Raw genomic sequence first — 121,896 nt, 5'->3', positions numbered from 1 at the left:
TTCAGTGAATTAATTTGTGTAATGCCTATTTAAAACTGCATTTTTCAGAAACTTTTTATTTGCTTCAATCTATCTTCTAACGCAGTGGTTTTCAACCGGGGTGCCATGTAATTTGGGTTTAAGTTACTTAAAGTTATTATTATTATTTTTTAATTTGTATATTTATTTCATTATAAAAATGTGTACGGTATCCATTGTACCGTATCTTTAATTTTGTGGTGATCTATAATTGATCTTTATTTAGTACCTCTAAATAAAGAAAAAAATATTATATAGGTATATATATTAAAAGGTCGAAAGCCACTGTGTTAGGTATTTCTTTTGACCTAGGGGTGCCGTGAAAAAATTACTGGGACACTAAGGGCGCCATGAACTGAGAAAGTTTGGGAACCTCTGTTCTAACGTATCATACAAAGACATACATCTGGTTATGCACTTTTTTTTTTTTCTCCACCACTCTTATCTGAGGCAACTTGAAATGTAAAAACTGTTTTTACATTTATTATTTTTATACTTGGTCGGTTTATGATATTATTTAGTCTGTTCACTTTCTAATGCAGACATAGATTTTCATTACATGTGAGATTAAAGAAAGTGGGAATCTGCCTTGAACTTTTTTAATTGGATGACCTTTAAGATTGGAAGTTAATTCTAACTTGCTCTACAATCCAAAATCAAAGATTGGATCTGTTGGAGGTGTTTGTTTACATTTAATTTTAACATTATTCTGAGTTTAATTTGTGTCCATGTTAAAACAGAAAAGGAATACTTTAATGTGCCAAATTTCAACTTGACTACATGGAAGAGAGGAGATTCAGCTCTCACTGACAAGAAATTTTAAATTAAGTGTAGTGCCGCTATTCAAATAAAAGTAAAGGCGATTACGTACAAATTAGTGCACAGCCAAATTCTGAAAGGAGATGCCATGCTCTCTGACAAGGTGATGCATTACAGTAAACAAAGAGGAAAAATGTTAACTTTGTTTTCCTTTTTCAAAAAAACTTAACAATTAAGTCTTTTTAAAATAGTAATTTGTATATTAATAAGTTTGTTGGTATGAATGGCTGTTTCACCAACATCAACCAGTCTACTACTCTTTCAGCTGTTATGTTTAAATGTAAAAACCTCTAATGCAAAAGAAAGCTTTATTTTTTTATAACACAAAAGTTTGATTTTATTATTGCTAGAAACAAGTTAGCATAAATAATTTGCAATGATAACATGGTCAAAGGCAATGTATGAAATACATTCACTAAAGTGGTGGCCTCAAGAAGCAACAAAAATATTCCCCTGTAGCTTGAAATCACACAGAATTATGGTAATTGTGTTGAAGAAGGCAATTCCTATCAAATAGTGTAAATAAGCCAGATGGTGGTGGGTGCAGATTTGTTCTCCACTTATTCTAAACTGCACTCCTCTTTTATCACCTATGTATCAGCCTCAGAAATATAAGCTTATCATTCTGGTCTTTGTGTTTGATGGATGGAAGAGAAAGTTTCCTTCAATATACTGTTTGTTTACCACAGTAAATGAACATCCAAACTTTTTACCTTACAGAATCAAAAGTTCAAGTACTTAAATTCTGCAGGCTTAAAGCCAATTACATTCAAATATGCACAATTTCCATTTCATATAAGGAAATAAAATAAAGTCACTGCTCCACTTGAAATCAAAATAGATTAAGAAGTCTTATTGCACATTTTCACCTCTCATTGAGTATTTAGACTAGACAGATTAAACTGACTTGCATTAACTCTTAACTTTTCTTCACAACCAGAACTTTTTTTTCAGAGAGGTGTTGGTTCTTCATAAAAGAATTTGCACTGTTTACATCTACAACACAATAAACAGGGAGCTGCCAGCAGCAATAGAGGTGATGCAACTAAGAGAAGAAATCCAAATCCAGCAAATATTCCAACAACCTATTAAAGGAAGAAAAAGGTTTTTAAAGTTGCTCCAATGGAAATAAAGTTAATTTTAAAGTTGTAAAAAGTTTAAATTCCAATTAATTTTATCAGAAACTCTAAAGTTGTGTTAAATTAAATTTATTAATTATATTTAAAGTTTAATTGAATATACCAATTACTGTTTTCATGTTACTAGCAAGGTAAAGTTCAGCAAATCTCGTTGAAATTATATAACCATCTCAACTTTTACAAAATAAAGACGTTTATACTGAAATTAAACTTGATAGAGGCAGACTTTTAGCTGTCAAGAATTTGGTTTCTCACCAGCGATAACACAATTTCGCTGACCTTTTTCTTAATGACCGCATTAAATATATATATATGCATGTTTTATTTTTTAATGAAAAATTTGGAAATCTAAATGGCCTGGTTTTTTTTTACATATCTTTAATGAAACAAAACTTTTAATTCTGCTCAAAAAAAAATGATAAATGAAAGTAATTAGTTCTAAATTTTATGAGTGCAAAATTTAAAAATTGCACATGTACACATTTCATTTTTAAACATAGAAAAAAAAAAAAATATATATATATATATATATATATACCCTCACTAATCCAGAGTAAATGGGGGAGGTCATCCGGATTAGTGGAGCAAAAGATACCCTAAAAGAGAAAAAAACTTAGAACACAAATAAATGGAAAAATTTAATGATATAGGTAACACTGATGAAAATAAATTAAAAAAAAAATCACTGTAGAGCCTTTATTTAAAAACTATTAAAAGACAGTTGGCATGCGATGCCAGTGCCACCTTAATTAATACAGCTTCTTCCAGCAACACTTCTTTTGGCTTTTTCTTTAATGTCTATTTGATACACTGCTTTTATCACTCCCCACATCGAATTTTAAAGGAAATGTTTTTATAGATTCTTTTTGTTTTTTAATATTTGACACGTTGGCCAATACCAAATCTTCAGCAATTTTTTTTCCAGGAACACCAATTTCAAGTTCTATCACTTTGAGCTTGTTAATGACAGTTAAAGTAAAGTATTTTCTTTTTATTTCACTTTTTAATTTTTTAGAATGCATAATTATATAAAATATGTTAACTTATATATATGTTAACATATTTTATTAAAGAAGTACGTAAATGAAGCAATATAAGCAATAACATCCATCCGACTCAGAGTCAAACACAAGACAATGTAAAGTACACTGCCCTACCATTAATTTCCGGACACCCCTCCATGGATGGGGAAACAGGTCCTATGCATGCAACATGTCACAGAACCTGCTATAAATATGCACACTGGGCTTCAAACAGACAACTGCAAAAGTGGGCATGCAAGATGACCAGTTCAACAGAATTAAGACTTCCAACATGGAATGATAGTAGGATGCCACATAAGCAAGCGTTCTGTACCAGACATCGCAGTCAGTCTGGGGATCCCTAGTGACGTCATATGCAAATGGAAGAGGAATGGGACTGAATCTGCCAAAAAATGGCCTGGTAAACCCCAAAAACTAACAGAAAGGGACAAGAGAATTCTGCAAAGAACTGCGTGCCAAATCGTAATTTGCCATCGTCTCAAGTCACACAAATCCTCTGTGAGAGTTATTGTTATGTTATTTGGTTTTTAGGAGCATTAGCAACTAAGGCCATATTGCTCTGGGATATGCGGTGGTCATTCCCTGACCTTTCCACATCCTCCGTATTTGGTGGTGATGGGCTCGAACTCCGGTCTAATCAAGAAGCGTGTGCTACGCACTGCTGCTCCTTCCCACCTGGCTACGGAGGCGCCCTTCTGTGAGAGTATTGGGACTAATGTCAGCACTAGTACAATACGAAGGACACTCCATGATATGGGTTACAATGGTTGTGCAGCTGTTCACAAGCCATTGATCACCTCAACAAATACTAGATGCCGATTAACATGGTGTAAGGAATGCGAATCCTAGACTGTAGAGCAGTGGAAAACAGTCCTATGGACAGATGAGTTGAGGTTTGCACTCCACCAGTGTGATGGCCATTCCTGGGTGTGGCAAATGCCACGGGATAGATTCTGATTGAAGTTTGGTGGAGGCAGTGTCATGGTATGGGGCTGCTTTTCATGGTTTGGCTTGGGCCCATTAGTCATTATCGACAAAACCATGAATGCTGGACAGTTATTCACTTCCAATATTATGGAAATATTTCAGGGAAAGTCCGTACCTGTATAAGCAAAACAACGTGCCATGCCATACTACTCAGATCGTAACAGTGGTTTGAGGACATGAGTGTGGAAAAGTTGGATTGGCCAGCCCAGAGTACTGATCTTTGGGATGTATTGGATCGTCGAGATCACCCAAAGAACAAGGCAGAACTGGGGGCTTCATTAAAGGCCAAGTCGAGGATTATATCACCTGACATTTATATTCCTCGACTCTGCCTTTAACGCAGCCCCCAGTTCTGCCTTGTTCTTTGGATGATCTCGACGATCCAATACATCCCAAAGATCAGTACTCTGGGCTGGCCAATCCAACTTTTCCACACCCATGTCCTCAAACCACTGTTACGATCTGAGTAGTATGGCATGGCACGTCATAAAAGCAAAAGGTTTCAGCACAAAATATTAAATGACATTAATAAAAGCTCTTTTTTTGTCTAAAGGCAGGATATTAATGGTAAGGCAGTGTATGTTCCGTCCCTCTCTACACAGTCAATCAGCAGTATTCAACTATGAACAGAATTTTTCATGTTTAGATCCGGATTAGTGAGGGTTTACTGTACATATATTTTGAACCATTAAGTCTACAAAATTTCAAAATTCTGCTTATATATATTTAGTACTAGTGGAAAATGATGCAAGAAAGAAAGCTTATAGAGCATCAGCCAAAAAAAAAATTCCATTTAAACTATCCATACTCCCTCGAACAGTTTATCTAGTTCTTCCTTGAATTTATTCAAACTATCCACTTCCAATGGATGGAAGCTTGTTTCAGCAATTGACCACCTGTTGGCTGAAGGCAAAATTCTGCAAAGTTTGAATTTATGTCCCATCACATGCATAGTCTAAGCAAGAGGAAGAATCCCACCCAAACTGAGTTTGCTCAAGGCCTTAAACACGTCACCTCGCAGGTGCCTACTTTCCTGATGCTGCAATTTGCAGAACTGAAGTCTTTCTTGCTAAGAGCACCTCTCTGTTTCCCCCTTACTAATCTTGTTTACCCCTGTCTGTACCTGTTCCAACAAATCCTAAATCCTTCCTAAAATGTTTCCTCCAGACCTACATGCCTCAAGATGTAGCCTGACCATTGCCTTATACAATGGAATAATCACCTTATCTGTGCTAGCAAAATTCCTGTATATCATTGGCAAAACCCTATGAACTATCCTGGCATCCTGTTTGCACTACTAAGAGAACTTCATATCTGACTGCAAAATTACCCCCAGGTCCCTTTCAATCTCCACCCCCCAAGTGTATTACACATAACTGAACATTACTCTGGGATTACTGCTACCTATGTGCAATACCTTGCATTTGTCGATGTTAAACTTCAATTGCCATTTCTCAGCTCACCCGCTTATTTTTTCTAGATCTTGTTGCAGCAGCATATCTTCATTACTGTCATTAACCATCCTTGCCAACCTGTGTATCACTTGCAAAGTTAGACATTAAGCCTGATATCAATTTAATTAACAAACACAGAAAACAACAGTGAGCCCAGCACTGAATCCTGTAGAACTCCACTAATAACATCAGTCCAAGATGAGCAGTGTCCATTGATAACCACTGTCTTCTTCCACTCAACAATCCCTTTATCCATTGTAGCAACTTGGCCTGAATGCCATACTGCTCCAATCTGTACAGCAGTCTTTTATGTGCAACAGTGCCAAAAGCTTTCCTGAAATCCAAGTATATGATATCAAAATTATTTTTAACATCTAGTTCCTTTGTCACTGCATCATAATATCCAATTAAACTGATCAGACAAGATCTCTCCTTAACCAACCCATAATGTGACTGAAGTATAACTGCACTCCTGTCTAGATGGTCCTGTATCACATCTTTAACCTCAGTGAATGATTTTTTCCCCTGGAATAGAAGTTAAGGTAACAAACAAGTCTGTAATTACTCATGTCACCCATGTGATTAAAATATACACTACACTGCATTCTAATAATGTCATTTAGAAATTAATTAATAAATAACCGGACATTACAAGAGACCCAAATGTTTCAGAATACTGTGGTTCCTTCATTCACCTGTGGGAATTAAAATAGATATATGGTGAAATTACATCTTAAGATGCCTATTGTCTGGACAGTATATTATATATAATCCTCCATTCATGATACTAAAAACCCAACCAAATTGTGCTGGGTATCATGATACCTTGTAAATTTTTAAATAATATCAATAAGCACAGAGATAACTAGACCAAAATAGCATCAATATGCTATTGGTGGGGGAGGTCACAGCAGATTAAAGGATAGGAACTGGGAGGGAATTAAATCAATCTTTTATAGCAGCATCTGTGGAGGTAGAGTTGAAACTATTCTTGCATTTTCTCTTAATTTCAATGTGTTAATTATACTATTTATATGCTAATTTACTATTCAAATTCATTTTATATGAAAAAAATTGGCTAATACAAAGTTGACTAACATGAGGTTTTTCTTGAATACTTTACTTGCATCAGCTGAAACAAGAGCAAAATTGAGTGTTCAAGATCTTTTTATTTTTATTAAAAATAAAATTAATAGATAATAATTTTCTAGATATCAGCAATAAAATATTATCATTGTTATATTATCAATAGCAGCTTGACAAACACTAGTTAAACTTTTATGTGAACTGCATTACATGCTATAATTTAATATCCTTTTTTAAGAGATACAACTGCAGAAACAAATATCAGATCATACAGACAAATGATATCCTTCCAGTAAAATTTGTGATAAGTTACCTGAGTTCTGTGCCACACCACAGATGCTCTGGAGTGACCCAGTTTATTTTTGCATGGTCCCTTATCATAGTGCCGGAGCAGGAAATCATCCTAGAAAAAGTAAGGACAAAACTCATAATGAAAACTTTTAATTTTAATAATAATAATGCTAGAAGGTATGCAAAAACTCACAGCCATGTGAGATTATTTTGACACCATATTATCCTATTCAAATGCAGAATTCCTAAATTTTTAATAGAGCAACCAAGAAAGAAAAAATGTTTCTTGAAAGAAAATGAGTTATAACTGCATGGCCAAATTGGTTTTAAAGTGAAAAATAGCTAAATATAGGTGATGGGGTGGGGTGGAAGGTGAAATGACTTCTAGTGGGATAAACAACAGAACTTTCTTGTCTGACATGTTCTAACCTTCTATTAGAACATCTCAGCCTTTCTAATAAAGAAGTGAAACAGTAACACTGTAAGAATCCAGAATATTATCTGTTTCCAACTCTCAAAATAAACCAGAATATAGAAACTGTTATTCCAGAACTCTGGGATGGCAAATTCTCCTTAGCAGGACATTCCTTAGGAGCATGGTTTTTTTTTTTTTTTTTTTTTTTTTTTTAAACATAAATGGGGAAAGTGCTGGCAGTTTTCAAGGGATTATGTTAATACAATTGTCTTTCATTCCAAATGTATTAACACCATGCCTTATAAAATGAAAAGTTTCTTAAAAAAACAATCTGAACATTAATAAAATTAGTAAAATGCAATGACTGTTTTCATTTACAGAGTCTGACAATTAAGCTAGAAAGACAAAACCAGATTTTAAAATGGAAAAAGTTTAATATTTTTCAAATTGCCTTGAGCAGCTACATACATGAGGTCAATTGTAAAGCTGCAGGGACATTTTTTAAACATGTTTGAACTGGATACCACAAATTTCTTTTAATATCTCCTACATCATTATCCTTTCAGCATGGGGATTTCATTTTGGGGAACAAGAAGCAGTTCAGGGGAAATAAATTGGAAGTGGGGCTCCACAACCTTACATTTTGCAAAAAAATCCTTGGTAATCAGTACAGATGCAGTCTAGTACTGTTATGCAACAGGAACAAGTTCACTTTTTCAAATTGAGTCCTTAATGGTGAATTATTTTATCTAAACAATCCAAAATATGCATAGTATTCCTTATTCACTATCTTAATTGATGTAACAAATTTCTTGCAATTCCCTTGCTACCAAAGAAAGTGATCAACGCCAATTTGGTTTTGATTTTTGAAAACAATTTTTCTTGGAGAGATGTTGATTACCATTACCTGTTTGTGGATCATGTTTGAAACACTATGACTTGTCACCTGTTATGATCAAACTGAACAAGGAGGGATCATTGACTGCTTGAATGAGCTCTTTGCATGCTTTGAGTCTGTTGTTATTGTTATTTGGTTTTTAGGAGCATAGCAACTAAGGCCATATTGCTCCGGGGATATGCGGTGGTCATTCCCTGACCTTTCAGCATCCTCCGTATTTGGTGGTCATGGGCTCAAACCCCGGTCTAATCAAGAAGCATGTGCTACGCACTGCTGCTCCTGCCCCTGGCTATGGAGGCGCCGCTTTGAGTCTGAGAAGCTTTTGTTCATCAATCAAATGTGTGGAATGAATCTAGTGAAGATCTTCCATTTGTTTCTCTGTTAATGTGAAGATGTTCTTCCATCATTCAAAAAGTCATTTGGCAATCAGATGCAATAAGCAATGATTTTTTTTTAATCATTTCTAGGATTCAAAGAATATCTAGCACTGCTCATAGTCTTTCAGCTCCTCATGGCCATCCTAAAATATTGCAGACCCATGAAAAACACAAGTGAGATAGAGTATCATTACCATACACTTGTTTTATTAATTCATTTGTACTGGAAGAACTTTTCCCCAGCTCAATTCAGTTCCTTTTTCCCCTCAAAACTAACTGCCAAACTTTATATATAATTCACGGTTCTGAAATATATAGGTAGGTCAACAGCCCTAAGAAGAAAAGAACAGAATGTGTGTATCCCACACGAGGGCTGGGTGAAAGATAGAATGTGTCTTCCTACAGTTTTGCATTAAAACAGTGCTGTTTTTTGTTCTCTCTTTCTCTTTTTTTCTTTTGTGAATACAAACATCAACATGAAATCATTGTCCTCGCATTACTTATCTTCTATTTACTATAAGCACCAAAAACGTAATGTCCTCCCAACATGATAAAAAATGCAATTAAAAATAAACTATGTGTAACCATTTTTTAATTTTCTAATGATCAGGAACTGAAAAAAAAAAAAAAAAAAAAAAAATTGGGTGTAAGAAAAAAAAAAAGCCATATAAGAACTCAACCACTAGTGTTTTTTGTAACACAAACACACATGCACACGCACACACACACACTTGATTAAATTTATTTTTCTAATATTGTCTTGTTTTTTTCTCTGAAGTGTGGAAAAAAAGTATCAAACTTTGTTAATATAATACAATATAGACATACAAGCTAGTACACTGCATCAAGTCTATGTAGTAAGTCAACCGAAGTTCATTACATGGCATCATTTTATTTACATCTCATATTGTGAATGCCTTCACAATGAGTTACCTGCCCATGATACTTCGAATAAGTAATACTTCCCCAGGGGAAACGTTAATTATTCGTTTCTTTTGGAGTCCTTCACTTAGGGAATTTTTTCTAGTCATTCTTCGTTTCATTCAGAGCAATACTTTTATCTCTTCAAATTTATCATTGATGTTGTTTATTTCTGCAAGGATTTCTCATGTATACCATCTCTGACTTATAAGGAATTTTCATAAATTATTTGCAGTGATGTTTGTCATCAAGTAATGCTTTATGCACAGATGAACAAAGCATTACTAACATTAAAATATTTTCTTTACATGTTCAATATTTTCAGCACTTGTGTTCAAGGTAATCTGCACCATGTTGTAAAACACTACCTGTCATTATAGATTTGTGATGCCATTCATAAATGAATATAAGTAATGGAAATATAAGTGGAAAATTTTTCTAAAGACAGTGTACTCTGTTACTCTTCCTTTACAAAAATCCTTTGAGCCACTGTAACAGTAATTTCAGTTTATCAGAAAATAAACTGAGTTTTTTCTTTCCCCTAATGCTATTATTTTTCTAGTCTATGTAATAAGATCCAAGCATCAACTGGCAGAACTTTTTTCTCAGCTCAATTCAGCTTCCTTTTTTCCTGGAAACTAACTCTTATATTAGGAGAAATTCTGCTAAAAAAAAATTAAACTTATTCTCTTATATGTAATAAATTATAAATCTCCCTCATTCTGTTGTTTGTTATTTATTAAAGCTGTAAAGATAATTTAGAGACTCCCTCTACTTTAACACTTTATAAAAAATATTAGTTGCTGCTCAGAGTTAGTGATTTACTAAAGTTAGGTAGGACTCTACTTCCCAAAACACACTTGATATAGATGAGGGTATTAAACCTATTTCCTAAACACCATAAGACAATTCTGACTTGCTATAAATGCAGTTAAAAACATTTATATAAATAAAATTTCACAATACTTACATCAAGTGAAGCAAGACAATACCAGCAAAATACATGTCTGCAACGTTTACACATCATCTGTGCACAGCCTTCATCCCTCTCAATAGGGATTCTGCAGTTTGGACATCTTTTTATACAAACCTCATCCTCATCACTAAGTGGAAATCTAAAAATCAAATCATTAACTTTAACTTTTCTAACACAAAAAGTATATCATCATACATATAATATCTTAACAATCAGTTTAAAAAGAGATCATCTACAACTCTGCATCAAAAAGTTCAGTGAATGCATCAAAAAGTTCTTATAATTCTTGAATGCATAATGGTAGCTAAAAGACTGTGAATGGGGCTTAAGACATCTGTTGAACATATGCACACTAAGTAAAACTTAGTGTGCATAACTTCTTACTCTATTGAAAAACTGTTTTGAGTGAACACTTGTTTTTGTCATTCACATACTTAAAATGATGAAATTTGAACACATGAACATTAAAATTTGTTGTAAACTTTGAAAGTCATTACAGTTTATGGAAATGATGCTATGATAAAAAAAATTATTTGTGGTTTCAGAAGTTTTGTGAGGTAAAATTTTTTTCTTGAAAATGAAAACTGAAGTAATTGCCTGTAAACATCCCAAAATAATCAAAACACCAATGAAGTCTGCACCATCACTCAATTAAATCAGCAACTGACTATTCGAGAAATTGCTAAGGAAATGTACCTTTCATTCATTTTCACTGATGAGGTGAATGAGTGGCAAGTACATTCCATGCATTCTTGCTTTAAATCATTTCATTAGAGTTGTTCGAGCAAGCTGTGTTGGGTTCTGCATTTTTAACAAAAATCTGAACAGGCAACGAGTATCTTGGATGTGAGGATATGATTCAGAGGTCAAGGTTCAAATCTACCAAAGAAAAATGTCATCACCAAAGCCAAAGAGGCATAGCAGTCAAAATCACACGAGAGGTCAGGCTGATTGACAATGAGGAGAGGGTATTATCAGAACGTGTTCCTGTTATTGTTATTTGGTTTTTAGGAGCATTAGCAACTAAGGCTGTATTGCTCCGGGGATATGCGGTGGTCATTCCCTGACCTTTCCGCATCCTCCGTATTTGGTGGTCAAGGATTCGAACCCCAGTCTAATCAAGCGTGTGCTACGCACTGCTGCTCCTGCCCACCTGGCTACGGAGGCACCAATGTGTTCCTCAAAGCGTCACTGTTAATGCAGCCAAGAAGTTTTAAAACAGTTGAGAGACAACACAGAAATTAAAAACATGAAAAATAGCTAGCTTCACTATGATAATGCACCACGTCAATTGCTTGATGCCCAGTGCCAACAAAAACATTTCCATCATGCTGTTCCTACCTTATTCACATGATTTGGCACAATGAGACTTTTGGCAATTCACAAAAATTAAAACAGAACATGAGAGGACAATGATTTAAGAAATCCAATCAAACATGACAAACTACCTAAAAAGGATTCCCAAAAGACTTCCAAAAATGTTTTGTTCAGTGGCAGGCAAAATGGAATGAGTATGTAGTTGCAGAAGAAGATTGTATTGAAGAATATTAATAATGTAAACAGTTATAACATTCATCAAACTTTGTATATTTCAAACAAAGCTGTGGTTACACAGCTTTGTAAAAATATTCCCTTCATTTATAACTATGGCTCAAATTGATACTTGTAACTGTTCAAAAAAATGGAATTAACATGTGAAATTCACTTATTTGTGTCTATTAAAATATAAATAATAAAATTATGAAAATTGGAATGACTCTTTCATGTGGAGTTAAATAATTTAACTACTTATGGCACTGTTATTCTTTCTCAAATGAAACAGACAAGGGAAAAAATTTAAACTGAAAAACAATGGATGCAGAATAGATGGTCAGAAACTTTATTGTTAGATTAAACTTCCGCCTAGCATTGTGGAAATAGGTAGCTTGAATAAATTAAAAGTACATTTGGACAAATTATTAAGTCGAATGGACACAAATGAAGTAGGTACATTTTTTTTGCTGGTATTATATAAAGCTTTGCTTCCTCAAATTATTTTGCCAATATTAATACTATTCTACCCTGATTGTGTTGATAAGCTTGGTTTGTTTAATGAAAAGTTTTATACTGATGGTACTGAACTTATACCTCATATTTTTCTTTTCCCCAATTGCTCTGGGGATGGTGTGGCAGGGTGCAGTCATTGCAACCTGAGTTGAAATCAGGTCAGGGTTTTGGTGGGCTTTTGGCATTCAAACAACTCTCTTTTTAAGGAGCTGATTCATGACACCGGTTTACATAATTTAAAAGAGCACCTCCTCCTCTTCTTGCAAAGCAAATAGTACAAAGTAGACTATTTCTACAAAAAACAGATTATTATAAGCCAATGTGATTTTTAGTAAAACAAGATAATGCAAAAAAATATAAAACTTACTCTTCCTCATCTTTGAGTGCCTTTCGCAATTCTTCGCATGTTCTAGTAGCATGCCAGTGCTGCTTACATAAGGAGCAGAATGTTAAGTTACACTGAAAGATAAAAATTAAAAACACCAATAATTCTCTCATACTTTATTGCGTTATAAAATAAATTCCTGCCAACTTGGTTCTTGAGAAGTTGGCATTCTCTCCTGCCAACTTCTCAAGACTAAAATTGTCTGGGAGAGCAATGGTGCAGCCAGTCTCAATAAAAGATATGCATTTCTAAAAAGAAACAAAGAACAAGGTTTTATGCAGAAATATTTGTGAAGAAAATAAAACTACACTGTATTTGAAATGGACTAGAATTTTGTAGCTCTGAAATTCTGGAAAAACTAAACAGCAAAATCTAGCTAAAATTTTTCGTAACCTCGTCTATATCTTATGAGGCTGCTTTAAGCTCTTCCCTGGTAGCTAATAAATTGAAATTATATCCTGATGTGCATTTATACAGAAGAAGGGGTTTACACTAGATCGCAGGAAGTTTTTGTTTAGCCAGTTTTGCTGATTACTATAACAGGTTGCCTTTGCAGGAGAGCTGAGGCTGACAGTTTGAAGAAATTCAAGTCAATTGGATAGTTACATATGTGAGGTGGAAAGTGCATAATTTGTATTTTCTTATCTACTTTTTAATTTTTTTTGGACCAGTTGAGCAAAAGCCTCTGGTTTCAATACTAATACATGTTGTCCACTTTCTCCCACTCTGAAGAACAAGCAACACACTGCTTAATCCCTTTATTGTTCAGAAAGAGAACTTCAAAGCAAAATAAGGAAGCATGTTATCAATTGCTGTGAAACACTAGCCAGTGTCTCATAACAACTGATAACATTTTGGGTAACGTACCAAGCTACTGTAGCTCTTTAATGTCAATGTGGAGGAAGACCAGTTTGGGAAACCTAAGCTGTGATTTGTTCGCAGTAGTGTACTACACCAACTCTGAAAATATATGATTGGTTATAGTCCTATGCTGTTTGCCACCACTGTCCTTGTCATAATTCTCTGTGATTTGTTGATGTACACTGGACATGAGCTTAGGATGGGGAGATGGTAAATAATGTTGGCACAGTGATTACTTGTCCAACTGGTTTTCGTTTTTGATTCAATCAGAAGTTCTGTGTTTGAAAAACAATATTTTCTCTAGTTTGCATTCATGTTAACTTACAATTTTTATGATATTTTAAGTTTCATCAAACCTCTTCGTTGTTGAGTAAAATATCAGGAGAGATATCCATATGTGCAGTTAGCATGTGGATTTATTTATTTCATTGTGGGTATTGTCAATAACAAAATTATATCAACTGTTAAGTTCAGTATTCGGAAGGCTGTATTGAAGAAGCACAACAGAAATGTGTATCTCTTACACAAGTCAGAATTAACTGAAATCCATAAAAACAAAGGAGAAGTCCCATAAAATCATAAATAATTTTATGGGAGGCATGTTTTAAGAGACAACAATAAAAGTTGGTATAATTTCCATCATGCAAATGTTTACATGATAGAAAATGACATCTAAAAGTAAGAAAAACAATCTTAGATTTAATAAATATCAATAAATTTTATATTTGAATAAATATTATATTTTTCTGATGGTTTAAAGAGAATAATGTGAGGCATCTGGGTCATTAATCTAGCATGGTTTCCAGTATAATATGTTATGCACTTTTTTGGACAACAACTGCAATTAAATGCAAGAATTAATTCCAAATCAATTATTTTACAACATATGCAAAGTGACCTGAGTGTCACACACACATTTGAATAAAATACTGATAATAAAAAAACTTTTTAAAGGTAAAAATACTTACAGTGAAACAATGTACAGGTACTCCACGATCTGGATCCTTAGACAGACTCACATAGCAAATGGTCTCGCAGCCAGCTGCAGGACACCAAGTCCTTGTTGGATCCAGCTCTACTTCTACAATAAAAATGCAACAAGAATCTGAGAAGATTTATGCCAATTAGCTGAAATTAGTTTCTACAACTTGAAAGAAATTCACTATAATATAAATATTTATTTTTATATTTAAAGGTCTGAGTTGAATGTGTTGAGCATGTTGCCAATATATTAACAGTCAGGTCTAAAAGTAGTCCAAATGGAATGAAACGTGCAAGGATTTATGCCTAGTAGTAATAGTAGGGTTTTACGAGCAACTAAGGCCATATTGCTCCATATATAATGTCTGTAAATTACATATGTTCGGTGGTTGATTTTCTGTTTCTACCCTCGACTGAGACTGACTAATTCAGCCATGTTGTGAAAAAGGCCCATAAAAATTCCTCATGTCACTGACTCAGAAGTGGAACTAACTCAGGCTTTTCCACCTGGTGTGGAGATGATAGTGATTCTACCAACATGCTACCCACAAAGCCGATTTATGCCCAGGGTTGAATCTACTGAAAATGACATTTAGTAATTACTAAATGTCAAACAGTGTTCTTTAGAACCCCAGAGTTGTGTTAAAAGGATTTCAAAGAGAAAACTAAAGTAACAGGCTGACAAACTAAAACTTTCTGGAATCCATCCCTCCAGTATGTTCAGGAATTTATGAGTTTGACCTGGGAAAACTCATAATTTTCTTATTACTGAATTTTCTGTCTACCTAATGTTTCTTAATCACAGTTCTTGCTTACAGCAAGAAAAACAGTTTCATATTGCTAAATGAAACTGTTTATTATATAAACCATAACAAAGTGGCAGAAACTAATTTTGCTGTAATGTATTAAAATAAAAACATAATAATAATACAATATAGGGCAGTAATATAGGGCAGAGGTATATATACTATGAAACAGGCAGACAACCTGGCATGAAAATCAGTTACACAAAAATAAAAGTTAGGAGAGATAAGGACTTTAGAATGTAGACTAAATAATCAAAAATTGGCACAAGTTAATAATTTTATGTGTCAAGGAATAGTCTTTAATAGCAAAGGAAGTTTAAACGTGGAAATAAACAATAGAATATGTAATGCAGGAAGTGTTAGGAAGCCAGTTAAAGATATTCATTTGGAGCAAAAGAGAAATTAGTCAAAAGATAACATCAGCTATTACAAACAACTCATTTTTTTCTGTAATGCAACTTTTAAGCATAATTTCAAAGATTACATTTTCAGAAATGAGATGTACAAGATAAATAAATGAAGCTAACAGATAGAAACAATGGCAAAACCATATTACAGATGAGGAAATAAGAAAAAATCAAGGTAATAAATATCCAATCATTGCTATGTGAAATGTGAAGCAAACTTGTAATTACAAGGGGATGCAGAATGGGTGGGAGAATAGAGTTTAACTAAACAGATATTATAAAAAAAATCAATAATAATAGGCCTAGAAGCAGATCAAGAGGAAAGAGGGCTTATCCTAGCTAGGGCTAAAGATCTAATGGGGAACAAGATAGAATGGAAGAAAACAGCGAATGGAAATAGTGGATTATTTGGATGATGATGAATTATATGTATATTGCTAGCATTGTATTATATTTTTTATTGTAACATAGAGAAAGTGCCAAGAGTTATAACAGTACAACCTACATCACGTCTTCCAAATAACACATTATAAGAGAGAAATTAGATTACCTCTATTTAACTTAAATCGCTGAAACATTCTATATACATCTTCATCTACCAGTTCTTCAATCTGTAAAAAAATTTTCGAGAATTAAAAAAAAAAAAAAGAATAAAAATCACATTCAAAAAATATCAGTACGACATTATGTTACTCTCAACATTTATCCAGTGTTATTAAGAGTCATACTCATGGGCACACACTAAGATTTCTAATAGTCCATCAAAATATTCATTAATGAACCACAAAATAAGCCTATCTACGAGGTGTGGCAATAAAGTTCCCAGATTGGTGCAATAAAAAAAAACACAAAGTGAAGGAGGTTCAAAAATGGTTTTATTTTTATTCAAAGTAATCACCACCTGAATGAATGCACTTATTACACTGTTCTAAATATTTCTGAAAAGATTCAATGAAGGCATCCAAAGAGGCTATGTTCAGTTTGTTGGTTATGTTTTTCTTTATGTCTTCAAACATCCTGAAATCTCTTTCCTTTGAAGCAGTTTTCAACTTTAAAAAGAGAAAGAAGCCCACTGGTGCTAGATCGGGAGAACAGGATGGATGGTTGATCTATACAACGCCAATGTGTCATCAGAAATGTCTTCACAACAAGTGTGAAATAGGTGGGCTCATTGTCATGCAACAAGAACCAGCTACCTTCTCTGAAAATTGCAGCCTCTCCCGGGGAATGCACTTCAAGTCTTTAAGGCACTTTGTATGTAGAATGTGGCACTGACTCTCTGCCCTCCAGGTACAAATTCCTTGTGAATCATATCCTGTTTGTTGAAAAACGTGATCAGCAGATCCTGGACTTTTGTACACAAAACGTTTTGAGCCCTGGTAATGATTTTGAAGTCCACTGCATGCTCTGATGCTCTATCTCTAGGTCATACTGAAAAACCAAACACTCATCTGAGGTGACAATACAGTCAAGCAAATTAGGATTGTATTCAAAAGTCTGGATGAAGTCTTCACATGATGACACTCTTTGTTGATTCTGCTCATCCATGAGGATGTGCAGCACAGATTTCCCTTTCCACAATCTTCGTATAGAATTTGATGACTCACCTCCTTTTTTCATATCCAACTGATCAACAATTGTTACAAGTTAAGTTGTAACAATAATAACAATAATGATATCATGCAACAATTTCCCAAATTTTTGCAACTCTGTTGTTATTTCAAGAGGTTGACAGATACCCACTTCTTAGGTCATTGAGAACATCCAGGACATCCATCTTTGAACCACTTATACTATTTAAATACAGTGGTGCAACTTAATGTTTCTTGATTACAAATGGTTGTTAACATTTCATAGGTTTCTGTTGCACATTTTCCCAGTTTAAAGCAAAATTTGACATTTGTTCGTTGCTCCATTGTAAAATCATGACACAGAATGTTAATGTTAACAAAACTTGTTGTTACTCGAAACCTGTTACCCTACTGGACAATCCTGCACATCACCTGTTGGAGAAAGTTTTATGCATTTATTAATTAATTAATTAAATGCATTCATTAATTTATAAATTAATGCATTCTAAAGAATGCACTGATTTAATTCATTATGCATTAATGCAATAAATACATTGCACTTTACTTGTCTCTTCTTAACATACTGGCTGTAGTAGGGGTGAACTTATAGTTAAAAAATAAATATAGAAGTGAAACATGGACAATAAAAAAAAGAAAGAAAAAAAAAAAGAAAATAGAAATGAAAATAAATTATCTTTATTGTAAGCTATAAAGGTACACACAAGTACCATGACTTCACAAAATCTTACATGGCACCAGGCCAGAGGTTAACGAATTAAATAAAAAGTAGAACCAATATTAAAAACAGTTTACGGATACAGACAAAAATGGATGAGATGGCACGAGAGTGCATTAGTACATGGGGCCTAACTCCCTGGAATGAAGGAAAGAAGGCAGGAGAAGAATATTATTATTAACATAATATTTATGTTTTACTATTTAATATTATAAAATGTATTAATAACATTTTATATATCATGTGGTAAACATAGCACAGTAAAAACAAAGTACAGTAGAGTATTATAACATGCAATGATAGAAAAGGCAATGAAACTGCCAATAAGCTTTCATTCTGAAAGCCAGTAATGACATGGCCCCATGGTTATTGAATTTTATACTGTTATTTTAAATTTCTTTAAAATTTAAAGGCATATTACTGAAAGACACTATTAATTAATTATCTTTGCATTACACAAATAGTGTGAAATGATTTCCCATAACAGAGAACAATACTATCATCCTGCATTTATATTCTGCAACATAGACCAGTGATGTGAAAGCTGTGGGGCGTGACCCATCTGGGTGTCCCGGGATAAATTAAAGGGGTCGTGGCAATTTTTAAATAAATTTATTTTTTGTACATGAAAGCTAAAAACTTGTTGCTAATATTACTTTTTCAATACTGTAGGTGTAGACACCCGACTACTTAAAAACTAAGTCTGAGATAGAATCAACCCTATTGCCTACTGCATAGGGAATATGCCATAATTTGTTCACTGGCTATGGACACACAAAAAGCAGCTGACTAGTGTGACTTCTCAGTATGCATTAATACTTCTCAGTATACTGCTCAATTGCCGAGTAGTACTGAGAAGGCACACTATTGTCCCAGCAGCTTATGCACCATTAAACCCCCATAACACACACAGAGTACTAAGAAGTACTACACAATTAATCCCTTTATGGTAATTCCTGTAGCTCCTACGTGCTTCCTACAGCACAAATTCTCAAATTGCCTAAAGGCCAGAGGTGCAAATATGCGGTAGCAGTAAATATATATAGCAAGTGTGTTGCACACACACTTTATTCTGCTTCAGAATTTGGTGCTTTCATATCAACTTGGATGTGTTTTTCATTCTTCTGTTACTTTTTATATTGCACGTTTCATCGTTATTATCACTGTTTTTAAGAAGAAAAAAATATACATATATTTTACAATGGACAATTGCATAATCAGAACAAAACGGCTGAGGAGTGACGCAATAATGCTGCTACAGATACTTCAGAAGCTAATAAGATAAGAAATATATCACGTGAAAATTTGGACACTAAAGTTATTTCAAGTGCAGGGCAACCATCAATTTCTAGTAGAGAACCATCATATTCCGAATCAAAAGGAATGAAAAAGAATAGAAAATATCAAGAGGAATTTATGAAGTACGGCTTCACTTAAGTGTTGTTGATGATGAGCATCATCCTGTATGCATAATATGTTACGAAAAACTGACTTAACGAAAGCATGAAACCTGTTAAATTTAAAAGACACTTACATAAGAAACATTCAGAGCTAATGAAAAAAAACTGAATCCTTTTTCAAAAGACATGCCAACACCATACAAGGTCAGAAATCTTTCATAAAGAAACATACGGCAGTTCCTTGTAAAGCTTTAAGAGCATTGGTGGAAGTTTTGTATTTAATAGGAAAAATTTTAAATCACATACTACTGCTGAATCTCTTGTTCTCCCTGGTGCAATAAAAATGATTTCAATTATGAATGGAGAACAGTACAGCAATGATTTAAAAACAATTCCTCTATCCAGAGACACAGTCTCACGGCATATTACATCTATCGTGGACAACATAACATTCAATTTATTAAATCGATTGAGAGAAAGTCCAATTTTTTGCAATATAGTTAGATGAATCCACAGATATTTCAAACCTGGCTCAACTAATTGTATATGTCAGATACTGCTACAATGGAGATATTTTGGAGGATTTTCTATTTTGCAAAGCTTTGGAAGGAAGAACGACGGGTGAGAAGATTTTTGATGTTACAAATATTTTATCTCAAACAAATAATCTAACATGGAACAACTGCATTTCAATTTGTACTGATGGTGTGGCTGCATTAACAGGAGATAATAAAGGTTTAAAAGGCAAAGTAAAGGAAATTGCTTCAAATGTAGTTTTTAATCATTGCATTATACACAGGGAAGCATTAGTAGTGAAGGAAATGCAAACTGATCTGCACGAAGTTTTGAAAGATGCAGTAAGTGTGATCAACTTTATTAAAAGTAGAAGCTTAAATAGCAGACTTTTCACTATACTCTGTAATGAAATGAGATCCGCTTATGAAACACTTATTTTATATACAAAAGTAAGTAACATGGTTGTCCAGTGGTAGTGTTGCGACATCTTTTTGACCTGAAACATGAAGTTTTATTGTTTTTATCGGATACAAATCCGAACCTTGCTCAATCGTTTACAAATCAAAAATGGCTTGGAAAACTTAATGATTTAAATTTAAGTCTTCAAGGACAGGGAACAAATATATTAATACTCAGTCATAAAATAGAAGTTTTCAAAAAGAAGCTTAATATTTGCAAAACTGAATTGGAGCATAATAATACTGAAATGTTCCCATGTTTTTCTGATTTTGTTAATAGCAATAATATTGACATTTTGCAATTTAGGGATATCATTGCCGCCCACCTAACAATGCTAAATAAGAATTTTTCCAAATGATTTAAAGTATCTCCAGAAAAAAAGTTTTATTGGATTCGTGTCTCTTTGCTTTTGAAATTTCTTCTTGCCCCGAAATTACCATTCAACAAAAGGAATATCTTATCGACCTGATATATGACGAAGCATTACGTGCTCGTTTCAAGACTACAACTTGTGAAAAAATTTGGCTTTCTCTTCGAGATGAGTATCCAGAATTATCAAAAATGGCACTACAACCATTGCTACCTTTCGGGTCTACATATTTATGTGAAGTTGGCTTCTCAAAATTACAGCTATAAAAACAAAACAGTGTTCCAGCTTCGTCCAGAAGATGACATGAGATTAGCAATTCCAAATATTGAGCCAAATATGGACCAAATATTATCGGTTATCCAGGCTCATCCTTTTCGTTAATTGTTTTGTTTTGTAATTGTTTATTTTTTTTAATTGTTTGTAATTTTAATTGAAGAATAAGAATTTGATTTTTTGTTTTAGCTGTATTCAATTAAAATAAACAATTACTTTAATGTATAAATTAAAAAGGAAACAATTTTTTTTTCCTTTCTCAGTACTCGAATAAAATTTTCTACTACATAATTTTTAAAATGCTATTTTTGTTCTCTAAAAATCTTGTCATCCTACCTCATGGTTTACATTGAGGGGTTACGTCAATTTTACATTTAATAAAGGGGGTCGCAAGAGAAGTAAGTTTGCATGCCACTGACATAGACTACTTACAGCACACACACACACACACCCAATGGCCAATTCATCAACAAAAATAAGCAGAAATTCACAAAATTTTTAAAAAAAATTCTAATTTTATAGTTTTTTTTGAAAAGAAATAGATGGAGAAAACTTGAGTTTTTGCAAAACAATAGAAAAATACTTTGTCACCAACTATATTATGATAGTGAGATGGAAAAGGTTCAAATTAAGTTAAGAAAGCTGGGTTCTCGTTGCAAATCTAGAGGACTGGCAGCCATGTGCTTATTATAATTTTATAAATTTGAAAATAGAAGAGACTGTAGTTTCATAATTTTTTTTTTTTCCAAACAATATTAATGAAAGTTTTGTTTCACTGAAAATAACAAGTGTAAAAAATACACATAATTTAAAATTTTTCATTAAAAAATATTATGTTTTTCATGATTAGTTTGTAATAGGTAATGATTATTCTATCATTTTCCCATTTCATTTCAGAATAATAAAATTATTATAATGAATACTAGGGGGTTTTGCTCCCTGCTCGCTTTTTGCTTGCCAACCCCTGTGCACGTTTTTCTAGATAAAATGTAGAGTTATGATGGAGTAAATCAAATCTTTTCTACGTAAAAGACACAACTGTCGGAATGCACTGATCGATATCTAATCAATGACCTATGTAATTACAGGTGACCCCCGCTTAACGCTGATAGTTCGTTCCGGGAAAACAGAGCGCAAAGTGAATCCACGCTAAGCGAGCGCCATATTCCCATAAGGTAACATATGTATTTGTGAGTTGCGGTCTATTCCATAGGATATTTTCTAATCAATAATAAATGGTAGTGAAAATATGCACCAATGTCGATTAAAAATATTTATTATTCAAAATTTTGTACATATAAAATATTCTACTTTATATACACATATAATTATGAGGTAATTAACTAACGAAAATCATGAATTTATTAATTCGATGGCCCTGTGCTCTCGAGTTTTCGTATCTTTGGATTGAAAAATGTGTCAATTTTGGGTTGTGCTTTGGCCCTCTTCCTCTCATTGTACAACATCATGTAGGGATTTCTTTCTTTCTTCAAATTTCTTATTACCTTGGCACTTCGTTCCATGTCAGGGTCGTTCTCCCGGAAATAATCACACATTTTTTCGAAGTGTTCAAAAGCTTCACTAAGTCCTTTTGCAGTCAGCGACTTCATAGGTTCTTCATCTATAGTATCTTCATCATCATCTCCCTCAATAGCAAGCTCTTGTTCTTTTGTAATTTCCATTAGTTCTTCATTAGAGAGGCCATCCCTGTCGTTGTCGATCATCTCTTGTACGATGTCTTCGTTAATTTCGTGTAATCCTGCTTCTTTTCCGAGCTCAACAATTTGTGTTTTAACATTTTCAACGGAATCATCAGGTTCCTGGGAATGCTTTATGCAATTTTTCCAAACTTTCCTCCACACTCCATTCATGGTTTTCTGAGTCACTTCATCCCAGGCACTTGAAATGTTGTAGATGGCGGTTTTAATGTTATAGGATTTCCAAAACTCCTTTAAGCTCTGTACATTTTCAGTGTTGATGGCTTTAATAGCTTGGGAAAAGGTGTTCCTTATGTAGTGCGCTTTAAATGTTGCAATTACTCCTTGGTCCATTGGTTGGATCAGAGACGTAGTGTTTGGAGGCATGTAAAAAACTTTTATGTGATTGTTCAAGTCTTCTAAGCTCTCTTTGCTTGGGTGTCCTGGTGCATTGTCCATGATTAGAATAGCTTTATAACCAATGTTATTTTTTGCACAATATTTTTCCACTGCAGGACAGAAGAACTCAGCATACCAATCAATGAAAAGCGGCCTGGTTACCCAAGCTTTTTTATTAGCCTACCAGATTACAGGTAGGTTTGATTTAGCTAAACCTTTAAGAGCCCTTGGATTTTTGGAATGGTAAACTAAAAGGGGTTTTAATTTAAAATCCCCCGCAGCGTTACCACCCAACAACAAAGTTAACCGATCCTTCGCCGCTTTGAAGCCTGGCATTTTTTTTCCTTCTTTCGATATGAAACTTCTTTTAGGCATTCGTTTCCAAAAAAGACCTGTTTCATCTATATTAAAAACTTGTTGAGCAGTATAACATCCCTCTTCAATAATTTTAACAAATTCTTTTTTGAAAGTTTCGGCTCCTTGTTGATCTGCACTTGCAGCTTCTCCCTGTATTGCTACGTTGTGCAGGTTATAGCGCTTTCTAAATCTATCAAACCAGCCCTTACTAGCGTTAAATGGTTCCACATTTTTTTCGGGGTGAGCTCCCTTTAAATCTTCATATAGGCTCTTTGCTTTTTCTTTAATAATAATTGAACTTAACGGAATTCTACGTTGAATGTTGTCTTCAATAAAATTATGTAGAAGTTTCTCCATTTCAATCATAATAGCCGGCCTAGCCCTGGTCAATTTAGTTGCCTGCAGGGGAACAGCTGTTTTTCCAGCTGCTAAAATTGATTCTTTATTTTTTATGATTGTTCTTACAGTTGAACCTGCCAGTCCTAAATTATTGCACACATCCACTTGTCTTTGACCGGAATCAATTCTCTTCAAAACGTCTAATTTAATTTTCAAACTCAATGTTTTTCTTACCTTTCCAATCTTTGCACCGTGTCCAGACATTGTTGCTTTTTCATTCTTATCCGCCATAACTCTTTGCAAATGTAACTGCGTTGCACTGATTGTGATACGATGTTCGAGTACAGTAAACTGTCTGTATGTCTAACACTGTATGCACTGAATGATATCTAGAATTCCTCTGGCAAGTGAGCTGAAGACGGTGACAAATGTTTTATTTATCTGAAAAGTTCGATTTTACCGTGCAGTAAAATCAAATGGTTGTTTATTGCCGGAAAAGTACTGTAAATCAATTATGGTGTGACTCATGGAGAATGTTTATGGAATTTCCAAAACAGTAAAACAAACAAATTTTATGTACTTCGGGTGACCACAAGGTCAGAGGAGTTCAGAAGACCAGAGAATACTGTACAAGAAACAGCACTGCATTTAGCACTCATGGGATTGATTGTGTGAAAAACATTTCGCAAGTTATAGTTCCCACAGTAAAACAAAAGAAGAGATAGGGAGTAAATCTATTTTTAGTATCTTTCTATTACAGGTCAGAACAGAAAATGCAGACTTCGTAACAACATATGACACTGGATGGTAAATTTTTTCAACTTGTGTACTAAAAAAGAATTTCTCCCTTGAAACTATCCACACCAAGAAAATAAGAGCATATTGAAAGTTTCAATTTTGTACATAGAGTAGAAATTATAAAAATAATTACTGTAGTTAATTTCATGGTGGCTATTTTCTCCTTTTGCCAAAAAAAAAAAAAAAAAAAAGGCTCAAAACAGACTGGACTGAAGACGGATTTGCCAAAAATTCAATCTGTATGCTAGTAAAATAGCGTTACAGTGAGTTTTGACAGCGTTATAGTCAGATACGGGTTATAATGTAAGAACAGCGTTATAGCGAATCAGCGTAAAGCGAACCGCGTTATAACCGGGGCCTGCTGTATTTACTTGTGCATTTGTAGTGACATAATTGCCTCGCCCACTTGTACCATGTGACCGCATCCCTCTTCTCCCATGGCTACCCCACCATGCGGCATTCTCAAGGTGGAATAAATATCACTATGTAATTATTTATCTGCGTTTATATAGGTCACTCAGGAAAAGGCCTTTTGCTTTGGGTTCCAAAATGCATGAGGAATACTGCTGCATCCAAAAGAGCAGGACTAAAATATTTACAAACTATACAGATATTTAAAATATTTACAAAATACTAAACTATTTACAAATAATCAAACTATATCGGGTCCCTTCATCAGCTGACATTACAATGGAACATCAAATGATGCCGGGTGTGGTCATGTAACAGACAGTGAAGCACATGCACCAGGTTGTTGAATGTTATGGATGCAGTTGTCTTTCAATGGAAAACGTAATTATTTACCTGCACATTTGTAGTGATGTAATTGCCCCATCCTCTTCTCCTATTGGCTCGAATAATTCACGTAAATGCCCCGCACTCTTCTCTCGTTCGCTGAAATAAATATTACTAGGAGGAAAACTTTTTTAATGTATAGAGAGATACGCTGATTGTCCTCACAAATTCATTATATTTCATTGTACCTGCCAAATGTGTTGAGCCATTCTGTTGCCTGAGAAGAAATATCATGCATCTTGGATTAGTGTAAATGTAGATAAATGGTACAGTCAACTGATTTAGTACTCAGAGTAGTATTCAAATATTTTAGTCAAATTAGCAAGGAATTTTTGTGCCAATATATTCCTCTTCAGCTGTTCTGTACGAATAATATAAAGCTTTCTCCTAATACCAACAGCAAAACAAAATTAAGAGGAACTTATCACCAGCAATCAATCATATAAAACATTAGAATCTGTTTCAGTTTTAAAATGCAGAAAATTGGATTTCTGTTATGAAATAACAAATATTCTGAAAAAGTGAAGAAAGCTGAGCATCACGTGTTACTGGACTCAGGGCTTAGCATTTCTCCAGCCTTTACACTTTTTTTTTTTGTTTTTTATGAAAACCCCAAACACGAGAGGTATTAGAACCTATAGTACTTAGTACCGTGCTTGGGTTGGAGGTTGAGAAGACGAGAGAAGATATTTGTTGACATTAGACTTGAACTTCTGTAGACTGTAATTTTCAGGAAAAACATAAGAAGGAAGGCTCGTCCAGAAAACAGCAGTTGATTGAATAAACGAGGAAGATGAAAAGTTGGTTCTGTGAGTATGAAGTTGGACAGTAAATGGATGTTGGCTGGTGGTGGTACGTGCTCGGACTGTTTTGAAAGAGAGAGGGGGAATTACAGAAGCCAATTCAGAAGAACAGTGCCCATGGAAGTACAGTCAGTCCTCGTATAACATGTGTTTACACTACACGAATTCGATCATACACGATTTATAAATAGGGGAACAATATCGTATATAACACAAACCGAATTCGCTTATGCACGATAAACCTTTGTGTTTACAAGAAATAGCAGTCGAACGTGGAATCACCCCATCTGAACGCAACACGGGAAGATTCTGAAAATGCATTTGTTTTTTATATCAGTGAAGGGAAAACACATTTCACCAAAACATAAAAATCCACACAATTCCAGCTATTGGTATTATCGCAAATGCGATTAGATTGAGTTTACTACCAGTTTATAACAGATTCCACTAGCAGAAATGCAACTGGAAATTGTCTTTATTGTTTTATGGTAGTAACCCCAGAAATGTGCTTTAGTAAAATGTGAGGTGTTAATAGTGCATCTCTGCCTTTACAGTGTTGTTTATTCAGTTGCTGCATGCATGCAGCTTTGTTTATGTGTATCAAGCATGCCTCCTCACTTTGTAATTGTGTTTTATTCCCTAAAAATGAGTAAAATACTAAAAATGTGTGAAAAGGAAGCATCCTGGTGAAGACACTACAGATTCAGAGAAAAAAAAGAAAAGCAATATCGATAGACAGAGGCGGACTGGGTCAAAAATTCTTACCCAGTAAAATTTGTAGCGGCCTCATACTAGCGTTTATGACCAAAATCACACCAGCCTGCATCGTCTTCTGGCCTCCGGCCCACTGGCGTTTCCCCCGTAAGGCTTATGGCCAGTCCGCCTCTGTCGACAGAGAAAAAATATGAAATTGTGAAACACTTTGAGTGAAATGAAAGACCATGTAATATTGCACGTGCTACAGGCCTAATTGAGGCAAAGCGAGAATTAGAAAGAATGCAGAGAAAATAAAAACATTCATAGCAGGAACAACTCAAAGTGTAACAAAAATCCATTAGATCAAGACAAAGAATTGGAAGAGATGGAACGGCTGTCATCTGTTTGGATAGAAGATCAAACAAAGAACAAGTATGCTTACGATAGAAGCAAAAACATTAGCAATATTTTATTATGTAATAGTTGTAATAAAATACGTATTTTATTACGATTATTTATTGTGTTTGGTAATGTTTTGGTTACAAATGTGTGTTCAATCTTGGGTGGTCAGCACCTAACCCTATTTTTCTCATAGGGCCTGTTATTTATATTGCATGAGGGTTTCTAGGAACACAACTGTTGTGCTATACGAGGACTTACTGTATCCAGAAACAGTACGTCTATGAGACAGCAAGTGGAGAAACTCTGTTAGAGATGAGTCATTAATTAACCTAACTGTCCTCTTCTGAATGGAATCTAGAAGCCTGAGAGAGGTTTTGGGGGAACTGCCCCAGATGTGGGAACAATATTCCATGGTAGGGCAGATTTGCGATTTGTACAGAGTGAAAAAAAAGAAAAGCAATATCGATAGACAGAGGCGAACTGGGTCAAAAATTCTTACCCGGGGAAATTTAACTGAATAATTTCACTGACATGATCTGAGCAAATGTTGACAGGTCAGCTGTTTGGAAGAAAAGTAATGCCGAGAGAAAACCAAGTTTTTTAGATGCAGAGGAAGCAATATTTGTAATGTGCTTGTGCCAAGAGAGATTAGAAGTCAGGGTAATCCCCAAAAGAGATATATCAACTTGCCTAGAAATCGGAGTGTCACCAAAGATAAGCACAGGAGCAGAAGAATCTTTTTTGCAAGATATAAAACAAGACTGAGTTTTAGAAGGATTGAAATCAACTAATTTGTCTTTACCCCACTGGAGAATTACCTGGAGATCGGCATTTAAGGAATTGGTAGCAGATATTCGAGAAGTTGAAGCTGATTGAGCAGCGCAAGGTTTCTCAAAATGGAAAGTGGAATGCAATTTCCAAGCAGAAAGAAAAACACCTTTGGAATAAGAAAGTGAAAAAAGGCAGCAAAGAACAGGAGTAAGTCAGGGGCACAGGCTTTGAGAACAAGTGGAGAAATACCATCACGACCTGGAGCTTTCTTAGCATTAAGATTCATCAAAATCCTTTTGACAGAAGACCACAGGAGGCATTGAATGGAGCATATTGGGAATTGTGGGAGGTGTTTTACCAAGATCATTAATACATGAGTTGGAAGAAAAACGGGATGCTAGCAGGTCAGCTTTATCCTTGGCCGAAGTGACAACAGAACCATCTGGTTTTGATAGAGGTGGGAGCAGAGATGGGCAAAAGTTGCGACCAATAGCTTTGGAAAGAGACCAGAATGCTCGGCTACCATTAGGGGGAAGAAGCAAGTTTTCTACTCTCAGCCCGTTCAAAATCTAGTTTGGACTGATTAATAACTTATAATTGTTGCAAGCTTTGGTGTAGGCAGAAAATGAAACTGAAGAATTGGAAACAAGCCAATTACGATATGCTACGTTCTTCTCTTGAACAGCCTTAGCACATTTATTGGAAAACCAAGGTTTAGATAAAGGACGAGATTTTAAAGTGGAGTGTGGAATAAAGGATTCCATTCCTACAAGAATAATTTCACTGACATGATCTGGGCAAATGTTGACATCAAAAGTTTTGAAACAGTAATCCAACCAAGGAAAAGAAGAAAAGAAATCTTGCAGGTCATCCCATTTTGATTTCTTGTAATGCCAACAAACACGAGATTGGGAATAGCCATGAGATAAAGGCTCCATTAGAGAAGAGACAATCACCAAGCTGTGATCTGAGGTGCCTAAAGGACCACTCACTTCGACCATGTACTTAGAAGCGTTGTTTGTGAAAAAAGATCAAGCATGTTGGCTGTATGGTTAGGATTGTCCAGTATTCTTGTAGGTAAATGAACAATCTGTGTAAGGTCATTAGTAATTGCAAAAGCCTCAGCATCTCGACCAGCTGGGTCGGTGTGACTAGAAAACGGAAGTCAGCTGGAGTTGTGAACACTAAAATCACCATGGAAAATTACCTCACTGTTACGAAAGTTGGACTGGAGAAAGTCAAGTTGCAAAGAGAGGAAGTCGAACATTTATGGATTTCTGGACAGTGTGTGACAGTACCTTAAAGATAAGATGTATAGTTATAAACCTAGGGCACTGCCAGATTTGTGGAAGAAGTTGCAGCAAGCATATATGCTTGGTACAAGGCCCAATGGTTTTTTTTTAACTGGGAGTGAAGTACTTTTGTTTTCTCTTCCCCACGTTAGGCCTAAATATATTTTACAGACTGTTAACTTTCTTCCACTCCTGCAAAACATCAAGTCAGTAACTATGACAAAAATTGTGTAAAATGATAGTTGACACATGTGCCACAATATGTTAAACTGTTGAGAAAGGATGCTGTTCTCATAAGCATGTGCATATTGGTGGTAGAGGGGCATCTTATCAAACCTTTGCTACACAGCATACATCAGTTCAATAATCTAGGTTTGTATTTCCAAAAGATAACTCAATAAACTTTAAGGAATACAACACTTTATAGCGTATGCTGTGTATATAATTTTAATTGCCTTATATATAGAAAGAAAGAGAGCAGAAAATATAAGATAAGGTAAGAGCAATGCAAATGTTTTTTTTTTTTTTCAGTCACGTGTGAACAATGCATAGCATTTTAGATGAAAATTAAAAATGACTTTCATTTCTTGAAGTACACAAACTGCTTTAGGAAGGCTGTCACTAAGTGTTGTCTTCTATGATAGTGTATCCTAGTACTGCAGAATAAAAAGTAAGAATAGTTAAAAATGACTTCACCTTCATCAGCAATATCAAGATCAATAATTCTTTCATTCACAAGTTCACAGCAGTGAGGTTTCAGCAAAGGACTCTCTGTGGACTAAATTTTTTCATGGAATTTTTTGAAAAATTGTAGAAATTAAAACTTTGCACCTAAATGCTTTTAAATATTAATCTGTTCATATTTTAGCCTGATTGTCCAATGTTAGAGATGACAGCATTTACTGGAAGATTTTGAAACAATTTTTATATTAACCGATACATTAATTGATTTGTATATAAAATCAACTTGGAAGATTAAATTGATGTATGTATTCTGGCAAGAATTAAGTAAGTAACTGGCTAAAATATCCTTTCTAGCACTTTTCTCTGTCCCTTTGATTCTCAAACAAATTCATAAAACATATATAATACAGTATATGAAATTACAAGAGGGTACACAACTAAAAAAGTTGGACTAAAAACTAAAAAAAAAAAAAACAGTAGCAAACTATAGAAAACCTTACTTCAGATGCTTGTACTTTGCCTTCTATTCCACACTGTGCATCAGGACAAGCTATCACTACATTTCCTTCTCTAATATTAATAATCACATATTGTCTCATACACTATAAAAGAGAAATAGTTATTTATTAGAAACTTGTTTTTTCCAAAATTTTTTTCTAAAAGTACTGTTGATCGTGCTCATTTCATGCATTGAAACAAATATATTAATGTAATTTTTAATTTTATCTGATGAGTGACAAAATTTTAGAGAAGCAAAAATTTGAAATTCATATAACTTCTTTAACAAAATCAATTAGAAACAACAAAATAGAAAACATTTCTGACCCAATGTTAAAATGATACGACATAAATAGTAATTAGTCTTGCTCTTAAAGAAATACTGAGAAAACAAACAAACAAAAAAGAGTAGAAGGTAACATGTTTTGTAAAAACAGACTGATCAATACTAGAATTAGTATTAAGGATAAGGGACTATTCTTTCCATTTCATTTTCTTTTATACATTTCCATGCAAAGTGAAGAATAAAGCTATTCTGTATCAGCAGGGAAAAAAAAAAAATCAATTATAATTTGTCCACCACTAAAATATAGCTCTTCAATCTTGAAGTTGGTCAGATTCACTACTTCAACTATCTTGGGAAATAACTGAATCCAAGGAGCAACAGCACAATGGCCTGAAGATTAACTTCATGAGATTTAATCGTCTGTTGCTTCCCAAAACTTTATACAATATTTAGGTCCCCTTGTTCTAGTTTTGCTTACCAATATGAGCATATCTGTCTCATTTATTTTGGCACCTCCGTAACCAGATGGCCTCTGTAGTACACGCTTCTTGATTAGACCAGGGTTCGAGCCCGTGACCACCAAATACGGAGGATGCGGAAAGGTCAGAGAATGACCACATATCCCTGGAGCAATATGGCCTTAGTTGCTAATACTCCTAAAAAAACAAATAACAAACAAACAACAGCCTCATTCATTTTGTTTATTCCTTTATAGACCTTAACATTGATTAGGTCATCTCTGTAAGGTGTCTAGTTTCTTAGAATGGCATTCCAGTTTCTTCTAGTCTATTCTAAGTCCTTAATATGTTACTGATTCAAAACCCAGCCCTCTCCAAACAAGTGATGAACTCACCTTATTATCACAAAGATTGGGCAAAGGAAAAAGAAATTTGAAAGACTGTCTCTGAAGTTGTAATGACCAAAATTCTGCAATCTAGAATATTTAAAGAAGGTAACTTGGGAATTGTTTGGCACACTTGGAACGTTATCTGAAAACCAAAACTGTCTCTTTTGTTTCTGCTTCTTACTGAGAAGGAATCTATGGATAAGGGACCATTCTTCCCATTTCATTTTCTTTTTATACATTTCCAGCACAAAAAGGCATATCTAACCCTATGTACTTTTACACTTTTCTTTTACTCAGAGAACCTCACCATGATTTGTTCTAATTTGAACAAACATTATTTGGCTAAGTTGCTTATTTTTAGTTCTCTTGGCTGCTCAACATCTTTTGGGACATTGACAAGAACAAATCATTTTTAAGAGAGTAAGCTGTCTGAATGTTTGGAGTTAGGTTATCCAAATTGGGTGGATGGCTTGGAGCATTATCTAATTTTGAGAAGTTCTACTTGGAATATCATTCAACAAATAGTTCCATGCAATGCAAAAACCAATCTGGAAATACAGTCAGATTATATTATCACCAGATTTTTTTATCGTATCCAAATAACTGAGTCTATTCTTTTGATATTTTTGCTGATCTAAGAGATAAAAAAGCAAAAGCCTTAACATTCCCAGCTGCACTGTCTACTCCATCTTTTGCCAGCTTAAATCTGATGGTGCCTTATTTACCTCTGAATTGAAGTTCATTGGATCCTTGGAAAAGGATAACCAAAAGAACAATATAACAAACTATACAGCAATACAACAGTCCATTCACAATAAGATGTAACTGTATAGCATTACTACTATTTTCAATAGTATGGAAAACAGACTACTGTTTTCCATAGTTTACAAAGTGAAAACAGAAAACTGAAAACTTCAAAGTTACCATACGAGGTGCTATCTAAACGTTCTCAAAATTTGAACGTTGTGCAGGAACTACGTCTAGTACGTGCTTGTAGCGCTAGGTAACACTGCATGCATCTGTTGTGAATCAGTGTGCCACAAGGTGTCAGGCTGGATAGAGTCATTGAATGTTTATGCACAGTTCTGTGGCAGTGTGTTTTGCATAGTTTGCAATTGTTGCGATGGCTAATGTGAGAGACCAACGTGCTTGCATCAAGTTTTGTAATATCGATAGCAGAAACCCATAAGAGGTTGAAACAAGCTTTTGGTGACAATGCTTTAGACCAGACGCAAACCTAATACTGGTTTAACCATTTTAAAAATGGTCAAATGTCAGTTGATGACGACGATCGCTCTGGGCATCCACCACTGAGCACCACCATGGAAAATGTCACCAAAGTTTGGGCGGCAATCCGTGAAAACCACAGGCGGACTACCCATGACATTTGTGGCATTGTAGGACTATCATATGGCATGTGTCAATGGATTTTGTCAGACAAGTTGAACATGAGAAGCATTACAGCCAAGTTCATGCCATGGTTACTAAGTGAAGACTAAAAGCAGCATCGCATAGAAGTTATCAGAGATCTTCAAGAATGGGCCAAGAGTGATCAAAACTTCCTTTCTCAGTTGTCACTGGTGACGAGAGTTGGGTATGTGGTATTACCCAGAAACCATGCAACAATCATCCCAGTGGAAGAGCCCATCTTTGCCCCGACCAAAGAAAGTCCGACAAGTGAGGAGCAATGTGAAGTCCATGCTGATCTGGTTTTTTTTTTTTTTTTTTTGGCCATTGACGGGATTATCCATAAGGAATTTGTCCCTTCTAGCCAGACTGTCAATGCAAAGTTCTACTGCGACGTCCTGAGGTGGTTAAGGGAAGCCATCAGGAGGAAACGTCCAGAGAAGTGGCGCACAAAGAACTGAGTCCTTCATCATGACAACATGCCAGCCCACACATCTCTCACTGTGGCACAGTTTTTGGCATCCAAAAACATAACAATTGTCCCCCCCCCCTTATTCACCACACTTAGCCCCCTGTGACTTCTTCCTCTTCCCAAGAATGAAAATCAAGCTGAAGGGTCAAAGATTTGACAGTGTAGAGGATACCCAAATTGAATCACAGGTGGCGCTGAACACTATGACGAAGTAGAACTTTCAGGAAGCATTCAAATCATGGGAGAAGTGCTGGAATTGGTGTTTATGCACTCTAGGAGACTACTTCGAAGGTGACAGTGGCGAATAAGACCCAGGGTGAGTCTAATTTATTTTATAAATACATTTCAGGACCTTTGAATAGCACCTCATATATTGTAAAAAATGCAAAAAATAACAAATCTTATAGCATGTAGTTTCTTCAAAGCTTGCTGGCAACAAGGAATGCATATGCTTCTCCATCTGCAGAGGTCATCCTTAAGCAGACAGTGTACAAGAGACAGCTCTACTGTAGTTGTGTACGAAGATTAAGATGTGATCTGCAATTAATTTTTGAATACAGTAAGTGTACAAAAAACCAGAACCACACTGAAGAGTTTAAACCACAAATTGTGTTATGATGCCAGTATGTTTGTCCAAAATTATAAAGTAAGCTGTGTATGATGCTAATGAACGTCAAAGCATGGGAAAAGCTGGTGAAGAAAAATCATCCCATCACTGAAGAGGTGGCACTAAAGCAGTGAATATTGGCATCCTTTCTGTGCATAACAGTCATAAGAATACCTTAAAAAGGTGTAACTGTTAATGAACAAATGTACCTTTGATCAAGAAGTGTAAACTTAATAGGTTCCTTGATATTTATTCATCAGAATAAATATCAAGGAACCTATTAAGTGGCGCCTCCGTAGCCAAGTGGGAAGGAGCAGCAGTGCGTAACACACGCTTCTTGATTAGACCAGGGTTTGATCCCGTCACCACCAAATACGGAGGATGCGGAAAGGTCAGGGAATGACCACCGCATATTCCCAGAGCAATATGGCCTTAGTTGCTAATGCTCCTAAAAATCAAATAATAGCAAATAACAAATAACATCAGAACTAAGCAAGAAATTAATGTGTTTTATGATTCTCAAACCATACAAAGCAGGAAGAAGAGGCCTTCTTAAAACAGAAAGTCACCAATAGTGATGAATCCTGGCTGTATTATTTTAGCAGAGAGAAAGTAGAGAAAAAACAAGAGTGGGAACCCATCTTGCTTGACCAAAGAAATATACAGCACGAAATATAACAGGGAGTGTTACTCGCCATCTTCTAACACCATAAAGGAATATTTCTGGAAACTGTGTGGAAAAAGCAGAAAGGCAAATGAAAAGTGCAACATGCCCTGTGAACCATCTAAAGTCAACTATTCAGAACAAATTCCAAAGTCTGATATTCACAAATGTGAGCTTGCAGCACAGAAACACACCACCTACCACTGTTCTCCTAAACTATGTCAGTGATGATACAGGAGATTTGGTATGAAACACTGATTCACCTCCATATACACCGGACATAACACAAAGTGATTTTAACCTTTTATGGCCACTGCAAAAAGGCACTTGGAGGATTCTTTTTAGACAAAGATGGTAGAGAGTGAATGGTCTCAGAAACAGCCAAATAAAATCCCTTCAGAATTCATTTGGCTCATTGATTCAGTGCTGGAGGAAGTGTATGTGATTATAAACGGTTTATGAATGTGATTACATGTTTGTGAATGGTTCTATACTGAAGACTAAAATTTATGTTTTGCCTATCATGAAATTAAAACAGTTTTTATGTAACTTTTGTGGCTTTCATTTGAATTGCCCTTGTACATAAAAAAGAGATCATATTATAGTTTAAGCCAACAGTTTAAAACTTACAGTAACTTTGAATCTTATATTTACATACTTAAATTTTAATTCTTTCAATGTATATCCTAAATTTAATTGCCATAATGTATCTTATGTAATGTAATGCAGGATATCCTTAAATTATTAAGCCCATTTCAAATGGAAAAATCATCAATCATTAATATCTACCTGTGTTTCACCAGCTTTTAGTAATCATCATCTCAAAGTAAAATTCCTCACTACACTAATTATTCTTTAATAACTAGCTTGTGAAAATACAATAAAGCTGTTTTTATGAAACTTAAAGTATTCTAATCATTGGAAAGTGTCTCTTATATGTGATTAACTGTTGTGCTAAATACACTAGTTTGTCCACTTCCTTTTTTGTCACAACATACTACCAGTTACTAATTGATTTTCAACAAATGCATTGCTAATTTTTTTTGGATGAATGTGATTACTATGGATGTGGTAAGCAAAGAAACACATGCACCTTTTTTAGGGTGGTTCCATTTTTATCTGATAACTGCAATACCCATTAGTTTCAAACAAATGTATTGCAACATTATCTGTTTTAGTACTGCTCTTAGAATGAATCAACAAAAGAAGACTGAGAAGGAAATAAAAAAAAAAAAAAATTTAACTGTTCAACAAGTTAAACAAAACCAAAATACTCTAAGATATTTTAACTATTTCACCTAAATTTTTAAAATGGGTAACATCATTGACGTACGCTGTATCTATGAGTGCAAACTTTCCTGTAACATCCTTAACTTGATTTTCACTAAGGATCCAAAGAAACTACATTAAAAACTCAACAAAACAGGAACCAATAGTTGGTAGTGTAGGTTTACCATATTTTCTTTTTCAAATTCATGCACAAAATGGCTTCAGCATAAAGAACATGGAAAATATACATATACCATTTTGTATTCCTGGTTACAGAATTAAATAATTATAATTATTAAATACAGTACAGATGATTTTTAAGTACTATTTCAGAATTTATAAATATTTTACTCTGCTTATGGGAAACATAAGCAGATTATCTGCTTATGCATTTTTAAACTCAGGATTTCTAATTGCTTAACATTCTGTTCATTAAACTTATTACCAAATACTCATTACCAAGTTGGAAGGATGAGCTCCTTTGGGGTTTAAACATACCTTAAAAGGTCACAATTACAATAAGACAGAGAACAATCCACTAAGTAATTCAGAACTGTTCAGAAAAATCAGAACTTAACAGCAAATGCTTCACTGTGCTTCACGTGGTCGAAGCTATCCAATTATGGATATCAACGAAAACAATTGCAATATGTCACTTCTGTTATATCAAAATTTTTATACTAAAAGGTTTTAAGGCTGAAAGCATCGGACTAAGGAAAATTGACTAATCGAACAAATTAGTACATTGCATAATTTTAGTTCGCAGTAAATCACCGAAGTAAGTGAAATAGCATCACTTTTGTGATATCTCATATTGTGAATGCCTTCACGAGTTGCTCTGATATTGAACTACCTAGAATAAGCAACACTTAGACACTGGATTCTCGAATAGGCAACACTTCACTAGTGGATTCTCGGTGGATACCAACCACCCCTGGGTGGTGGTATCCACTGAGAATAAGTAACATTAGTCTTCTTAGTGGTGAAGCGTAGGAGGTAGTGCAATATCTTATTGGAGGGAGTGCAATATCAGGGCAATTCATTGTGAAGGCATTCACAATATGAGATGTAAAAAAGATGCCATTTCACCTATGTCGGTGGTTTACTACAAAGTAAAATGAAGCTTGGCACTAACTTGTTCGATTACCAAATGTTTATATTGTTTAATATTTTTTAATATTAAAAATAAAGAATTTCTATATTTCAAAAATGTATTAAGTGGGAAAACGTCATTATAATAATACACTCTGTATTCTTTATCACGAACGTCTTACGCAGGAAAATAATACATTACAATATATAGAGGTGAAATTGGGACTTAAGAAACCAAACTTAGTACAGGAGAAAATTTCTTATGAGGGAATTTCTTATCTGAGTTCTATTGTAAATACAATTATGAATTTATTTAATTAATAATTAAACATACATAATTAGTCATATTAAAATATTAATTAGATTATAAAATAAAATAAAATAATTATTCAATTATATCTCAGAGTTAAGAAGACTACCTCTTTTTTTTTTGCGGTCAGCACGATTTAAACTACTTTCAATTAATGAAGTGGTCTTAATATTGACAATACAACAAACTTCACAACTAGTTACACTGGCATTGCACAACTCTCAAATAAATCCCATTATTTTCATGATGTTACTTGTTAAAAGGTTAATTCTGTCATTTATAAGACAATGACTAAATAACAGATTAATGTTTTGGCAGCAAACATCATTTATAAAAGATTAATCTGATAACTGCAATACCCACTAGTTTCAAACAAATGTATTTGTATTTGAAAGTAATGTAATAACAAAGCAACTTGATGTGAAAGTAAAGTTTGTTCTATGGCTCAAGGCAGGGGTGTATTTTCACACTAGCACATGCCTAGAATCCCAATATCTGTGGACCAAAAAGTTGAAATATACTTAAAAATATAGAGGTTTTTTTTGGTAGCAATAGAGACACACAATGCTTCAGAACCACAACTCATCCAAACATTCTACTGGTTTGAGAACACATTTTTCACACCCTACTGATGCCACTCATGTTCACACTAATGCAGCCACAGTAGTGGTAAGTGATGATTAACAGTTCCTGTAAGTCACCTTTCCAAGTGACACATTCCCATAGCCGGAGTCAGGTAGTCAAATTCCAGGAATTGCCCATGGAAACCAAAGACACCTGGTAACCCCAGTGTAATGACCACAATGTCATAAAATAGATATTGGTATTGCCCAAAGAGATTTCTGTGGCCAAAAGAAAAGGCGAGGGTTTCAATTTCAAGAAAGGAGACTGGCAAAATGCAGTATTTCTTGGGTCTATAGGGATGACTACACGTTGTGATTTATCCTGAAAACTAAAAAAAAAAAATTTTTTTTTTATGAAACACTAAACAGGAAAGGTATTAGAACCTATAATACTTAGTACCATGCATGGGTTGAAGGTTAAGAAGATACTTGTTAACATCAGAATTGAATTTCTGTAGATTGTAAATTTCAAGAAAAACATATTAAGGGAGGTTTTTCCAGTAAACTGACACTGAAGGGATAAATGAAGAAGAAAAGTTGGACAGAAAATGGATGTTGACTGGTTGCAGCTGGTGTTCGGACTGGTTTGAAAGGGGAGGGGGGTTGAATTAAAGAGCCAATGCAGAAAATTGCTCATGGAATTATCTATAGAAATGGCAGAAACAGAATGTCTATAAGACAGAGTGGAGAGACTTTGTAAGACATGGGTCAATAATTACCCTAACTATCCTCTTTTGAGTGAGGTCTAGAAGCCTAAGAGAGGCTATGGGGTCATGTCCCCAGATGTGGAAAAAATATTCCATGGTAGAGCAGATTTCAAATTTGTACAGAGTGAGTAACTGTTTGGAAGAAAAGTAATGCTCAGAGTGAAAGAGAAAACCCAGTTTTTTTGGTTGCAGAAGGAGCAATATTTGAATGTACTTATGCCAAGAGAGATTAGAAGTCAAGGGAATCCCTAATAGAGATACACAATCTTTTATATAAATCTGAGTATCATCAAAGATAAGCACAGGGGTAGAAGAATCCTTTTTGTGAGACAAGCGAGTTTTAGCAGGATTGAAATTAAGTTACCTTTTCCTCATTGAAGAATTACCTGGAGATCAGCATTTCAGGAACTGGTAGTGGATATTCAAAAAGTTGAAGCTATTCGAGCAGGGCAAGGATTCTCAAACTGGAAAGCAGAATGCAATGTGCTATCATCAACAAAACTATGGATAGAATTTCCAGTCAACAGTGAAAAAAGGAAAACAGTGGGCGAAAGAACTGAACTTTGGGAAACACTAGCATTAGTGTAGGAGTTAGAAGACAAAGAGCCATCTATCACACACAGTGAGCACTCAGAGAAAAAACTGGATATCCAATTATAAAACAGTTGGCAAATCCATAAAATGGAAGCTTAAAAGGTCTTCTGACCTTTATGCCAAACTAGCCTTTGAAATGTCAAGAGTAACTGCTTGAGTTTCACCAAACTTTTCCATTGAATTTGTCCACAAATGGGTAACATAAGCCAGTATTGACAATCATATTGACAATCACGGATCAGATGGAAGATTTTAAGATAGTTTAAGAGTTGGAAATTAATGGATTCCTCCATTACTTTAGAAAGAGTAGAAGTGAGTGCACTGGTACGATAATTGGATGGGAGGGATTTGTGACTCTTTTCAGGAACTGGCTAGATAAGAGCAAATTTCCAAGTGGAATAAGAAATTGTAAAAAGGCTACACAGAATAGGAGCAAGCTCGGAAGCACAGGTTTTGAGAACAAGTGGAGGAATACCATTCAGAACCTGGAGCTTTCTTGGTATCAAGACTGTTCAAAATTCTTCCAACATCTTTTTGATGGAAGACCACAGGAGGCACTGAGCAGAGTGTACTGGGAATGGTAGGAAGCAGTTTATCAAGATTGTCAATACAAAAAGAAAAGTAGGTGCTAGTAAGTTGGCTTTATCTTTAGCTGAGGTGGCAATAGAACCATCAGGTTTTAACAGTGGTGGGAGTACAGATGGACAAAAGTTGTGGCAATAGTTTTGGCAAGAGACTAGAATGCTTGACTACCCATATGGACAAGAAGAAAGTTTTATACTCTTAGCCTGTTCAAAATCTAGTATGGAATGATTAATAACTGTTTTACAATTGTTGCAAGCTTTGGTGTAGGCATAAAATGAACCTGGAGATTTGGATGCAAGCCAGTTATGATATGCAGCATCTTAAATATTCTTTTAGTGTCAGTGATATCAAGAACTGGAAATTGGCAAAATAATAATGAGTTGCCAATAGTGAGCTATCTAGTGGCCTGCCTGCGAACATCGTTCATTTTGCAGCTGTATCCTTAAAATGTAAGGAAATTAGATGTTCCCATCATAACCTCAAAAGACACCGATCATACTGCATGATGGAAGAGATAGAGGGAGTTCTGGAGCTTTGCTCTGGAGACTAAACATGGATTTTACCACTTAAATATTCCAATAAACAAGTGGTAATGCACTGGTTGATGAGAGTCATCTACCACCTAGTATTGCCTGGTAACACAGAGGGGGTGGCATTCCTCATGTGTTGTGTGGATCCCATGCTTTGACCCCTGCTTATATTGGTTCACACCTGGATGGTCACTCAATATAATTGGTGCACACATGTATTATAACCAGGGTTAGTAACAGTCCGACCATCATGAAGATGCAAGCAGAGAATCTGGTTGTTGCAGAACGACCAGATTAAATTCAGTCCACTTGACTCAAATGTCACATGAATATTGGTTCCATCAGCGTTTTAGACTCCCAGGTAGCAAGTTCAAGCTTATCACACCTAGAGAAATGTCTGTGACAAACCTCAAGGCCCAAATGCATTTGCTCCAGTAGAAATGTTCCACAAAAGAACAGGATAATGGTGAAGCACTGTCTTATTCTTTTCTGGCACTTACACAGTCTTATTACTGATCACTTCAAGGAGCTAAAGTGTAAGCTATCTAAGACGATGGTGAGACTACACATCGACTACTGTATTCAGTTACGGAGGACAAATCTGAAAAAGACAGGAAAGGAGGATGACCAGATTTGTGGAGTGGGGGGGAGGAAACAAATCAATATTAGAGGACCTAACTCAATAAAATCAATGAGAAAAAACATATTCTCACTACTAGAAAGACAATAAACAGGGGTGAAATTTTAAAATCTTTGGGAATAACAGAATGCTGGATCTCATGGACCTTCAAGCAGGTTGTTATGGATCAAGGGTATAAAAAAAACCTGCAAAGGACAGGTGAGGTAGAAAGTGTAATGTTCAGAACAGAAATTGATAGTCAATATTTTGCAATGGGAAAAATATGAATGATTAAGAAATTTATTTATTTTCTTTTTTTTTTTTGACAGATGCAGAAAAAGTGGCATCATTTTGCCACTTAAATACTAACTTTGATAACTGCAAAATATTATCTCAACTTGTAAGTTGATATATTATTGGCATTAATAACAAGGAATAAATGTATATACTCAAAAAGTTATTTCACTATTATGTATGCATCTTAAATAAGTAAGTTCATACTCAGCTTATTTACTTTACTAAGTTTTTTTTTTTGCAAAAATATTACTTACAGATATACAAAATGCACAGCCACAATCTTCTAATTCATACATTTCAGTAACAGGAAGCATAATAAGACAAAGTTTGCATAACACCAGATGACATACGTTGGGCACAAGTCCACCAACTCTACTTTCACTGTAGTCATCTGGCGATGACATACTAGACACTTCCTGTTTAAATGATCCCTTTACACTACTTGTGCTTGGGCTAGTTCTTAATGATGGCAAAGTTTCTAGTGGAACATTGTATGTGCTCTTAAGAGCTGGCATCGAGTTAGTAGTTTGTGGCATAAGTCTGTACACATCTCCACTACTAAAGGAAGTTTTGAACGTACCAGAAAAATTATTTATTTGATCACAGTTAGTAGGAGTTGGCTTACTCCTAGATTGAAGTAATCGCCACAAAAAAAATGTGGAGGTGCAGTTTTCATTATCTTTGCACTTTGTCATGCTGCTATCACAGGACTTGGATGAAGGAATGGTATTTTTGAGGACGGTTTTGTCCACTTGAGCCATTTCTTTTGCACTTTTGCTGCTTTTGCTCCTTTTCAATATCCATCGCAGAGAAAATTTGCTACTCTTGGGATCAGCTGTCTCTCCAGTGCAGCATTTTTCTTCTTTTGATGACTTTCCTGTTACTAATGCCATGATCTGTATAAAAAATTGTAATACTTCTTTGTGTTGTTCTTATTTCTTACCTAATCCTGTTTCTGAAATAGAAATACAATTAATAAATTAACATACAGGGAAAACATATATGCAAAAACAAAATATATTGACTAAAATCACACAACTACATATACTAAAAGATTAAGAAAAGAGTTACAATTTTTGGAAATTTTTTCAATGTAAAACTTCAATCTTAAAATAAATTTAGTACAGGAAGTTCTCATTTTTCATTGTAATTATATTCCTAGAATCAATGAACAATAAGGCCAACAGACTTGAATATAACATTTATTGCACCAAAGATATGTACCAAAAGCACACAGATGATTTTAAGACCACATTTGTCATTTTAATAAATTATAAAAATATTACTAAACAGAAAAAACATTTGGTGGCTCAGCTCCCTCCTCACTCTGTGAGTATCTTGTCCTCTCTCCCATAGAATTTATGTTCTCAAGTCATCAACTGTTTTCCTCCTCAGTAATGTAATGTCCTTACTTCATGTAATGTAATGTAAGGTATAAATAAACAGAAAAGGTCACCAGTTTATTTCTGCAAGGACTAAGATACTGTGGCCTCATTTTTCTTAAATCAAAAACTGATGTTTGGCAGTTTTATTCACTTCACTTTTCTTTGTAAAGTTCTTTGTAACAGGAAATTGCATTTAAATTGATAAAAACAATCTATGACTAGCATTAAAAGTCTCCTCATTCAAATCATTTTAGTAATATATGTAAACTCAGTGCCTTGTCCACAATTATCCTCATATTAATGGGCATATGTTGTCAATTCATATCCTCAATCCAAATGGTGAAAGTTTTCCATTCTTTCCGTAACATTGCTTCTTGTTCTTGTTACTTTTGTGGCACCCATCGAAGTAGCATTTTGTGCAACACTTCTAAATGCCACTGCTAACTTAATTAGAAAATTTATTAAGAATTATTAATATGTATAATTAACCACTCTTTTACCATGTGGAGTTTTTAATGTACATTTTATTAAGCATAGCCTAAACTAATATATACAATAGTGTGACGTTTCGGTATGTTGCCGATACCCATCATCAGACCGTGCTGTTTGGGAATAGAGATAAAATTAAAAAGGTGAAGGTTACTAATTAGATTTACATTGAGCAGTTCTAAATTACAATCATAATTTTTTAACAAAAGATCAGTTATAAGATGTATTAACAATTGGCTATTTCTAATTTTCAATAATGCCAGTGAGTAGATAAATAATTCTAAGTTATAATAACAAATTGAGCATCTCTAAGATTATAATTATGACATAAAGGAGCAATTCTATTACACAATTATATGAGCAGAACTTGGTTACACTGAGCAATTTTTTTAGCTTATTTTATAAGATGAATTAAGACAAACAAAACAAACCTTACCTGCTGACTGCCCTCAGACCTGAAGAGAAATGGGAAAGAGGATCAGCCAGCAGTGCCTTTTATAGGCCAGGGATTCTTATAATTAGTCAATAGGAATAGTGTTAGGTTATCCAAGCTCCCTGGATCTAGGAGGACAAGGGAAACAAAGCTTTTTCCCATATGCATTAGATATTTTGATCCAACTAAACGTATAGAAAATAAATTGTTAGGTGTTGTTGAAAGGGCTGATGAAACAGCTATTTCTATATCTGAAATTTTGTTAGAAAAGCTTGAGGCTTTTCACCTTAACCCAAAATATATTTCTGCGTTCAGTGCTGATAATGAAAATATAAATTTTGGAAAATATCACTCTGTTTTTCAGTTTTTAAGGCCAAGTAATGCCGATATTGTTAAAGCTAATTGTGCTAACCATATATTGCATAATGCCATGAAATATGCTTGTGACAGTTTTGAAGTAGATATAGAAAACATTGTACTGAAAACTTACAATTTTTTTTCTGTATCAGCTAAAAGAAGGAAAAACTTAGAATCATTTTTTGACCATGTGGAGCTGGACTGGTCTGAATTGGTATACCATGTACCAACGAGATGGTTGTCCTTTAACACCAGCTGTCAAAAGATTACTTCAAAACTAGCCTGCTATCAAGAGCTATTTCCAAACTACTGATGATTGCCCCAAATTTTTCTCCAAATTATTTCAAAGTGAGGATACAGATTCAGAAATAAAATTGCAAGTGGTTTTTAACTTTTTTTGTCAATGTTGGAGAATTGCTAGATGTTAGTACTAAAATCCTTGAGAAAAGTGATTTAAGTATTATGGATTCATACAAATCAATGACAATGATCAGAAATAAAATAAATCAAAGAATCCAGGATCAATACTTTGGAAATTCCGCAAAGCAATTTTTGAAAAAGTTACCCCAATGCAAACAGAAAAAGATTGTCGATGAATGTTGTGATTTTTATTCAAATCTATTGCAATACCTAGAAAAAAACTATGACTTCAATGAGAAAAATAAGTATTCTAAGTTAATAAACTTTTTCTCTGGAAACAGAAGAAATTAAGTATCAAGATTTTGAAACGGCAGTTGATATTTTTCAACTCCAAGAATGTGTAAATCTAGAAAAATTGTATGAAGAGTTCTGCGAGAATAGGCTGAAGTTGCTAGAAAGTGTTAAGTGTACAGGAAGTGATGTGCACAAGTGGCTTGATTTTTTTTCCAAAGTTCCTACAGAAAATGTACCCAATATCAGTAGAACATTTGTTAAGTATTCCTGGCTCAAATGCTGTAGTAGAAAGGGTGTTTTCGTTAATGAAACTGAAGTGGACAGATGTCAGAAACAGAAGTCACTGAGAATTAATTGAGGCAGAGTTGCAGATTGCAATGAATTTCTCTTTTACATGTAAAGAGTTCCTTCAGTAGGTAAAACAGGATAAACAATTGTTAAAAAGGGCAAAATGTCAAAATAAGTACAATTTAAAAATATATCAGACAATTTGAATTTTCTTGTATTTTTTAAAACTAATTTTATTGACAAAAATCTTCCTTTTTTTTTTAAGGAAAACCTGACAACCCTAGTACATATATGTGAATGCATCTAAAGATGAGTTGCTCGGTATTGACTCCCTTAAAAGAGAACCTGTCATCAGTATTTTATAAGATATTGCAATTATTATTATTATTATTATTAGCTATCCAGTGCAAAGAAGCCTGAGGCTTATGCTGCACCGGCCAAAAAAAAAATTTCCAAGTGCCCTAAGAAAGAGAGAGAGAGAGAGAAGAAAGAGAGAAGAAGAGAGAGAAGAAAGAGAGAGAAGAAGAAGAAAAGAGAAGAATGATGATATCCATCTCAGGATCCTGGGTGTGCCAAGCCCATAGATGTAAGCCCCTGGAGAAATCTACAGGTTACCAAGCCAACCTAGTTTATTTTTTGGTTTAGATAATTTGGCATTAGGCCTTTTTTGTATACTTTTTGAAATCTTTATGTATCTTTTTTTTTTTTTTAATGTGAACCCCAAACATGAGAGGTATTAGAGGAGACTAAATATTAGTGTTTTGATTTTATGATTTCTAACTTTCAATTTTTGTGTCATCCACTGCTTTTTTGTTAACATTCCCAACCAGCTTTGACTTGTGGAAGATGACCTTAAAAAAGAATCTTACAACTTTAATCTTTTCAAAGACCAAAAATAATCTATCCCACTGCCTAATGGTTTGAGCAAGCTCAATGCTGATGGGATTCTTCCTCTTGCTCAGATTGCAAACCTGAAAGGGCATAAATTCAAATTGAGGAAAGACAGTTGTAGAATAGATGTGCGGAAAGTTGCCTTTAGCCAGTGGGTGGTTGATTGCTGGAACAAACTTCTATCTGTCATTGTGGAAGTTGACAGCTTAAATAAATTCAAGGCTGAACTAGATAAACTTTTGGAGTGAACGGATGGGTGAAACTGGAAGGGTTTTTTTTTTGGCTGATGCTATATAAGCTTGCTTTCTTGCATCATATGCCTCTACTAATGTTAACAAATGTTTTAAATGTCACTTCAAAAATATATATACTCAAATCACTCTTGCTTAAAATGACTTCATGATGCACCTGGCACATATTTTCTCCACAAAAGAAATTTTTTCAATAAAAACAAAATCCTAGAAATTTTTTCAATCAAGATTCTTTCTCACACACACACACTTTTCTGGAATTTGTGAGACACCATACTTTGTTAATTATAAAAATAATTTTTAGTTTTTTTTTTTTTTTTTACTTAATTGAAAATGGTATCATGTTTGAAAAATTAAAATTACAAAATACAAAACATACTCAAATACAAAATGTCAAATAAAATAAATAGAGAAACCAATAATAATCATATTTTTTAGACTGTTCAAGGTCACTCATCCCCTAAATTAAACCAAAGACTCACTGGCATCTGGCAGACTCAATGTGAACATTGCATTTTTGTCAGCCTTTAGCATTTTGCTGGATCCTTTACATCTGGCCCCTTCATTTCTTTTACATGTGGTCAACCATTATTTATAATTATTACTGTTTGATTACCATATGACCTACATGTCTGTGTGGGTCCTATCTCTGTCTTGGACTAGAAATAAATAAATTTTGCTGGTGAAACCAAAACTCAATGGAAAGATTAGACATTTCTTGCAGGTGTTACAAATGCCATGTGGGAATGGCAGTTGCATACAAGAAAGGTATATAGATGCTTTTTGCTTGCCTGGCATCTGTTAAATGCCAAACAAAAAAAAAAAATTAATTTCTCATAATTCATAGTATTGTGAAATGAAAACGGAATACACTATATAATCACTTAGAGAATATTGGTGGCAAGGGCGCATGGGAGGATTTCATTTCATTTACAAAAAAATAAAAATAAAATAAATAAATGAAAAAACAGAAAATTTAAATAAGTGCCATCTGTCAGATGCTATGTTAGCAACCTTAGCATCTTATAACTACTACTCTTTGACAGACATAAATCATTAGCAAAATATTTTACATAGAAGGCTTCACTAAGAGGAACACAGTCCACTACACAAAGCAATGGTCATGCCTATGATAGAGTTAAGATCAGCAGTATGGATTCCACAAAGGAAAGCACACCTCAACAAGACAGAAGCAGTTCAACATAATTTTTTTAATCAGATACATAATTTCCAAATATAAACTCTACTAATCTTGTAAGAATCACTCTGTGTTTACTTGCACCTGAAGCTCTGGACCATATTGATGAAACTGTTGTCATTCAGTATTACTGGTGTATCTAATAGACATTTATAGTCTATCCTTTTTTTTCTCCTGTAAGTCCTATACAGTTTATAATTTTAACTTACTGTTATTAGCTAGTACTGTTCTATTTTACTGTTATTGTATTGCACATTAACTGTAAACAGGTTTACTGCAGTGCCTAACAAATGAAAAAATAATACTAATAAATAAAAATGAAATGAAAATCCTGCCTAGTTTTATATTTTATCAACAAGGCAAGGGGATCAAAGTTCCCAGATCAATAACAAAGGATAAGCTTACCTTAGTAGTCAGTGTTGTCTGCTTCAAATTAGTTCATGCTAGAATTAATACAGAATTCTGTGTTTCTGTCAGAATCCTTGTTTTGAAGTTGTTCAGTACAGCCCATGCTCAGTGTTCTCTCCAGAAAATTTTGCCAGCCAAGTGGCATTATGAAGTAGCCAGGTGGGGAAGTGTAATACTTCGCAATTTTATAAAATTTTCTGTTATTTCTAAATGTGACTTAAGTGATCCAAAGCAAAAATTAATTGCATAATTTAAAATTATATGCTCCTGTCGCATTGATCTCGATCGCATAGTATGTTCAAAGTAATATTGATCAAGATCAGTGAGCAGTACCACATGATACCGTGAGAATCGCTTAAATTTTAGCTGGGCGGTGCACCCATTCGATAGGTCCTGGGGAGAACACTGCATGGCAGTGTCTTGATCTCAAACTTCATCATACCTCCTTTGAGTTGTAATGTCACTTCAAAATGCAACTTCACATATCCAAAAATTTAGGATATGTGAAGTTTTCACAGGTCGTGGTATGTGCATACACGTTCAGCCCACACAACATGTAAATCAGTCTGTGAACACACTTGTAGACATAATATACAGCAGCATAATGTGGTCAGAGTCACTGATGCACTTAAAACCCAACAAAAACACAAACTGAAATATATAATCTTCTCTCCTATAAGCACAAGCAAATCTGAACCTAGCATCTCTCTGCAGGTCTCTATTTCAGGACACATTCTTGCCTCACTCATTTAGTCAAATTCTTGGAAGTTTAAATGAACAAAAATCTATCTATAAAGAACAGATCCAGACCTTCACTTAAAAGCTATAGGCATTCTGGGATATGAAACTTGATCTCTATAGATTATTATTATTATTATTATTAGCCATATGGTGCAAGGAAGCCTGAGGCTTATGCTGCACCAGCCAAAACAAATTTCTGAGTTACCCTGAGAGAGAGAAGCAGAAAGGAATCACCAAGAAAGAGAAGAATGATGATATCCAGCTCAGGACCCTGGGTGTGCCAAGCCCATACTCACCAGATGTGAGCCCCTGGGGTTAAATATCTCACAACAAAGAAACTATCATCTCTATCATTTCAATATTTCACCTCTATCGTTTCAATTATGCTGTGGAACTTTGGTCTGCAGCTACCAAGCCCATTTTGAGGAAACTTTAGAGACTGAAATTCTGGGTCTGAAAGTGGGCCAACAATTGGCATCTTGTAGAGCTGTGATCTCTAAATCACAGACAGCTCTACAAAAACCTCTGACTACACTCCAGCCCAACACATAGCATATGCACAGAAAGTCGTAATGGGCCTAAATCTGTGCTCACAGACCAAAACTTCATTGAAATCTGGGAGACTGTGAGCTAGAGGATCCCAGGCAGAACTCTTAGAAGCCCTCCAATGGTGTGTTCAAACTTATAGAAACTCACAACTACCAAGCAAGAGAAACTATCCCAAAAATTATCATCATCATCAGTGCATTGAATTCCTCCAATATTGACTTCGATCTGTGATCCACAAACAGCCTGCAGAAATTATCTGCAAATACCTCATCAAACATCTACACCATGCTTGTAAATGTCACTGAATTTAATCCTGACAGTTCAGTGAATGTATTATTATAGTGTTATTTTTGGATTATTTCATGACTGTATTTTATTACATTTAGTGCAATGTTGTTTGTTATTTTATTTCACATCCCAGAAAGATTTCATTAGACTCCCCTGGTTGTCTGTATAGGAATCGTATAGTACAATATTTTTATGAATTTAGACCTTTATTATTATATTTAAATTCTGCATCTAATACAGCTACTTTCACTTACTGTTATCTTGGTGCCAGCCAGTTAACTAATCAGATAAAAAATTCCAAATAAAATATAATTTAAATGCAAGATTATGAAATCCACATCTGCACTTACACCAATTCATTTTTTACTTAAATTTTCAGTCTCCCTCACTTCGCAAAAATGCATGTTTTTTAAGAGTTTACATAAAAGAAACTGATAGTTTTGTGAAGAGTTTCTGATGATCAGATCCATTTTTTTTTTTGTAATTAAACAATGCAGCAATGCAAAGATTTCAGTCTGCTTGATAAACTAAAACTTTTAAGTGATTGTGATGTGCCCAGAAAACGAATTAGTATAAATACAAATGTGGATTTCATAATCTTGCATATTTTTAAAGCAATGGTTTAAAAATTCAAAATTATGAAATGCTCCGATAAGTAGAAGTATTCTATGCATGTGCAATTTACAAATAAACTGGGTGAAGACTTTACCCTGATGGATGAGTGGCTCATCATGTTAAAATAAATCCATAGCAGTATATTTAAAAAACTGCATAGATAAAAACTATAAATAAAGACCATGATATAGCAGCATGATAAAGTTGAAAAAATGGTTACCTAGTTTATTAGAATTTATATTCCTGATGCTGTTTTTATACTAATGAAACTGTTTATTTCACAGTAATGCCAAAGCACTGTGATATTCAGAAGTGCTCATCAAAGGCAGAAGGAAACAGATATAAACTGTGCTTTTCATGTGCCATATTATGAGCATAGAAAAAAAAGCAACTGCTTATGACTGAAAAAAAAAGTAAGCTTTCTCACTGTTTAAGGTCTCAAAAATTTTTGGTTGAATACAGAAACAATAAAAATACATGGATGAATTCAAAAAGTCTTATAAATTTTCTTACAGAACAGAATAAAGAACTTCTTGAAATTAAGTAAAAAAAAACAGCATTCATTTTAGGTCACTGTGCAGTTCAGTTCACTTCATTTCAGTTAGAAAATAAAGCTTTTCTTTTTTCCAGCTTCCCCAAAACATTTACAACTGACTCGGTAACACATGAAAGAATACTTTCTGGTAATAGCAGCAGCAAATCTTCTTGCACCTCTTTACTATTCAAGTGTTTTCCAATTCTACAAAAATAAGTAAATTCTGCCAAAGAAATGCAGACCAAGCTGCAAAAAATTCTATTTCACGAAACTTACACACAATCTTTGCAGACTGGAATTGACTATAGTTTTAAGTAAAAGAATACTAGAAGCTACATAGTTTTACTGAATTAACTGTAACTGAATATTTACTTAATCATTTCAATTCCACATTCAACTATACTACACACATCCCAAAACAACCCATGTTGGAAGCACAAAATCACATGGCCACACCATTCTTGCTACAAAAGTTATGCTGGAACTACAGTGGTGTGCAAAATTTAAGGACCAGTCAGGTGTTCACCAGTAGCTTCTCATAGGAGTGGCCTGGATATGGGAAAAGCATACCAAAGGAACCTCGTGAGGTATAGAAATGATGAAGGAAACAACACTGACACAACAACAAAAACAAAACGGTACAGAGGGACTTGATTCAAAAATGGCAACATAGCACTGGCTGCCATGTTACAGATGCATCACTGCCAAAGATGGAACAAAGGGAAGAGGTGGTCCTCAGTAGGAGATATAGCCACCCCTAATATCGATGCAGGCTTTGCACCACCTGTCCATACTTAGAACAATGTTGTTGATAAGTTCTTGCGGTAACATCATCCATTCCTCTGTCAATGCCATCTTCAGCTGGTGAACATTTTCTGGTGGGTGTGGACATGCCACTAGACGTCTCCCCAGAGCATCCCATATGTGTTTGATGGAATTTAGATCGGTGGAACGGGCAGGCCAATCCATACAAACAATGTCCTCACTTTCCAACAGCTGAAGTGAGATGGGGTGTAGCGTTATCATCCATAAACACAAACTCGGGGCCAATGGCACCTCGGAACAGACGCACATGGGGAAGGTTACCTCAGTACAGTAGTGTGCACCGGTTACAGTATCGCCTTCCGGTATCTGGAGTTGTGTACGTCCATCCAAGATAACGCCTCCCCAGACAAGAACACCTCGACCACCATATTGATCCCTTTCAGTAATGTTTGCGGGGTGATACCGTGTGGCAACCTCTCGCCAGATTAGCTGACATCCAGAATCGCTGCTGAGACTGAATCTACTCTCATCAGTAAAGAGTATCTTAAGTAAAGATTTTGTGGTGTAACTTTTAGAAATAGTGTTGGTTCTTAAGTTTTGCACACCAGTGTATAATGTATTATTAGAATATTCTAAAGTGAATAAAATGAAAGTGAATAAGGCAATACATTGCTCAACCTCAATTTTTATTATGTATGTTTTCTAGTTCTACTACACTCTAGAATTGTTTCCCACCAATAACACAATATAGTTTCGGTTCTAATTAATTTATTAAAAATTCACAAACGAACTCTATATTAAATAGCGTAAAAATGACCATGTGTATACAGGGTTAAGAACTGAAATTTTAATTACGGTGACTATCAGCAGAAAGAAAAATTTATTTTAAAACTTAATTTTTTTTTTTTTTAAGTAAGCAAGTTTATTTAAGTGTTTCAGGGTAAACAGAATAAACACAATTGCACATAAAAAAAAAAAAGAGGGAAACTAGATATCATATCGGTTAGAATTAGAGTATCAAAAGCATGCCCTTTCCCTGGTGATAAATTAAAGAAAGGCGGTAAAAGTTAAATCTAATTTTGCAATGAACTAAACGATGAAACTGCTAAACTTCAGAGGCTAAATTCATGTACTATTTATCATCCAAATAAAAAATATAAGCCCTAATACAGGGCAGTGACTACTATTTTAGAGGGGGTGGATAGTTTGTATATGTTTCCAAACAAAAAATGACTAAGTGTAGTCCCAAATGAAAAAAGCCCTGAAATGACTGAAATTAGTAAGTTGTTCACTGATTTTTGTTATGACTAACATTGTTGCATGCACACCAGTTTTCCTATAAATGACAACAAACTTACTTCAAAAATCCAATACGCAAGATATACAGACAGTTATTTCAGACTAGAATTGACTGTGACCCCAGAGGAACGTACCAACTGTGTGGTACTACATTTAGGGTGGTAGAAAATGAAAAAGATCTGAGAGTAATTGTGCAGTCAGATATCAAGTTTTCTCAGCAATGCAGACAGGCTGCCAGGGCGAGCAGGTCATGGGGTTTTGTCGATGATATATAGGAATTTTGCTAGCAGGGAAAAGGAGGTGATTGTCCCTCTGTATAAGGCAATGGACAGGCCACGCCTTGAGTACTGCGTACAGGTCTGGAGGCCTCAATTTAGGAAGGATGTAGATTTGCTTGAGCATGTAGAGAGAAGGGCAACAAGATTGGTGAGGGGAATGAAGGGATCCTCTTACCAAGAGAGGCTTAAGTTCTGCAAATTGCAGCGGCTGGAGACTAGACACCTGCGAGGTTATCTGTTGAGGTGTTTAAGGCCTTGAATGGGTTGAGCGTGTTGAATTCTGATGGGATTCTTCCACTTGTTCAGATTAAGAACCTAAGGGGTTATAAATTCAAATTGAGGAAAGACAGCTGTAGAATTGATGTGTGGAAATTTGCCTTTAGCCAGCGGGTGGTTAATTGATGGAACAAACTTCCATCTGTCGTTGTGGAAGTTGATACGTTGAATAAATTTAAGGAGGAACTGGACAGGCATTTGGAGGGAATGGTGTGATTTTTTTTTTTTTGGCTGATGCTACATAAGCTCATACGCTTGATTTCTTGCATCACATGGCACGATTACTACTACAACTATACCAGTCGACGAAAAACAAGCGCGCGCTCACACATATGCATAGACGTTAAACACATTTTGTACTAATAAGGAAAATAATAATTTATCAAAATTGGAACAGCGCTTCTGCATTTACCATAAAAGTCGATACTTAAGGTTACTTATAAAACTACAGCGCAGAATTAGTATACAAATTTTGGCGCCGATATATGAACTCAACTACTTACCTAGGGCAACTTATTTTCTGCTTAAAAAACAAGAAATCATTTTACAACTAGAGGTATTAGAATAAATTGACTTTAAATGGATTACATTTTCAAATCCACATTAGTTCATAACACAAGAACTAGCACAACAACGCTCACAAATATATATATATATATATACACACAGTATGTATATATATATATATGCGTTTAAAGATATCTCCAACCACAACTCCGCATGGCAGGAGATAAACAAAAACAATGAACTATAAACGTCACTCACTACGTGTGGAGCCACATGGGGCAAACAAATAAAAATAAACAAAGCATAAACTGGATAGATGGAGTCAGTCGGTATTCCTACCTCTATAATGCAAAATGTAAAAATACTACAGTATTAATGCATATTATAAAATGCATTAATAATTTTAATTAATTAAAAATCTAATTAACTTATTAAGAAAATTAATTATGAGATTAATAATATCGTAAAACAAAATAATTATTATAATTTATAAGGAGTTAGAAGGACTATCCTGTCCTTTTCTGTTTTTATTATTTATTTATTTATTTTGAATTTTTTTTGCCATTAGGATTTAAACAGCTTAATTAATGCACTTGTCAATGCTCAGCAGAACTGCCTTCGCTAGCTATCCAGGTATTAATGGATTGAGTAAGCTGAACGCTAATGACATTCTCCCTCTTACTGAGACTACACACATGAGGGGGCATAAATTCACTTGAGGAAAGATAGTTGCAGGTTAGATGTGCAGAAGTTTGCCGTCAGCCAGCGGGTTGTTGATTGCTGGAACAGGCAACCATCTGTTGTTCTCAGGGCCGTGCAAATGGGGGTGCACTGGATGCGCCGCACCAGGGCCCTCGGTCAGGGGGCCCAATCGAAGGAGCCATCAAAGTCTCAACATAAATAAACGAGATCTCTTTTACATCCAGGGCCTCCAAGTGCCTTTGCACAGTCCTGGTTGTTTGGAAGTGGATAGTTTTAATGAGTTCATGGAAGAAATAGACAAATTCTTGGAGGGCTTTGATGGGTGAAGTGGCTATTTTTTTTTTTACACTGCTGCTATATGATAAAGTATGTATTTTTTTTTTTTTTTTTGACTGATGATATGTAAGCGCTTGCTTTCTTGCATTGTTTGCCACCACTACTACTATTACACTATTTTCGAACGGCACTATTTCCAAGGAGTAATCTACCATTTATGAAAACACTAGACTAAGCAAAATGGCAGATTAACCTTTTGGTGAAGTAATGACGTTGCTTCATTAAAAAATTATAAACTTTTGATACTGTTCCACATGAAAGACTGATGTACAAATTGGCACAGTGAGGCATTAGGGGTAAGTTATTTCACGGACAAAGGGATGGTTGAATGCCAGAAGACAGAGATTAACTATTAATTAGCACTTCTCTTCTTAGACTGATGTTATTAAGAGTCTTCGCGATGGCGATCTGTCTGGTTGTGATGTTATCGACCTTGATGTTGGTATTCCATTTTGCCATGGTTGCGTCTAGGAGGTTTGTCACTGTCGGATAGATGTAGATCTTCAGCATCCCTGTTAGCCAGTTATGAGGCACAGCGTCGAAGGCCTTTCAGTGCTCGATGTAGGCCGGGTACAGGTTGTGGTGCTTTTTACATGTTTACTCTACAATTGTGGCATCAATGGTTAATTGCTCCTTGCATCCCTTTTGCTGTTTGGCCATGATGTTCCAGTTCTCCAAACAGTCTCATATATCTTCTTAGTTATGCAGCTGATCAGTATCTTGTACATCGTTGGAGACAGTTGATCGGTTTGTACTTCGCCAGGTTTCTTGTACTTTGGTCTTCAGGTATGTGATTCCTTGAGTAAGAAATTCTGGGATGGGTGATTTATTATCTGGGTGAACTGCTCTGCTGGTAGTTGTGTGTGCAAGTGAGCTTCTTGTGCCAGTAGTGGTGGATGGTATCTATTTCTGGGGTTCTGTTGTACTTCCTCCTCCTGAATCTCTCATTTTGTCATCTCCTGTACATCCTTAGTTTTCTTCAGTTCTAGTTCTATCCTGAGGCTCGGCTCTTATATCTTACTTCACTGCTCTCTATGCTGCCCCAGAACTCCTCGATTCTGGGGTGGTTCTCCTCCTTCTTCTCCTTGGGTGGTTCGTTGTTCCCATTCTCATTTTGTCCGATAATCCTGTAGAAGACTATGGTTTTCATCGAAGGCTCTGTTGTTTACTTTCCTCTGAGGGAGAGCTCTCTCTGTATTGGCATAGTCACTTACTGAGTACAAGGTGGTTCTGCTTTAGTGTGTTCAGGTATTCTCATATTCTCTGATTGTTGGTCTTGTGTTTGTTGTGGACGTTGTTTCTCTTGATGATGCTTTTGACGTTTCTTATTACGTTGATACTGGATCAATTGGCCTATCTTGACTCTTAATTCTTCTATTTTCTGCCTAAGAATTCTTTCTCGAGAGGACGGTTCCTTGTTTTTTCATTTCTTCTGGCTCTCGTTTCTCTTCAGCTAATCCTACTGGCTGTTACAGCTTGTTGGATGGCCTCCAGCATTGCGCCGTTGGGTTCCAGGTAATGTGGTATTATTTGCCAATTGAGGTGGTCTGTGATTTGTCACAAGGTTCAAATAGGTATCTACTTCGGCATGGCACGAATCTTTGTCGTGTCCATTCCCTCGAATTCTGTTAAGGCCCTCCTCCATTCGTGTTCTATTCTGACCTCATATTATGACCTCATCTGTTTACACTTAAGCTTTTGTGGGCTGTATTTCTTCTTACTCTTCCTCATCTGGTTCCACGTCCTCCATATTCTTTTTTCATTGTAGTTGGTTGCTCTCATATCCTGCTTGATTTTGTCCAAGATTGTAGGAGCTATCAAGTTCTTCATAATGATGGTCCTTCTCTGGTCTGCTATTGCGGTTTGGTGACCTGAATATCTGGGAGTCGTTCAAACCACTTGGTACGCAGTCTCCATCTGTACACTGTAATATCAGTCTCTAGCATGATTACTTCATAGTATGGTTGCATGAACGTATTCATTTCGATGCTTCACTTCATGTTTTGACATTTTCCTCCTTCCTGGGTGCAGCTACTAATGCAACTGCATTTCCAATTGTTTTGGCTAGATGGTCTTGCCCTTTCCTTTTGGTAGCCATACGGGATAAAGCGCACTTGCTCCTGTCTTTTTCAGGAGACTGTCTGACTTTTTGAACCGCCCCATCTTCCTAGTCGACCTGTATAGTTTGGCTTGCATACAGTGGTGGTGTTATTACTTTGGAGTGACACCACATGGTGCCACTATCTTCCCCAGAGTCACTTTGACCTTGTGAAGGTAGGTCTGCTGAAGCGGCGTTCGCGATTTTTTAATATTACTATTATTATGCTGTCTTCCAAAGTGATGGACACACGTTCGCTCCTGCAAAGGCTGGACTCGAACCTGGGTCCATCAGGCTGGTAGTCCAGCGTTGTAACCACTGAGCCATCACACCCCATTATTATTATTGCTCTCTTATATCATTTATCCCTGATTGGGGGGTTCCACCCTGTGACGGGTATTGCTACCAAGTAAATATGGTGGTTGTTATGCCTGGTGTTATGGTTGGCCAAGGAACTCTCTGACGATCCTACAAGTGTTTAGGATTGTGACATTCTGCAGTTATTTGTAGGTGTTCTCTGAGAGATCTTGTGCTGCTAGGCTGTTATGTAGCGTCTTTGGCACCATACCGGTGGTTGACACGATGATCGGGATGGTCGTTATTTGTTGAATATGCCACATCTCTTTGATCTCCAATCTTACGTTTGTGTACTTCCTGATTTTCTCCTCGTGGGTTTTCTGGACGTTGCTAGTGTTGGAAACCGCTATGTCAATCAGATAGGTAGCTTTTTCCTTCTTATCTATGAGAGTTATGTCCGGTCTGCTGTGTGGTATTGTCTTATCCGTTATTATGGCGCGGTCCCAATCCACAGACTGTACTGGTTCGTACTCATAGTACGGTACACTTTCTTTGATCAACTGGTATTTCCTTACTAGCTTCTGTTGTATTACACTGGCTACCTGGTCGTGTCTACGAGTGTACTCAGTCTGGGTGATCACCTTGCACCCGGCAGTGATGTGTTGGATCGTTTCTGAGGCCAGGTGTCATCGTCGACATGTGTCATCGGACACTCCGGGCTCCTTGGCGATGTATTTTCTATAGTTTCTGGAGTTGATTACCTGGTCTTGAATGGCGAGCATAAATCCTTCAGTCTCAGGGAAGAGCGTCCCGTTCGTGAGCCATACATTGGAAGCAATTTTATCTGTGATCTTGATGGAGGTCATTGTAGTGGCCGCCGTAGAGTGTCTTCTTTGCCCATCTTTTTAACTTCGTTTGTGCGTTCTGGATGAAAGGAACTCCTCGCTTAGGAGTCCCCTCTCATCCAGAGTGGGGTATACCACTTGTCTTTCTTCCTTATGGCCTGGTGGAATGCTGCTGTGTTTATTATTATTATTAATAATAGTAGTAGCAGTAGTAGTAGCAGTAGTGGAATTAGATGTAGGAAAGCAAGCATCAGCATCAGAACAAAAAAACTCCCACATCACCTGTCCATCTTCTAATAATTTTACAAGTTCTTCCTTGAATTTATTCAAACTACCCACTTTCACGACAACAGATGGAAATTAGTTCCAACAATCAACCACTAGCTGGCGGAAGACAAACTTCTGCACATCTATCCTGCAACTATCTTCCTGAATTTATACTACCTCATGTGTGTAGTTTGAGCAAGAAAAAGAATGCCATCAGCATTGAAAGCCTTAACCATTTCAATCAGATCACCTCACAGGTGCCTAGTCTTCACACACTGTAATTTGCAGAACTGCAGACGTTCTTTGTAACACTACCGTTTCCTCCCCATAACCAATCTCGTTGCCCTTCTCTACACCCATTCCATATATAATACGTCTGTGAAGTGCAAGTGTTTTGTGGTCGATTGGCTGTTTGCTGGATGAAAACCCCCATTTTCCCATAGAATAAAATCATGCTACAATCTTCTGCGACTGACTAATTTAACCATGTTATAAAAAAAGCCCCTTAAAAATTCCTAGCGTCATTGAAGGGATTCCAACACAGGTATTTTTTGCCTGGTGTCTGAAGGACGGCGTTCTACCAACTGTGCTACCTACGAGGGCACATGTACAAGGCAATGATTATCCTGGTGCGTTAGGCGACACCTTGAGAGTCCATACAGGTTTGAAATCCTTATTTTAAGAAGAATGTGGATCTGTTCAAGCGAGTGCGCAGATGAGTAAGATAGTCAGGGAGACAAAGTATACCAAGAAAGATTTCGATACTGTGATTGGAGACTAATTTAGAACTCCCATAGGTGATTAAGGGAAGTTGTAGATACCTAAATATACCGAGATAGTTGCATGTGAGCATTAGAGGAATGATTTTGTAGTAGTCACAAGTGTATGCCTTTTGCTTTACTTGGAATAGGACACCCATATACACCAACACGAAGACGCTACATTTGTTATGCTGGATGCCCTCACGGGTAAAACAGTGGATGCAATCGCCATCCTCCCCATACCGAGTAGAAAAGGCCTGAGTTCGAACCCTGTCAATGACACGAGGACTTTTTAAGGGCTTTTCTCACAACGTGACTGAGGTAATCGGTCTCGGGTGAGGGTCACATGGTTTTTCTCACGAAAATTACGGGTTTTCGTTCAGAAAACAGATCACAGAATACACGCAATTTACAGACACAATATACTGATTCCTCGTAGCCTTACTTTCTTTGGCGTTTAACACATACACAGTTATGGTGAATTTATCTCAAGTTTAAAAATACCAATCATTGAAAAGTATAGTGTATCCAAACATATCATCTTCTATTGCTTCAGATCTACCTGCCAGAGAGGTCTTGGATAATGGATGATAAATCTGATTAACACGATAATTGGGATTACAGTTCATAAGCCTGTTCAAGTAAATCGTTAAATTTCGCTAAGAAGCAAGAATAGGATGACTTAGCTAGGGACTTGGGTCTATCTAAATTCACATGCAGAAAAAGACAAATCACTTATGATATGCCTTTTTATACTCGTACATAGTCCCTGTGCTACTGTAATCATTAATTGGTGTTTAGGCAAAAGTTGGCATTAGCCACAATCAAGAAGAGTGGTGTATTTTCATATGCATTTGAAGTAAAAGTTTGAAAGGTTTGTTGCTGTTGTTGTAATGGATATTTTAGGCGCATCAGCAACTTAGACCATATTACGTTATGTATATTATGTCTGTAAGTTGCATGTGTTCTGTGTCGATTTTCTATCTGCTGGCCAAAAAATCCGATTTTCCTGAGAAAAACCATTCTACTTTCGATTGAGACTGACTAATTCAGCCAGGTAGTAAAAAAAGACCAATGAAAATTCCTCGCGAAACTGACGGGATTCGAACTTAGATCTTTTCAACCCGGTGTGGTAAGGACGGTTATATCATATTAACTCTGATAACCGCAACGAAGATGTGTTGCTTCGCATTGTTAATATACATCCATCGATTCGTCTTCCCTTTCTCTTTGTCTGCCTCTGGACTGCAGGCCAATAGATCAGTATTGCAGGAGAAGAAAAATTATTATATTAGGGTTCCTCGTAATTGATTATATAAACCCGTATTTGTGTCTATAAATTGCGTATGTTCTCTAGTCGATTTACCTGTTTTGCTGGACGAAAAAACCCCAGTTTCTGGAGGGGAAAACCTTGCTGTCCACGCCTGAGACCGACTACCTCAGCCACGGAGTGAAAAAAGTCCATTAGAGTTCCTCGCGTCATCGACTATTCGAACCCGAGCCTTTTGCACCCGGTGTGGGGAGGACGGTAACGATATCATTGTGCTGCCAGCGCAGACATTACAGGAGAAGAGAACAGAATGATCTGCCATGATGGCAGAATAGGAGAAATATAAAATTTCTATTCAGTTTTGAGGCGAATGTAATACTGTAATTATGTGATATAATGCCACTGTTCTTTGTTATTGTGAATAATTTTAAGTTCCAATAACAGTCATTATTCGCTGCAGAAATGCTTTTCGGCTGCGAATGGCGCCTCATTCTTGAATCAGAGCGGTCCAGTGTAGAACGGTGCCACAAAAGATTTCCAAGATCCAAGAATTCAAAACAGTTCAACAAGATCATGGAAAGTGTTTCTTGGGATACAGAAGAGTTGATTCTTGTCGATTTTTGCCTTCATTTAATAGTTCATGATCATAATTCAGAAACTTCCTTCTGAATGATGCATACTGTTTCTGGCAAGAATATGCCTGAGAAATTTCAAAGGGAATCACTCTGAAAATTAATAAATTTACCACACTGAATAAAATAAATAAAATTGAATTGCGGAAAATCCCATTTTAAGTTTACGGAAAATGGGATGTAGAACGTCAGTCAAGCTACATTACTTGCGCGCTTGCCTAGATTTTTTGGGAAATCATGAACCAAACCCCTTACAGTTTGGACTTAACCCTCGGTGTTGGTGTTTGAGAATGCACCCCCTGGGAGGCAGAAATTAAAGACAGATGATGAACTCAAACGCGGTCCTGAATTAGCTATAAATCAGCTCACTTCTTTCTATGCTGCCAGCATCGGCCTTGGCATGGCGATGGCAAAAATGTTTCGGTGTAATAGGACAATTTAAAAAAGGGTCCAGATCAAATATTAACTACATATGTGTTGTATGCCTAAGTACTGGCACTAATTGAAAACGATTAAAACAACGCACGAGTCCACCAACATTTAATGATAATGTTTTATCTAAATTAATTTTAATCGTAAAAATGCAATGTTGGTAGGTCTCCAAAAGCATCAGTAACAAAATAGGATCTCCGTAAATCTTAACTGCTGTTTCACCCTTCAGCTTGCTTATTTGGAACTCGTGCAAGTAAATGCTCATTAGTAACAGAGTTCTCGCAACCAACGAGAAGTGCAGAGTACACTGCAGCAGCAGGAAAATCCATTCTTTACGTGATCGATAAGTGGAACTCACGCAACGGGTTTCCATGCTATAAGCCAGGTGAAACCATCCACATTTCCCATGCTCCTCTCTTTGACCTGATTTTTAGTCTTTTGGAGTCATCAATAATTTACTTTTCGCTGTTCACTACTGATATAGTTAAAAGACAATTAGCTTCGTTATAGAAAATTCATCCCCGACTAAGCAATGTTATATCAAACAACAAAAGTAACACATTCCTTTATTTGTATTTTGTTTAGTGCTAGAATATCGGCTATTTTTTTCATAAAGATGCTGGTTTAAAAAATAAATAAAAAACTAAGAAGTCCCTAGTGCAAGATTTCCGCATGTCAAAAAATATATTGTTCTGCGAATTTTTGCTAATTTTATTCTTCGTCTTTAATAAAAGAATTGGCTATCAGATATGCTAGTGTACTTTGCATAAAATATGTGGATGCGCAATATGTTTCATATCACTGCAAACAGTATTATTCACTTAATAGTATGAAACAGGCATGCATAAATCAATGTTAAACGAGTGTCCATTACTTTTTAGAGAATTTTATATATATATGTACGCATATACATTGCTTGCAGCTTAAGCCTACTTTTACTGTGGAATGTTGAAAATTCTGTGGTGTACTTGCTAATAATATAGTAATCAGTAGTAAACTACCATACAGCCGAATTGACTAATGCGGAGCCAAAGAGTCAAGATGGGGGATGGTTGGTATCTCATGGTTTTAAAAAATACTGGAGGTACCGACTATTAACGATCATCTTACGAGGAAGGGACTGTTATATATACCTAGGCTTCTGTTTGTAATCTTTTAGTAAATAATTTTCGAAATAAAAACACAAAAATTTACATTTTGCTTTGTCATTTCTATATTTTTAATCATTCGTTGGCGTTCAGCCAGCTAGCTGGGCATAATATCGGAAGAAATGTTCGTCTCAGGACCTTGCCGATGTATGCCGCCCTGCCTCGTTTCGGGTGCAACTTTTAGAGGGACGCATTTTTCATATACAGTATAATCATTAAGGTCTTCCTTTGGAGATGGAATTATTAGCTTTGCAATTGCTATGATACTGTTAAGGCCTGCTGTATTCTTGTAAGCAAAAGTACTGTTATTGTTATTTGATATTTAGGAGCATTAGCAACTAAGGCCATATTGCTCCGGGGATATGCGGTGGTCATTCCCTGACCTTTCCGTCTTCCGTATTTGGTAGCAAAAGTATTAATAATAATAGAGTTATAAGGCATCATTATAGGAAGAAATATTATGTTTATAACGATTGTTAATGGATAAGATTACCTATGACCATGACTATACCCGGATCCAGTACCACAATTATCTTATCGCAAAAGCTAGCAGCAATTAAGGGGCGTAGGGTGGGGGACTGTCTGGATACCTTTTGGCAACTTGAATACCGAACCTCACGATACGCTTTAAGTGATTACGGGACAATCTGCTTAGTAAGGACTCGCAAATATTTTTACTATTAACAAGTGTGAAAAGTCCTGATTCCTTCCTTTTTGCACCAATTGAATTTTATCAGATTATCAAACTGTTATCTCTTGTTTCTTTATTTATTTCTGTTTAGTAATTCTATTGATCGCTGTCCATTTATTGTTATTTTTCAACATATTGTTTCTCCTGATTATAAATGTTCTTTCTTGAACATGGTAATACACGGTTAGCCTTGTAGTTTGCTTTTCTCTTTACCAACTCAGCTACTGTATTCCTTTATATTTTAATTTACGCTAGGCCTATCCTGGTAACCTACTAGTTTGTATATATTTTCTATTTTAGTACTGTCTGTCAAACCCCGCATCTGTTATTTATATTTACTGGCAGGATGAATTAGATGGGCTCTTGAATTTGATTTATTGAGCACTTTGGACATTCTTGACAGTTGCATAAACACTATTGTTTTCATTCCGTTAGGAATTATCCCCAGATAATATGTGATCCATTAACCGTTACGGCGCCAATTGACGGCACCAAACTGTATACAGGGCCATGTCAAAACTTTTAAGAAACGAATAGAAACAAGAAAATGTTGCCATTCCCTACCACATGAAAAGATGATAATAAAACTGCATATTTTTCTAGTCGCAAAATGGAATATCCTCTTAGCTGTTAAAGACAAACTGTGTTTTTGTTTATTGTAGTTAATAAAAATCTTGAATCTAGGCCGAATCCTAAATTTAAAGCTCTGGGAAAAATTTGTGCTTTGTTTCTGCTATCAAGGGGATGTTTTTATCTGCATAAAACGGTAAATTAAGAAATCGCTATCAGGCATGGCCAAATAGACGGCACATGTCCTAAGCATGACATGATACTAAATTTTATGGAAAGCTAAAACTCTGCGATGACGAAGTAAAATTTGAATATGTTGTATTGGCTTGAAGAACACCAACTTCAAGGTAGCTGGTGTTGTTCTGAAGTGCTGATATTAAAAAGTTGTATAGAGCTGACTAAGATAAACATCAAATAAAGTAAGGAAAGGAAAAATGCAAATGGAATGACGGCAATGGAAAAATTTCCAGGTACACTTTAATAATTTACGTAATATAATGGTGGCTACTTCACATGCCATCAGTTTGGAAAGATCTGCGGTTCGAATAACGTTGATGACAAGATGAATTTATTGAGGGCTTTTCAAACCGGGCTGAGATTGTCGTCAGTTTTTGGAAGAAATATGTGATTTCTCGGGATTTTTGTTTTTTTCATTCCACAAACGGCCTGAGAACACGCTCACACAGACTCCTTATGACCTGAAGTTGCCTTGACGCTAATTCAAAACAAACAATAAATCCTTTCATTTTAATTTTATTACAAACTCTGATTCTCATCTGATCACTGATCCTTCACGCTATGTGGAAATACTTCCCATAAGAACGAACCTTTTTACGTGCTTAAACTTTTCCTTTTTAATCATGACTGCGTTAGTCAAATAAGATGAAGGTTACATATTTTTCTATCTCGGAAACTTTTTTTTTTCTTTTCGCTCCGCACACAAGCAAACCGACCTTTGAAAATACAATTTACAGACAGAAGATAGTGAAGCCTCCTGGTCTTAGTTGTCTTATACAAAATTCTAAAATGACCTACCAAATTCACAGACAAAAACACTTCGGAACATTTCCACCCATCTTGCAAATTGTGTATTATATACACATCGTATGTAACGTGTATATTATACACAAAGTATAGTGAAGTTTACTTCCGACTATACCAAAACATCCAAGTTTCTCTCCTCATTTACACCCTTCAACTCTACCCAATCTAGTGTGCAAGTTATTCCCGAATGTTATTTTCCAAATGTAGAACCTTACATTTGGCAGTATTAAAAAGTAACTATCATTTCTCCAACTACCTAAGAAGCCTGTCAAAATCATTCTGAAAAAAGCTTACCCTAACTTGTTTCGTTAACCACCCTCCCGCCTTCATATTTTCAGCAAATTTCGACATTGTTCCCTTCATTATCTTGTTCTATCATTCAAGAAAATCAGAAACAACAATGGCCCTAGTGCCGAAAATTGAGGGGAGCCCACTTATAATCTTGACCCAATTCAAAGAATGACCATTCATAAAAACCGCTACCTCCCGTCCTTTAGATGTCCCTCAGTCAATTCAGGATAATAAGGAACCGTGTCAAACGCTTTGCATAAGTCTAAATATATAAATAGAATTGTTTATTACATCAACTCCAGTGCGACCACATCATAGCAGTTTATCACGTTTGTCAAACAACTTGAACTGTGAGAGGAACTTGGATACATTGCAATGGTTTGTTGTTGTACTAGAATTTTAGGAGCATCAGGGACTAAGGCCGTGTTACTCCGTGATATTGGCTGCGAATTGCATGTGTTCTGAGGTCGATTTTCTGTTTTCTGGACGAAAAACCCAGGTTTCGGGAGAAAAGCCTTGCTAACCTCGCCTGAGACCAACTAACTCAACCACGCTGTGAAAAAGGACCATAAAAATTCCTCCCGTCGTCGACGAGACTCGAACTTAGGTCTTTTCCACCTGGTATGGGGGGAAGCCGATCCTATTAACTGTGCTACCTACGAGGGCTTGCAACAGTGGGTAAATAATTCTATTTGCGTATCATTGACATTTTTGATGTGTTCTCGTATTAAAACCAAAATATTAAAATCATCGGGACCAAGGCTCTACATAATTTACATATGGGTTACGGACGGCCTACACTTTTAGTAGTCTGCAAGTCGGGCCACTCAAATAAGACAGACTCCCATTCTGAAGGAATCGAATAGGCATTTTTCTCCAGATGTATCGTAAAAAGCTATAGCTGTTTCAAATGATATATCTATCTAAGGAAAAAACATTTTTTTTTAATGGAAGATGTATTTTTTTAATTATCAATTCTAATTCTTAAACAATACAATCCAGCCTGAATAAGATCAATAGGAATCCATAAACACATTATTTTCAGCAGTGTATATTCAATTTGCACAATTTTTTCTTTATTGAAGTTTTTTGTAGACTAGGCGTTTTCAAAAGCATTGTAAATATAAAGAAGACTGGTTTATGTTTTTTTTTTTTTTTATTTGTGCCTTTATGCACACCACTTTTTTCTATTTTCACTGCTATCAGCAAGACTTTTTTTTTCTTCTTTACCTTGTCCTTCACCTTCCTCTCACCGTGGTGTAATGACCTGTGCGTACAAGGACATGCACTTTCTCGCGTGAAAGTACACAGCACAAGCAGGTTTCACATCTTGTAGTGATTTCATTTTTAACAAAACGCGGAGTGTAAAATAAATTTCTGTTTCAGCTTGATAGATCATGTTGATATAATCATTTTGAATCGATTTTTCTTTATTTTCAGATATAACAGCCATAGATAATAAGTTTAAGTGAAATAATTATAAGAAATAAAAATGTTACGATTCTCTGAGTTTAAAAATAGCGTGTCACAAAACAGTTTCCCACTAACTTTTGACAGCATCGTTTTCAGGAATAGTATATTTTTCTGTACTGCTTTTTTAAAGATGTTTTATGTACGTTCCTCATATAGAGGGGTGATCAAGTTGCTCTACTACTCAGGTAGAAACAATATGATGATAACAACGAAAGTGCTTTTATTTTTCGATATAATCTCCTGCAACACTAATATACAGTGTATGTACTTTTCCCAAAGATGTTCCAAGGCTTTAATTCTAAATTAAAAAAAAATAATAATAATAAATTATTTTATTATTTTAAATAAAATAATATTTTATTTTATTTAAAAAAATAAAAAATAAAATAATAAAATAAAAAATAAATATTGTAGGTAGTTATCCAACTAAAGTGTCCACAGCATCCATCACAACAGAATCATCTACAAATTTCCTGCTCCAAATTTAATATCAGTCGGAGTATAGTTCTTTTTCACAAAATATTTGAAATTAAACTGTAAAAGCAAACGTTAATTACAACAATGTACGTTCCTCATATAGAGGGTCATGACATATACAGCAATAGTCTGGGGCATGAACTAAGAATAAGAATAGGTGCATGTATACTTGCCTGTATACCAATGCTAGAAGTATATTAAATAAGTTTGATGAATTTGAAGTTTTGGTCAAGACATCAAAGGTGGATATTATTGGGATATCAGAGACGTGGTGTCACACTGATATTAGGAATGCAGAATTGGAATTTGGGCAGTACAATGTGTACAGAAAGGATAGACAGGATAGGAAGGGAGGAGGTTATGCTGTTAATTAAGAAAAACATAAAATCAAAAGAAGTGCATCCAGTTAATATAGATGAACAGTGCACTGTTGAGTCAGTTTGGTGTGACATAAACACTGCGAAAGCAAAAATAAGAGTAGGAGTGTGTTATAGACCTAATGACTCGAATGAGGACAACGAACAATTGTACAGAGAAATACAGTGGGATAGTAAATCAGATTATCTTATAATAGAGGATTTTAACTTTCCAGATATTGACTGGAACTTGTGCGTTGGTCACTCGCACACTAGTCAGACTTTTGTGGATTTATTGGATGATTGTTTTCTGCAGCAGCATGTTCGAGAGGAAACCAGAGAGGGTAATACTCTTGATCTGGTTATCAGCAGTGATCATTCGTGTATTAAGAATTTGCAGATAAAGGAACCACTAGGTGGCAGTGATCACAGTGTACTGATGTGGGATTTACTTAAAGATATAATTACCATCAGGGGTAAAGGAAAGGGCTTTTGCTTCCGTAAAGGTGGCTACAGTGGTCTCAGACAGTTTTTAAATTCTGTACAGTGGGATCAACTGACGATGTTACCAACGGTAAATTCTAAGTGGGAACCATTCAAGGAATTAATCGTGGATGCTACTAAAAGTTTCATACCTATTAAGAAATATTGTTCAAGGTTTAGGCCTTAATGGTTATCAAATGAACTAATGAGACTCGTGACAGAGAAAAAAAAATTCATGGGATGCATATAAATTATCAGGCGACACAGGACTAGTCTATAATCAAGTCACAAAGGAAGTTAGGCAAGCGAAGGCAGATTACGAGAAATCTTTGGAAAAAGATGCTAAGAAAAACAGCAAGAATTTCTTTACGTATATAAACTCTAAAGGAAGGGGATAAATCTGATTGGCCCACTTGATATCGATGGTTCGACTGTTGATGATCCTGCTCAGATAGCAAACAAACTGAATGAGTATTTTACATCTACATTCACACATGAGGAGTTATTAAGGTTTGAAAATGCCACAAGGTTATCGAATTGTAGCAGGGTGCTTAAATCATTTTGTAATAACTGAGAGAAAAGTGAAGGAGAAATTGCTGAAGTTAAACATAAGAAAGGCACCTGGGGTGGATGGGATCTATCCAGTTATATTAAAGGAGGCGGCACAGCAACTAAGCAAACCCTTAGCCATAATTATGAGAGCATCCTTGGACTCAGGGGAGGTCCCCACAGACTGGAGATGCGCAAATGTATCCCCAATTCACAAAGGGGGATCGAAGGATGACACGAGTAATTACAGACCAGTTAGTTTAACTTGTACATAATAATGGTAAAATAATGGAGTCACTGGTTAAAGATGCATTGCAGGATCATCTAGACAAGAGTGCAGCAACAATTCAGACACAGCATGGGTTTGTTAATGGAACGTCTTGTCTGACAAATTTGATAGGATATTATGATGTGGTTACAAAGGAACTGGATGTAAAAATAATCTTGATATCATGTACTTGGATTTCAGGAAAGCTTTTGACACTGTTGCACATGGAAGACTACTGTACAAATTGGAGCAGAATGGTATTAAGGGCAAGTTGCTACAATGGATAAAAGGATGGTTGAGTGGGAGAAGACAGAGGGTGGTAATCAATGGGTGCTGCTCTTCGTAAACTAATATTATTAGTGGAGTCCCACAGGGTTCGGTTTTGGGTCCACTGTTGTTTTATATATTTATCAATGATATTGATGAAGGTATATCAGGCTTAGTGTCGAAGTTCGCAGATGATACAAAGGTTGGCAGGGTTGTTAATGACAGTAATGGCAGTGTGCTACTGCAACAGGATCTAGATAATTTGGGCAGATGGGCTAAGAAGTGTCAACTGAAGTTTAACATTGACAAATGCAAAGTACTGCATATGGATAGAAGTAACTGCAGAGAAATGTACCAACTGTGTGGTACTGCACTTAAGGTGGTAAAAAAATGAAAAAGATCTGGGAGTAATTGTGCAGTCAGATATGAAGTTTTCTGAGCAATGCAGACAGGCTGCCAAGGCAGATAATGGGGTTTTGTCAATGATATACAGGAATTTTGCTAGCAGGGAAAAGGATGTGATTGTCTCTCTGTATAAGGCAATGGTCAGGCCATGCCTTGAGTACTGTGTACAGGTCTGGAGGCCTCATTTTAGGAAGGATGTCGATTTGCTTGAGCGTGTACAGTACAGAGAAGGGCAACAAGATTGGTCAGGGGAATGAAGGGATCTTCTTACCAAGAGAGGCTTAAGTTCTGCAAATTGCAGTGGCTGGAGACTAGGCACCTGCGCGGTGATCTGATTGAGGTGGTGTATAAGGCCTTGAATGGATTGAGCACGCTGAATTCTGATGGGATTCTTCCACTTGTTCAGATTACGAACCTAAGGGGGCATAAATTCAAATTAAGGAAAGACAGATATAGAATAGATGTGCGGAAATTTTCCTTTAGCCAGCGGGTGGTTAATTGCTGGAATAAACTTCCATCTGTCGTTGTGGAAGGTGATAGGTTAAATAAATTTAAGGAGGAACTGGACAAACATTTAGAGAGAATGGTTGTGTGAATTTTTTTTTTTTTTTTTTTTTGGCTGATGCTGCATAAGCTCATACACTTGCTTTCTTGTATCACATGCCACTACTACTACTACAATTAAATTCTATTTCGAAAAATGCGTAACTGATGGCAAGAAACGTTCTTGCGGCCAGCTTCGGGAGAAACTATATGGCCAGAGTCCCTCAGTATCTTATCCGTTTTGGTCCCCTAACGAAAAAAAAAAAAAAAAAAAGAAAAGTTGAGGGATTGGTTTGGCGCCCGTATTAAGTTTTTTCTCCAGAACTGTAGTGATAACGATCGTCGTTGTTTTTCACAATGTGGAAAACGCTTAGTTTTGAATCCTGAAGTTCGAGCCCAAGAGTGGGGAAATTTTATGGGCACCTAATTAGCCGGCCTCAGTAAAGAAATGCACTGTTTTTCATCCAGAACAAACAGGCAAACCGGCCACAGAAGACACGAAATTTTCAGATCCGGACGATCTTAACATTTTTAATGTTATTTCATTAAGTGTCGTACTTCCAAACAACAGCAATCAACCAATCGATAGATCCGCGTATGGTATTTTTCTAAATTTCAAAAAAGCAGCGTATCATCTGAATTTTATTCAGATTGAACCAACTTCATCTTTATGCTATTTTGGAATACTTTCGATCAACAAATTACAATTAAGAATATATCCTCAAATTTTTTTCATTTTAAGAAATCTAACATGATTCGCATTGTTTTTACACTCTACTTTTTAAGGTTCTCAAATACTGTTTTCAGCTTTGTTATTCGAGTTAATGAAGATCTCCAGTGTCTTAAAAACAACTCTAGCTTTCATTTCTTAAATAAAGAGCAGCAACAGCCCTGTGCAATTTGCTGCCAGATTCTATCAGATCAGAGAAATTTCAACTAATCTGACAATGAATACAATCATTAATCGTATTCAATATTCACGTGGGATTGTGCCATGATCGATTCAAAGGCATGTATCACTGCACTCTCACCCTCTACAACTGGGATACCTCAGAGTATTGGGGTATGAGAGTTTAAGTTTCTGTATTCACCCCAATTTTTTTTCCTTTTCTCCAATTTTTACGTAAAATAGTATATGTATGTATGTAAGTAGTAAGGGGGAGGATACCCATGGAACTTTTCACAGTATGCAATTACATTCGTACAAAATATGGTACAACAGCTTTTCACGGAAAAGCAAATGATTATAATAAATTATATAGCGAAACAGAAAAATTATTTAATTATTTTAGCAACTGTTTTAACTAACTGCCATTGAATGTACGATACGCAAAAACAGTCTGAAAAGGCATTTCCTGTGTCTGCACTTAATCTCAAGACCCACTGAAAAACTCCTGAGGGTGGTAGCCAGTGTCGTTTCATCACGACCTTGGTACCCTGGTGCACCCTAATTTATTTTTTATGTAACGTTCTCATTTTTCTCTTTCTTTTTGTCCCGTCCTCCCCTTCCGAGACCAGTGCCCTGGTACAGCTGTTCTATAGGATGATGCGACATTGGCGGCAGAAAACTGTGTAGCGTCATTCGAATGTCAGGACACGGCACGATCATGTTAAGCAGTTTCTATAACGGACTTCTTTTAATAAAAAAACATAAGACCATAGTAGCGACTTTAAGTTTATTTCTTACATCTTTATACATCGCTTGACCTTGAATTTATTGGGTTGGTTTTTTTTTTTTTTTTTTTTTTTTTGGCTTTTTAAAGTTGTTTTAATACTGAACATCAGACATTTAATGCTGAAGGTCCTGATAAAGAAAACAATGATCAAATCATATATTTGTACTGACACGAAAATGAAAAGTGAACACCGTATTAAGCAAGCTTAATTTAGTTTAGGGTGTGATTTTAATTATGGATTATGTGGAGAAATAGAAAGGTGGTAAATGTACACAATGATTAACGTAGTGATTCTCAACCTTTTTTGCCATGCACCCTTTTCACAATATGTCAGAATGCCCCCCCTTCCAAGATTGTCTGATTCAAAAGGCTCCAAAATCTGTGCATAAAAAACAAGAAAAAGTCAAATATAACTATAAATGGAATATTTACACAGATAAAAAAGTGAAATATATATATTTATTTTTAATTTAATATGTGACATCCAATAAAGTGTGATGTTCTGTAGATTATGTACAATCTGTAGAATTGTAGTTTGTAGAAAGATCAATATTCCAACAGTTTGAGTCTGTCAATCTGTGGTCCCAATCCCCCCCTCCTGGTTGAGAACCCCTGGATTAACGAATACATGATGTTACATTTTGAAAGTATACGTACATCCACTACGATGAAGATGAAGATGATAAATGATGCAGAAAAGAATACTTCTAGTTAATTTTCCTTGGAGTAGGAACATTCTTCAATAGCTAGTTTAATTGGTTAATTCGCCCATTACAGCAGGAACTGCTAGTGGTTTGTAATTTCAGCGTACTGTCAAAGGAAAACAAGGACAGAAAGAACAAATAAGAGAAAAATAAACTTATAAGACAGAGGAGTTATAAATAACCGTAAGTTTTTTTGAATACAACAGTTCAAGATAACGCAAGAAACCTTTTAGCAAATAAGTTGCAGCAAAGATTTTAGGTGAAAACTTAGATTCGTACGTTTAGGTTATTTATTTGCATATTTTTGTTTAAATATACAAGTTGAATTTTTTTATATTGAAAGGCGATTTCTGGTGTGATGTAGTTTAGGAATAACATTTGAAATTTGAGAGTGCTGCATTACGTTATTTATCAATTTCTGAACAATAAGCATAATCAGGATGATAGATTCATTTGAAGTCTGACGTCTATTGATCAGCATAGTAAATTTTATTGTACCTGTTGTCTATAAAAGTTGAAATCATAAATGACTTATATACTTATCCAAGCCACATGAGACCAACTGAAATCTGTATAACCACATCTTTAAAAAAAAAAATAAAAAATAAAAATTAAGGTATAAATGGTCCCGATACATCCCAAAATGCGATTTTTTACTTTTATTGAATAAAAATGACAATAAATTTTCATAAGCCTACTGTAACAATTTTATGGGGCATAAGTAGGCCTAATTAGATTTGTGTTAATTAATTTGGCATTGTTCTCGGAAATTTCTTTTTATAATGTTCATACTATTAGTTAGCATATCTAATCGTCCTATCGGACACATAGATTATTATTTTAACAATCAGCATATTTTAATGAATCCTCTTTAAAAGATAACAGCACTTTGTTTGGTAGATTATAATTCTTACTTACATGAAGAACTGAACCCAGTTGGCCTCAGTAAAAATAACTGGCGTACCCATCATTCATGGCAGGAGAAAGGCCTGAAAAGCTTAACGAAAATATCACAGAGGTAGGGAAGGACGCCAGCTAACTTACAATTACATTTGGGTGTCAACTTTCCAAGGTGTCGAGTCAATACCCCAGCTCTGTGATCCCTGTAAAGGCAGTTTTCCCATCACACTTGTAAATCGGTTCCATCAAGATGGCACAATATCATACCAAAAAAAAAAAAAAGCCTTCACCGTATTAAGCGAGTGTCACTCTTACCACGGCACTACACAGACAGAACTTCCCAGCCGAGCTCTTGCAAGCCTACACCAGGGGCACGTTCTGAGCACGTGAACAACGAGCGATACAGTAACTCCAGTATTTCATTGGTTTTTCAGTTACCCCAACTCAACGGCACGCCAACGCCTTAGCAACGCACATGCGTACTAAACAAATGTCATTTTATACTTTGCGTGCGAAGTCACTGCAGTTTTAAAGCCTTCGGCCTTCGGGATTCCGTTGCGATGACAATAACCTGCCGAGTGACAGTGGGGTGCACGTGGGAAGGATGTAGCAAAGAAGAAACAGGTGGATATGTTCGAAAAGATAAGTGATAAGCACACGGAGATGAACTTTCGTTCAGGTGCCGTCCTACATAAGATACTATACATGTCAAGTGATAAGCACTAATACAGTAGTACAAAGACAAACAAGTTTATGCGTTTACTTTTGAGATTATTAGCATTTATCATCCCTTCAATTAACTTGATGTCTTCAAAGTAACAAACCAGAACTTATAAACAACATAAATACACAGTATGCACGAATAATGAATAGTTGACCATAGAAAAATATTGGGTATTGACTATCAAAATTCCCGTGATATCTTGCAAATTCTAACGACACGTATTTGTTATTAAAGTTTCTCCTATGAAAATTGATAAACCACGACATTTACAAACCAACGTCTCTACTAAAAATTTCTCCCTTAATGGTATTGATCGTTCATACGTAATATCTTCACAACGTGTTCCTTTTAGTGCTTCTTTACTTCGGATTTGAAATACAACCCATACCTACCAAGAACCATTATTTATTGGACGTAAGGCGCTACCATGATGACAACTGTTTCATGATATTGTTTTTTTCATTAAAGGCAGGGAAAAAAAAATCAAATTCACAGGCTTTTACTGCACCGGCCAAAAAAAAAAAAAAAAAAGAAAGTGAAAAGTAGATAAGAAAATAGAAAAACTTATATGCTTCCCGCTAAATAAGAAAATAGAAAGACTCATATTTGCTTCCCGCCTCACGTACGTAACTATCCGGTTGACCTTTAAATTTCTTCATTCCAGTCCAGTAATCTACTCTGAAAGGACAGAATTTAAGGGATACCTGGTTCCCGGGCAAAGTGATACTGTCACTCCTCTCGCGTGGCAGGTATATAGATACACTGCATTCGCGTAGACGGTAATTCGATGTCAGTATGGATAAACGTCGTGAGTTAACCGACTTGGAAAGAGGGATGATAGTGGGTGCCCGATGCATGGGTAACTATCGCGGAGGTGGTGGTACAGAAATTGCACTATCCCCATTCGGCAGTATCAAGAGTGCATCGGGAATACGCCATTTCCGGAATAACATCTCGTCGTGGTGAGCGCTGTGGGCGGAGAAAGGTGGTGGATGAACGTGGCCATCGACGGTAGTCTCGCATTGGTTCAGCCAACCGAAGAAAGTGTAAAGTGTAAAGTGTGTTAGCTGTCTGACGACACTAGGGGTTCCCCCATCTCCGCATTGTATACTCTGTTTGTGCATCACTGTACTCTGTGGAAGCCAGAGATTTAAAAGTGTGTGGGGAGTGGAATGTCGTGTAGTATTATGTTCTGTTGTTCTTCTGGCCATTTAGTCATTGGGCCCCTAGTGGGACCCATCGTTGCCTACACTTTGCCACGAGGGCACCTAGTAGATTTTTAAGTACTCTGCCAGGCCCTGTCACCTATTTTCCGAAGTTCCCTGCCACATAGTTCCTAAAAAAAGGGGGGGGGAGCATTGTGGTGAATTTACAGCCGAATTGGGATATAGGTTTAAGTGAGAGGGGTTAAATTTTGCACTAGTTCAATTAAGTTACTTTATGGGCATACTCGGTAAGTTTAATTTGAGTAGGTGGAGAGACTGTAGGCTGGGGGGGACAGATAAAGATAAAGGGACAATAATAGGGAAGGCGTCCCCATGAAGATCAGTGGGGACAGGCCCCACCAGGATAAGAGGGGAGGAAACGGGAACCCGTCTACTCCCACTGCCAGAGGATAGGGATTTAAAGAAACCAGGTTAGGGCACCCAATTTAGTTTGCCAAATGGCTGAAGGTCAGATTCAGGATGTGGTTCCTAACACCCGACTGGGGGAGTAGAAGGTCATTCCATTAGTTGGTGTTTCATCCTTAAGTTGTATTTCCAGTTCTTCCATTTGCTAGCTTCGGTTTTGGTGGGGAACCTTGTATTACTACTACTACTGGGCACATTGTAGGTAGTTCTGGTCCATTAGACATGAGATTTGAAACATATCCATCATCAGTGTTGGGTCGCCATAGGCTTCCTCCCCTTTGTTCATTGCCTTCTCTATTTAGTAGAGTCAAGTTTAGGTGTCATTTCTGGGTGTTCAGTCAATAATGATTTGTTGATAGGGGCACCATTCCTTTACTTAAGTTCCTTGCTGCTCTTTTCTTGCTTGTTTGGTGCGGGTCTACGGTCTGCTTTGTTAATCTCCTGCATTGTTATGCAGTGCAATCAATGTCCTCCTCCATGCAAAGAGATCCTGCACGAACTTACTGAACACTTTGTATTCTTCTTCCGTGTCCAGTAAAAGGTGTTCCTGGTTACGGGGAAGGTATATAGTCTTGATTATCAGGATGCTTCGGAGATCCTCATAGTATTCACATTCATACATTATGCGTTGCCAAGTCTCTAACTCTCCACATCTACAATTTGGGTCGTCTACAATTCTCATATTTGGCATTTATGGCACCATGGTCTATTAGCAAGTATGTAGTGTGTAATCCTGGGAAGAACCAATGTGGGCTCCTGGGGTAGACTCTGCTGACTTGGGGTATGAATTTTCTTGTGACCATCTCGCTTGCCATACCTGCCACAGGTGCAGCACCAGTCGAATTTTTTCCTGTTTCTGAGTATTCGATGGATTTGTTGTGTATACCCTATGAACGTCATTTGGATTCCTCTAGAGAGCATGTACCTTAGCCCACAACGCACCACCTCTAGATCAAGGGGAAGCACGCCCGCCAGGGCCTGTAGGGCATGAATGCTCACCGTACAGCAGGCACAAGTTATAGTTAGTAGAACATTTCTTTGGATGGTGTCAATAATTCTTTTGTTAATGGCTGTAACTGCCTTGATAAACCATACTGGTGAGCCAAGATAAAAATCGCTTTGTAGTAGAGTGCCAGAGTTCTTCGTTTTAGTCCCCAGTCTTCTCTAGTGATTCTTGCAATCATGGCCGGGTATTTTCTGAGTTTCTCCTTCCGGTATAGGAGACGTTGCTTGAAGGATAAGTTTGAGTCGAAAATAATTCCAAGAAACTTTAGTTGCTTGTTAAACTTGATGATTGTGCCCTCAATTTTAATTTATGGGGGCCGACGAGTGTCTAGTGTCCCCTTTAATAGGATTGAGCCCGTCTTGGTCGGCGAAATTGTCAATGAGTGCAGCTTCGTCCATTCCAGTAGCTTTTCCAGCACCAGCCTGGAAAATTCCAGGCTGGAATTCCAGCCTGGAATTCCAGCCGGCCCTTGAGTTCGCCTCCATGGTGAGGATGAGGTTATCTGCAAACGCTTGACTGTTTACCTCTCCCAGGTCCATCGAAAGGAAATCATCTAGAACTACATTCCACAGGAGCGGCCCCAGCACTGAACCCTGTGGGCAGCCTCGGCGTACGGGTCTAGTTATTTTTTGATACGGTGTTATAACTTCCACTTTTTTGTGGTGTAGATTTTGGTATGTTGGGGGTCTAACGGTTCCTGGGATTTCTCCCATCTCCGCGTATGTTCTCTGTATCTGTCAAGCATAGTACATATACTATGTAGTATGTTGTGCCCATTGTTCATCCGGCCTGTTAGCCGCCGGGCCCCTAGTGGGGCCCGACGTTACCAATACCAGCCGCGGGGAGGCCAACCGAGTGTTACCAGTGATTGAAACAGTACTCTGGCAGGTCCTGCCACCTACTTTCCTGGGATTTCAGTGGCTAGGGCCAAAATAAATAAAATAAATAGTCGCGAGGATGTTTTATTGCGAATTTGGGTTTTTGCTTTAGGAGCACTGTTTGTGGTTTTACGCTGAAGGTCTTGATAAAGCCTAATTGGGTCTGGCAAGAATTTTGGTGTGGCTTAGAATTTTGATGTAGGGCTAATCGCTGTGTGAGATGACAGATTTTGGTGGGGAGACAAAAGGCTGGGGGGTGAAATAGGAAGCAGAGGGGTCGATAGGGAAGGTGACTCCCCCGTTTTTCAGTGGGGCATGCCTCACTAGAGGGAAATAGGGTTGGCATGGGGGAAGGGAGCGTGTGTCTCTCCCCCCACAGGGATTAGGGTTTTAAAGAAATCTCGCAGATGTGAGATTTGATAGCCAGATGGCACTCTAGTTCTGATGTCATTCCAGTTTTCATCATTTTCAGGAACTTCGTTGTGGCGCGTTTGTATCAAGTCAAAGATGGTTGGCCGCAGGATTCTTGCTTTGGTCTCTCCCAGGAGGAGTAGCCCTGCGCAGGTCTCTTGAGTTTCAAATGGCGTGTCTATTTCTTCATGCTGAGATTTTATTCTTTTGCTCTTTCTTTGACTCTTCTGTGTCTCTCCTTTATTTTTACTTCGTCCATGACATTTGGTTTGTGATATATCTATTGGGTGTTATTGTCCTCCCGAGGATCAGGTTGCATTGAGATAATTGTTTTCCTTCTTGTGAATACTTGTATTGCAAAGTTAGTTAGTGTTGTGTACTCATCCTGAGTGTCCAATAGTCGGGACTCTTGGTGGATTGGGTTATACTGAATTCTTACAATAAGACTTGCTCTTATATCTTCATAGTTGTCACAGTCATGCATGACGTGACTTTAAGTCTTTGGTTCTCCACAAGGACAATTCCTGTCTTCTATTATGCCCATTGTGTTTAGTTTATCTCTGAACGGGCCGTGGCCTGTTTAATAAATAGGTAGTGTTGAGGCCCGGATATATCCATGTTCTTTTGGGTACATTTTTGTTACAAAGGGAAGAAATTTGTGGGTTATTGCTCCTTTGGTGGTTTCATTCCACCTTGTCTGCCAAATGTGAGTTAGGTGTGCATCAATTCTTTTTTGCTCCTGCTTCCAATCATTGATAACATTGAGGGTTAAGCCGTTAGTTGTGATTGGTATTGCCTTTTTGTAATAATACATTAATCCAGTTCGTACTACCTCTAAGTCAAGGGGCAGTGCACCAGCAATGACCTGAAGCGCTACCGTACTAGTTGTATTGCTTGCCCTAGTGATGGTTAGTAGTATGTTCCTTTGTATTGTTTCTAATATTTTCCTATTTGTTGCTGTGTTGGTCTTCGTCATCCACACAGGTGAGCCGTACATAACTGCTGGTATAAATAAGGCTTTATAATATAAGGAGAGGGTCCTCTTGTTTAGTCCCCAGTCCTTTCGCGTTATTCTAAGTATGAGTCCTGTATATTTGCGTATTTTCTTCCTGAGGTAATTTAGATGGGGTTTAAATGAGAGATTGTTATTTATAATTATCCGTAGGTACTTTATCTGGTTGGTTAGTCTGACAGTGGTACCTTCTATTTTAATTTGTGGCGGCCTGTTTAATTTAAGCTTTCCTCTAAGAAGGACGGAGCTGGTAGATATGATCTTATGGTGTTGTATAAATTCATCGGTATTCCTGCCTCCATGTTAATGGCAATCTGCCGAGTGTGTAGAACGGTCTCCACTCCTGCCATTCAGGTCATTGCGGGAGCACTTCCGCTCGATCTACATGTCACCTTCCGAGGGTTGTGCTTCCGAATTAAGAAAAATATCCCAACAAGGATCCTTGACATTGAGGTTAATCTGGATGCTGACCCCAAGGCTGAGATGACACGTTGCTACAACGAGCTCTTCATCATTTGGCAAACTCGATGGCATAATTCAACAAAGGGCATTGTCACAAAAAGATTCCTACCTGATGTAACCTACACTGCTACTAAATCTGTACAGTCTTGGTTCACCCCTTCACTAGAAACATCATACCTAATTACCGGACACGGATCCATAAATGAAAAATTACACCATCTGGGTCTCCACCCAACAGATCTCTGCCATTGTGGAGCCAAAGGGAACTGGTGGCATGTACTATTCGAGTGCATTGCGTATGCTGATCTGAGACACAACCTTGTCAGCTGTACACAGATCTCTGGCGAGCATCTAGAGCTCTTCCTACAGAACCCTAACAACCTCCCTGCACTGCAAACCTACTCAGCTGAAGTCTTTAGGCGCAGAAGAAGGATTAACAGACCACCAGTGGCAAACATCGATGACCCAGCAGTGGACTGAAACCGACCATGTATTTCCCCCCTCCCCCCATCCTGCTGCATGGGCTGTGGAGCTTGTTTCTGCGGCCTGTGTTCAGGAAGGAAAACATCTCTCTCTCTCTCTCTTTCTCTTTCCCCCCCCCTGTTTTTTTTTTTTTTTATAAATATATATGTATATGTTTTTTTTTTTTCTTTTTTTCTCGCATTCTACAATCAGTCCATGGCTGTTTTTTTTTTTTTTATTTATTTTAATTTTTTTTAATTATTATTATTAATTTTTTTTAATTATTATTATTATTTTTTATTTATTTAATTTATTTTATTTCTTTAATTATTTTATTTATTTTTTTTCCTTTCTCTTCGCGTTCTACAATCAGTCACATGGTTGGTTTTTTTTTTTTTTTTTTTTTTGCGTTTTCAGGGTTGCTGTCACTTTTTTTTTTTTTTTTTTTTTTTTGCGTTCTACAGTGATATTATTATTTTATTATTATTTTTTTATTTTTTTTTCTTTTGCACCACGGGAAAATCTAAATAAATATATATGTTTTTTTTTTTTTTTTTTTCTCTCCTCTGGAGTGGGCCCCTAGAGGAATCTGGCCCACCTTTTGGCAACATCAGGTGGATCAGAGTCTCGTATTGAGACAGTACGTGATTAGCTGAGACTGGCCCACCTTCCCGTGGTGTGGACGAGTACCCAGAATCATCTGTCCAGGTGACTGATGCTTCTGGGTAGCCAAGTGGCCAGAACAGAACAACAGAACACACACATAATACACACAAACCGACGTCACACACATATCTGGCCCATTTGTAGTGATACTGTTCTTCACAGAGATACGAGGCGGAGTTGAACTAACGTTCTAGGAGCCGCCCATTACAAAAACACATGTCCACACATGTCCACATGCCTCCAGGAGTCTGCCGGCCGGAGAGCGACAGTGGGCTTGGCACACTCAGGGTCCTGAGCTGGATATCATCATTGTTCTCTTTCTTGGTGATTCCCTTCTACTTCTCTCTCTCTCTCTCTCTCTCTCTCTCTCTCTCTCTCTCTCTCTCTCTCTCAGGGTAACTTGGAAATTTCTTTTAGCTGGTGCAGCATAAATAAGCCCCAGGCTTCCTTGCACTATATGTAATAATAATAATAATAATAATAATAATAATAATAATAACTTCAGAAGTCCTACTTACCTTTAGGCTCAAAAGTTTTTATAATAAATAGTCATCTGTAATTTCAAAAAATCACTAAGTTTATTTTCAGCTTCACTACGTAGAATAGCACTCCTCAGCATGAAGAGAGGCTGTGAAAGTGAGGAAAGTGAGAAGGAGAGATATCAAGTGATGTGTACTGATTTGTGTTTTCCTGAACTACAATTAATCAATTATCACGATGTGGTACCTTACTATAATTAAGTGACAAATAATATTTCGTGAGAGGGAAGTATTATGATTGTCTGTACGAAGTCTGTGTATTTGTTTGTATCTTTAAATATATCTTCAATTAACTTTTTGAGTTTTCAGGTGGATTCAGATCACATCACCTGCCTGTTGAGGTACATACTTATTTTTATCCGCCATCTTGAAGAAAAGTGACTGCCGCTCAGATTATAAGCACCACTCTTTCAAAAATTATACGCTTACATTCTGATTCAAACCGAGATTTTGAGCGTTATAGAGTGTTCCAAAGGGGGTATATTTATTTCTATTTGCGATCTTGAAAAAAAAAGTCCCCTTCCTTTAGAATTTATTTATAGCGCTCAAATTATAAGTTAATTTGTTTAATATCTAAACCCAAATTTTTGGTACACATGAGGGGAAGGAGTCCAGACTATTCTGACAAGGATATTTTCATTTAAGTCTGTAAATGCACCTTTTTAAGCCCTTTTATTTTGAAGTTTTAGATGTATGAAATTACAGATTGCTCAAATATATGAGTAAATTTCTATTTCGTATTCATCTACAGTAAGGTAACTTAGATCAGCGGCTTCCAACGTTTTGTCTTATGCGCATGTCAAGCAGTATTAACCAGTTTTCCATATATTTGTAGGGTACTATGAAGACTTGACATTTTAAAAATATGATTGTTTTTTAAAGTGTATAAGAGGAAACGATATACATGCTCACCTGATCCAATTTCCGTCGTTTGCTAAAAGAATAAAATTTGAAAACAAAATTTTAAAAGATTTTTTTTTAAATTTCTGTTTTGCAATTTTATGAGGGAAGCTGGAAACTGTCCATCATATCTCTATAGTTGTGCTCACTCAAGTAGAATGAAAGGAGGGGAGAGCCCTCAATTCACAACTGGATTTACAATGATGGGAGAATTATAAATAGTCGTGAGGAAAAGGAAATAGGTAGTCATATTTTCCGACAGCGCTTCCGCAAACTGATCACTGAATTGGAATTCAACTTGAACTCATCCAAAAAATTCCCATTGATTAATGACATACCATACAGTGGTGATGATGCATTAGCTAGTACACTAATTAAGTTCCTGGCTTACTACTGTTGTGATTTAACAATACAAGTCGCACATATGCAAATACGTAACATTATTTATTTTTCAATATACATAACGGAAAGTTTAAATCTCCAGGCTACATACATGCAACAAAATTATTATCATAAACTAGCATATACCCTCATACAAGGATGGAGAAAATACAGAGAGGGTAAAAAAGCTGCAGATGGAATTTCACACACGCGTAACGGGAGTTCCTTTGATTTTTTTGAAAAAATAACTAAAAGCACCATTTTAGTGCTTTTTTTCCCAGCAACATATCAAAAAATATAAATATATATTAAAAAATTATTTTTAAAAAATGTGTAATTAATTTTAAAAAAATGACTGTTTGATTTCTATTTTTTTTTTTTTTTGGCAAATTGTTGTTGATATGACATTCTCATGTTTTACTTGAACTATATTACAATTTTTTTTTGTTTTTTAATACAGTACTTAAGAAAATTAACCTATCCTTTATTTGTTTATTTATCACTTATTGCAGACTGCATTAACCAGTAGAGGGCTAAAAGTGCATAGCAAACGATGTTTACTTCGATCAATGTTTTAGTTTAGAAAAGAAGGTAAGCCGTTATTAATTAAGAGAAAATAACGTATAGTTTACTATAACAGAAACGCTTTAATATTGGCTCCTTGTGTAATATCATTCTGTTTCAGTTAATATTATTGATATTGCTATTTTTGTATTTAATATCAATTCACCACTCGTTTTATTTTTGCCCATTAGGCATACGTGCAGCCTATCTACATAACATTAACATTTTATGGCATGTATAAGCTAACTGCAAAAAGAGGCTCTGTCGTTGAGCGTTGTGATGAAAGAAAATTTTTGTATGGCGTTCCAACTTCAATAGTTTTTTCGGCTAAAATCCAGATTTTGGGTACAAGTTGTTTCTGCGCAGTGGGTGTGGTCTTAAACAGAGATATTGTACGGTCGAGTTTTGTGATTGGGTGATTATTGTGAATGCCTTCGCTATCGTTAGTCTTAGTTAGGGTGTTTATCCCCCGTCTTACCACTGTTTTTGTAGTGGAAAACGAGTTCCTATTTAAAAACAGCGGTAAGAGATATTTTAATTAATAGATAACAGAGCAGCAAAGGCTCAATACGTTCTACTTTATAAATAAATTAGTTTAGAAATGGAGGAATTGCCTTGTAGAACACTTTAATGCTAATACTCTCCGTTGTTGAATAACTATACAAATAGATTACTGTACATGTATTCCACACCCTCGTACACAAAATCAATGATCCAATGCACCACGGAATCGGAGGCCCACGGACCCCAAGCCCGACCCCAAAATACATCGAATTATAACCCTAATCTTTGAGCGAGAGAATACAATACGTCCGTATTTTAAAAACAATTTAAACGCTTTGAAACCAAATAAATAATGAATACATACTTTTGATACTTTGAAAACTAATATTAAAACACAAAAAACATTTAGACTCCTCTGAAACATTAGAAAACTAAAGAATTTTGTTTGAGATATTTTAATAAAGATTAGTTTTTACGCGACTTCGGGAGGGATTTAAGCAAAAAACGTAAAATTTGAAAATTTGTAATTATTTTCGTTTACTTTAATTCCGTATTGCCGTTTCTCTTTTATCTTTATTTATACTTCGATATATTACGATGTTTTTGGCGTGTTACATGTAGGCGGGGAAAGCAGTGAGTGGCACCTGCCAATCACTGCTTTATTTCTGACTATTAGTCGAAATATAGACTTGTACCCAAGATCTGGAGTTTTACCGTTTTTTCTAGAGAAGCCAGAAAGGGAAAGCATTTTAGCGCCGTATTCAAAAATTTGTTTAATTTTTTCTAGCAGTTATTAATTTTATCAGGATGATTATAAAATTATTTGTCAACTTAATGTGTGCGCTTGTTTTGTAATGCAGCAGTGTCCCAGTAGTGTTCTAGTTTTTTCTAAATTCTGCCAAGCATATCTTCCTCTACTTGCTATAGTGTTTGTATAATTCGAATCCGTAGTTCAATTTTGTTTGAAATAGAAGGCATATATAAATGATTGGTCTTTTTGATGATTAAGTTTCATAACATACCCCTTCGTGGGCAGCACAGTTGTTATAATCACTGTTCTTCCCACATCACGTGAAAAAGACCGAGTTCCAATCCCGTTAGTGACGCCAGGAATTTTTATTGGTCTTTTTTCACAATGTGGCTGAGTTAGTCGGTCTCAGACGAGGGTAGCAAGGTTTATTTTCTCCCGGAAACTCGAGGTTTTCATCCAGCAAATCGATCACAGAACACACAATTTACAGCATTATATATGGCGCAATATGTCCTAAGTTGCTTATACGCTTAAAACTGTACAACAACCAACCATAACATACAAGGGAATTAAGTCAAATAACTTAATTTCCTTGTATGTTATGTACAAGGGAACTCTGCTCGTGATTGATACCGCCCTGCCTAGAAAGAAAGGACGGATTTGTCTGAAAATTTGCTTGATGTATATTACCGTAAACGATTACATGTCAAGGTGATCGGTGTAGTAGAATGTCCAATACCGTGCCTATTACCTGTGACTTAGGAATCTGAAGGTGCTATAAAAACGTATGTATGTAAGCGTTAGCAGTCAAGAAAAACGATGAGTGAATGATCGTCTGAAACAGTACCATGCCTCTATTTTCGTTTAACGTTATAAAGATTACTGACTTTGAAATGAGTCGGATCATTGGGATGTCAGAAAGTGTATAGTCAAAATGACAAAAAACCAAACTATTATATTAGGGTTACCCGGTAATTCCTTACATATACCTGTATTTCTCTCTGTAAATTGCGTGTGTTCTCTGGTCCATTTGCCTGTTTTACTGGACGAAAAAAAGCCAATTAAAGTTCCTCGCGTCATCGACGGGATTCGAACCCGGGCCTTTTCCACGCGGTGTGGCAAGGACGATGACGATACCACTGTGCTGCCCGCGCAAATACTCAATGCCTCGTCGTGTGACTGCGCTTATCCGGGGGGAAGGTGGGTCTATCCGTTACTAGGTAGGAATCCCATGATTTCTGTCCACGCAGTGTATATCACAAAATAAACCTGATAGATTTTGTTCAGATAAATTCAAGAAAATTATACTTATGCTGATATATGAAGAATCAACAGTTCTCACATAGGTATAGGTATAGGTATAGGTATGTTGAGGGTCTGACGGCTCCGGGGATTTCTCCCATCTCCGTGTATGTTCTATGTATCGAGTGACAGTACCCTGTCTATGCCAGAGGTTTAAAAATAATGTATGGGTCATGTGGTATGTAGTTTGTTGTGCCCATTGTTCATCCGGCCTGTTGGCCGCCGGGTCCCCAGTGGGACCCGGCGTTATCATACCTTTTGACGGGGACGCCGGCCGGGTGTACCAAGAGACTAATTATACTCTGGCAGGTCCTGCCACTTACTTTCCTGGGATTTCAGTGACTAGGACCTGAAATAAAGGTTGGAGTTATCGCTGTTGATTTAAGTAAAATTGCATTTAGAAAGCGCTGCGTGAGGTTTTACGCTGAAAGAACTATTTCTAGAGAGCCTAAAAGGTTGGGCAAAATTTGATGTGATTTAAATTTGGACATCTGGGGCAATCGCTGTACAAGAGAAAGTAATGGGAGGGAGGGTGTAGACGGGGGGATGAAATAGGAAGAAGAGGGGGTCGGATAGGAAGGTGATCCCCCAATTTCAGTGGGGCATGGGCATGCCCCACTGAAAATGGGGGATAAAAAAATAGATAAAATAAAAAATAAAATAAATAAATAAATAAATAAAATAAAAAATAAAATAAAAAATAAAATAAAAAAACAAAAAAACATGGGGAGGAGAAGAGCAAATACCCCCTCCCCCCTCCCCGAAAAAAAAAAAACCGCACAAGGGAGTGCAGTTTTGGGTCGACAGTAGGCCATCCAAATCATCCTAAAGTCTTGACTTTCTGTGGTATGCTGAGTTTTTTTTTTTTTTTTTTACTTGTTTGACCTCCTGCATTCTTTCTAGTCGGGTTGCCTTTGGTATATTTCTATCATTGTTTTCCTTCTAGAAAATAGATCCTGGGCATATTGACTGAGTGCCTTGTAGTCCTCTTGAGTGTCTAACAGTCTGGGTTCTTGGTTGTCTGGGATATATTGGATTGCCGTTATTAGGCGTAGTCGTAGGTCATCATACAAATCGCACTCAAACATTAAGTGTCTCCAGGACTCTGGGTTGCCACAGGGACAGTCCGCGTTATTTATGATGCCAAGTTGGTGAAGTTCTCACATATCAAAAATCATACCTTCGTATGATAAAGTTATTATAAAGAGAAGCCAACAACAAGGTTGGAAACGGTGCCGTCTGGGTGGTGGTATCCGCCGAGAATAAATAACAATAGTCTTCTCCACTGGTGAAGTGTTATTTATTCGAGGTAGTACAATACCATGGCAACTCGTTGTGAAGGCATTCACAATATGAGATATAACCAAAACGATGCCAATGTAATTAATTAATTCAACTACTTTGGTAGATAGCTATGTTAAAACGATGCATTTGCACTAACCTACATGATATATTGTTATTTTTAAATTTAACTTTGCATACATTTTATGTTTGTCTTTGTGGTATATATATATATTTTTTTTTTTTAAATGTTTATCTTATACATTTTTTTACATTTTAAGGATTACGAAATTTCTTTCGATGAGAACTACGTTCCTTGCAGAAATTTCCAGGTTTGATTGAAGGACAGATTTAGATGTGTTCGCGGGTGATGAGTAACTCAATTACGTCGCGGCATTATCCAATATTTTCTAGGCTCGCGTACTTCTTCATGTGGGTTTTTAGGTAAGAAGACTATATTTTTAACATATATTGGTGTTGGTACTAAATATATTTGAATACGGTTGGTTAATAGTTTCTTCTCAGGCGTTCCTATCTAATCTAATCTCTCAAATGGTCGGAAGGATTTTGATTTTGGCGTTGGCAAAGTGTTGCTCAAATTGATAATGCGCAATGCTATGCCAATCTAAGGTCAGTGTTCTGCTTAACTTTCGGGATCTGTGATTAGTCAATGAAGATCCTAATAATATATTTTTTTTATTTATCTTATCTTTTCAAAAGACATGCTGCTCGGTTTATGAGGGATGACGATCAATCCTGTGTTATGAAAGTAGTTTTACATTTCTTGGATTTGAAAGTCTGCGTGGCGGGTAACGTCCACGGCTTGATTTGGATTTTGAGTATTGCAATCCAGCTTGTTATCTGAACCGCACTGATTTGATCTCATAAGCAAGAATGTAGAACAGCGGCGAATAGAAAGGACAGCGCACCACTGGAGCTTGTCTTAACCTAGATTAGGTCAAAATTTTGGATCTTAAGCCCTGCCTGGCAGACCTAGTTGGCACGATGCATCGTCATATACCACTCGTTTGGAGAGGTCTGGGATTCGATTTCCAGTCAACGGCTGGAGGAATTTTTAAAGTCCTCTTGATTTGAGCCTGTAGTTAGCCGATCTCAGCTGGATGGTGTAAACTTTTGCACTTGAGTTCTTCTGGGTTTTTCAGCCGCACAACATGCAAAACGGTCCCCACACGCACCTCTACAGACGTAATACATTTAAGGTTATGAGCTCACGCTTGGGGCCGTTAATGCAGAGGGTGGACAAAATAATGGAAACACCTGATATCAAAGTAGTAGTTTTTGTAATGGCTGCATGACGTATTTATGAACATTCACTGATGATTTTTTTTTTGGTTTCTTGTAGGTTGTACTGTGAAAGAAAGATGATAAAAGCTGATGTTTATTTAGAGGTGATATAAAATGGTACGTGAAGAAATTGACCTGTCTGAATTCCAAAGAAGTCAAAGAGGACTATCTTGTGCCAACCGTAAAGCGTGGAGGAGGATCAACAATGGTTTGGGCAGCAATATCATGGTATTCTAATTCTTTAGGTCCAGTCATCACACTGAATGACCGAATTACTGCCACTGATTACCTTGATATTCTTGAGTGACCAGGTTCAATTGGAGGCGCGTGAAACGAGGCTGATCGTCTCCCATGGCCTGCACAGTCAACAGACTTAAACATTTTTGGGCCACTGTGGGCATATTAGGAGAGAATAGTGAAAAGAAGATTTGCTTCACCTTCATCACTAAAGGAGTTTCAAGGATCCTCCATGAAGAATGGTCATTGAAGAATGGTTCAAGGATCCTCCATGAATTAAATTTTGACTTGACAGTTTTGTGAGAACTTAATTATATTTGGTGTTAAAATACTATTTGAACACCAAAGCGTAGTGAAGCAACAGTTGTTTTCCGTTGTTCGTGTCCATTGTTTTTCATTAATTGCATCTGCTGATCGGAATTTATATTTTTAAGCTCCTTTTCATCTTTACGCTAAAATTGAAATTCCACTGCTTTCATTTATCTCTGATTCACAAGTAGTTTCGTGAAGAGAACAGCGAAAGTGAAATTTGGAAGAACAATCCGTAAAAAAAACTTGCGTTAGAAAGGTCGATTGTGTGGGTGATTATTATTATTATATATCGAGAAAATAAAAGAATACAACGACAAAAAACGAGTAGCTTTCAAAAAGGCAGAACTCACCCTTAAAATGGTCTTTGAGATCAAATATTAGCCATTCGCATTGTCACAGGGCGGAGGCTCATTCATGTTTTGTTTAAAACCTAAATATTGATCTTTCTCAATCCTCAGACTACTGAGTGATCAGAGAACAAGAAAACCCTCTGACTCACACCCACCTGCTGGTTCCACAGGATAATTTTCATTGCATGAAACACAACGGTAAAAGCTGCGTGACCACTTGTGTCACAATCGGAACAGTACAAATAGAAAGCATATTATGGATTTGAATGAATTTCTCATTTGAGCTTTCCTTTTTCGCATACTTACAGGGGATTATTAATTAAGTTTGTCTTTATTAGTTATTTTTATTAATTTCACCGAAACGCATAAAAACTGATTTATAAACCTAATTTACAAGAAAAATGAAAGAATAATACCGGGGCTCATTTAAACATTCTCAGGCCTATGCATAGTTTTGCGGCCTTAGATTATTGGAAAAAAAAAAAATGTTTTTGGGATTTGTTATGCTGAAGATAGTAAACATAATACAATATATGGTATTAATATATACGAGCAGCAGTATGTATTAATACCGTATACTTTCTATATTTGGTATTATTTCTATATATTATATCTGTATAATAATTTGCTTCTGTCCATTTGTCTGGAACGCTCTTTGAACTTGAATAACTCAAAGACTAAGCAAGCTTTGACTCGATTCCTTTTGCAATAGGTTTTGTTTAGCAATAAAACTGACGGGGGAAAAAAATCTAAAAAATTTTCCGACCGATTTTCAGATCCTGAGAATTGATTTAGCTTCCTGTTAAACAATTTGCCATTTAGAAGACAATTTCTTAGCTTTGGTCATAACAGTTGGTAGAATTGCCGTCCTTTTCCCACCGGATGGAAAAGACATGAATTCGAATCCCATCAATAACGCGAGGAATTTTTACACCTTTTTCACAATATGGCTGAATTAGTCGGTCTCAGATGAAAACCACGGTTAGCGTGGTTTTTATTCCATGAAACTCCGATTTTTCGTCCAGCAAACAGCAAATTGAGCGCAGAACGTCATTTTATATCTTTCAGAAGATGTTGTCGTTGTAGGGTTTTAGCCCATTAGCGACTTAGATCATATTGAGCCGTATATATTATGTCTGTAAGATGAAAAAAAAAAAAAAAACTGCAGCCATTATCAACCCACTGCAGGATGGAAGCCTCCTCAACAATTCATGCAGAGGTATTTGGACCATAATGTACCACGCTGGTCCAGTGCGGGTTGGCAGATCGACCGTATTTAGCAGTCAGGGGCTTGAACTCAAAGAGCGTGTGCTACTGCACTCCCGCTCCTCACTCGGCTACCAGCGCAAATACGGCGCAATTTACAGACATAATATATACGGTGAAATATGGTCAAAGTTGTGCCTAAATCTTACAGTAACAGCATCATCTTTGAAAGATATAAGAACCACAGGAACAGCTATGTCCGCACACACTATATAAGAAGATGTTTCCAACTGTGTTATAGTAGTGTGCGTTTATTCTGGTAAATTGCACAATAGTTTTGGTAAGTCCGTTGGAGAAGATGCACAAACACAGGATAAATACCAGGAATAACCGTATTAATTTAATGCTAATATACTAGTTTAATGCAATTTTATTCTTGACGTTTATTCTGTGTTAGTGCATCGTCTCCAACGGACTTACTGAATTGTTATGTGCCGTGTGGGTAAAGTGCCTCCCTCCCACCACAAAGGTCGCGGGTTCGAATCCCGCCTCGGGCTTGGATGCAAAAGATGCAAAAAACTTTGGGAGGTTCATTATGGCCACAGAAGCCATAATGCGTCAACAACTAACAAAAAAAAAAAAATGTTATGTAATTTACCAGAAATAAACGCATCATTTAACTGAAAGGACCTTTTTGTTTTTTCATTTGGTTTCACTACATTAGACTTTTTTTTTTTTTTTTTAATATCCATTCCGCAGGCAAATAAACCACGCCAGTCGTTAGCACATTTCGTGACTGGGGGAGGGGAAGGAAGCTGGAAGAACTCCAAAATCGGAATTAATAACGAATGAAATTATGCTTCAAAACAATTAGGCAAAGACACGTCATAGCGATCGTTGAGCAGATATCAGAAAGATCTGCTCAGTAAAGAAACTCAATCTGCTAACCGCGTATCAAGTTCGGTTTAATAATACAGTACAGTAAACTTTGTAAAATGTGGCGCTTTACAATCTGGAATTCTTAAAAATCCGGCACATTTTTCAAACATGGACTTTTTTTTTTTTTTTTTTTTAAGAATCCTTAACTATTGAGAAAACCCAGCACGCGTATCAACTCGTATTAAAGGCAAATACCTTTAAGAATATGACATTTGTTTCTTTCTTTATACGATGATTGCAGGACCATCTTGTCCTTTAATTTGCTTTCTGCAGCCAGTAGAATTTGAACCGCATAAATAATGCAATGGTCTTAATTCTCACAGCAGAACAAATTTGTCTGTGTAACGCGTTACCCTGGTAATGTTGCACTCCTTTCAAACAGATGGCCTATCCAAAAGGTTAATTGTCCATTTGTTTAAAATATGAGACTGCTATGACAGTCTGTTTCAGAACTAATGGTCTCTCATCAGATAGCAGGTGGTGTCTAGTTACAACACAGAAAAAACAGTTGTACAGAAGTTGTTCGATGTGAACTACCATGCAGTATATGAAATCAATTTTTAAAGTTATAATATACTGTATTGTATCTAAAGCTATCGTTACAAAGGCAAGTTTGTTCTGCTGTAAAATTAAGACCATTGCGTTATCCGTGCAATTTAAATCTTGCTGTCCGCAAAAACAGATAAAGGACAAGATAATCATTATAAAGTTCACCCATGTAAATAAGTTCAGTTTGTTTTTTGAATCAACCGCATAATGTTCCTCCCACGCTGCTAGCAAGTGGTTACCTTTCCATGTGGAAAAGACACCGGTTTGAATGCTATCGAAACCGGAAGAATTTTTATAGGCCTTTTGCACAAAGTGTTTAAGATGATGTCGGGAGAAGATTGCATGGTTTTGATCTCCCGAAAACCCGTCGTTTTCTCCCAGAGAAAGGATCGTAGAATACACTGCAATAGTTTAAGACGCAGTATAGTGACAGTTCGGAGCCTTTCTTGCCTTTGAATTTTAGTTGTAAATTAAAAGTGTTGATTAAGAGTAAAATATTTTTCTCCCCTATAAAGTATATAAAATCCCCGAGCTGCCTATTGTTGCAGTTCTGCATGGACAGTTTGGAAGGACATTACGTTTGAATATACATCGAATGAAGCGGGTTAATTTTATTTGACCTTCTAAATCTGTCCAAATAGATGATTTGTCACTTTTAACGCAGAGTAAGGTAAAAAAATCAGTTTATTCACAGTTTACAAGTTGTGTCAGCGAAAGAAAAATTCTTTATTACAGTACACTCTTTAAAATCCGGCACTCTCGTGGATTAAGAGGTTCCGCATTTTAAAATTTTCCAGCTTTTAGAGACGTACACCTAGTAGTTTGAACAGTTTTAATATTTCAATAAATATTATGCATTTATTTATTTGAAGCCTGTTGGCAAAAGCGTCCCCCTTAAAAAAAGGGTTCTTTTCATGAAAAAGAAACAGAGAAAACTACTACGAGCTAGGATTCTTGGAGATTGATATTGACTTATACAACCGTTGTGAGAAGAACGTTCCATTTATTGTCACACTTATGCCAATTAAATCACCGTCCTCCCACATAGGTGGAAAAGCCCAGAATTCGAATCTGTCAATGACGCTAGGAATTTTTATGGACTTTTGTTTTTCACAATGTGGTGGAACTGTTCTGTTTCAGGACAGGGTTACATCGTTTCTCCTTGATAAACTCATAAAACGAAAACTTCATAAAGTTTTCGTTTAGCAGGCAGCAAATCCACCGAAGAATACACACATAATGACGCCTCATAGCCTTAGTTGCTTTGCCGCTTAACACACACACACATACACCCCACGATGCTGCTTTGGTGGACGATTAATAATATTTCGTAAAATCCCACCAAATAAACTTTTAAGTGGATATCAGGGTTATGAAAACTAGACTTAGCTACTCCTTGCCAATTGGGTTAAGTGTAGTTCGCACGTGGCGCAAATGTTTGGTTCCATGACATGAAAACATGCCAGTGGTATGTAGAGTTGTAGGATTCACTTTGGTGACAGTCAAGGTTCTTGTTCTGAGGAATGTAGAATGCCAAATATGCCAAACTAATTAACGCAGTCTGTAGTATTAAATACAGATTGGTTATTATGTCGAGTTTCTTAACGAGGGACTGCACATTATGGTCGCTTTATATTACCTGTTTAATAAATTATTAAATACACTCTCTTGAGAGGACACTGAAAAATACAGTATAGACTCAAGTGAACATAAAGATACTTTGTTCCAGTTCAGTTTATTTTATTTTATTTAAAAAAAAAAAGTTACAAAAGCTAGTATTAAAAAAAGAAAAGAAAGAAAGCCTTCGCTGTTCTATAACGTTATAGCTCTTTTAAATCGACACTAAGATCATTATATAAACTAATTGAATTATAAAGTCTTTGGAATTTAAGGTATTTATAACACATATAATAGAATAAGTTTATAATATATGTAGTCGTAATTATATATAATTTAATTTTAAAATATTTCGGTATTTTTAAAGGAGACACAAAATCAACAAAACAACAAAAATTCATTTTGTCGTTTCGAACATGACAATTATCCGAAAAGTCAGACGAAATGTGTAAAAGATTTTATTTTCTAAATCGGTTTAAATAATTTTTAACTCAACACTATGAGCACAAATGCCCTCCATCTAGTGTAATTAATACAGTATTTGCTATAGTAGGATTCCATCTCTTTTTTAAAGTCCCGGTATAAAAATGAAGCAGTCTTCGACAGGCTTTGATCTCTATTGTAAAGGTCAACCACGACGAGCTGTTTGGTGTTGCGCTACCCATAATCAACACTTCTCCAATAAGAATACTTGTTCCAATTCAGTTTATTTTGTAAACCTGTACCATCCAATGATGGTATAGGTTTACAAGATGAGAAATGCCAAAAGGTGTCAAGTAATGCCATCTGAGTAATATGTTTCGTCTCACCAACGAGATGCCAAAAAGCATCGAAACGGCCGTCTGGAGAGGAAGCACGCACTGATAAATAACATTATACTTCTCTATTGGCGAAATTTTGCTTATTGATAGTGTAACACTAGACAACTCATCGCAATAGCCCTTACAGTTTAAGAGAACGAAGGCTACTTTTTTTTTTTCTTTTTAATAGGTGGGTTACCCGGGTGGAAAATGCCCGGGTTCGAATCCCGTGGATGACGCGAGGAACTTTTAATGGGCTTTTTTCACTCCGTGGCTGAGTTAGTCGGTCCAGGCATAGATAGCAAGATTTTTCCACTAGAAACTAGGGTTTTTCGTCCAGCAGTAGACGCCATTAATAGACATAAGGCACACATCACGGCAGATGAATTTAATTATTCGTGTGGCCTAAAAATAATTGTTTTTTTATACTTTGGTTATAAGAGAGGGATGTAATCCAGCTGTAGCAAATAATATTTGTAAAAACGTTTAACAAAGTAATTTTTATTTTTATTGTGTTTCTGAATACGAATAATTTAACTCCTTGAATTTATTGTACTCTAAACAGTAATATGTTCTCTTATTGTACTCTAAATAGTACTCTAAGTAAATTGGTAGCGATTAAATAACCTCTGTAAAGTCCATTTTTTGTTACTGTGAAGAAATGATTACAATTTTTAAGTAATTGAAGAGATTTAAAAGCATTAGAAAGTCAACGTACAAGATTCAGTGTTTGATATGCCTTTTAAATTGGATGCGTTATTTAGTTGGACGAGAAAGTTACTCAAATCTCAAAAAAAATTTAGTCTTTCGATATTTTGACCATTAATCGTAGTCACACTGGTTTCCAAACCTTCAGCAACATACCTACTTTATAATATATTTTTCATATGTATCATAACTGGAGTGATGCACTGAACGAATTATTACAAATGTAACATACTAACATGTATTGAATGGATCATTAGACTCAAAAAATGGGACTTTTCATACTAAGTGAATATTAACATAACTACGCCACGGTGACATATTTTTGGCGTTGCCTATCCAGTGACTGCACTTTATTAGTGAGCCTACAGGAAAGCCTATTCCTCTTTCGATGAACCAACCAATGGCATTAAGATTTCCAGAAGTGTTAAGAATATATGAGAGCAACCACTTATCGGAATTTTTCCAGGACAAATATTCAGTCAGGTGTTCTCATACATTCTTAACACATCTGTAAATTCTGGTCTTTGGTTGGTTCATCGAAAGAGGAATAAGCTTTCCTGCCGGCTCACTTATAAAGTTCAGTTGCTAGATGGGCAATGGTATATTGGTCGTGCCTGGGTCCTGCATTCCAGTTCTTACTAATAGTGTTCGATCGGATTCAGGTCTGAACGCTGAGCTAACTACGCGAGTTATTAGACTATTTCCTGAAACTAGGTTTTTATACTACTCGTTGTATGGGATTATCGCACTGGAGCGTTGAGGGCCCATTTCCATCGAGCTGCCAGAGCTACCACGAACTTTCAGGTTGCAAGTTGGAAATATGAGTCTTCTTGCCGTCCATTTATTTGAGGCACAAGGTAGTTCAATTTAAGTCTACTGCACCCTATAAGTATTGCTTGGACGTTACTGAGTCTTATTCTGTTGTGTGAAGAAAAGATTATCCACTTCGAGAAATAGTGCACAAAAATAAAATCGGTTTTCCTTTTAATGCTGAGCTATAATATGTTATGATGTCCATCAAACATAGCTATCAAGTAGCGCCGGATTAAGGTACGGTCTAGCAGGGTGTATATCCTTAGTAAAGGACGCCGAAAAATAATTCTGCAAGGGGCGCCGAAATACTGTACCTTGGTACGGCACTGCTATCAAGTTGCTTTTGGAACTAGAGGAGGGGAGTTGACTTATGTACATTCTTGACTTCGCCCAGATGTTGGCTTAGTTGTATTTGGCTTTCTGTTAGTTCCTGTTCTGTTTCTGCTAGCCAGTGCTCTAAGTAATATAATATAATGATGCGTTGTCTCTATTTTTGTAGAGCATCTTTTTTTCTTTTGTAACTATCTTAGCTGCTCATGTATTTTGTTTACTGCAGCAGACATTCTCCCAATCTATTTTGTTCTTCATCTAATCATCGTTTAGAATTTTTGTGAATTTGCATATGAGTACACACAAACTGACTTCCATTCCCATATCGTGCTTGTGGTCTATTAAGTTTTTTTAGTAATCTGGACGCAAAACTTTCTCAATTTCTACATGCTAAATGTACGTAGTGGTCTTAAGGTTTAGTGGTTATCGATCAGCCTTTGTCGCGTGTAGCCACAAAGACGTGCAGCCAATGACGTCATCCTCACGAACGATTGTTATTTTCATTTCTTGAACATGATAGGCTCAAAATCCGTATAGTTGGTAAGAAGCTCAGACTAGTTTCAAGGTTAGACCACAATAGATTCTAGTAGATCTGTGGCTGTGCAGACTGCATTGAAAAATGTGTTAATATGCACAGCATATAATGAACCGTGTAGCGCGCGCGTACACACCACATACACACACTATCCTCCCTGTTTTGTCTCCTTGGTGCTGTTTTGCGGCGCATAGCACTGTGTACTTTCCGCAGTAGCAATCCCTACTTTAAAAGATAGGACTACAGCACTTAATTTTTGAATTAATTTCAAAAATTTTATCAAGAATATTAATAAAACAGAATTGATCACGCTCAGGTAGTGTATTTCAATATATTATAATTTCAAAGAAGGTATTCAATTTATTTTGACTTCATTATTTTAGAAGAAATCCAAGTCCACAATGACCATCCTATCAGAGAAAGATGTAGACTCGGTTACTTTAGGGTTCTACATCGAGGTTTCGACGTTCAAGAAAGAAGACGTTTTTTGAACAAATCCATATCCTGTAACCTTTTCCACAATAAATAGTGACCTGTTTTTGCATTGTGAACACGGCAATCCTCTGGGCAACTTGCTTTTCTTATCTTTTAAGTAGGTTATTTAAGGGTAAATACGGGCTAAATATATTGATAAAATGGATATAAATATGAGTGATGATAAAAAAAAAACAAATGGACATGATAGTTGCCAACTAGACATAACAATTGGGCCGATGGCCAAACCGAGAACTAAATTTGACTATTTAGAGTGATTTTATGAATGACCCATATTTTCTAAAACTGGCCAGAAAATGAACGATGCTGGATCTTGAAAGTTTAACTGTATAGTATTTCAGCATACAGTGGTTATGATAATAAGTATACATTATTATCATAACCACTCCCAGAGATTATGATTTTCTAAAATCCCTGGTCTTTAGCCATTAAGGATGTTTTATACAGGGAAATTACTGTGAGTAAAATATCTCTCTATATATTTTGCAGACATTGGGCACTCAAATTCGTATAATGTTATGCAAACTTTAGTTGGATAATCGAGATATTACTTTTACAGTGGTCTCTTTTTTAACGAAGTGCCCAGCTTAGCTGTGCCCTTTCCAGATCCACTTGAAATTTACGGGATAGCCAAGAATTGATCGTTTTACTTCACTTTATATATACTGTATTTATGTAGTCTGATTATATTAATAGTGGCAATTCTATTAATAGTGCTGGTGGCTTTCTATTATTCTATTAATAGTGCTGGTGGCTTTCTATTATTCTATTAATAGTGTCAGTGATGTAAGAAAGCAAGCTTATAAATCATCAGCAAAAAGAAAAAAAAAATCACACCTGTCTATTCCTTCCAATAATTTGTCTATTTCTTTCTTGAATTTATTTAAACTACCCACTTCCACAACAATAGATGGAAGTTTGTTTCAACAATCAACCACCTGCTGACGGAAGACAATCTTCCGCACTTCTATTCTGCAACCATCCTTCTGTATTTTGAGTTTATGTCCCGTTATGTGTGTAGTTTGAGCAAGAGGAAGAATGCCATCAGCTTTGAGCTTATTCAGTCCATTCAAAGTTGCATATGGGTAACACTAATCTGTGAATCTTAGATTACTGTTACCATATGCAGTACCTTGCATTTGTCAATGTTAAACTTCAACTACCATTTCTCAGCTCATCTGCCTAATTTTTTGGACCTTGTTGCTATAACTTACCTTTACTGCCATTCGCTACACTGCCAACATTTGTATCATCTGGAAACGTAGACATTAAGCCTAATGTACATTCATCAGCCCTCGTGGGTAGTACAGTTGGTTGGATTGACGTCCTTACCATATCGGGTGGAAAAGACCTCAGTTCGAGTCCCGTCGCTGACAGGAGGAATTTTTATTGGCATTTTGTACGTGGCCGAGTTAGTTGGTATCAGGCGAGGGTCGCATGGTTTTTTCTCCCGGAAACTCGGGTTTTTCGTCCAGCAAACAGAAAATCGACCTCGGAACACACGCAATTTACAGTCAATATACACGGAGTAATTGGTCTTAGTTTCTGATGCTCCTAAAACCCTACTACAAAAATCTTCATCAATAACATTAATAAATGTAGAAAAAGGGATCAGCACAGCACTGAACCCTGGCGGACTCCACTAATAACATTAGACCAACGAGCAGTCTCCATTAATAAACTCTCTTTCTGTCTTCTCTCACTCAACTATCCCTTTATCCATGAGTGACTTGCCCCTAACACGACACTGCTCCAATTTGTTCAGTAGTCTTTTAAGTGCAACTGTATCAGAAGCTTTCTCGAAATCCAAGTATAAGATATCAAAATTATTTTACGCATCTAGTTGTTTTGTTACTTCAGCATAGTATCCAATCAGATTGGTCAGACAAGTTCGCCCCTTAACAAATCCACACTCTGATTGCAGTATAATTATATTCTTGTCTACATGGCCCGCATTACTTCTTCATCCAGTGATTCCTAACACAGCCCATGTATACTTGCACCATGATGACCCCATGGTGCTTGAAATCCCTGACACCTTGTTTTCCAGGCTGCCCCATGTTCCAATAAAAGCGGTGCAAGAATCACTTTCACCTCTGCCTGGGGTCTAGGTAATCAGTAAGTCCGTATATTCCTCCCCCCCTCCCAATTCAAGCTAGCAGTTTCCCGATCCACCGAACACTGGCTCGATATCATCAGCAAATATCCTTGCACCCCTTCTATTTAAGTGTATTCTATCCCTATAAAAATAGTCTCTCCTGTTAACAAGCACAGACCACACTGGGAAAAATTCTACATTAAGAGCCTTTCACAATCTCACCAAGGCCGAACTGACTGACAAGGCTCTCATAACATGTGCTTCCCCCTATCGTGTTTGGGCAGAATTGCAGACACTTTCAAATTTAGTCCTAACTCGTGACTTTTCCCAACATTTCCTTGAACTTGTTTAATAAGTCTTCTGATCTAATCTTAATATCATTAGTGCAAACGTGTACAACAATATCACCATTTTTGCCCTTAAAAGATGGCAACTGTCCTACGTCATATATTTCTGCCACTGGCAGACATACCGCGGTCCTATTCCACCTATCCTTTTTGCATCAGTATACACGTATTTCCAATTTCCCTGACAATAGAGTTACTGACAATAACTCTATTGTCATTAAAAATATTAAAAAAAAAAAAAAAATTAATTAAAGATATTTTTAAAAAATAACCACTTCTGTGGGGCCAGCGTATTCTGCCTTGGGGATTTGTTGTGTTATGTGATGCACAAGTGCCTCACACAACACAACAATTGAATTGAGCAGCTGAGAGCTTGAGAGGCCTCATTTTAATTCCTTCGTGATTAGAACCTTAGTGATGAAACTGTTGTTAAATGGCTTGTTTTTATTAATTCGAGTAGTATAGTAAGTACATGCGAAGATGTTCACGAATTGCACATCTTCGCATGTACTGATGTGAAGAGAGTAAATGCACAAATATCTATTTGACAAATGGCGATAGCTGTGGGTTTCAACACACAATTAATTAAAGAAAAACTTATTTCGTTAGTCTTAAAAAAAGTAATTTGGGGACTGCATCAAGAGATTTACAGACCGAGCTCGGTCTATGAGTCTTATTATTTTGTCGACTCGATCTGTTCGAGGTTTTGTGGCGCTCTCTGGGGTCGTGATTCCATTCATTTCAAGGCCTGGCAACATCATGCAAAAGGCGTGACCGTTGAATTATTTAAGTCCTTGCGTGAAAGGCTCGTCTTGTCAGATATGCAGCAGGTAAAACAGCCCTCGCTAGAAGCTGTAATGTTTTATTACATGTATATACATCCAGTATAAAACACATGACCTCGAGCAACGCCCCTTGCTCGAGGATATGCTAATCATACCTATTAATATGCAGTAATCAACAATTGAAATTTAACTACATTAAATCTGTGTAAACTTTTTGGCGTAGTGTACCGAGGTACTGCCGAAAATGAAGTCTGCTGCAGTGTATGAGAGAGCGATTCTGGGAAATTATTAAAAATAGAACGAAATCTGTTAAGTTAGCCAATTCAAATTTCATATCATACTGTTATATCTCATTTCCCTATTAGTGTGCGTTAATACTCAGCTCAAAGTTCAATCGTACTTAATTAACTCCTTTGACCACTTGTAGTTTAAAGATAACATTTTATCCAAGAGTGTATCACTCTCTTATCATTTGGGCATCTTAAACAGCCTTTGTGTCACTAGTCTATTTTCAAACTTGCTACATGGCGGTAACTTAGAAAATACACTAATATAAACAATGGAAGATTAAAGGTCATGCACATTTTTTGACCTTTGAAAACTGTAAAACTCATTATGTGTTTTGCCGAGCTAAGAAACATTTACAAAAAAAAAAAAAAAAAAAAACCACAATTAGCATCGTTAAACATATATAAAAAAAACTTACAATTTTTATAAGTATAATCTCGTATACATTTGTGAAAACAGTTGCTGAATACATTATCAAAATATATTTAATTCTATTCAAATTATTGGCGAATGGAAACTGTATTGTCGAAATCTATTCAGTTATATTCTAAGATAATACATTATGAAAATCGTTTATGTTTATTCACGATATTGAATTTATCAATGCGTTGCGAATGACTAACAGGCATTTTAAACCGGGTTGTTGGATTGCAACGACAATAGCTGAATCAGTAGTGTAATGAAGAAATGATTTATGTCTGCTTTTGTTACTTGGGGTATATATGATCAAATTGGGTTTTTCTTTTCTTTCTTTCTTTTTTTTTTTTTCTTGAATCTTTTGACAGAAAAATTGAACGAAGTGATACAAATAAAAGATATAAATAAAAAAAAAGTATTTACCAGGAAGTTAAAACTAACCACTGAAATTTAAATTGGAATTTTATTTTTGAACTTTGTATTATTCATATGTTTAATTTGGTAATAAATTATTTTTTAATACCAAAAAATGCCGACCGGGCTAGCCAGGTGGGTAAAGTGCCTGCCTGGCAACCCAAAGGTCGCGGGTTCGATTCCCGCCTCGGGCTTGGATCAAAGTACTGCAAAAACCTTGGGAGGTGCATTATGGCCACAGAAGCCTATGCGCCAACAACTACCAAAAAAAAAAAATAATAATAATAATACCAAAAAAATAAAACACAAATTATGCGCTTCCATCCTTACGTACGTAACTATCCAGCTGACGTCTGAATTTCTTCAAACTGTCAGCCTCAACTACCTGCGGAGGCAACTTGTTCCAGTAAACAACGACTGACTAGCTGAAAGAAAACTTCCTACAATCTAAACTTCTTCCCTGGTAATTTGAATTTATGGCTTCTAATTCTGGAATTCTTTATAACAGTGAAAATTCCGCCTTCATTCATTTTTGCTAACCCCTCTCGAATGCTTATAAACCTCAATCAAGTTTTTTCTAAGGTGCTTCCTCTAAGATGCCTGGTTGCCAAACTCTGTAGCCCACATAATCGAAGTCTTTTCTCTTACGGTCGCTCTTTTGCCAATATCCCCATGCGAGTTGTCCATCTTTGGACTCTTTCAAGAAGCTCAATGTCTTTTTTCAGATGAGGTGTCTATACTTTGACACAGTGTTCCAAATGCGGTTTTACAATTGCCTTGTATTTCTACAGGACATCGTTCGATAAGAATATTCTGTAGAAACAGGACACAATCGATAGGGCACAATGAGCTTTCCTCGCCGCCTGTTTACACTGCTCAGAAAACTTCATATTGGCCCATATCGTAACTCCCAGATCCCTTTTTTCTCTATTGTTTTTAATTCATCCCCACCGAATATCTAATTTATTTTCTGGTTATGTTCCTCAAATGTAATACCCTGCATTCTGCTGCATTAAAACATACTTGCTACTGTTCTGGCCATTCTTGAAGATTGTTCAAGGCATCCTGAAGGACCGCTGCTTGGCAGTGATCGCTAATGACTCTCCCAATCTTTAAGTCGTCTACAAATTTTTACATCATGCTCTTTACCCTTTGTCGATGTCGTTTACGAAAATTAGAAAAAACAGTGGTCCAAAACCGATCCTTGGAGGTTTCCCACTTCTGACGTTACACCAATCTGAAGAATATCCATTAATCACAACCCTCTGTCCTTCAGCCATCCTGCAATCCATCTTATAATCTTTCCAGTAATCAATTTTGTAAATTGAGTAGAAATTATGGAAATTATTAGTTTTTTTTCAGGGGTGACAACTTTCAAGTGGTGGGGGGTTAAATGTAGGCTTAAAAACGGGAAGACCTGGCAACGGTTAACATGTTCCAGTTTATACAATAGCTTCTCTTGAGAGACTGAGTGAAATGCCTTGGTAACATCCGAATAAACTATCTCGAAATTATTTTCTACATCCAGTTCATGAGTAACCGTGTAAAAATAGCTTACTAGGTTAGTTAATTAAACATGATTTTCCTTTAACAAAAACCACGTTGTGTGTTCTTCTGAATGCTCTTTCTATCTAAATGTCTCTGGATTGGATTCTTAATCATTGCCTATAAGATTTTCCTTACAACTGAACTGGTCTGTAGTTATCGACTTCACTCTTAGAACTGTCTATATGTATTGGCACTTCTCCAATCCAAAGGAATTTCTCCCGATTACAGTGATGTGTACTCATAATTGATCTCAGTAGTTCAATGCACTCTCTGGCTGCATCTCTCAAAATTACTGAGTATATGCCATCAACTCCAGGAGCCTTACTTGGCTTTAGGCTCGAAAGTTTTCCTAATATAGAGTAATGTGTAATTTCGAAATCACTAATTTAATGCGTCTCAGCCTCTCCTCAGTATTAAAGGTCTTTCGTCAGTAAAGACCGATGAGAAATACCTTTTCAATTCATCAGCAACATCAGGTGGCTTATCTATGACCTTTCCCCCGCCCAGTACACAAGGGTCCGATCTGATTCGTTTTCTTATTTGTATTCACGTACATGAAAAACTCCTTGTTCCCATTCTTTGCTCTCTTAGCCAGTGTTCTCTCATACTCTGCCTTGGTCTTCCTAGTCTTATCTGTGGTACTTTTAACGGTCAACTCGTAGTTGTTGTAGGCTTCAACACTTTTCATTGCTCTCTAACTTTATTTGTGAGTTACAGATCGATGTAATTATTTTTTAAGTAATTTTAATAAGTAAATTGTGAATAACACGAAGTATAAGTAATTTGGGTTATTTTATAAGTAAGCATTCATTAAGTAATGCTTTTAAATTTCGAACCGACAAAACTAAACTTTTAAGAAACTGCTGAAACATTTTTTTTTATGAAAAAGAATTTAATTAGACTTTTTATTTAAAAAATTATCTGCTACATTACAACTGTTTTATTTTAGATTCTTGTAGGCAGGAAAAAAAAATAAATAAACAGTCCAACTCATTTTGGGAAACAAAGTTGTAAATGGCTAACGAAGTTCCTAGATTTATTAGAGGTATCGCTGCTTTTGTTGTGAAATAATTATTACATATGAAAAATGTCTGGAGCCTTAAGTTAATTGAGAATGATTGAATGAATTTCAATCGGACTTTTTTTTATAGAGTTTGGTAGTGGCGGCCTCTACAGTAATGGCTGTCGTAAAAATCAACAAATAAAAAATATGTTAATACTTCTTTTTCTCTGTGCCTGTTCTGAATATAAAAACACAAATTCATCCAGGCACATTTTTCTTTTTGTTTTTTGATTTCTCATGAGGGTTCTTTGATTTTTTTTCTCTCCTATATGTTGTTTTAATTATATTATCATCCTGTGAAGTGTCTAAGCGATTTTAATAAGAAAGAAGTTTTTCACTGTAATATTTTGTTATTTCTTACCATCGTTGACAAATTTTAGGAAAGCATTACGTACTTGAAGTTAGTTGAAGTTAGTTACGTACTTGAAGGCAGTTGAATTAAGCACAACCTATATAGTTGCAACACAATATCATTAATGAAGTCTGCAGACACGACATGTTTTCCACGAATGTGCATGCATGTCTGGTAGCTGAGAGCAACAAGTTAGGAGCAATAACCTTAATCAGTATTTAAATGCGAATAAAATGCTGCGTTTCATGAACAGACGCAGCGCTAATTTGTTTACCAGACTTTCACTAGTTTATTCGTTAATTTAAACAGCATAATATGCTGTTTAAATTGAGAATGTACATTGTATTATCAAAAAGTCAGGGAATATAAGAGCAAAGATAAAGATTTGTAAATCTGTAGCTTTGAAATCTTTGAATATTTAAAATCATATCTGTAGATATGATTTTAATACGGTTTATGGGCTCCTTTAGTTTTAATACAACGCTTAGACTTAGACTTCAATAGGTGTTCCCTTAATAATTACTTTGGGATACCAACAAATCCCAATTGTAGTTTTGAGTGTCAACATGCCGGTTCTAACTAATCCGAATAGTTTGAAATTCTGCATGTCAGTACTAACTAATCCCAACAGTAGTTTTGAGTGTCAACATGCCGGTTCTAACTAATCCGAATAGTTTGAAATTCTGCATGTCAGTACTAACTAATCCCAATAGTTTTAGCATTCTACATGCTAATACGATTATACAACCAAATAATTTTTTTTTTTTTTTTTTACATTTTTTTTTTACATTCCTGCAAAATAAGGAATTAAACAGACAGTACATTTCACAATAAATGTAAAAAAACGCCCTCCTCTAGTTTCTATGTACTTCTCATCACGAATCAGCAGTGACTGGGTAGCTGGAGTAGTTTTCTCAGGATGGTAGTGTATGTGCTCCGTTGCTGAAAAAATATGACGAAGCAGTGTTCTTGTACTAAATTTGTTTCTTGCACAAAGATCTTCATGCAACTATAAAGATAGTAATCGAGGGGCGTAAGGTCTGGCGACCTCGATGGCCATGACTGGGTCCACCACGATCTATCAGCAATTAGGAAAACTTTCCTGTATATTCCTCCTCACACGTCAAGTGTAATGTGGGAAAGTCCCGTCGCGTTGAAAGTACACGTGACCTCCTAAACTTTTCCCAACAGAACTGTTAATTTATTTCTCAAAGAGAATTCATAGCTGTTAACTGTTATATTATGACTGTTAATGTGTTATGAAGTAAACCTCTTTTCACATTCACTGAAAATCTCCTTTGGAAGTTACTTTCTCTTGTGTCGTATGGATTTCCGGGAAACCACCTATGTGCATTTTGGCCCTTATGTGTTGTGAAGTGGATATATACTGATGAGCCAAAACATTATGACCAGCGAGTCGTTATGCAAATCGAAGCAACTGCAGGTGAACTACGGCGCATGCGTGGGTCGGGACACGGTATAAAAACACCTGATACTGAGCTCCGTTAATCAGTGTTACTCTTGTTCTTCTGATGGGAAAGGCAGCAGACTTAATAGTAGTGCTACTACTACTACTACTACTACTTAGTAGTTTAGTGTTAAGCGAGTTTGACAAAGGCCAAATTGTAATGGCCAGACGACTGCCTCAGAGCATATCCGAAACGGCACGGATGATGGGATGCTTACGGTTAGCCGTCGTTAGTATCTACTAAAAGTGGTCCGAGGAGGGAAAACCGATGTACCGGCTGCGACGTGTTGGACAACCACGGTACATCTATGCTCGGGGGTGAGCGAAGGCTCTCCGGGATGGTACGTGGCAACAGAAGGGCGACTGTGGCGCAACTCGTCGGTAATTAGAATGCTGGTGACGGGAGTAATGTGTCACAACACACAGTACATTGAACCCTGCTGAAAATGGGGTTGCGCAGCCACAGACCGTTCCGAGTGCCCATGCTAACCACGGTTCACGGGCGACAGCACCTACAATGGGCACGCGAACATCGAAACTGGACCTTGAGTGATTGGAAGAAGATCGTCTGGTCCGATGAATCACGTTTCCTGTTGCACCATGTGGACGGCCAGGTACGTGTGCGTCGTTTACTTGTGGAAATGATGGTGTCTGGATGCACCGTGAGACGAAAACAAGCCCGTGGCGGTGGTGTCATGCTTTGGGCGATGTTCTGCTAGGATACATTGGGTCCAGTCATCCATGTGCCAGGCACTCTGACGTCTACCACCTGGAGGCGGAAACCTTCGCCGAACACCCACACTTTGTCCTTAAACTCCGATAAATCCTTCCTTTTACCAATCACGCTCAGAATTTTACTACCTACTGAACCACTGATACCTTATCTCTGCTACGTAGGGCAACTAACTCCGCACTCTCGTACTTCACGTGGTCAACGGGTCGCATTCAGTTTTTATAGGGGTGGTCATAATTCAGTGATCACTCAGTGTATAATAACTCCTTAGTTGTCGATTTGTTGGACGAAAAACCCTAGTTTCCGGGATCAAAAACCTAGCTACCCTCGTCTGAGATGGATTAACTACTTGAGATGGATTAACTTACTTAGCCGTGTTGTGAAAAATGCCCATAAAGTCTTCATGTCATTAAAGGGATTCGAGCCCAGGTCTTTTCCACCCGGAATGGGAAGGATGGTGATCATACCAACTGTGTTTTGATTACCATTGATGAGTGCGAGGGTGAAAAAGTGTGCCCTTGATTCTGAAATAAGATAATAGAACAAGGTAAAAATTCCTACAGAGGAATAGGAATTTTTTTCTTGTTCTATGTTTACAAATAAAAAAATGACATGCTGTAAAAATTATTGGTAATGATTTCAAAATCTAAGTTGCGATTGTCACTTTGTTATACCACGATCCGCCACTGGCTGAAGTAGAGTACAGCCTATCACATCTAATAAGGTCAACGTGCAGTGTAAACAGGTGTCAAGGAAGGTGCACAGTGTCTCATCAGTGATTTATCATCCCTTTGTGACTGCATAAAAGTCGGTACAAAGTTCCCTTTGTACAAGTCAATGGAGAGACTGCATTTAGAATATAGTGTTCAGGTCTGAAGGCTGCTCCTAAGGAAAACCATTGAGCTTTATAAAACAAAAGGTTCAAAGAGCGGTAGGAAATCGTCTGGTGAGAATTGCAAAGAGATGTCCATGTGAAGAGAAACTATGAAGTGAAGATGTACGTTGCATAGCTTGCAAACTAGTCAACTGATTGAAATGGAAAGGGTACTGAAGTACGTAGGGTTATTAACTGAATGACGATGGAATTTTCAAATTGAAATGGGACATAAAAAAACAGGAGGCATCAATAAAAACTATTGGGGAAAACTAGTCGACCGGATCTCCAGAAGTTTAATTTAGCCAGTTTAGAAGTTTAAGTTTAGTCTGTTAGAATAAATTGCCTGCGTGAGTGGTAGTGGCAGATCGCCTAGCAAAAATTTAAGGGAAAGTTGGATCTACTTTCCGACTGAGGAAAGAGTAAGGTAAGAGTGGATTTAGATTGCACAGACAAGCGTTTTTGTATTTATCTCCGTTGATACAGTAAAAACTTAGCCTCCTTGTAACGTTTGGCATTAAGGAATATTAACTCTCCCTTATGGTATCGTCCACTGCCGCTGTAGCCGAGTGGTGAACTTTAGGGTGCAGAGGTACGATCGTCTTAATGAGTTTAAGCTCATGTGACTACTAAATAAAGTGATGTTCTTGTATTATTTTTGTCTTGTGAACCTCTCTAACTTTATATGTGGTCATCCGGAAGTATAAGTAGAAAATTTATTTCTTATTGCTCATCCGGTAAAGCGAATGATTAGAGGCCTTTGGGTCGAAACGACCTCAACCTATTCTCAAACTTTAAATGGTGAGTTCGGTTTGTTTGACTCGAAGCCCGGACGAAAGGATTACCAAAATTATCTGCTTACCAAAAGTGACCCACTGGGCACTTTTGGTAAGCAGAACTGGCGCTGTGGGATGAAACAAAAGCCTTTCTCAAAGCCATTTAAGTCCAAATATCCTTGCAGTTGTTAACACAATGCATTTTGTACTCATTGCTGAACATCATAGAATAAGAAACTTTTTAAGTCTTTACCTTCGATATTCCACTCTCATATATATTCAAAATGAACCGTACGCGTTTATGCAGAATAAACACGAGGTTAACTTGCTTTAATTGTGTTGGAAAACAGTCGTCAGATTATTACTATGTTTCTGAGTCATTCTCCACATTTCATAGCTTAAGGAATTTGATATCAAAGATTGAGCGATGTACTGAGTAATGACCTGTCGATTGCTAAAGGAAGATTTTACACTTTGCTGCGGTAAATGACTCTCACGTTATCAACATTTGCTGGTCGTTCACCAACATGAGGGTCAATTTGTTGTGAGTATTTTAATGCTTAGTGAAGCAGGCAAATATTTCAGCGGTCACCAACATGGCGCCCAGATTTCGGTTTGGGGGCGCATAAATTGTGAAAACTTTTACAACCGATCTAAATAATAACAGATTATGAAGCCAAGTCGGAGTGTGTTTGTAGACATACCGAATCACTCTATTTTTAATTATATTATGTTAATTTATTAAATTTTTTTTTTTTTTTTTGTATTGTGACTTGTTGATTATCCCTTCTGGACAGGAACGGATAGACTGCAAATTTTCAAGGTTTTTCAATAACAAAGTGTTACAACGAAAAGGAGTTTTTACAAGATTGGCTCATCTATTATAAAATGAAGGAACAATGAGCTTTATAAATACAGTGCATTCGTGCTAATTCCATCTTCCACTAATCTGAATAATTCTGGTTTAAAACTATTTTTTTTCTCAATAATTTCGAAAAACATGTTTTCGTACCAAATAGCTTGGAACTTTCTTGATATATCTAAAATCAATATTTGTTTATACTATGATTTTTAGTGTTTTCCACCAACCATGGAATAAAACGAAAGACGAAAAAACCCAAATTTTTAAAATATTTAATATTTACAATAAATTATTTACAAACAAAATATTACTGATAGTAATTTTAAAATAAAACAACTGTGATATACAGGATAATAATAAAATACCGAATTTAAAATGCAATAAAATATACAAGGTTAAAAGCGCTAAAATACTAACTGAAGCTTTCAAAGGCTTCTGCCTTCTTTCTCAACAGTGTAATTTCTGTTTTGCGGTGCATCATTAAATACCATTAAATACGTGAGATGCACCGTGAACCTGCTGGTATTTAATGATGCACCGCAAAACAGAAATTACACTGTTGAGAAAGAAGGCAGAAGCCTTTGAAAGCTTCAGTTAGTATTTTAGTGCTTTTAAACTTGTATATTTTATTGCATTTTAAATTCGGTATTTTATTATTATCCTGTATATCACAGTTGTTTTATTTTAAAATTACTATCAGTAATATTTTGTTTGTAAATAATTTATTGTAAATATTAAATATTTTAAAAATTTGGGTTTTTTCGTCTTTCGTTTTATTCCATGGTTGGTGGAAAACACTAAAAATCATAGTATGAGTATACCCAACCCCAGAGGCCTATTTGAAGAATATTTGTTTAAACTAGTGATTCCCAGTCTGTTTTCTTTCGGCGTTTGTAATATTACCCAAGCTAAAAAGTCACGCAAAATTGCATGACGTTTTGGTTTGACTGTTTTTATGCAGTCTTCCATTGATAGGAAATGCAGTCTTCCATTGGTAGGAAGTTGAGAGAGGTAGAAAAATCTTCAAAGTATTTCAGATATTACAAAATATTGTTTTCCACGGGTAACCAAAAATAAGATCACGCAATTTCATTTTAAACATTGTGTTGCAAGACAGTTTCGATAAGTTCTATTTCCACAGGACTAAGATTTGATCTATTGTTGGGAGAGATATATGGAAGAACCATAGAGTGTTGCCCTCCGTTCATATGCCATAAAAATAGATGGAGAGTAACTAATCAGAGTAGACTGCAGAGAAGAGACGTCTGTAAATAATAAATTATTTCAGAAGCTGGACTTTTGTCAAAACTGTTTATGTTGTCTAATTACCTTTTTTTTTTTTTTTTTTTTTTTTCCCCAAACTTGCCCATTGCAATTATAATGGACCAGTTTGTGGTAAAAGAACTCAAAAATCAAGGATAATAATGTTCCAACACTAGTATTTCAATTATGGCCCAGTTTCAAAATCCTTCTACTGAAACTGTATGGAGTTTTCTGATGATCCTAAATTTATTCTTTGCAACACCAATATTACAAAGATAAAAAAAAAAATTAGGAATAAACCCAGACACACTACCAGCTGTAGGAAATACAGAAAGAGCCAGTATGATCTCCAGTATTAACTACTTTAATATATTCAGTGGTGCGCTGTATTCAGTTATAGCCGATCGTGCGTTATGGGAGAGGAAGCTATGTATCAGCAAAACGCCAAGGTGGGGCTGAACGTGCTAAATTTTCTCGGCATACCTCCCGTAGCAACCAACCAAACATTCTACGATTAGGAATATCTGGTTGCTACAGAAGTCAACCAAAGTCTGGAGATAGCTAGATTTTAAAGTTTTTTTAAGGCGATGAATTAGAAGGAGCCGAAACCGAACAGGCAGTTGAATACATTGTTGGTAAGTCTAATATCAGTGATATCAAAATAATAAATAAATAAATAAATTTTTTTCTTTCGTTTCATCTATTATTATTATCTTTATTTCTCCTAGGAGACACCCAGTTACAGCCATTGACTAGGTGGTGTAGATACATATTCTGTTATGCAACAGAGAATAATATTATATACAATTTTACATTATATGTATGTAACACTCGTTACTAAATTATACAATACATGTAGTACTTATTATCAGAATTATACGATACATTAATAACTTGTAATCTGCTTAAGACGATAAATAAACGAGAAAAATTTTATACTGCTGCGTTTAAAGCATAACATCACCATATTTACATTAGCACGGATATTCACAGCAGAACAGTATACAGAATACAATATAATACAAAATAAAAAAGCGTAAAAGTTCATTTTTACTGTTTTCAGCAGTCTGTTTCTTCTGTGGGAGTAGAGTGGAGTAGGTAAGACATATCCAGGAAAGTGTTTCCAGATGAGGTCGGGATTCCTGTCAGCTACTGTATGGAGATTTTTAGTGCTATTTATTTTTTTATTACATCTGTATCTGCAAATAGCAGTTTTCGAGAACTTCTTTTCTGTATGTTTTGCTTGTGCAGAGTTTTCCAGGGTTGATTTCTAGGGTATTAAACAGCTTTAGAGTGTTTGCTGGAAAGAATCTTCCCAGACTATCCAATTGCGTAAATGCGGGCTTGAATTGCTGTTCCTTACCTGAAACTCGTCTTTGTTTTTCTCCGGGTGTTACTATCCACTCTCGGGCTTTCGGGGAATCCAGCCGTCCCGATAAGATCTGAGCAAGTGTCATTATATTCTTTGTAGTGATCGTTTGTCTCCAGGGCGTGACTTCTAAATTGGAGTATAGTATACCTCTTGAGATGGTAAAAGACTTAGCTGAAATTCTGTTCAGCCATCTCAAGAGCCAGTATTTTATTCCTATAAAAGCATTGATAGTGCTTTCGGGAGCTGAAGACCAGATTTGTGACGCGTATAGAGGAATAGGGATAACACATCTATTGATATTCTGAATCATTAAATTGGGGTTTCTAATACCGGTGAGCTCCTGCCTGGTTGTCCAGAGTGCCGCGTATGTTTTCCTACGGATGTAAGCATAGTGTGGAAGGGAGTTCAGTCCTTCGCCCACTTGAGTCCAAGATAAACATCTGATTGAACCTTTTGGACAAGGATGTCGTTCACGTATATTGTTATTTTGTTTGGATTTATTTTATTTGTGAAGGTCATTTGCGCAGTCTTGTCTTCATATACTGACCGAGGATGAAATAAGAACATGACGTTTAAACTGGGTGAGTATCCATTAGCGGAAACTGCTTTGATATATCTGGTTCTTTCAAGAGTAATCGCGTGGCATTCCGAATTTCCAGAGGTAAAATTTACCTCTGTAAATTTTAGTCTAGCAGTCAATTTTTTTAATTCCCAAATTTCAAAAAATCACGATTTAATGGCTAGTGATGAAGCGAAAATTTTAAAAAGCGATTTGGAATGAGGTATTTGTCCTTAAATAGTTAAAGCTTACTGAATCTTTTTAGTAATACATTAGATTAAGAAAATAGTTCTACAACATTTTCATAATTTTTTTTCACAAGATAACTGAACTGGGTTTGAGTCCTGAACAAGTTTACAATGCTGATGAAGTGGCTTGTTTTGGAGAGTTTTACCAATGAAAACTTCAGTTTATAAAAACGAATATTCTGCACAAGATCTTAAAATCAATTTTTTTTTTTTTGGTATTTGTTGGCGCATCGGCGGCCATAATGCACCTCCCAAGGTTTTTTCAGTACTCTGATCCAAGCCCGAGGCGGGATTCGAACCCGCGACCTTTGGGTTGGCAGGCAGGTACTTTACCCACCCGGCTAGCCCGCTCGGCCTTAAAATCAGTAAAGAGCGAATAAAGTTTACACCTTGTGCGAATTTCCGGAAATTACAAACTATGTTTTTTGGTAATAGGATACTCACAGAAACCATGGAGTTTCAAAAGCTACAAAGGTTCTTCTCTACCAAAGGCTACGAAAAAAAAAAGGGTTGTAAACGGAGAATAATTGTTGGTCGAGTGGTTTCATTCCGAACTTGTTCTATCTGTCAAAAAAAAAAAAAAAAAGCATCTAAAAGAAACAAAAAACCCCGATTGCACTGTATTAAATTATAAAATAATCGAAATCGGCACAGAATTCGGCGTAATCATTCAGAACCTGCTGTATGCACAATTTTCAAGTTTATAGATATTCAATATTTTAGCTGAACACTTTTTATATGGAGGGGCAGAGTCCACCCAAATGTTGGGCATAAAAGTCTTTAATGTAGAAACTCGATGTTCATCCAAAAGAACAGAGGTTTATTTTCAGTTTCAAATACAGAATATCCAGTTTACTTAGTATGGTCTGAAATAAAACACGGATATTAATTTCTTGAATGTTGTTTAATTGCAATGACAACTGTCATATAAATTACATAGTTCAGTTTTGTGGAGTTCTTAGAATGATTAAATAGATTTCGGATTCGTTGCATCAGAGTCAAACGAGAGACTGAACCCTGACCTTTTTTCACAATTGAGCTAGCGTGATCTCACGTGAAACAATCACCTAATCTATAATGAGAGGGAATATTAATGCTGCTTTTTATTGCTATTTCCATCAACTGCATAAAAGCATGCAATGCAATTAAGGAACATTGTCATGCACAGTATCCGACACGCCGCACGTGCATGTGTTCAGGGATGTGGTACTATTGTCGGACTCCAACGAGTATTCTGTTAGATTTATAGTAATTTTCCGAGCAACAGTTAACGAGCATGTTTTTAATTACAGAACGATTCTGTTAATTTGATAAATTTTCCTTAGATGTGAATGCACTATTTCATTCCTTTTTATGGAAAATGAGCCGAAAACTTCTGTCACACTTAATATCTAAGCTCGTAGACTTTATTAACACAAAATTTTGACATACAGTAAAGGACACTCGAATTCTATAATGCAGCGTTTCCCAAACTTTTTTAGTCACGGAACACTTTTCATCTCACAACATATTCACGGAACACTTACGAAACAAATTTAGCGAGAGCCAAACTGTTGCTAATATTTTATTACATATGACGCACTGTGCATCAGGAGCATCTTTATTTCCAACACATGTAAAGCCGAAATTCAAATAACTGTCATCATACTTTCGTTTTGGTCTTTTATTAGTTGGTTCCTGTTTTTTTCACTTCGGATTTCTGGGCAACGAAAGTCTGCGATTGTTCCTCACTTTTAAGAGTGACAATATTGTGTTCGTTTTCATCGAGCAAGTTGCACTACTAGAAGTACTTTTCTTCTCGTTTTAAAGTTCCTTTTTTAACCACAAATCTACGGTCACATATTTTAGTAATAATATTTCTAAATACTAATAATTATCAAAAACAATTTATACAAGGAAGTGAGTTTAGTTATGATATCGGTTCGCTTCCTCCTCTCCTTCAACCCGTGTAATCCAGTCTAAATCGCATACGAATGGCATATTAGATCACTATATTGCTACTTTTTCGTAGGTGTCATTACCTGTACGCATACTTCTCTGTGTAAAGCCCGCAAAAATAATGTTCCGCGGTCTATTTGATTATTAGTCATGCCAGTACACGTATATTAATAACCGAAAAAAAATTACGTTAAATATTATAATGATACAAAAGTGGTATACGCTACAAATATGCAAAATTTATTTATTATTATTTTTTTAATTATTAATTACGATTTTTCGCGGAACACTTGTTCACATCTCACAGAACACTAGTGAGTTAGTCGGTCTCCTTTTTTCACAATGTAGCTGAGTCAGTCGGTCTCCTGAGACCGACTAACTCAGCCACATTGTGAAAGAAGACGGACTCGAACTCAGGTCTTTTCCACCCGATGTGGGAAGCACGGCAATCTTACTAACTGTGCTACTCACGAGGGCAAAAGAATCCATGTAGTTACAGATACAATATAGTGACACGCCCCATAGTTTGAGTTGTTTTGCTACTTAACACATACCAAACAAGTAAACAAGCTGACATGGTGCGTACAATTTAATTTTGCTACTCCCATTGTTGGTGTAGCTCAGTGGTTTTCAACCTTTTTTTTTAATAACGGCGCCCCTAAGTAATTTATTTTATTTTGCGGCACCTACTCAATTTTCTGCCTGTTAGATCCGATTCTCTCTCTCTCTCTCTGTGTATATATATATAATATTAAAAATATATGTTATATGATAGTTATTACAATAATATAATTATAAAAATTACATTTCATAATACAAATTATATATATATACAGTATATAATAATTTTATTCTTTATATAGAGGTACTAAGCAAACATCAATTATAGATCACCACAAAATTAAAAAGATACTGTACACCTTTTTATAATGAAATAAACATATAAATTTTAAAAAAATAATAAGTTTAAGTAACTTAAATCCAAATTACGTGGCACCCCTGGAATGTTGTTTAGGCACCCCTGTTGAAAACCACTGGTGTAGCTGGTTGCAGTCAGGTTGCAGAAAATCGAGCGTGCAGCTGTATGTTCAATAGACGTGTGTTCCATATGAACGCTGGAGTCCAGACATACGCGCCATCAGAGACATACAAATAAAAAGTATTTAAATTGAAATAAATTTAATTATAATTTAATGTATATTATAAAATTATTTTGCATTTTTTAAATTGCTTTAATACTGTTTCCCCCTTACCTAGAGATATTTGCTGTTAGTGACCGTCATTAATTCGTGCCATTGACTAAGGTATCGAGTGTTTATTGGATGTCATGTTTACTTAATATTTTTATTGTAGCTATCGATCTAATTGAAACCATTTTTGTGTCACCCGTCAAGGAAGTATTTTATGTACTTTTGTTTTAAAATTTCAGTGCCAAATTTTCTTTAAAATGCTTCTGAGTTGCTGTCGAATAGTCCAACCCACATGAGCAAAAGTTCATTTGCAAGAGACTCGGGAGAAAAAAGTTTGTAGTACCGAAGTTAAAAGAAATGGAATCAAATCATAACTTTTATGAGGTAAGTTGTTATTGCTATTAATTAGCATGATATTTTGAATATATACATAATACCTATAATCGTACAAGAAATTTAAGAAATAATGTTAACGTTAGATATTTTCTTTATTCTGTTCATGTTTTCTAGAGTGAAGGGAACTGATTAACAATGTTTTTGTTAATCAGTTTCGATGATTTGTGGATTTAATGAACTAATGAATTTGAAAATGTGATAATTTACAAATTGTGTTAGTAGCATTGTCTTCATCATATACCCTCCATATACGTAAATTCCAAAACACAATTAGAGGATATTGCTGATTGAACGCAGTTTCGCAATGGAATCGATATTTTTGATTCTAAAACAGTGAATAATTTACTGTTTGAGGAAGGAAACAGAGAAAATTAAGGCCAGATTTACCGAGGCGCAGTTTCTCCAACGTTCCATGGTCTCGAGTGTTGTAGGGGGAGTTCCCTGCAACCTTATTTTACAGCCTCGAAAAAAATATTCGCCCTGGCCCCAGACTAAATCTGGCATTGGTGAAAAAATCAAAGGAGTCTAATAAATGAATTAAAGTGGAATAATGCACAAATTTGTAATAATTAGTAACTTGGGTGGAATTGGAAATGGAGTTTGTGGATTCTTTCACCGGTACTCTCGTTTTGCCATACAGAAAATTAGCTGAAGGTATTCTCCAGCTAATTTTCGACAAAGAGAGATTAATGCTCACCAGTCTTTCATTCATCTCAAGTCACCTAACGAGCTATAGGGACTGAACTAAAGGAAATTATAGTTTTTTACCCATTTTCTGTACATACGAGTTCAATCTCGCCATATTCCCTGACTGCTAACGATTTCTGTATCTGGAATTAACGTGAAATCTGCAGCACTGGATTCCCTGTGCAGCAGTCTTTTCCTCATCATATTTTGATGAGAAATTTGTGTCGAATGTTGTACAGACCCTACTTCAATAGGAATTGATCACCGACAAGTTGAGCAACAACTACACTGGTGTGCAAAATTTAAGGACCAGTCAGGTTTTCATCTGTAGCTTCTCATAGGAGTAGCCTGAATATGGGAAAAGCATACCAAAGAAACCTCGTGAGCTACAGAAATGATGAAGAAAACAACACCGACACAACAACGGAAACAAAACGGTACAGAGGGTCTTTATTCAAAAATGGCAAAATAGCACTGGCTGCCATGATACAGATGCATCACTGCCAAAGATGGAACAAAGGGAAGAGGTGGTCTTCAGTAAGAGATATGGCCACCCCTAATGTCGATGCAGGATTTGCACCGCCTGTCCTTACTTAGAAAAATGTTGTTGATACGTTCTTCCGATAACATCGTCTCTTCCTCTGTCAGCGCAATCTTCAACTGGTGAACATTTTCTGGTGGTGTGGACGTGCCGTTAAGCGTCTCCCCAGAGCGTCCCATATGTATTCGATGGGATTTAGATCGCCGGAACGGGCAGGCCAATCGATACGAACAGTGTCCTCACTTTCAAAAAGCTTATCAACAGCTGCAGTGCGATGGGGTGTGGCATTATCATCCATAAACACGAACTCGGAGCCAATGGCACCTCGGAACAGACGCATATGGAAAAGGATTACCTCAGTACAGTAGCGTGCACCGGTTACAGTACCGCCTTCCAGTATCTGGAGTTGTGCACGTCCATCCAAGATCACGTTTTCCCAGACGAGAACACCTCGACCACCATATCGATCCCTTTCAGTGATGTTTGCTGGGTAATACCGCATGCCAACCTCTCCCCAGATTAGCTGACGTCCAGAATCGCTGCTGAGACTGAATCTACTCTCATCAGCAAAGAATACCTTAAGTACGGTAAAGATTTTGTGGTTGCAACCTTTAGAAATAGTGTTGGTCCTTAAGTTTTGCACACCAGTGTATTTGCGTCCATCTCATGAGCATTTTGTTTGGCCTAGCTAAGTTGAATAGGTTGAAAAATCTATTTACTGAGCTAGGCCAAACGAAAGGTAATTCTCTGAGGCTACTGAAAATTAGCCCCAGAGAATTACCTGGTCGAAGTGGAAAGTTTGGTAAAGTTCAAAGCAGAAGAATTGTATAATCATTTTTTTTGCCTACTGGAAAAGTATGAATGATTGAAGATTTTTTTTTTTTTTGAAAATGCAGAGGAAGTCTGCTTCTTTGACCCTTTAGCCGTTCTAATCAGCAGTTAACTGATTATATAGGCATCAGTTTTCGGTGTTGTTTTTATTTTCCGTTCACATCAAACTTTTCATGGATTACAGCGCAAATTATCTTCTCTTCCGTAGATAGCTCACAGATTTTTCACTGGGATTGAATTTTCTTTGATATGAAAGCAAACCTGTCTCTTGTTTCAGCTTGTTTACTTTGTTAACAGCTCCCAAACTAACTTTACACTGTTCTGCTATTTCCCTCCGAGTACGTTCATGTAAAGTTACAGTCTTAGATCGTTTTCTAAGGGTCAAATCCATTTCTGCAATCTACGAACAATGAAACTAAAGCACTTCTCAGGATTTCTATTTAAAAGCGCGGCTCCTTGCATAAATCATTCAGTTCTTCATTAAAACACACTTGCAATAACGTCAACTGTCGCGTAAAGAAACAAATGAAAATACAGTTATAAATAGCTGTTAACAAGTTGATAAAATGCAATTTTGTTCACATTAATTTTCCCAAAATGGTAGGTAGCATACAGTACTTGTATATTCACATCATTCATGCAGTTCTCTTAACACTTCATGGTTGGTGACTGTTTCTTAGTATAACAAAACAACGTCTATATATAAAATATATATGCAGTAGATAATCTCTCCATCCTTTTCCCTTTCGGTGGACGCTCATGCATGGGGTGTACAAATAACAGGAATTTCAACCACACGCAGACCTTACTAAATGAACGTGAACTGTATTCTAAAATAGCTATGAATAACAAAGTGAGACAAATACTTGGCTGCTTGTCAAGTGTAGTGTCGCCATCTCGTATCACACAGAAATACTATTTAAATCACCTCGACGTACCCCATTTTGTGTAAGAAGCAATCACAGTTTGTTCTCGGAAAAATTCTGTTGCTCACTTTCCCCTTGCCAGAAAGTGACTGTTCAATTCCGCTTTGAATTTTACCAAACTATCAACCTCGAACACTTGGCAGGCAATTCATTCCTATAACCTACAGTCCGAGACAGGGCCATACTTATGAACAGGCGTATGAGGCGCTAGTCTCAGGCCTCACCATAGAGGGGGCTTCGCATGGCCTCTGTAATCTCAAATTTTTAAAGCGATTTCTTTTTTTAACGCCCTGATCTAAACTAGGGCCCACTTGTACCTACCATGTAAACAAAGACAGGTGAAATCTAGTGAAAGTGTGGATGGCTAATTTTTGCGAAAGAACAGATTAATTTCCAGAATAAAGGAGAATCTCTCTCCTAATTCTCTAATAGGGTGTAACAGTAGAACACAGGTTGACCACGGGGTGTTATCCGCGTCGGTAATATGCCTTAATCTTTTCCACTGGCTATGAACACAAGAAAGCAGTTGACCAGCGCGACTTCTCGGTGCAGTATGAGGGAGTCGATTGTAAACGTGTTACGGACACCACTAAATTGTGGAATTTCTCTTTAGTTCTTAATTCGTGCATTTTATAGCAGCAGCTCTATTGCCTAAAGGCCAGAGGTGCGAACAATGTGTACCCAGTTCTCTCGAAATCCTTTCTTTATATTTAAGCTTTATTCGTTCCACGGAAACTATTTTATTGGACCACCCATAGATTTCAGAATTTATATAAGCTGAGATCCTCAAACTGTGACATTCAGTTTAATTCAGCAGTTAATAATGCGGCGAAAATATGAATCTGGAGCATCCAAACGAAAGAGGCAACGAGAAAAAGACGATCAAATTCGAAAACAAGTTCAGTACTGTTCTTTATATTTCGAAATATTCGCAGTTTGTGTTTAAACAGAACGATCTTGCGTCTGTGATGGGTTGTAACAAGTTTCAACAAAAATTAATAGCTTTCAACTCTCCTTGTTTAAGACGGAGAATCCATATTTTTGACTCTAAAGTAATGTAGTAACGTAAAAGTATAAGAGTAGTAGAAAAATAGTAAAACTACGTCAAAATCGGAATTTTTTAAAGATATTCTGAGAATTTCTTCATATTTTCGTCAACAAATACGGCCCTAATAAAAACCAGACCAGGTTTTTCATTTCTAACAGAATGCATACAGTACTGCCCAGGGACTCCCGACAACTCGAGATTTTGGTCCAGCAAGCAGGCAAATTGACCACAGAATATAACGCAATTTACAGACATAATACAGTATATACGGCACAATATGGTTTAATGCGCCTAAAACCCTGCAACAACAACAACTGCTCGGGAATGTTCTTGTTTCTTGTTTATACTCCAGCACGACCAAATTGTCTCAATTTAGAAAGCAATAAAGATCTAAATAAAAAGAACTTAAAAGTTTATTAAAAACTAATATCATTAGAGATTTATAGAAAGTACGGGATAGCAGCACCTCTGGCACGCATTGCCAATAATTTATAAATACGAGCCAAAACACCACCTTCTCCAAATCTAAATTCTCCTCACTAAATTAGTAAAAACCATCGTTGTCAATTTCAAATATAAAAAGACCAATGAGAGACGAATACAAAGACAATAATACGCTATGAACGTAAAAAAAGAAGGTTGGTGGATGATGAACTCATCAGTAGTGCGCCACAATTCGGGGCAGACTACGGATGGTAAAATAAACGTTGGTGCAGTTCTACCATGTTGTACCGTCGAAGTGATTTGTGTGTTGGCACGATCGAATGAAGCAGTACAATTTCAAATACACTAGGATATTATTTTATTTTATATTTTATTTAGGATATTATATATTTTAATACACTCCTAGCAGAAGCTGTGTAATTTTAATAAATTTGGTAAATTATGAACTTAGTTTGGCGACCAATAATTGAGTATTCGGAAGCGTTAAGTTAAATATTAACTTTAACTTAAATATGGAAGAACCAGTTACCAGTTCGTCATCCAGTAACGCTATTCAACAATATATTGCACTTCTATATTGTTGGTAATTGGATCTGACAAACTGAACTTTAAAGGAGGCATAGTAGGCCCTTCCCAATGCATTGTATTGGGAAGTGTTTTTTTTTTTTTTTTTTTTTCTGGCTGATGCTGTATAAGCTTGCTTTCTTGCATCATGTGCCTCTATTAATGCTAATGCTATTGATTTTAAATGCCTTACGAGGTATACTGGGTTCATTCAGCAATACCTCTATTTCTTCAACTTTTGTCATTGGATCAAGGTTGCTTATGAAAGTACAGTATTGGAATGATCATCTGGTGGTTTCGTATTATGAGACTGGGCATAACAGCTCTTTTGCCAATCAAAGTGATTTTTACTTCTGGGGTAATTCCTGTAGGAGGAAAGGCTTCAGTACAGCACCAGAAATCTTGTAATCTGGGACAGCATCAATGGGCGCACCATTTAAAGAGCTTTTGGTGGATTATTTCGAGAGTACAAATATTTCCTCTTTCTGACATAGTCACGCGGATGAGGTGGAGATGCGTTCCTGTAGGACGGACAGATGGTGATTCGTGCTCGACGACACAGGACCATGTAGTAAGCTAAGAGACTTCCGTTACCGGTCTTCAAACTGTCTGAGATGGTCTTTTAGTGATGTTCTCCAAGCGCAGTTTTCTCAGAATGAGCCCAATCGATTTTAGTTTTTCAATATTAAGGTAGCAATAGGAGTAGGTGACTGAAGCTTGTTATTCTGTTTGGGTACAATCATCCGTGAATATTGGGGAAATACTGCTACATCTGCGTCAGTTCGTGAATGTGTACTATCATTACGACCACATTAGATATCGATACG

General features: G+C 36.3%; 1 protein-coding gene across 1 annotated transcript; it reads right to left on the bottom strand.

Moving 5' to 3' along the window:
- Positions 1-1,228: 1,228 nt before the first annotated feature.
- LOC150081026 (putative E3 ubiquitin-protein ligase RNF144A-A) lies at positions 1,229-73,700 on the bottom strand. The gene is made up of 9 exons (XM_090382010.1): positions 73,386-73,700; positions 41,930-42,630; positions 30,769-30,870; positions 16,461-16,521; positions 14,685-14,797; positions 12,838-12,929; positions 10,419-10,563; positions 6,860-6,949; positions 1,229-1,922 (listed from the first exon to the last, which is right to left on the bottom strand). The coding sequence occupies exons 2-9, from the start codon at positions 42,566-42,568 to the stop codon at positions 1,788-1,790; spliced, it is 1,377 nt and encodes a 458-aa protein (XP_090238136.1). The 5' UTR covers positions 42,569-42,630; positions 73,386-73,700; the 3' UTR covers positions 1,229-1,787.
- Positions 73,701-121,896: the final 48,196 nt, after the last annotated feature.

Source organism: Mastigoproctus giganteus, chromosome 9 (assembly GCF_048544385.1).
Source record: "Mastigoproctus giganteus isolate SK-2022 chromosome 9, ASM4854438v1, whole genome shotgun sequence".
In the NCBI taxonomy this organism is placed as follows: Eukaryota; Metazoa; Arthropoda; class Arachnida; order Uropygi; family Thelyphonidae; genus Mastigoproctus; species Mastigoproctus giganteus.
This window is presented reverse-complemented; position numbering and strand designations above follow the sequence as displayed.

Bases quoted from the DNA above. Each gene is read 5' to 3' on its own strand.
- LOC150081026 (XM_090382010.1), bottom strand. From the start codon at position 42,568: ATGGCATTAGTAACAGGAAAGTCATCAAAAGAAGAAAAATGCTGCACT. The intron at 16,522-30,768 runs GTAAGGTTTTCT...ATTTTTTTACAG, and splicing joins GCAAAGTACAAGCATCTGAA to ATTGAAGAACTGGTAGATGA. The intron at 14,798-16,460 runs GTAATCTAATTT...TTTTTATTGTAG, and splicing joins GCGATTTAAGTTAAATAGAG to AAGTAGAGCTGGATCCAACA.